Genomic DNA, 144,179 nt, shown 5'->3' on the forward strand with positions numbered 1-144,179 from the left:
AACTGTAATAATCTACAATAATTGTATAACATAAAACAAGACTCACTTGAGTCTATTGCAGATTTTGCTGCAGTTTTAAAGTCCCTTTCAAAATCATGTTCTTTTAACAAGAACTAGGAGTAAATGTTGCGCGACGCATTGACCATGGGATTGTATGATGAGTCATCTCAAAGAGTTTTACTCGATCAGCAGGCCTTGACTTTTAGAAAAACCTTTGAAATAGTTCAGATAAGAGAAGTTGTTTGTCGAGAGGTGGCTTCTATTTCACAAATACTTAATTCAAGTGTCAATGCAGCTCATAAAAAGAAACATTTTTCATCCATGTAGAAAGTCTTCATTACCCTTAAAACCTTGTAGTGGCTGTAGTAGGACTCATTGGCGTAAGGATTGCTCCCACAAGAATATATTATGTTCGGTTTTTTTTAAAGTAGGGGCATTTTAAAAGACATTATTTTAAGTTTATCCAATTAAAAGGGTCCAATAATTGTGTACAAATTGATAATGAAGTTATACATCGAAGGTTAAGTGGGTTCGGCTAAAGTAAAAACAAAAACCGTTCCTAGATACCATCAGGATCAAATTATACCTATAGTGAAGAAGGAATAGATACCTTCTGAATATATGATAGATACATATGTTGCAGAGTCAGTGGCTAAACGGTCATTAATAGTTTCAAAACTTCCAAATAGACTTCACGATGGAATTTGAATTGTGTGTTTAATTGCTCAATTGTTTTTTATTGTTAATTCCTTATCATTATGTTTTTGTTGGCGCTGTTAATTAGAAGAGAAGAGTCTTATATCTTAGATACTATTATGCCACTCTGTATATATATATATATATTTATTGTTACCTGTGTTTGATCATTAATTTTCCTATATCCAGAATATTTTGGAATACCTAAAATATATTATTTCTTCTTCAACCCTTCTTCTGGAACAAATTAGTGTCGAGTTTTTACTGTAGGTATATGTATAATGGATCAAAAGCCTTATTGATTTACAGTTTTGAACTACTGAGTATGATAAAACATACCTTGAGTGCTGTTAATGTACCAACGTTCTTAATTTAAAAAAAAAAAAAAAAAGTATTGTGTATTATTTAAAAGACAAAACATCGTCGATGTGTTGTTGCAAAAATGTTGTAAAGTAGGAAAAAATGAATAAAAGTAGTTTTATAAAAATGAATCGTAAAAAACCAATAACTTTCTTTACAAATGCATGAAAGTCTAATGTATTACAAGTTTCTTGATTATGCATATCCTTTTCAACTTGATTAGTTACTGTCAACTGTTAACTATTATTTTTAAAATATAAAAATGCAAAAGTCTTTTGTGAAAAGTTGATATCTATCAATTCACAAAAATCATTCCATATTTTCATTCAAAACTGTAGAAAGTAGAAACATGTGCGTTTTTGGATGTTCCAAAAACATTGTACACCCAAATTTGTATTAAGTTTATAAAATTCTTATTATTTATATAACTCATTACTTATATGGTAGTCCCCATTTCAAGTAAAATATCATTTATTGCAGTAATTCCTCTTTATATATGTATGTAAGTTTATTGATTTATATTTTGTGAATTATTTTTAATTTATTAAAAGTATAGAAAATAGTGTTGCTTTAATTTTCGAGTTCGGCCAATTTTGAGTTTTTGAATACAGCATCGAGTCGAGTTTGTAGTAGGACAGTATAAGAATGGTCTCTTTCAAAAAAAATTATTAACTCTTCTTCAAATAAGGAAATAAAGAAATAAGGTACATATTTTTTTAATGTTCTTCTGAGTGATACAAGAAATTTGACTAATCATTACAAAAATATTACGCGTGTTTTAATATTATTAGAGTTTTAAAAAAGACGAAATTCCCAATAAATATTAAGGCAAGTTCCATCAATTTTCAGAGATTTGTTTACTTTAGTAATGTCAATTTTTTCAAGTTCAAAATATACTCGAATCCAATAGCAGAAAAAAATAATCACAATATTAACCATATTTGAATTAGACGCATGTAAACCTGTTTTTTAAGGTTGATTAAGTTTGAAAAAATATATTTCAGAAAGAAAATACAATTGTGTTGCACGTTATGAGAGTTACACGGAAAGAAAACAGCGTTACCACTATTTGAAAGACAAAGTATTATTTTGAAGAAACACTTTCCCTTACAAATTTATTTTATAATTAAAATATGTGATGAGCAATGACATAAGCTAGGAAAGGAAAAATGTTCTATTTATTTGTAAAGCCCAATATTCCATAGACATAATATTTTGTCAATTTTTAACTTTGTATACAATTATTTAGGATCAGTTGAGATACATAGGAATCCTGACTATAGTTTAGAACCTTCATTAAATTTAAAAGGCTGTTATTTCCTCCAGATATGGGAATTCCAATTTAATATACAAATTGTTTAACCCTTTAATTTCCAAGAATACAAATTTTATTTATTGAAAAGGTATAGTTCTGGTCCTGATGGGCAACATATTTATATATAAAAAATATTCGTGATTGTATACAATTTATAAAAATTTCAGTTAATATAATTTTAAGCATCGCTGGAAAAAAATCGTGGAAAAGTCTTTCAATCTATTAATGATCATGTCTTTAATTTATCTCCTAAATCAAACCACATATTCACACTAATGATTTTTTTTTCAAAATGCTATGCAGGCATTAAAAAGATTTCATGTTTGGGAAAGCGTGAAAGCAAGAGGATTCAAGGAACACAAGTTCGGAGCATGTTAACAAAAGTTATTCAATTTAAGAATGAATAATGATGATTTTAATCTGATGAGAATATTTCCCAAATCCAGCATTTTAAAAAAACATCACTTTAAAAAAATGTAAGCTTCAAGTGGCACTTGCTTTCTGTCGCCAACTTGTACCTTAATTAAATTTGGTATATTGATGCACTCGTATCCTAAGATAATACTCTATATTTTTTTATACACAATGCCACTGCTGATGTTCATTCCTACAGACTGAAGATTTTAGTCTACTACACCTTTACTAGGCCGGACTGTCAATTGGAATCTCTTTGTGGTTTCTATGTTTTTCTTCTTCTATGGGTCTCTCATTCACATACCCGCAATCAAAAAATGACTTGGCGTTGAACTTTAGTATAGGGTGAAGATAATCCAAGAGCATCTTTTCTCAAAAGATGAATATAGCTCTAGTAAGTGATTATTTTTCCCCGGAAATGTTTGTCGGTGCCTCGTAATTTTTCATTAAACTATTTTGCCTCAGGATATTTTGTCTTAAAGACATTTGTCCTCAAGGATATTTCGCCTTAATATATAAATAAATTATGTTTATACATTGTTATCGTTTATTTTTGGTTGAAATTGATATTCCCTTTGAATTTTTTCAAATTAAAAAATTAATATGTATTACTATTAAATGCATTAAATATTTGCTTTCTGTTGTAACAATGCTTCAATTATCTTCTTGCTTCATATTTACTAGTTGGTCAATCCAGGAGTATGTTCTAGTACGAATAACCCATCATGTATAATGAAAATTGCGAAATGAGAAGTGATTTTATTATCTATTTTGTCTTTTGTTCGAATTCATTTCATTCGTGGAACTTTTTTGGTGTATACATTGAAATTTGGGTCATGAATTCATCATTTTTTCAATGGAAAACAACCATTTAATGCGTTTTATAGTAATAAACATTACATATTTTGAATACAAAAATCCAAAAGAACATCACTTTTAACCAACAATAACAAAAATGACCTGTAAATTTCATTTATTTTTATATTAAGGTGAAACATTCCTAAAGAAAAATAAATTAGGAGTTTCAACCTCCTAAAGGATACCCACATTTTTCAATATATAAATACAGTTACTATGGATTACAAGCTGCATTCAAGAGAGAAAAAGGGAAAAAGGTAGTATAATGTATAACGTATAGAGAGGATGTTTCTTAACCCTGCGTTACTTCCTTTCAAATCCTAATACAAGTATTTTTCTGGGGGGTTTAAAATTTCGAGTATTACTCTAATTCAACACTAGTGTATAAACGGACCTGCCTAAAACCTTGAAGAAAAAAGAAGGTAGAATTATTTTCACCCCCTCCTATGATGGGTTTCTTTTGTGGGTCAAATGATTGTTGGGTCTTTTCTTAATGTCAATGTTAATTACACTTACTAACTATTTTTCAGTACCTATGATAGTGTGATAGGGTATCATTATAGATATATGTACATGTGGAATATATTTACCTAGTTATAGTTATATGTTATTTTTATAGTACTTCTATTTTTATTTTTATTCTAAAGTGTAATTATGCTAACAAGGCGGGCTAGTTTGTTATGCCAACTTTTTATAAAATAAAATAAAATATTATTGTATGTATTATTTCATAATTTAAATAATGAAATAATTAGTTGAATTTTATGGTTTTTTTTTATCGATGTGAAATTATTTGTGTGAAGTGTAGCCGTATTTAAAAGAGAATTAAGGACTTTTACGTCATAAAATAGTTACTCTCTATATTTCATTGTTTGTTAATTACATATGAAATGGGCATGTTGTTAGAGAACACTTTGAACCCTAATAATAATTAAATTCCAAAGTGGGTTTTTTTTTTTTTTTTTTTTTTTGGGGGGGACATCTACTTACATCAAGCTACTTACTGGTTAGAGGAGCTGTATCTAAGAACAAAATTGGTCATATTCGTTAGATTGTTTCAAAAAATATTTACAGCATGAGATTATATCATTTTTTTGTTTATTATGCTTAAAATAGGAACTCTTATTTTTTTAACTTCTAAGTTAGTTTTATAATGAATGTATAATCAAAAAACCAATCACCAAGACACTTAATATTAAGTGTTTTCACTCACCTCCTAAATTGCATTATAATTGCAAGGAACGCCATTTTGGGGGATCGTAGTTGCTATTCTTATAACATAAGTTGTACAAATTTTCAATAAATCTTTATTAAATAGTTGAACAACTGCATTAAATAACACGTCTTCATGCCAATGATAAATAGTGATATTTGAATTAAATCAAAGTCAAATTTACTGAAATTCCTGTAAAAGAGCTTAATTTGTACTATAACAGATTTGAAGTCAATGTTTTGAAACTGACTCAAGATTTGAAAATTAGCAGATTTGGAGATTGAGTAGAAAAAAAAAACCCAATCTATGTCTTCCATCATTTTTTCAGAGGGAATCAAAAAATTTAAAATTTGAATCCTTGTCCTTTTTTAAAAACAAAAATGAGCTGTTGTTTTTTTGAAAATTGGTCAAAATTAAAGATTTTGATTTTTCTATTAATCGAGTTTTTGATAAATTTTTTTATTCATGTAACTGATTTTTTTTAAAAAGCATCAGAAAAAAGACAGTCAATGATTTTATTGATACAACACCCCTAAAATTAGGCACGTATTTTTTCAAAAAAACACGTGGTTTTAGAACTTTTACAATGAGTAAATACATTTGCAACAACCTTGGAAGGTCATGAGTAAGAAACTCGTTTTTTTTTCAGTTTAATGATCAATTGATCCCATATGTACAATTGCATTTATGAAATTTTTGACCCAAAAAATCATCAAACTACTCAAATCGAAAATTCTAAACTCCTGTAATAAATTATGATACGTTTATCCTTATAAGGTTAAAGGGAAGCATTCATCATAATCCAAGTTATATTTTTGAATGTTAATTTGTACACAAATGATAAATTTATTTAAAATAATTTTGTTTCTTTACATATAAATTGTATGATAAGGCCTTATAAATATTAGTTTTAATTATTTTCTATGGGGAATTAATTCTTCAGTTTTATTACATAAGAGACCTCATACCATTATTACGGATAATTGGTGATTTATAGTTTTAGAAATAATATAAAGACGACATACAAATGCATTTTTGCAAATGTAATAAATCATTTTATTTTAATAGTCTTAAAAGCCAATTAAGATAATGTTAATAAGGACACATAAATAACCAATTTCTTCAAACATTTTTTTTTTTTTTTCAAATAACTATTTAAATTTGTGAAATTTAAATACATTTAATAATCGTCTAATTCATTATTTTTAACAAATGCCTAACTTTTATATTTATATGTATCCTAAAATTATTGTATTCTCCGTTGTGAGTTTAAATTATAATTCTACAAAAATAAAGGCTTTATTTATTATAAATAAGCCTTATAGGCAGACTATTATATTTACTGTCTCAACACCTCCCCCTGTCAAAATAAAGAAATTCTATCATATAAAATATTTCTTGATGGAAGGACAGAACATACGAAGTGGTTAATTTTTTTCCAAACAAAATTTATTATATTCAGTATTTTCTCCACTAAACCTCTTCATTTTGATGGAACGAGTTTTTCAAGTTTGAAGATTACAATATGCAATTTTTTTATTAATAAATAGTTTAAATACGTATACGTGTACACCAATGATAAATGTGGTAGCCTGCTTTTAACTGTATTTAATAGTTGATTTATATGAAGCTTTTACATTAATTGACGACTTTGTGTTACTTCATGTCCTTTGATCATATTGTAAATATGTTTATGAAATAAAAAAAACTGATTCATCGCCACTAAAGATAGAAGCGTATTTTCCTTTAAAAAAATCAATTAATGTCAAACCCTGAATCTATAGAAAAGCATTTCGTTTATAGGCAAATTTGTACAGATTTGGATGAACATAAATTAATCTTAAAACATTTTAAATAAAACATCAAGAAAAAAGATTATTAGTAACACAATATGTAATTTGTTTTTGACTTGAAGGATAATTTATTTGATTAAAAAAATCACTTTTTTTTTGTGGTAAATCAGTCACTCAGGTATTAAATTCAACACGAAATGTTAATGGATTTTTTTTGTATGTACTTCTTAGAAATATAATGTAGAATTACATGTTTGACATACATATAGTATATATTTTATGGTAAATGAATGGGAAACTAAATGTTCACTTGAATGAGTAGGGGAGGCTGGAATATTTGCAATACTTTGCAATTTTTTTATTTTTGACTCAATTCTCTTGCTTTAACTAAGACAAAATCTCCATGCTATTGTTTGAACGTATTTAGATATTATATCTCTAATTTTTTCTTCACCAATTGCATTGGAATATGACCTATTAGATGTTACAAACACCGCTGCCTTTGTTGCAGCAACAGTTAAAAAAGCTATTTATTATTTTGAAGATATAAAAATTTACTCAATTTTTTTTTACTTATTTTTTTAGAATAAATAGCCTTATAAGGTGTCATATTTTTAATTTTCAATGTATTACAATTTATTCAGATTATATTATAGATTACTATTACATATGTGTATATTGAATAAATTAACTCTCATAAATTTATATAGAGTGATATTCTCTCAAAGAAAACATGGTTGTTGTGAAGGGATAATATATATAAATTTTATGAAAAAATATTTTACCCTCAAAATCAGTTTATATACAATATCACGGAGAAAAAATGACAAAAGTAAATGATTTTTTTCAGTTGTAATTTACAATTTAAAATATAATTGTAGTGTACATTTTGAGACTATAGATTTTTAATGTTCGAGAGAAGAAAAAAAAGGCCTGAAGCAACTCTTCCCGATCTTCCCTACAAACAAAGAAAATTTAAATTCCCTATATATTTATACAAAATATTTGAATAAAAAAATATTATGATTAAGTAATTGTTGATACTCTTTCTTTGAATTACCGCTATTTACATATAGGTACTAAAAATTCTTGCTTGGGAAGGTGAACTTTCTAATGTTTTTCTTTTGCTGCACAGGTCAAGAAAGATATACCAATATAAATAAGCGATACAGTCTATAATAGTGTTACCCTGGTAACAAAATTTTTGAACTGTTTCCGTTAGTATAGGATACTTTTTGACTAAAAATATGATGTGTAGTAAACAGAAATTCATTTTTTCCGGAAGATGACTTTAATAATGTGTATCTCACGGTAAATAAGTTTAGAAAGATAGCAAGTAAGTAAGAAAGTAGTAAGAAAACTTATTATACAGCTTTGTGATTTTTTGAATGTGCGTCATGAACACCAACAAATAGAAAATCCGCCCTATTTTACAGGTTTCTTTTTAAAAAAAACCAAGCCCACCAACTGAACATGTGAATAGTGTTTATATTCCTGATACTGCCCATCACGAGCAATTTTGGCTTTGTCAATTCTGTTTGGTAATTTTGATATCAAAGATGCACCACGCTCTGGAAGCCCAATGAACAAAAATGTGGATAAAATAATGGAAATCCAGCCGTGTTGTAAGTACGGCTTTGATTGACAAAGAGATATGAATTTATTGAAAAAAAGATTAAAAAATAATATAAAAAATCTATCAAAAATAGTGAATTTCTTTTTATTATTCATATTAAAACAAAATCTTGCTAGTACAATTCACATGCACTTACACGGGGAGCCACATGGTTTTTACTTTGGGGTGATAAGGGAGAGGGGTAAAGATGATGTTCATATCTTGCTTTTATTTAAAAAGAAAATTTTGTTTGGGACTAATAAAATTTAAATATATATATATTTTTTTTTTTTTTTGGGGGGAGGGTTATACCTAAGAAGTTTACTATAATAGTAATATATAATTTAGTATATTACCGTTTGAAGTGTTGCTTGGTCAAACAACAATAAGAATATAATTTTATGCATACATATTTTGATGGGCTTGTTCATATAGTATTTATGAGGGGATGAATAGAAATTGACTGAAAAATTGTTAAATTTATCATGTACCAAATTTTGTATTAATTATCAAACAAAACAAAGAAGTGTTCATCTTCTGTTAGTTTACAAAACAACTAACAATGTAGGCAGGAATGCGTACATAACTTCTTATTTACATATATGTACGTATAATTTCATTATTTTTACCCTATGTCTGCGAGGAATAAAAGCCTTAGCAAGCAGAGCGTACCTATACAAATGCACGTAAGAATATTATACGCACACATTTTATTTTGATCTATAAAGAAACTTGTGTGTGTTCAGTAATGAAAAATTCGACGGACGTGATACATATGTTCCTGCTATTGTTAGACTAGAGATTAGAGGTGACCTGCTCTGGTGTGTTGACTCTTAGCATGTTAAAATTTCATGAATAATTATTGTATAGTTTTGTTTCTAATTACTTGTTATTGAGTGCCCCATATAGTTAATTACAAGTGAGTCCCTTACAATGAAAGAAAATATTTATATTTCATTGGGTAATGAACATCTTTTATTGACGAAATAAATGTTGTTTTGAATCCAAGGTAAGAATTGCCTTCTATTTTATTACATCACAAACTTTTAAGTGTCTAGCTCTTAATAAAACACAAAAGCTACGAATAAAAAAAAAAAGTGTTGTATTTCATGAAGGGCTTTGCATAAAATTCTACTCTTCACAAAGAGTATAATAATGTTAACTAAACATTTCATGTGGAACAAAAGAAGGTTTGGGGATTTATGCTGCTTTGAAGACTATTTTTTATATTCTCTATTTAAAAAAAGGAATAAAAAATTATTGTATGTAGTACATGTATTTATATCACTCAGTCAAATGAGCATGAGTAAGATTAATATGTTCTTATGATAAAATGCTCTCTGTTTGATACTTATTCTGTAGTTATCTATATTGTAACCTTCCCTAAGAAATAACAAAGGCCCAAATTCAGTTAGTAGTTCCTCAATTCTTCCCAATTAATGTGGAATTATTATTTACATTTATATTAGCAGATAATTGTTTCCAAATTAAAGCTAATTCGAGTCCCCCAATTAACATCCCGAGTATTAATAGAGTGCAATAATAATAAAAAATCAACAGGTGACAAAAAAACATTTCGATATTAGTATGAACTTATACATTTCTATTCAAGTTACTGAAAAGAAGAGCCCTTTTTTCATCACAAAAAAATAGATTTAATTTATAATTGGTTAATTTTATTTATTTTCTGAAAGTCCGGGGCATTTATAGTTTTCCAAACTTATGCAAACTTTAGATCGACAAACTTGTTCTGGCCATTTGCCGTCCTCTTTAAATATTGCATATGATTGCCCAATAGAAGGAATTGTAATTTGACACTTCAAAATGAACCAATAAATCGAACGAACAAGGCATTTGATGCATTGTTAACCCCTTATGATCTATGAGTTAACATGAAAATTGAATGCCTAAATATGTAAATTAGATTTAAAACTTATTCATAAATAACTAGGTATACATAAGTCACTGAGCAAACATGAAGTTTTCGTTTAAAAAAAAAGTAAAATACATAGATTGCTTGTTCAATAATAACAGTTTATAATTTGATGCAAATGAATCAGCCTATGTATTTTAAGCACATAAATGAATGGGGTGTTAGATGGGCTCAATAAACCTATTCAAAATGTATATGTATGTGTGTAGCCGTATAATGCATCCATTTCTAATAATTCACAAACGTATACAAGCAATATGACTAATATTAGATATATAACGAATTGAATGTAAGTTTTAACTTGTAAAAATGATTTTTTAACTGTTAAATAATTGTATGCCTCGTAGCTAGTGATGAAAGTAGTGTATATTTTAGCTCTTTCGATTTTTTGGAGTTGGCAAATTGAAGAGTAAACTTTCTTTTCCTCAGCTGTTGTCATTATTATTTAATTCTGAGGATTCAACTTCCTGTTCAACTACATACAAAACATCATTTATACATACGAAACCGAAAAACGAAACATTTGTACATAATGGAACATATGTGTGAGCTCATACAGAACGCAGAGTAACCCTGAGGATTTGTTACGAAGTGATAATTGTAAGTCCTGAGTACTCAAAGTAGAATTGATTATCGACTTCGGAGTAATTCTTGCATATGTCCTTGTTTATTTCCTTATCCCACTCCCTCCTGGTCACAGCTTCTTGTAGCTGATCTAATGAAACATCATGACAGCTAAGCTGATTTTCTCTAAAACATTCTTCAAATTGTCAGGGTTACCACATTGACTTGCAGGTTCTTTCTTTTTTACATGCCCAGCGTGCTCGCGATCAGCATCGCTGTTAATACTTTAATGGCATTTCAGTCATATCATTAATCAAATCTTCTCTTACTTAGTGTATCTGGTGTTGAGACACTGTCCAAGATCGTTATATTTTAATTCAGTCTTAAGAGGTTCTTTTTTAAACAATTTGGGCCCATATATCGGAAATTAAAGAAGTATAAATAACCAATCTGAAATGAAGAATTAATTGCAACTGCAAGAATCATAATTTACATTTGAACACCAAGTGTCACAAATGCTAAAATGTAAAGTATTCTGCAATGCCCCTTTTCTACGAGTAAATGTATTGTTGAATATGACGAATGACACATCCTATCATTCGTCATACTTATGTTTCTTTTTGTAAATATTATGTGTAAATATGTATTTAAATACAATGTATGTAGATGGAAAACCTTGAAATGATTCATTTGTCTTTTATTATGTGTGTTTTCTTAACTTGTCAAAAAGAAATTAAGACTTTCAATCAGATTATGTTTAATCAATGAATATTTAAACTATTAGAACAGAAGGTGTACGAAAGTCAATACGATATGGGACATTATTATGTTTTTACTTCATTGATAAGTAAATAAGAGTAGATTTAAGCCAATTTATGAAGATATTCAATATTAATAATAAATAGATATTTAGAAGTATACAATTGTAATAAGTATAAATTGCAGTCAATTAATCGATTATTAAATTTATTATAAGGCTAACAATTAAGACAAAATACAAATATTAACTTTAATCATTGAAGCACATAATTAAACACATATTTATGTATGTGCATTAGACCATTATTTACAATTGATAAATAAGAAAATAATTTTAAGTGTTAATGTCATATTAATATATTTTACAATTGACAAGACACTTAATCAATCCTTTAGTGTCAATGAACACTAAAAAAATTGTTTTTATACACAGTTTTGTCACATCAGAAGCGTTTAGTATAATCTTTCATTTATTTATTGAACATTGATGTGGATATTCTAAATCCTTACGAGAGTGATATTTAAATATGATGACAATTGATTTATTAATACAGGGAATGACTTCCGACTCACTAACTTTTGAAATATTTTTAACAATATTCGTATTTTCCAATATAAGTCTACTGAAGTTATAAGATAACTAATAATTTATCAAACATATTTGGGACATAAGAGTTCTCATGAACTATTTATGCATATATGTATGTTGGAAATAGGAGAGTTGAATATGCATTGTAGCTTGGTTGATCTTGGTATCTAGAAAAGAAGATCATATTAAATTTCATGGTCAAGGATCGTCTACTAATTTTATTCCAATGACAGAAGAGAATCACAAGTAATAATGGAATCGGAAGGGAGGAAGAAGTATATACAATCACAGAAATAATACACCCTTACACATGAATTCAGTGTCATAGATATGAGTTGTAAATTTGGTATGTACAAAAATGATATTTGAGACTCAAATCAATGAATGACCACACTAAAAATATAAGGAGACGAAATATAGTAGATTTTTGAAGGAGTTTCAATGGAAAAATTGCATATAAAGGATGATAAGTATCTTTGTTCCTCTCTGTACATTTCATTCCAGTATTACTCCTCTTTATTAAATCATAGATTACTTAACATCTGGATAGACACTAGCCGAGCTAACTCCTTGATAAAATTGTTGAAGATAAGAATTAATTTTTTTTTTTTAAATTGATGGATCATGAACGGAAAAACAGTGACTTATACCAATGTATTAAAGTATGAAATTGTGGATCCTCGGTAGAAAGATTATGTCCTAAAGTTTCCTTTTTCGGAAATGAAACTTGAAAGAGTGCTCCAAAAGTAATTATCTAGTATTATTATATTATGTCGAAGAAAGAGCTATTTTTTTATACAGGATTTCTTTCAAATCTAACTTCTAATCAGAATTTTTTTATTAGATCTTTCAACAGATTTGCCATCTATATAAACAATAATAATTGTAAATAAACACTCATCATGTATTACTAGAACAAAATTTATAGAATTTTTTTACCAGTTATCTAATAAACTTGTATAGGCATTTATTAACAATTTCCATATTTGATCTTGGAAGTTTATGCGAAGAAGTTCTTAATTTTTATCTTTGAGCTTTCGACAAAATGATTTATGAGTATGGCAACAAGGACACCCATAAATTGAAGGCATATTTAATATAACGGATTGAATCAAAACAGTAATAGTTCTAATAGAGAAGTTGCGTGATTTAATTAAATTGTTTATCCATGTGTTAAGTAATCCATAATCAAACATATCTTCAGTTCTCATTTGGACATACCAAGTTACCCCTTCTATGAAAAAAATTATAAATGTTTTTAAAATTGTGGACCGCATCAATGAGGAGATGAACTCGCTTTGAACTATCTTGAGGGTGAGGAATTGAGGTCTGAAGATTACCTCCACACAAATTATGGATATTTATTTTTCTATTTACTGTGTGATTGACAACAGACGGATTTTTATTTTTTATTAATGTACTTTTTACGCAATTACTCCGGTGTATTGAAATATGTATGTTCTATATAAATAAAATAGAAGTTCGTTACATCTATGAACTAGTGATAAAATAGAATTATTGATTCGGTCTATTTCATGCCATACCCCATCTTCCAGACACTGCAATTCTAATTGAATAAAATAAGAGGGTGGATATAGTATATGTAAATAAAATAATGAAAAAAATTAGGTATTATAAACATTATTCATAAACAATATCAATAGAATTTAAATACATTAAAAACATTTGAGTAAATGGAATGATTTTCATTTGCTTGGATGTAAGATCAATCTTCATTCATTAAAGACAGTATTAAGATAATGTTGGTTATTTGATAGTATACCTTTATAAAAAATTTGATCACTTAAAAAATAAAAACAAATAAAAATCCTTGGAGATGCTTATTTTTTAAATATATCTATTTTTAAATTAAAGATTAAATATATTTTCTATAGGGTAATGAATAAGTTTAAAGGGTCTAAAAAAGAGTGTCTTTTTCCCTCATTTTTAGCCTAAAAATGATAATATACTAAGTTCAGAACAAGATACAGATTCCTTTCAAAATACTTTTACATAAGTTTTATTCTGATACTACTTTTAATTTGGTCATTTTATAAGGGTAAAAAATGTCTCTGAACGATAATAGTTCCGAATGACTATAATCCCAGATATTTCAGAATTCAGATGACTAAGAAAAAAACTGAAATAAAAGATAAAAAGGTAAATGTGAGTATTGGATTTAACTCATTTATGCAAAATTCCCTTCTAATTGTTCCCTTGTGTAGTTCAAGATTTTTTTATAAATTCATTGTTTAAGTGGATTAATCCATAAATTAGTCTATATAATTAATGCATCACTCTTAATATTTATATTAACAATTTAGTTATGTCATATTATTTTCCTTGAAAGAAAAAGTGAGGAGTATCTCCATGGATTATTATACATATAATAAATTGCCAGAAAGAAATGGGAGAAAGTGGAAGCCGATTATTGCTTTTAGCAGGTTTGCAAAATTATCTCTCATTTTTTAACAAATAAATACTTCATGGAGATAAGTATCTTTGTAAAAATGTATAGATATACGTACATATACAAAAAAGTCAGGTTGGTATGTATACATAGATATGGTTGTGGTGCTGTAAGTACACATACAATGTTTCATGTTCAAATATTTATGTCCAGGTAATACGTGAGAATTGCAACTTTTAAGATTAAAATATTGGCGATATGTAGAGTTGAAAATCGATTATTGCTTTTAGCAAGTAAAAAGAAAACGGAAATCAACATGGTCACCATGACAATTTGAAGAATATTTTGAACATGTCGTTACCTTTATTATATCACGCAACCTTTCATCCAAAAAGAAACAGAAAAAAGGCCCGCAATCATCTGGTAGTTAGCCAAATAAGTCAATCATAACAATTGCTATTTATTTCTGAAGCACTCCCATACAATCATTGTCATATTATTTATCTACCATTTTTAAAATATAAATTACATAGACTTATTTCATAATATTAAGATTCCGCAAAGTATTTTGTTCGACACTGTATGAGTTTTTTTTTTTTTTTTTTTTTTCAATATTTTATTAAATATGACGAGGGATCAACAAGAAATTGTATTCCTGTTCTTTTGGAAACGGAGCATAATTATTCATAACGTATTACCTTCGTTTATTCATCAATAAGAATAAATTATGAAATAGCCATAACTTATCAAGTCAGAGGGGATTGACAGCTGACAACAAAATACATTGAGTATTTTGTTGTAAGGGAGGTAACGCCGTCTTGAGGTTTTGTTTAGATCAGCTACAATCAGACTTGGAGAGGGAGGCGGAGGAGTAGTAAGTAAAAAAGAGCATTGGCATGAATTACTCTCACGTCAATTCTACATTCTACCCTGACAAAGACTTACACTTATTACCTCTCAACAAACCATCAGGCTCATTCCCCATCCTTTATGAGCAGATACAAATGTTCAATGAGGTTTTGAGTATAGTAAAAAAGGACGTTCACTACTCAGGAGTTAAATAATAATGTCAACAGCAGAGGAAAAGAAAATCCATTCTTCAGATTACCAATTCCAAAAATACGGGCGATAAATTGATTCACGACGATAAATTACATCGGATTTTTATTATTTCTTAGGATATCAATATTGTTTGACAGCTCTAGTAACTAGCAGCAGAGGGTACCCACGTAGCAGGACTAAATAAAGACGAAATGAAACAAAGAATGAAGTGAATGAAAAGAGACAGGAGGAAAAGAGAGATTAGGAGAGAGATAAACAAAGAAAGAAGGGAAAAGAAGTTTTTATCTCCGTCAAAAACCGCATTTAATTATCTCTGAGGCCCAAAAAAAATAGTATACGTCTACTTACTAAATTTTAGACTGATCTGTTTGACCGTTTTGGATTCCATGTGTGATAACACCAAAAACAGACTTATAAATATATGTAAATCCTCAATATATAATTTTAGAAGAAAAATGCAAGGTATGTTCTACTTTCTTATGCGGCTTGGGCCCAAAAGTACCGTAAGATAATACGTTCCATTCATTTGTAAGATGGTAGTTAATGGCAATCCTTTCATCTGAATGATGCATAATAATATTAATCCTTTGGCCCCAAGAAAATTTTAGCTTTGACCCCAGCTGAAATTTTTTAAATATAAGTAAAAAAAAAATTATAAACAAAGATTTCAAAGGATGAGCTTTTATTTTACATATATAATAGCTTCAAAAGGCGAATACTATTGGATAAATGTAAGAAACCCCCTTTCTCAAATATTCACGACGTAATTTTGAAGATAGCTCAAACAAATAATGAGCCTTGTTATGGTATTGTTTAGCTATTATTATTCAATCAAAGGAGTAAATTACGTAATCTTTGTTATTTTTTTTAAGTGCTGTTAATTTGAAGGGTGTGGAGGGAGTGAGGAATTCTTTTATATAACTACATACATGAGAATAGTCTCTTGTTACATTTTCTTAAAAATATGACTTGTATCTAATCAAAAATTGCATCAATATACAATAATATATTGTTAGTAATATATTTTTATTGATACAAGAAACATTTATAAATAAATACATGTAAACGGTCATAACCTGCATCACAAGATTCATTTTTGCCTGCAAAACAGGTTTTTTCTATTTTCCAAATGATGCATTCATTCAAAATAGAAAACTTGTAAATCAAAATTATAACTAGAATTCATTTATACATATAACATTTGCATTTCCCTCCTATATCAATGAGGTATGTCAATATCTAAAGAAACAAATAATATTTGGACAAAGTTTCTTTTTATGATTATTGAAATAATGAATTTTGGTTGCTATTAATGGGTGTACTGTATTAGTTTCCTCATGGGTCAGCTTTGTCTTTCTATCTCAATACTGGATATGGTGACAGCAGAAAGTTAAAGTTCAACTATCGCAACCTCTCAACAATAAAGAAATATCTTTGCTAAGTAAAGCGAAGAATATATAATTGGATTAGAGCAAGAGGGATCTCGACTTTTTAGAGACATTTGAACAATTTGGATAATTCATGAAAGTAGATGGAAGGTCTCATTATGAATTCTACTCTTATCAAGTATTCGGGAGGGGAGAGGGACTCAGAGTCGATTCGTGGACTGAGGGAAGAAGCCGGAGGAGATCATATCTCATTATGTAAGGCACTACAACTTTTTCTTGTATCTACCATAAATCATTACAATATTATTACTGGATGAACGTAATAGGTATCATAGAGACCTAACACCGAAAATTACCGTAAATATACATTAAAAATCCACTGATTGTCTATTCCAAGTTGGAAACTTTTTCGAGCAATCGTGATCGATGGAGTTGTAACCCCTTTCCTCACCTCAATTCTAAATACATGTTTCATTTTGCTTCACTTAGCAAAGTTATTTACTTATTATTAAAAGGTTCCAATATTTGAATTTCAACTATCCCCTGTCTCTGTTTCCAATTTCGAGATAGAAAGATAAAGTATGACGTACAAGCAAAATAATACAATGTACCCCTATAAACTAAATATTTTTATGAATAAGGGCTGCATTAATCTAATCCTGAGAGAGAAAAAATAAATTTGCATAATGACGCCAAAATATTCATATTCATATTATTTTAATAATGGAACAAAAATATATTTTTTGGGGCAAAATCAAATCTTCTTTTTTTTTAACATCTCAATAAAAATTTTAAAAAAGCTTTTTTTAAATTTATATCCATTTTTTTAAACTTTCACTTTCCTATCTCATCAAATAAAGATCTAAAATTTAGGTTATGTGCTATTTTCATAACAAATGTCTTTTTTTCAATATATATTCAATACTAATTAAAAAACTATTTTTTAAGTTAATATCCATAAAGATGAAGTTGACGTTAGTTTTCATATTTGATACAATAGGACACTTAGATCGAGCATATCTTCTGCAATTAAGAAAAGATTTATGTGGAAATTGCTATGAATAAAAAATGATGATGATGATTTTTTTTTTTTTTAATATCAATTGCCCTCAAGTTGACCTTAGTATTCCTATCTGTCTAGTTTAGGCTTCAAGAATTAAAGGTGTATATAAGTCCTTTTAAACTTTGACCATTCAAAGTTATGTAGGCGTCATTTTAGATTTAAAAAATAAAATCTATGTGAAACAGAGCTGGGGATGTGTACTCAAATCGTATTTTACCGTGATTAGGATTTGACTCCGATTTGTGGTCAGGGCTCGTGGCTATACAAAAACTTCTGCAAAAAGGCTATTACTTGTTTATGTTATTTGGATGGGAAGTTCTTATGCATCCACCCTTCAGTCCCAAACTGGCACTAAGTTTCTACTAGCAACGTACTTCGGGGTTCTAATTTGGCCTCAAGAGAGGCCTGATAAAAAATTATTGGTACAGTTTTTTGCCAATAGAGAAAAGAGCTACCCCAAAAAGGGCTTTATGAAGTTGGATTCTTGTTGGCAACAAGTTATCAAACAGAACATGGCACGATTGCCTTAAATTCGATTATCGTAACATTTCTTATAAAGCATTGAAATAAAGCAAAAATACGAAATTAATTTGTCCCCAATCTATTATAAACTTTACATGAAAAATGTATTTTTTTAAACTAGTATTAACTATTTGAGATGTTTTTTATTCTGTATGCATGTTCATTGTGATAAAGCTTTAAAAAAGAGGCAACAAGCATATTAATAGAGAAAAATTATAACTCTATAATTATCATTATATACTTCTCTAAGTTCATCTTTTGGGTTTTGATTCACACCATTGTTAGGGATGGAATTTTTGGGGGAGAACATACCAGTTTTATTCTCTTTGCACTCTACAAAAGTATCACCTCTGGGTTTGTTTTGTTTTTTGATCGAGGGTGTGTGAATGAGTGAGTATATAAGAGGTACATTTTTTTGTTTCAATATTATTTCAACCGTCTAGTCTCTTTTTTCCTTAAAGTTTATTTATATTGCGTCTACTCAGAATTATGAAAAGTGACTCGAGAACAACTTTTTCAAGGACATAATGAAGTAGCTCTCAAAAAGCCTCGTGCAGCGTTAGAGTTGATGATTTTAAATCTAACCGTTTTGGCGTTACTTGTTCTATCAGTTGTAATAGTTTTTTTAACTTCTCCCTATAGTTGTACTTGAAAGAACGTCATAAATCGATCCAGCATCATCTATTATATATTCATTTCCATCATAATGGTAATACTTGGTGATCCTTGAATTTTTATAAGGTGGTACACACTGACAAAATGTGAAAACCACTGTATACTAAGGTACATGTTAATCATACAAAAATAAAACTATATATTGCACATTTGACTATAAAAATAATCGTGCTTAGTGAACTTGAAATAAACTTTTCTTTATAATAAAAATAAAATATAAATAAAGACAACAATTGGATAAAAAATCATGGCTTTCGATTATATCATGTAGGATTTAATATACAATGTGTTTGATTTTTATGTATTTTCATTTGAGACTTTTTCTTATTAGATTTATTTCCAAGTGGTTTTTATACTTACATGTCTTGAACACGATATCTTAAATGACATGTTTTGCTTTTTTTTGTTTTTTTTAATAATATTACTCATTTTTTTTACAACCAAGATAAACATCAATTGGCATGTTTGACCTACATAATTTGTTTACTCGTGCCTTTACTCGTGCACGAGGCTTTATTATGTTGTACTACTATTCTGTATTGTAATGAACTATGGAAATAGAATCATATTCATATATTTTATTTATACATCAAAACAATAGGGAAAAGACTGTCTCAATTTGATCAATAGGTAAATAGAGAGTAACATTTTTTCAACAGCTGGAGGAAAATGGAAAGCCCACTGCTGATCAGTGAGGCTCACTACGCAGTGCATATTGCTCAAACAACGGGTCTTCAAGATAACCTCCAGATATATTCAAATTAAAAATATATATGTCGTTACCCTTTCTAAAAATACAGTAGTTCTTCAGATTGGACCATTAATTCAAGATATAAAGTGGCTTGAATGCTAGTAGAACACTAGGAGTCCTAGAAACAATTGACACTTCAAATCATTTGGGCATCGATCAGTTCACAATATATTCAGAGCATTTTTGATTCAGTGTTTGCATGTATAAAATGGACTAATTCCTAATTTTTCTAAATTTGTAAAGAGTGTCATTTTTGGAGAGATGGGGGCTGAGATAGGCTCATTTTAGATACATCATGGATTTTTTCACCTCAAAAAATTATAACATATGATTTTTCAAAAAGTTACAAATATTTAAAAAGTTTAAATACCTTTTTCTTTCTATTTATTGGGTTATCATGAAATGAGTTTTAGATATAATATATTTGGAAGCTTCCAAAAGAACAACATAAAGTCAAAATAATACTCTTTGAAGTTATTTTAAAAATAGTATTTGATCTAAAATATATATAAAAAATGTTGTCCGGAAGTGATTTTTCATTAAAATGAGATACATTAGGATTCAAAGGGTAGCTCCCTCATCTCTATAGATCCTCTGACGTTACAACGTGTTTAATTTTAGAATGAAGCTATATACATGTTTTTCCTAAGAACTTTACATTTTGTAATATTCAAACCTCTACAGTTCTCCCTTTCAAAAATGACAGAATTTTTTTAACCATAACGTTTCTTGTTTGTAGGAGAAAAAATGCCACAAGAAATCACATTTTGATAGCATGGCAGTTACGAACTCTTTTTTCCCTTCAACAATTGACCATCCTATACCTAAATTTACAGGTACATAAGGGCAATGTAGTAAAAAAAATATAATGTATCTGGATTTTTTTAAGGGGGTAATAGCGAACGGGTCATTTTGGCCAATCAAAAAAATAATATTCATGAAAAAAATAAGATAGTATCATTGTTAAATACCCCTCCAACACTTTAAAAATTTATTTATTTGGTTCTAAATAAAGCTTTTAAACAAAGTGACAAAATGTACTTGATAGCTTTAGTAGTTTGCTTGTCATTATAGTATAATTTTTCTTATGCAAAATTTCGCTTTTTATGATACAACAAATATGATTACTTCATCATTTTTCCGCAGGGCGTACACAACTATTTATTCCCTTCGCAGAATTTACCTTGTTAATTCTGTTAAAAAAGTTAAATTTGTGGAGATTGTATATTTAGTTATAGAGCAATATTAAAGCCTACTCAACGCCTGTAGCGGACAAAAAGGTAGTCGTGAAGCAAGTAAATTTTGCCAAATCTTAGTCACATGGTCGTTATTGGTCCTTTGCTTTATATGTAGCTTATTTTTATGAAGATAAGAAATTGAAATTTATTGTCTAGTCTGCCATTTATCGAGAAATAAGATTTTTTTAAATTTTTTTTAAACGTAATTGTCTATAATAGGAACGTCCTTTTTGTGTTAAACATGATTTTTTTTTTTTTACAGCAATCAAATCAATAAGACAGAACGTTTTATGACCAATAAAAACATAAATTTCCATATTTCATGAGTGTTTTATTTTCTTCATTCTATTTCAAATTAAAGAAGTCACGTTGAACAATATACATATGTACATAAATTGCAATGGAGCATGTTAAAAATAAATAAGCAATGTCTTCAGTACAGTTATTTACACTATCAACTGTGCCGATACAAATCTACAAATTAAAAATACTTATTTTTTAGTTCTTTAAGCTGTAATTCATTTCTAAGTTAGTTAGTATATGGGGCATGAGTGTTTTTAATTTATATTAGTTTGTAAACAATAGAGATTGGGCTCGTCTTGTAGCAAAATAGTACAACTCACTGAATGGTAATATTATTTAGTTGTATTTTACTTACATAGAGGACGGTGTTTAAATTACTTTCAGCCATTTCCTCCCAATAAGGAATAATTATTTATCAACTATTGAAAATTATTCACAGCTTAACAGTAGCTAATTCGAATTCAATCAATCAACCTCTTTAACATTATTTAGAGTAAAATAATCGGACAGCCAAATCCAGTGTAATTAGTTAAGTTAAGGAGATAATTTCTGAAATAGAATTATTCTTATTAGCCAATTTGAGGACCCACAAATCGCATTTAAAGTTGACAAAATAGATCTTCCCGATATAACAATGGGAAATTTATAGATCTTATTTAAAAGATCATATCAGGTCCAGTATAAGTCTCTTCAATCGGAAAAAGATTGTAAATTATAGATAAAATTCTTGGGTATCTTAACTTAAATCACAAAGCATGTATTTGACTCAAATATGGCCAGGACATATTGGTCTGTATGGTTATATGAAGAAAATTAATTAATTGGCGGTTTCTCATTTTCGAGATGTTTTTTTTTTTTTATATTGGATCACTACAGGGTGTTGACAAAATCTGCCACTTAAAAAAAAGCGACAACTCCAATCTTATTTTATAATATTTATTGATAAAATAAAAACGATTATCTTTACCATCTGCGGTCAAACCCCGCTCACTGCGGCTACGAAACCGAGAACAGGCATCTGCGCTGCTTCTATTTCTCCTGGATGCAGGTGATGAGAGGCTGCTTGGTGTTATGGGAGGAGTGGTTGGTCATGTTCTCCACGTAGGACCAGACAAAGTAGACTACGGGATCAAATCTGGTGATGAGGAAGGCCAAAAAGAGAACGTTACGAACGCAAAGGCATTGCTTTTCAGTCATTCTTGCGTCCGCTTAGCTTTGTGGACTTGAGCCGATTCCTGCTGCCACATCCACGGCCTGTCCCTGACAACAGACTTGATCCACGGCCACACTACGACATGACTCTCACTTGACACGCCCCCAAAGACCATGACAGTGCCCGTAAACTTGGTCTTCATGACCATGGAGACGTCTCTGTTGTTCACGGCAAACCAGCGATGGTTCTAGGAGTTGTGGATTTGATCTTGTAAAAAATTCTTATCGTCAAAGAAGAACCAGAGCATGTTCGGCGACTTTGGGTTCCTCAAGATGTTTAGCAGCCTGAAGCTTTTGAGCAGCCGCAGCTCTTGAGTCTTTTCCGTCAGAAGTTGGGCTAAATCTTTTTCCACCAAATCTCAATTTTCATTGAAGAAACCCTCAAAAAATATTTTGGACCTACAATTATAAACTTAAACATTATGTTTCTTTCAATTTATGAAAATTTATTATATAATTTTCAAATTTACATAAATATCAAACGGTCTTTTTGTCTGACGCCTGTAGGACTTGCACCTTAAGTCCTCCTTCCCACAAGCCCTCACGGTCCACTCGGCCACTTCAATACAAATCATTGTCTATTTTAAGTACCCTAACACTCGCCCTCACCGAAGGTGTCTAAACATTAAGAAGAAATAGCATTGACCATTTTCAATGAGATTTCCTACTCCTTCCTTGGGCCGAGCAATGGTGGGTAACCCTTTTCAATACACATTCCCCTACAAACCGACTTTAATACAAACGGACACTAATAGAGAGTAAGCCAGTACCTAACTAATACTACGTTAGTTGATCTGTATACTCCCTTATGACAACAAACATATAGAGTCTTCCTTTAATCAGGATCGAAAACGTTGTACACTTTAGTATATTTTGTGCAATTTAAATGGTAAAATAGACAAATCGTTTTTGGCTAAAGCAGTCTATTTTCTCCAAAAATTTAGAAAACATGTCGAGAAGGATGGTGAGGGGCCTAGTGACGGTGATTTACTTGAACCTTTGTTACTCAGAATTGGCAAAAATTGTCCAAAGTCATGATTTGTTGAGACAAATAACCAAAAAAAAAAAAAAAGAGAATAATCCAGTCGCATTGATGAATGCAATAACTGACATCATCAACTAAGTGTCCGGTTCAGTTGTCCATTTTGTCAGTAATGAAGACCTACAGTACTACAGCTATGCATGTCGCAAGGGACTGCTTTTTACCGCGTCAAATAGGCAGGATCCCCAAACCAAGGCTTTGATCAAGAAAAAACAGAAGCCTTCCGTGAAAAATCTTGTCTCGTTCTTCTCAGATTTGAAAAATTTATGTCAAACTCAAAAGCATAACTTGAGGAACAATAAATGGTTGGAAAATAGTCCTAATAACGTCCCTAGCATCATGTAGGTCAAGTACCCCCAGAAAGTTATGATTATTGGCGTAGTTACCAGCGAAGGTCATGTTATTCCTCCCATCATCTTCAAGCAGGGCCTGAAGGTCAACACTAAGGTTTAAACCAGTGTTTTGCACACCGAAGTCTTCCGCTGGAGCTGCAGGATATTAAAAGATCGACTTTAGATAAGGACACTCTGTCACGCCAGGAAAAGGACAATAGATTTTCTTGATTCTGAGAATGTGATTTACGTCCCACATAGTTCTTGGTCTCCTAACTCGCCGAAATTAAACCCTTTAGACTATTTTCTCCAGAGAAATGTTAAACTGGTTTCCAATTAAGTTTCTTACAACACCACAAGATCCCTGAAAGCTAGATAATTCCGGACTTTACCAAGTGGGATGGTCAAAAAGGCAGTGGGACTTTTCCGGGAACATTGTGAATGTGTGGTCAAACCTATTGCCAATTTTATTGAGTGAATGTCAAATTTATGTTATAATGTTGACTTTTCTGAAAATTTTAATAAAATCCAAAAAGAAATATTCGTCATGGGTCGATATGTTTTCACGAGAAAAGGAAGCGTTTTTATTTAGGGGACTCATATTATTTTTTGGACAAAGATATTAACACTCCTGTTTATATATATACATTATACATATATTTGGAGGCCGGCCCCATGTGATTCATAGGACAATCTATGGCCTTTTTAAACTTGCTGCACATTGATTTGTTCAACTCTTATTGAATCTTGTTAATCAGTGAATATATATTTCTCCTACTTAATTAACAACAGTCCAACAATGGGAGGAATTGCATAGCTGTTGAACTACCAATAATAATTAACTACATTACGGCTTTTTGTAAAAATTGATGGAAGGGAATGTTGGTAATCTAAAATAAATCTGCACAGTTATCCTTACTTTTTTTTATTTTGAAAATTAAAACGTTATCGGAATGCAAAAAACACAATATTTATCTTTGTCAGCAGATATGTTGTCCCTCTGAGTTATCATATTTTTTTATAACATGTTCTCAGTTATGATTTTCCCCAAGATTATAAAAATTTAGTAATGAGTGCATTTAAACAACCTTCTTTTCTGAAAAAGCTTTGTCATCATTTGACAAAAAAACAGAACAAATACAACTGCTTTTTGTAAAATTGATGTTTGCATGACCAGGATCTTGTATTAACCAATGTATGGTTTTAAGTTACCTTAAGTAACATAAATAGACCTTGCTAATTGGAAGATTTATAAAACGTCACGAACGACATACGTACAGGGTGTCCCCACTTATTGAGGTTTTTTAGGAAGAAGATAAATCTGTGTTGTACTGGTACTTTTTTAGCAATAAAGTCCACTTTTTACTATTTTTTCTTTATTATTTTAGTATGGTTAGGCAATAAAAACATTATATTCCTCATGAATTATTTAAAATTTGTATGCCAGACAAGATAATTGTAAATTTAAATAATCTTAACCTAATCAATATTATTTATTGAGCAAACTTTTTAATGGCAAGTTTGTATAATAAGTAATAGACAAACACTTTAAGTCTAGGTATCAAATTAAATACTTACAGGACACGCCCTTCTATACAAAATTATACACTTTTACTATGTGAATATATAGGCAATGTTTGAACAAACTCATCAACAGTTATGCAAAAAATCTTGCTTACCTCATATATATATATATATAATTTATTATCAAAGTATTAAAAAAAATCCTATATGAGGGGAAATACATCACTATACGGGGAGTCAGAATAATTACCAACCCCTGTGTTATGCGGTGACCTCCTGGATGTACAAATACCTAAACATATTCCTACACAATGAACTGATATTATCTTTGAAATTTCGTTTAGAGCACTTCCAAATATTTTGAAGCCAAATGAATTGATTTATGAAGATGTTTGTCTTATTATGTTACCATGAGCACAAGTTAATTAACATAACCACTAACATATATACGTATGCATGCATGTTTAACAACTAATATAATGTACCCATCCTATCTTTTGGAACGCTCCTTTACATCATGTCCAATCCTAATCATAATCATCTATCATCCTTCACATGAATGATCATTCGTTCTAAAGGACCATTAAAAGTATTTGGCTAGGTTACTATACATAAATGTAAATGATGTCCTATTAAGATAGATTACCTTTTTAATGTATAACAATTTAACCATGAATACTGAGTGTATTATTACTCGCATATCGAGTTTTTACTGACGTCCCATATCGTATAATAAACCGAAAGTTATTAAATAAAATGCATAATATTAAGAACGTTTTTAAATGGCACCCCTGGAATGTTTTTAAACAAAATCTAAAGAAAACCGCACCAATGGCTTTGAAAGTAATAATAAAAAAGAACTTCATACCTGTAGTGAGTACAACTTAATGACAATTAACAAACTTGATATTGGAGTTAAATCAAATTTATAATAACAGGAAATTCCTTAGAAATGCCTTGATTTTTGTAGTGAATTCTATTTCGGATGGATAAGAAACCAGAATAGTGGGATAATTGGAGAAAATTATCTGATCAGTATCAAAAGTAATAATTCATTTATTGGCCTCAAGATGTAAATAAGAATATATAATCCTAAAATGAGATATTTTTTAAAACTTATTAGGGTCTGATAGTATAATTGCATATTAATTACTAGCAGTAGTATCCGGCATTAACCGGAGTAATTAGGAGTAGCCTAAAAGACAAATTTTACTTTTATAAAATAAAAAATAACTCCCCAAGAAATCATAAGTGTTACTATGTTGTTGTTGTTTTTTCATGAGCACAGTTAGACATAATTACTCAATACTTATATCAATTCATATGACATGTTCTCTCCTACAAAAAAAATCATAGTTTGATAATTTTTATAATATCATGTGATAAATTATGTTGTTTTAGTCTCTAGAGCGCTCACTAACAAAATCATGATGCTACATACAAAACACCTACGAGAGTTGGTATATTTTTATATACTAGCATTGATATATTATTCAAATCTGAATATTTATGTGCAGTAAATGACTAATTTTCTACTAATATGTGCTACATTGATGTTTTAAATCAAAATATGTTGATAATACACATCAGAGAGCACTAAATATAGTGCACCAATCCACCCTGAGATTTTTTTTTCTTCAGACATTTATACAGATAAACTTTACTTTATTAATAAGAAGATTTAAGCAACGCGTGTGGAGTTACATTACAGAAAAAGAAGAACGAACTCCTTTGAAGCTATGATACATCATATAATATGTGACTAATCAGTCAATAACTTACGTCCTCACAAAATATTAATAATGAAGAACAAACAACATATATAAAATTATAATAATGGTTGTACAGGGAATGTTTAACAACCAGTATGTCTTTACTATAAATTCACGGTGCTAGTATCGGGGCAAACACTCAATAAGATTTTAAACGATAATTATGAATAAAAACCTGATGAAATTTGAAAAACCCAAGCACAAAAATGATGCTAAGGAGTTGTTTTAATTTTTTCGACAGAAATTCGACTTCTACTTAGTTTTTAAAATTTTCAATATTGCCTGGTATTGATCAATCTTTGATTATAAATTTTTAAGAATTACTATTGATAAAATAATTTGTCTTCTTTTAGTTAATGTAAATAATACTTTAGTGATGTGACGCAAGCTGAATTTTGCTGCATGAGTGTTTTCGACCTGGTATTGATCTGATAGACCCTTTTTAAAACATATATGTAATTGAATTAACTTGTGATGGGACTTACAAAAAATTCTCGTTACTTTTGTTTATAATTTTTCTATAAATTTCTAAGAATTAAAATAAAATAATTTAATTTATTTGATGATTCCGTGAAGTTGATGGAAAGTACCGAATTTCTTCCTCCGTAAAATTCCAAGTCCCACATCCTGATTTAGGAATTTTTATTGTGAGAGAGACAAAGCGGGCTGAAGCTGACAAGATGATACCTCTCAACTCATCCTCCCGAATAGGCTGATAGTTCGTTATTCGGCTGGCGATGAGGGCTTTAAAATTAAGAATTGAAAAATTCAGAGCCCTTGTTACCTCAGAAGTTTCACCCTTCTTCTTTGAGATTCCAAAAAGAACAAGACCTTTAGCATATTTTTCCCATTCGTCAGGCCTTTTAGATTTGTAGATACAAAATATTTTAGGATATAGATGGCAGGGCAGTCGAAAAACGCATGAAGTGTGTTATTATATAGTTTTCCACAGCCCTTGCAGGGCTTAGTATATTTAATATAATCTGTGGAGATTTGTAACTGCACAGTAAACTTTTTATCATCATGTATTCCCCTCAGAGAAGACACTATTTTTATTTTCCATCCCATAGGGAGGCCCAAACGCTTACTACGCAGCTCTCTGAGTCCATCCACAGCAGCTTTTGTCAAATTTTTACAAAGGCGAGCTTTCCTAGATCCCTATAACAAAACTTATTCCCCTAAAATATTTTTTTGAGCAATTATTATTTATATTATTTTATTACAATATATATAAAATTATTAGACTCAAGTAAAAAATTCATGTGTTTTATATCTTGACTAATATATTTAATATATATTTTTTCATAACTTAGAAAAGCAATAAATAGTGAAATACTTGTTATAAATAATAATACATAAGAATCGGAATCGCAAATTAAACATTCAAACGATTCGCGAATTCCGATTAATTGTTCCATCACTACTAAATACTACTATCAGTTTTTGTGGCTCTTTTCTTTTTCTTTTTGGATTCATAGCTGAGAAGGATTGCCTAACGGCCAATTTTTTATTTTCTGTTTTATTTTTGTAGGAAAAGTTGAATTTTGGAATAAGGATAGCAAAGTGATGGACTAGATACTTAGAATATGAATAGTATGTACTTTAATCATTCGTCTAATATGGAACAAAATACTAAACCAATCAAATGATAGAAGATTTTTTTTTTAATTTGAATTTCAAGGAGGCAACTCATGAACCATCTTTATTCTTACTAATGCTCTTTTCAAAGATGAAGTACATACATATATATAAATGGTTTTTATCAGCATACGTAGTACATATTTTGTGGACATAAAAGTTCCTACCTGTATTCATGAATGCATGTTTGGTTATTTTGATCCTTCCTACATGTTTACTTTTGGCAAAAGAACGTTCTAGAAAGTTGACCTTTGATTACTTTATTGGGTTCGTTTATGGGTACGGAGTGGTCCATTAAAATCTCAACACTTTGAATTTTAAACTTCAATGAGATAAAAGTTATTAATTAACTATAGAATTTGATAAAATGAATACTATGAATAGATTTTTGTCTGAGCTCTCATAATTTCAGGGGGTCGCAGAAGGCTTGGTTCCTGCTACGGATGTAGTCCTCTGTCACTGCATCCCAGTGCTGGCTGACAGAAGCTTTGAGGATCTCAGTGATTCGATGACAGACACTGCAGGCCTTCCCCTAGGCATGCATCCAAAAAGTAGAGTCGGGGGAGGGGTGGTATTAGGGTTGCAAGGGGGCCAAAGTATTTAAAAAAGAGTACAAAAGACTCGTTCAAAAGAGTCTTGCAACGGAGGAGATTGGTTTCTTTTATTGCTGGTGTCAAAAGTGGCATCTCCATCCTCAAGAGGTTCTTTTATCCAACTTATTCATAGTTCACAGGACTGTCTGATGTGAAACCCCGAAATATCTTACATAGGCCCTTATGGACTTGGTGAGATTAGCCTGGACTATTTTCTTTAATTCCTCCGGATCCAGTTTGGCCTTTTTGAAAGACCCTTCTTACTCTCCAACGTTTCGTACTTTCTGACAGTGTAGACGGTGGTCCTGGAAACACCCGACTACTTGGAGTGTGCGAATGGAAATTCGTTGATCGAGTGTCATTTTCTCGACTTGTAAATATGCTAGAGAGCTCAGTTTTTTTGTAAGTTATGGTTTATGCTGTAATATATCGAAATGTGATATAATTTCAATCACTCAACCTTCATTAATTATTGAATAAGTAAGTGTTCAGATTTAATGGACCACCCAGTATATCTACTTATAGTCTCATAAGTAGATATATATAGGACTAGAGAAGAATGAAAAAAAATCCCTTTGAAAAAAGAAATACCAATTCTATATTCCTATTTGAAACCTTTCCTTCACAAAAAAAAAAATATATGTATATGTATATAAGTAAAAATATATAGAAATTTGTAATAAAGCTTACCAAATACAAAATCCTTCTTTTTGAGATAATAACCAAAAGTAATAAAAGGATTTTTTTTTTCCATTTCTCCAATTTGCTCTTTCAATGTCATCTAGAGGGTCATTGTGTAACATAATTCTTCCTGATGTAGCTTTATACAGGAAATGTTGTACCTATCAGTAGGTATAATGGGTTGTCAAGATACCAATATTTTTGTACTGGTGTGAGTACCGGAATTAGTATTCATATTTTGATACTCGTACGACAAAAAATATCAAACCAAAAAAAAAGTCGCCTAGGACAAGGAAATATATTTTTAGTTACAATAATAACATACCTAATATTAAAAATAAGTTGGCAAGGACAAAAATATATACTCGTAGAAACAGGAAGGATGAGTGGATCCGGATCTATTTATCCGAATTATTGTAGTTATGATACATCCAAGTCATCATAAATTATTTTATACTTTGAACGCAATTCAACATTAATATTTGAATAATAGCTTAATAAGTAGTTATATTACTAATAACTATTTTAAAAAGTCAGTGGTAGTATTATATATTTACTATAATAACTCAAACATCAACAGCTGACATATCAATTTCGTATTATTACACCATATATTTTCCAAATACTCAAAGGAGTGTTGTTTCAAAAAAAAAAGTCCTTAATTACTTGAAGAGTCATGTGTCGACTATGAAGATCCTCTCAGACAAGATGATCTTCATAGTCTACCAGGTTTGGATTCGCAGCATCACCTGAGGAAGTCCAAGGCGCCTCCAGGATAAAACATTTGGGCCAAACAATGTGCTCGTGAGTCGTGGTCTCTGATGGTAAGAAAATTGATCCCTTCTTCTTCAACTCGAAAGAGAAAATCGGGGCTGAGGCCTACTATAAAATCCTGAGGTAGAAAATATCTCCCTTTCTGAAAGCCAACTATCCTAAGAATAACTATGTGGGGACCAAGGACGGTGCCCCAGCCATACCGGCTTGAAGACACAGAACTTCTCCAATGAGTACTTTGCTGACTTCTGGGACAAGACCTTCTGGTCTTCTTCCAGTCCTGATCTCAATCCTCTCCCCTCGAATTCAGTCTGTGGTTCGTCTTAGAGAGCAAGATTGGTAAACATTTTACAGAAATGTCCAAGAGCTCAAGGGTAGCATCAAGAAGCCATGGGGCAACATGTCTGCCGATTATATTGTGGCACCTTACACCAAGTTCTGACCTCGTGTGGAGTCTGGAGGTGACCATATTCAATAGTTCTTGCTAAGATTGAGTGTTAAAAGTTTCTCAATTACATTTTTCATTATACTTGTTTAATAAAAAGTTATTAAGGATTTGGTTTTGGTTTTTGATCGGAGAAAATTTCCTTGTCGCACTCTGTTGTTTACAAACAGATATTGGCATTTAATCTCTATTAATTTAGCAAAGTTTCACTCCTGGGTATTAATAATAACATGAAGTATTGCTTCCTTCAATGTAGAAGGATGTTCTATCAAGAGAATTAGGGCATTTGATTATGTGATCATAATATTCCATTCGAGTAATCAGTGAATTGATATAATTTGACTGAATTGAGTGATAGTGGGATGTACTTTCGCATTCAATTTAAAATAAAAATGAATGTCAGGTTTAACAATAAGCTAAAGAACTTCTTGCCTCATCAAATCATATTATTTTTTTATTCTTAAGGAAAGAATGTTTATGTTTTGAGTGAGTCGCTACTTGTGAGTGTCTTCATAAAAAATGTAGGGTAACACCAAGGATGATATCTTCTATATTTTTAAAGCAAAATGTGTATGTTTCTTCGCTTAATAAATCTGGGTAAATCTGGAATAACAGCTAGTATATAGATAAATAAATTATTAATTTCACGTGCTCTGCGTGATATTCTAAATTGTAGAAGCTTATTCTCTATACCCTAATTTCAACACTCCCCCAAAAAAAAAAAGAAAATATATATATATATATACAGAGGGCAGGGCTGGAGGGGCTGTGCCCCTCTCCCAAATTAAGGAACTTTTGCTTTTTACTAGATTTTTTGTTCAGGTTTAAAGAATTTATGCAAAAATAGAGATATTTTTTTTTTTTTTTTAAATAAATATTTTCTTAAAATACAGGTAATTTGTGCAAATTATGTAGCAGAGCAAAAAGTCAACATTTGAAATTTTTATTCAAAAAAAATTAAATATTTTAAATTTAATTTTCGGAATATTTTTCCAAATTTTTTTTTTTTTTTGTGAATACTGTTAATTATTTTTTTTTTAAAGATGTAAATTTTTTTGGAGAACTTTGGGCTTTTGAATTTCTTTTCAAAAAATTGAATTTTTTGTCAAAAGCAGTGAATTTTTGACATTTGTCTTAAAAGATTTTAATTTTTGGATTTTTCTTCAAAAAAGTTTCAAAAACCAATATATATATTCCTGCAGACGCCCTAGAACAGGCAGCTGATGTTAAAAAGAGTCTTAATTTAGTCTTCTCTACCCCTTGCATATCGCACGCAAAAGTTGTCCTATATATAGGGATGGGATTTTTATACAGCACAAGGAAAATGGGGAAAATGGGTGGAAATTAGGATGAGAAGTTATTTCTTACACCTCAAATGCTCTCTTTAACCGTTTTCTATTAAGAAGATTTAGGAAGAGACGTCAAAAATATCACACCACTACATCCCTGGGCAAAAGTTATGTTGGAATCCTAATAAACATAGATACATAAAAATAAAACCAAATAATAATCTCCGTTGCAGTACAATATAGGTACCAAGTTATAAGTCGACAAAATGACTACAATGATGGTATTTCTAGTACTGATAAAATTATAGTAGATAGTGCATAATAATATATTTTTTAATGTTTATTATTTTTACAATTTATCCTTGCATTAGAATTCATTATTTTCCACATGGGTATACTTTCAGAAATATATATAGAATTCAAGATTTTTCAAATACGCCAACGCATTCAATTTTTAAGGGCATTGTATACAAAAGTAAAAAATTATCAGCGAAAAATCTATTCTCTTTATATGTCTCTATAAATATGTGTTAATAGATTTAAATTAACACAGTAGATTAAATTATTTCATGATTAAATAAATGTTCAAAAGTAGGATATTTATTATTTACGTATATTTAATATGTGAGATGAAAGAAATGGAGCTTTTGAATGTTAAAGAAGAAAAAATGCTTTGAAGAATCTCATGAGTAGAGTCGACTTCCGCGTAAAGAAAAAACTCCTTTTCAAAATTAGAAAATAAAAAAAGCGTTGATGTGTCTGTTCTTTATTCCTATTTCTTTATGATTTAATAGGTCGAATGGTGTTAACTTCTCCTTTTGAAATTAGCACTCTCCCCCCATCTTTGGTATAAATGGTTTTAAAGTTGCATAAATTTAAAGGTAATTACTATATTTTTCCAACACAAATGCTATTTTATTAGTAGAAGGCTCTCTTTTGCATAGTTTTAATTCATTTTCCTCTCAAAATCATATAACAGGCAGTTGATATTAACAAAGTTCTTAATTCAGGTGCATACCACATTCTACTCACGAGTATAGCTGAGCAAATCCGTGAGTGCAAGGAGAAGGCGGGAGCGATAAATATGGTAACATTGATTTATGTTTATTAAAAAAAAAAGTCAGACGCCTTTTACGTTACGATTCGAATACAGGATATGATGTATTTCTGTTCTAGAATTATATTAAATAACACTCAAGGAGAAGTTATATAAAAATAGTTTAAACTTTTTAATATCAGGAAGACTTGATTTACTTTGTGAAACTCATAAAAAAACTTATATACATAAATACTATAGATTAATTTAAGATCTTTTCAATTTCAGTTTCTTCCCTTAAAGATGCAAATATTATTTGCTATGATTAATAAGATGAAAAATTAAAAATTAAGGATTATAAAAGTTTACTTGTGGCAGTAGATTACTATTAAATTGATGAACTAAAGTATAAGTGAAATGAGTACAGGTTATTTAAAACTAAAAAAACGATAAGTGATTATTAAAAATATTAATTAAAAATAACAATCTAAGTTATACACACAAAAACATACAAAGTAATAATGAAAAATGACAAAGGTATTGAAGTTGTTTTTTTGTAACAAATAAAAGCAATGGATTCTATAAATAATTAACGAAAAATGTAAATTATACACATACTTATTTTAAAAATAAAATACATTTTTATACATAAGTAAATATACTTATTATGAGTAGAAATAAAATCCTTCTTGTTCCTATGATACTTCAAAATACTTGTAGAATCCTCTTCCTTTGCCTTTAAAGTCAGACATAAAACTAAAAAAAGAAAAGTAAATAAATGTGTTCAATATTTAAAAGAACTAATAATTGTCTTAAACTTATTATTTCACATCAAAATATGGAGCGTACTTAAGTATTTACACGAAGAAACAGATGTTAGACAAACTACTTGAACACCATTTGAGCAGTTATTTTTGCCGTTTTTTTTATTTTTCTAACATTCTATCTCTGAGATAATGGACATTTAGCAATTTGCTAACCCTAGATTTCAATAGTAGTTAGTAAGGTTAAGATGTATTCAAATATTTATAAAATTAACTCAAGCTATTTGATTTGGGAGCTTCATGATAAATCAAATGTTGTTTATATGCATTCAATATTCTACTTCCTTATTTACCTCCTTCCTCATCAAAAGTAAAATATTTTTATTTTCTGAATTAATTTTTGAAAATATATTGTGATATACAATATCCTTAAATTCTCCAGATTTAAATCTCCCACCCTGAAGATTAGAGAAATTCACTTTTACATCCCGTTTTAGGACGTAGTCATTGCTAAAAAAACATGTTTTCTCCTAAGCGTAAATTATGATAAACTATATCAACTTATATAAAAATAATCAATAATTCATATGGTATAACTTATACCAAAAAACCAATGGAAAAATGACAGAATTATTACAACATATTTATCTTCGAAAAAATTGCTTTCATTCCTCAAATTAGTTTTTATCCAATATCTTGAGGAATAGTTCACAAAAAATGATTTACATATTTTAGTTCACAAGAACCGTTATAATATTTTAAAATTATGATAATGCACATTTCGACTTATTATAGCTTTTTGATATTCGAAAGAAGAAGTATGCAACTTGTAGCCTTCCTTACTAATTAAATTAAGTCTCATCTACATACATAGTTTAAGTGTAAAATACCTCACAACCTTACGAGGAAAAGTTCTGATTTTTCATTTTTGTGGTTATGTATTCATAGGAAAAGGTATTATAAAGTTTGAATAGCCTTCATGAATTACAATAAATATCAAACATCAGACAAAATTTTGAAGAAAGATAAAAAAATCAACGAATAAATGTAATTCAAAGGCACAAAAAATATATAATATAGCAATCTAATTACTCAACTATATATTGATCAAAGGCCTGCGTAAACCAAGATGAAATATAAATGTACAATGATTTTTTTTTCTTCATTATATTTAATAACATTAAAAATAAGTTTAAAATTATTTTGTATTTGCAAAGCTTTAGATAATAAAAAAACTATTTCAACTAAATTGTACATGTATAATAATACAAAAAGCAGGTCAAAAATAAAAGTACTCTGAAGAATTAATGTTAATTTATAAGTCCAAAAATGTTTAATCCAGTACAAAAAATAAAAAAGTTATTTATTTTTATGATTATTAAGCTGATTATTCAAGTCCTTTCGATTTAATTTACATTTTTAGTTAAATTTAAAACTTGTAAACTTAGCTATAATTAGTTTTTTTCATAATAAATCGGATTTTTGAATCTTTGTAGACTTTTTATAGGTTTGAACCACCTTTTGAATAAGAAAAAATATTGGTAATTCATACATAAAACTATTTTTTTTTAAATTTATCAAATACGCCCGTATGTGACCAATATGTCATACTATAAAAAACACATATATCAAGAATAAATAAAGAAGTAGAGCTTAGTAATAGAACGAGGCTGATAGAAAAAAGGTTTTGTTTACTTTTCAAGTTAGTTTTGCATTAGAAAAACGCACTACTTTTCAATCAAAACAAAAAAATTGATACCTAGCAAAAAGGATATTAGTCTTTTTTTTTTTTTTATGAAACCTATCTTTAAGATTATTCAAAATTAGTACTAAAGCTATCTAAAATATTTTTTCTCAAACTTGAGTATGGATGGCATTTGTACTCTTAGAAATATTTTCGTTCATTTCAATCAAGAAATGATTTGAAGGTGATGTAAACTGCACTTAAACTAGCAAAAATTCATCTTCAATATGAAAGAATTATGGATTATATTTAAAAGGGCATATTGAGGCACATTATAGTCTCATCAATAAAATGAAATTTCTAACCCATACCGAACATTCTTGGATATACCAGGTAAAGGCCTATGAAATGATACTTTTTTTTAAATTGTGAACGTTTATTGTGAAAAAATGGTTACAAATTTAATTTTCAATATATGTATCTTGGCTAGCCACACATTTTCCCCATCTTTTAGGCAATTTATGGATGCCTTTTTCCATCAAAAATTGTTCGTCTTTGACCGCAAACCAGCCATTGATCAATTTTTTGGCTTCAGTGAGAGAAACAAGGCGTAAATTATAGTGCGCGTGGCCCCTCGATGCAAACAAGTGATAATCGGAAGTCCCAGGTATGGTGAGTTAGCTGCATGAGCAAGAGGTTCCAAGTTGTACGATTCAACGAGCTGGTGGGTGACTATAAAGCCATGCGGTGGTGCGTTATCATTAAAGAAAATTACTTTCTGTTGCCTGGCTTCATATTCTGGGCGTTTTTGGTGCATAGGATGGTTCAAATCGGACAATTGTTGTTGGTAGCGATCACCATTAACAGTTTGACCGGGTGGCCAAAAGCATCTTCAAATTTTTTGGGTGGTTTTTCGTAAGCTTCCACAAGCATTTGATGGGTCTGAGGAGTGTTTCTCTTCAATTGGTAACAGAAAAAAAATGATGCCCGCACATCGTAGTTTGTAGGCACAAAATTATACATTTTTACAAGCGAAGAAAGTGTGATGTTGAATGGAACTATACAAACAATGAATTAAATATTGTTGACACATGTCGAAATAAGCATTTTGATTTTTGGAGCGGTTTATAATGTCTAACTGGCGACACCTAGGGACCAATACCCGAAACTATCATTTCAAGGACGCATACCTAGTGTTTTCTTATCCCAGAAAATTGAATACAAATGTTATAATTTACTCTAATGTGTCTATGACATATTGTGTTGTATGTATTGTACTTGATGTATAAAAAATTGATGTTTGTTTAAGATTGCTTTTTATATTAAATCACTATATATGAAAAAATCAAAGAATATAAAATTTCAATACATTTATTAAGTTGCTTCAACAGTTGTAAAAAAACTGGTATTTTTGATAATATTTTAATCCATCGTCTAAACAATCTGTCTTAATCTTTTTAAATTAATTACTAATATGATGTAATGTGGATCAAAAGCATCATTATTCTTCAAGTCCTCATAAAGTGAGACGGTTAAAGTATTGCGTAAAGAGTTACTTTATCTATTCTCAAATAATAAAATTAGCTGAAAAAGATCAATTTAGTGTGACTTAAAAAACTTGCATCTAATCTCTTGTTTCTCACAAGTTTATATTTATTCTGTAATAGAAGTATTTGGAAATGTAGTTTAGATAAGGGATTTAATCAGTGCATTTGCATAAATTTGCAGTCAGACAGGTTCTACTAGGGTAGATCATTTCTTGGGAAATTGTCTTTGAGAAGGATTCGGATAAGCATATTTTTCAATCGCGAGATCCCGTAAGTAAATTTAAGTATTTTATGCTTTTAGAAGAAATAATAAATTTTAAGAGGGTCTCAATTCTTATTTTCATAAAAAACATGAGTTGTGTGAGAGTTTTTTTTTGTATAGAGACCGTGGGTTTCACTTTGAAGAATTCCGAATTATTTGGTGTCAATTTTATCCTTCCTTCACTTTATCAGTGTTCCAAACGTCGTTTGGCTGAGTTCAAATTAGGTAGCTCTAAAAATTAAGAAGCACAATGCTTGATTTAATGAAATCTCTTTCACAAGCAAGATGTCGTTTTTATGATACCAGAAATGACGTCACTATATCATTTTCTGACATTTTTCCTCATCCCGTATGCGACCTTTTCTTCCCTTTGTAGAATTCAAATTGTTAATTCAATTAAAAGGTGAATTCATAGAGGCTACGTTGTTAGTTATAGAGTTTTATTCAAGCCCCCTGGCAGTAAAAAAAGAGTGTATCTAAGAACAATTCTTTGTAGAAATATTTATCACCTGGTCTTCTTTTTGTCATTTGATTTATAGCTTTGGGTAGCTCTTGTAACGGTGTCAGGAACGTCTGTAGTCGGAGGCTGGTAGATCTTGTTTACGCCCCTGTGTGTGCACAAATCTTAACAATTATTGAATGATAATTGCATTGTTGCGAAGCATAATTAATTTGATCTTCCTCTTTAAGGGAAAATATATCGCTAATAGTTGGTTACTTAACTGATTATTACCAATTATTCTCAAACTATATATAATGATCGCCCAATTTTATGGTCTTCCAGTTTATTGTCGAGACTTAACCATTAAAGAAATATACGACACAATGCGACAGAATGTATTTTTAGTTTAACAAAGAATAACCATGAAAAATGTTTATAGCAATTTACCAAATTAAATAAGAATTCATACCCAACGCCTCTACTAAATAAATAAATACATTAAACCCAATTTATAATTATGGAATTTGTATTCATTCCATCTGTAGATAATTGCTTGCAAAAAAATAAAAGTCACGAATTAGATTAGTCGTGTATTTAAAATTATGAGTTCATCCTGTTTAAAATAATTTGATGAAATTTCATTCTCTTTAATGTATGATAGCAAAAATATTAGGCAAAATAGACAAATGAATAAAAGGCTCTTGGCATTTATAAATAATTTAAACTCTATATGAAACGTATAATTTAAATAACTAAGTTTTAGAACCCTTGATTTGAGTAGTTTGACAATTTTGGGGGTCAAAAAATTCATGGATGCAATTAAAAAACAGATAATGGATAACTTATGACCTTTTAGTCTTTCACATGTATTGCTTCATCAAAAAAGTGATAAAAAACACTTCTTTTTTTTTTTGAAAAAATGAAATGTGGAAATGTTTGTATTGAAAGAAAGTCTTTCATTTCTTTAAATAAATATAAGGTGTAGTATAAATAAATACATTATTTTCAATGGATTTTTTATTTATTCATTAATGTTTATCTCCTTGGCAATTGAAACAGTGCTTACATGACCGTCACACTACGAGGATTTCATTATTTTATCCACATTTTCGACAATTGGTCTTCCAGAGCGTAGTGCATCTTTGACATAAAAGTTGCTCCAACAGAATAAACGAAACCAAAATTGCGCATTATTGACTATTACAGTTTGAAAACCATAAAAACTATTCACATTTTCACCTGCCAGTCATTGCGCCTTTACTGAAGAAAAACATTAAAATAAGACGTATTTTCTCTTTACTGGTGTCTGTCAAAAAAGTTTTTTAGTACGAAATCTTATCTTTCAAACAATATGTAGCGTACATCGAGCGTACTTATATAACATTACTAAAGCCATCTATTGGAATTATAATGGATGTATTTTTACGATGGCTATTACCAACAATAACAATTTGCCAATTACTTCGGAAAAAATATTAATTGTCGAACCAAAACCTCAAAAATCTCAATTAAAACAAGCATTCAAAATCTTAATTTTGACCGATTTAAACATATATATATTTAAGTTAGAAGCAATAGACAAGGATTTTAATTTTTTTTAAATCAGAAACTATTACCACATATAAATAAATGGGTAAAACAATATTTTTAATAAATCAATGAGACGGATGTCGTTTGTACAACGTTTAATGTTTTTTTTTAATTAAAATTTTTTAAAGCCGGAAATAATCATATATATGTACATATATTAGATATTTTTCCTGTCAAAATATAAATGTTTTTATAATTTCTTTAAAACACATTAAGAATTTCAATTGTAATATCCCAAATCCATACAAGAACTTTGTTCCTCGAAGAAGCGGTGTCTGTTCCTTTATTCAAATATATCTGATCAATCTTATCTATATACCTACCTACTATTCACTATGCTGTACCAGTATATATATAGTAACAGTCTCTCCTTGAGGCAAAGCACTTAACATATGATAATACTTAGTGTATACACATAAAATATATGTAGATACATTTAATTTATAAGAAAAGATAAATCAATATTTTTCCTCAATTGTATCACCTGATATTGGAGTCATTTACTTTAGGATCATACTAAATACATATTTCTAGAAAACTCTAAGGAAAGAGGCGACAATATAGTTCAAATAGAAATGAAATCCAAAAACGTGTACCTAAATTACCTTCACCCATTCGTACAACTTCCACAAAAAAAAAAAAAAAAAAAAAACAATTATCAGGATATTTTGTAGAGCGCGAATAAAATGAAACTGTTACTTTTCTCTACAAAAATTTGATCCCTCACATTGATGGCGAGGTACAAGATCAACTTTACACAATAATAAACATTCTTATCAGCACTCCGGATGATAATTTATTTCCTTTTTGATATATTTATCGCCTTTTTAGGTCCAACATAGAAAATATATTATGGTGTTATGATATTTTATTTGAGGGTGCTATTATTTCGTATAAGTTGTTGCAGGGCGATATAATTAAAAAATGGCATCACATACTGATGCCATCATAATCACGCAGATTTTCATCGTCATTGTTTTATAAAAGTGACGTGGTATCCCTTGCCTCCTATTTTCTGGTGTCTTGCTAGTCATTGAAAATATAAAACTGTATTTTCGTAGTCTTTGCATGGTTTTTGTTTTTAAAAAGAGGGGCCAAGCTACTAATTTGCATTTTAACCCTATTCAACAACACGTCATTATGTTTAGTACATACTTAATACCTTTCAAATACTTTTTTTCTGATTCCTCACATCGGACGTCCCTGTTTTGTGTGTTACGGTTAATATTGGGCGGACATACATTGATAAAGGATCGAGTGAACCTTCTTTTGAAGACTGAAATTTCTCAACTTTCTAATTATATGAGTACATAGATTGCTAAGGTTGTACATCGTAAGCATTTTTGGCATGTAAAAAAAAAGAAACTGAAAATTAACATGATAATAAATATGATCATTACTATGCGTCATTTATGAATAAAGCACTTGCATTTACACATTGTAATTAGACGTCTTCTCCTCAAAAATGAAAAAAATAATGATAACAGCTTTAGAAAATAAAATAAAAAACCCTGTTCAGACTGTCAACAAAAAAAACAAAAAACACCCAGGATAAAAAATGTTAAGGATTTAGAACTTAATATATTACTAGCTATATGGGAGCATTAAATGGATACAAATGGATTTTTTATCATGAGCCTTCATAAGGTCAACCCATAAGGATATTGATTTATTCAACCATTATGTGAATTGATCTTTCAATATGTAGTCAGGTACATTGTACGGTTTTGAGTAATTGACTTGTGTACATAGGAAAGAGAAATGGGCAGGAGTGGCAGTCACTTAATATCTTCATCATTCATCATATACTATCGACAAATAATATCATAATACAGTATACAATACATATAAGTAATAATCAATTGACCATGAAAATAAATGAGTTTTTTCTTCTTCTAAACACGTATATTTTTAAATTAGACACTCCAATATTTATTAGAACTAAAAAAATATAATAACACAACAGTTAGGAATAAAATATTTTCTATGTCCTTCACCATAAAAGAAAATTTTATGGTGACTTCCATTTGTGTACAATGTACATAGTCATATTTTCTCTTTCCATGATCAATTTAGATCTCATTGCCCAAAGGTGAGCTATACATTGAACGACGGCATTGTCCAATGATGACTTGGTATTAAAATACAATCACTTTTAATCCCATCTTCTAAGGAAATATCTATATAATTTTTAATGTAATGACAACTATTATGGCGGATTACCACATCTATCGTGAGTCTACACGTAATTTATTTTTAAGACTTTTTCATATTATAATCTTCAAATCTCAACAACTCTTCCTGTCAAATGAAAGAAGTCCTGTGGATTAAAATGTTTTCTGTTTGGGGGAGAGAAAATTCTATTTAAAGGTTTAAAGTCAGCAGACTTTAAGGATTTTGTTTGAAAGGGAATAACGGATTGTTTTTTTAATTGCTTTTTCGCCAAATAGATTCATTGGAAGCATTAATAATTAAAATTTAATTTACAAAAGAAAATTTAGCTGTAAAAGGTTTCATTAAGAAGCAATATTAAAAAATTTATTTTTTAACAGAAATTTTCTGGAGGTTTAGTGCTCGAGTTTTTAATATTCCTGGATAATTATTCATACGCTAAAAAAAAGGAAATAATATATTTAAATATAAATCAGTAAACAATAGAGTTTGCATATATTATTATATCCGCCTCCTATTGATTTTACCTCAATAAAAATGAAAACAAACTAATATAGCAACTGAACTATAGCTCAAACTAAAATAAATAATTCCCAAAAACCAGATTTGATATCTAAAAGCCAACTACAAACTCGTAATCAAATGCTTCAAGTACTAATATAACTGAATAGAAGTTTAAGAGATTTTTGTTGCATTGTGTTATAGATGAAATATACAGGTACGATATGACTATGACTTTTCCCTAAATCCCTGGATTTAAAAAAGTCTCAAATGACAACTCTTAATCCCAATATATTCATGTTATAATTTTAATTATGTACTTACAATTTCCATTTTTTATTTTTTAGGTAAGTTTAAGGCACTCCTATCAAATCAATCCCAATTTACTAAATCGAAAATAAGCTCTAGTAAAAGACCTTAGATTGAGACAAAATAGGTTAGCAAGTATCCGTTTTAAATTTGAATTATCTTGCTTTAACCACAATAAAAAACACTTAAGTATACAATATTCATACGCAAGCCATTTATTTTATTTTGTAAAGGCTCCTTGGTTATTTTAAGGAAAACATATCAGTCTTTGTTTATCAGTTTTAGTTATAGTGTATATTTTTTATTTAGCGGTACATTTATTCGACAGAATTTGCTTATAATCAAATGTATAACTCTTAAAATAAGCACAAAATAACCTAAAACATTTTTTCTCAAAATTGATTATGGATTAAATTTGTATTTTTCAATAAATTTTCGTCAATTTCTATCAAAAAACATTTCTGATGAACCTTTTGGGGATCCTGCAAATTATATTTAAAATCACGAAAATTCATCGTCACAATTAAAGAATTAGAAATGGTTCTATTCTATTTGAAAGGTCATATTGGGGTCAAACTATGTACATACAAATAAACAATTGAAGGCTCTAAACAGTAGTTAACATTCTGGGGGTATCTTAACTTATCACCTAAATTGGAATAAAAATCTATGATTGACCGAAATATGTCTATGAAATATTGGGGTGTAAGTATTAATATAGGAAATAATAAATATATTGAGCATAATTTCAATTAAAAAGAATGTTTTAGTGTTAACTCTTATTTCGATAATTTATTTTTGATTTTAGTTGATTCATTATTAATGCATTTATACTATGATAGCAAAACTATTAATGTTTGCTAATAAAACATTTTTACTTATTTCAAGCATTCAAAATGGTGGTAATTTTGCTTAATCAACATTAAAAAGAAATATGAAACTTATTCTGGAATGTTTTTTTCCACCTCGTTAAATATTAGGTAATAATCGGTTATTGCTGTATAATTTTTTATACATGAGTACGTTTGTTGTGGTATTTATTACTCATAGGATTAATTAAATCTTTACATTGTATTATAACTGATCATGTAACTGTTGGTAGACGTGATATCTTATTTCAATCTTTGAGGTTGAATTATTGCAAAATGTTTTATTTTGAAAATTCGATGCATCTTTAACCCTGTTTTAATAATTAGGTTAATTGATTCTTTGCCTCATATTATTTGGAAATACGAGTTAAATTGGATTATCTTATCATTAGACTTAAGATTTGTAAGCTCAATGGCTTAAATTGACTTTTTTGGGAAAAAGTTGCTCCTTTTTCCAAACTGGTATGAAATAAATCGATTGAGTTTGAGTTAGATTACATAACTGCTTTTGATGATATTTTTCGAGGGAATCTCTCATTAGACTTTCTTTTTGGAAGTATAACCCTGTATATGATAGTTATGATTACATGATCGGATATGTGAGGGAGCCACATTTTGACAACAGCCAGTTAAAGGAAGGGGAAATTTACCCCAAACTTGACTATTGACCCTTGGATATCATTTTTTTTTTTAGTTATTTTCAGTTATTTTAGCAGTTTTGATGGTACTCGTAATTGAATGGCTATGAAAAGTTATTTGCTTTTGTTCCAATAATAAAGCATCAAAATAGAACCATAAATTAAATTAACTCTCTAAGAAATAAATAATTTAAATGAATCGAATAATCCCATAACGTCCTAATATAAGTATTATTCCTGCAAACAATAAAATTGACCGTATAAGGGAGTTACGTTGATTGGGTAGTTGGGTGATCTACATCTATCAGACTACTTTTTGGAAGTAAAAAAAACAAAAACAAACGTTTAATATTTTCATTCATTCATCAAATTTATCTCATAGGTAACCAAACAATGCGACGGATTATAATAAAATAATAATTTTCTCTCAGAAAAATATATATTGGAAGATAAAATTACAAATCGTATAAGTCAGAAATAATACATAGAAAAAGAGTGAAATTGTTATTAAAAGCATTGTGAAGCATAAAGCCCAGGTACATATTTACCAGTGTTGAGATTCGTTGTCAGATTGATTTTTTTGTAATATTCATTTAATTGTTCACATATTTCCTTCCCTAGGAACGACCAAGGAGTGAACCTACGTAGATTGAGTTCAAGAGAATAATTTTTCTTGAGCGTGATCTCCATTGAGTTACGTCGTTCCATTTATTTTTTTCAGTACGATATTATCCCTAGAACGATATTTGATACATGAGTTTTAATATATTCAATTTGGGCGGTTTGAAGTTTTTGAATCAAAAACTTCATGGCTACCATTAGAACTAGACTAGACAAACAAACAAACAGAAGCAAAACATAGCTTCTTCGTTGGAACTAAATACATAATCAATGGCCGATTAAATAGAAAGAAAATGCAAATTTCTTAATAATGACCTTCAAGTATTATAAACGCATTTCCTTATCGAAGAAGTAGCAAAGCTATGTATTTAAAAAAAAATACCAACCTAACTTTAGAAGTTTTTTATGGAGAAAATCATTCATTTTGTTATAAGTATCAAGGACAACGCACGTTCACTTTAAATAAAAAATTATCAATTCTTTACCATAAATTATAAAAACGATTTAGACCTATTTTTGTATGAAACAAAAACATTTTTGTTCAAAGAAATAGGCTCACAATAATTCTAATTTTTTTTAAATCAGGAATTTTGACCAAAAATTAACCTAGTTAGCGTATGGGGTTGGTTTAATTTTTTCTACATCAATTTGAATAGATATTTCTATAAGACACTGCAGTGTCAGAATATTGAATTAAATTTATTTATTTTAAAATCTTGGAACAATTATGGGGCCATATACAAATGAATCACGTTAAACTTCACATAACGTCATCATCAACAATTCATCTATAAAATTGGTGTACCTAAACTTTTAATGGGTTCATTTTTTTTTTACAAATCGATTTATATTGATCAAAAATTAACTAAAAGATCGAAATGGTTAGGTATAAAAAAAGTATAACAGTCTGAGATCAGTCATTGATTCCCAGTTCCAAAGCCACGAATATTATTTAACAACGTTATAATAAAAACAAATTAATCTTGACTACCTATTTACTCATATATACACTATTTAATTTTCACGAATTTTTTAATACAAATGCATTTCTTTTAAATCCTGTAATTTAATATTATTCAAAATATAAATAGTACACAAATTTTTAATCTGTCAAGTATACACTTATATAATTTCATATTATATAAACACACGCAAAGTTTTGCTTGATTAGTGAATCATGAACCGTGCAAAAGAAAACTTTTATTCTAAAAAAAACATTGAAATTGAGTTAAAAATGAAATAATTTTATTTGTAGAATCATTAATTAAGTAATTATACTATATATGCCATCAATTAAAGCAACATGAATAAAGTTAAACATTAAAATCCGAGGGTGTATCAAGTTTCTCTTCAGAACCTAAATATGGGTCAATACTGAGCGATTAAAGAGCTTTGTACCTCTTTGTTGTTAAAATCGTGATTGAATGCCTTGTCACATATTTTAATTTAAAAAAAACTCAAATCTAACCATAGAAAGAATATGAATTTGAAATAGTTCATATTATGATGAAAATTTTGTAAGAACTACATTATATTCATAAGCTTCATATTGTACATAACATTATTTTTAACTAGACTGGTCACTCTGTAAAATAGACTTTGACCTCTCAAAATTTAATGACTTCTTACTGTGGCCTTATATAATCTTCGCACCAAATTAGATTAAAATCGATTTGTAACTTTTTCCGTAATTCTGGTGACACATGGAGAAACAAACAAACTAACAAATAAGCAGATGCAAAAACATAACCACCATTTAACTTTGTTTGGCGGAAGTAATACCTATGAACATAGAGGGCCGCACATATTTATTATCGTTTATTTGAAATTAAAGTTAAATGTTTGAGAGTGAAAATGTCTAAAAATAGTTGATTCCCCTGACTTTTTTAGACTCTTAGCTTTCAAATGATTTCTTCATATTCCTATTGGACACATCAAAGACAACGAATAGTTGATTTGATCGTAGCGCGACGGTCAAATTAGAAAATTGTTCACATTGTAGAAGTAAATACAAGTAAGTCCCTGCTGATCAAAAACACATTAAAGAAAAGGAGGAGAATAAAGAGATTGTTATCTGTAATTGTTATGTCTTTTGAACAATTCCACGCAAATGTAACGCCCGTACCATTTATAAGAACGGGTATTTTGTACTTCTCTCAAAGTCCAAAGGGTCAAACATGTCATAAAACAGACTCATCTTTATTCCAATAAGAGTAACTAAAATATGTTTTTTTTTCAATTTTTATTATTCAAATCAATGCCTTGTCCATATTAATCTTAGTTTCTAAATTTCCTTTGAATGTAACGTGCGTAACGCTGGAATTACTCTTTTGTATTCGATTATAAACTTTGTAAACATTGGTTGATTAAATTCGAATTAGCTCTTATAAATACTGTGAACGATTCCCACCAAGTTCAAATTTGTATCCCATAGTCGGAAAGAAATGGCTAACTATATCAAGTAATTTTGGTACTTTTTACTGTTTCTTTATTAAAGAAAAGTTGCGATAAAAGTAACAATGTAAAGACTATAGTTGTTTATTAGGGTAGAATTCCTAAACTCGACGCTAATTCATTCTAGAAGGAGCGTCAAGAAAAAATGCAGTCGAGTTTCGAATCCAATTTTTGGAAACCATATTTTTTGTCTAAAACAGTACATAAAACCACAAGAAAAACCCGATGAAAATACCGCAAATTCTTAAATTCCAGCCTTACAATGGTTTAAACCCGCTAAATAACAGCATCAACTAGTGGCATGTGACCAAAGCAGGAACTTTATATATATATATAAAAGTTGTTTGAGTTCATTTTTTTTTTAAATTCTTATTTCAAAAATTCCCCTTCTATAGTCAATTGCATCCAGAAGGAAAGAAAGTAGGGCTAGTCTGATTAAAAGGGGACATCTGGTTAATTTCATTCCTATAATTATTTTGTGAAGGAAGTGTATGACACAACACTGTCAATAGTAGATTACTCCTCAGGGAGTTTTTTTATATAATTCCCTTGAACTTCACCAATTTTTGTGGGTGTTTTCTTATAGCTTAAAGATCTGTATCCCCTAGAAATTATGGTGTTTTTTTTTGTTTAATGACACATTATTACTTCTCGTTGTTTTTGGTGGGTGTTATTTTAAGGACTGAGGAGTAATTATGCTTTTAAAAAGTCCATATTTGTATAAATAAGAGGGGAGATAACACAAAAAAAGAGAAAATATATGTAATATGTTATGAGTCACTTTAATGGTTTAGCCTCCAGCTGAATGTTGTTTCTCTGTGTGTTTATTTTGTTACCATCAATCTTTACATACATATTAAATATCTGTCACGTGTTTTTGATTATATACACGTGCTTAGAACTGACACAACTACGCTACGTATATGCGTTATGCATTTTAGAAATTATCTGTAGGCATACGTTTATCACTAGGATGAAGAATTAAACTACGATTTTTTTTTCAGGTGCTAATACCGTCCTGTGTACTAGTAGTGATCGTTGTTGAATCTTTCGACCTTTTCTTATTGTCTGCAATTATATGGTAGGGATCTACGAGTGTTCAAAAAGTCAGGTGACTTTGTATGTTTAGGAAAAATATTTATTTATTCACGAATATTTATGTTGCCCCTTCAAAGTAATCCCCCTCAGATACAATACACATGTACCAATGTTTTTTGCTATCCTAAAAGCACTTCTCATAAGCATTTTTCGGTATAGCCTTGAGCTCTTACAGCGATGCAGATTTTATCTCCTCAATCGTTGCAAATCTCCGTGTTTTCATAGTTTTCGTCAGTTTTGGGAACAAGAAAAAGCTACACGGTGCCAAATCCGGTGAATATTGTGGCTGAGGCATGATTGGGGTGTGTTTTTTTTGTTGTTGTTTTTTTTCCAAAAATTATAACAAGCAAGGATAAGTGAGCAGGGTCATTATCGTGATGCGAAATCCATTAAATGTTTGTCGACAACTTATTTCGTTTTCTTCATATTGGTACTCGCAAGTGGTGCATTACTTCAAGATAATAATCTTTATTTACCGTACAACCATATGATAAGAACTCCTGGTGAACTACGCCATGGTAGTCGGAAAAAAAAACAGATAGCAAAACGTCTAAAAGTGATGGTCGTCATTGGCATATTCTTAGTTATCTTGGAAGAGTTTTTACCACATGTAAACATTTTTTTTACTCAGAACAGTTTCACCGTATGCCATTGTCAACCTTTTAAGTGCTTCGGAGAACTTAATTTCATTTTTTACACAAAAGAAGATGCAATTTTTTTTATTCAAGTTTTCAGCAATCAAAGTATTTCTAACTGTTATACATCTCACAATCAAACTAAATATATTATAAAGCCGAAATAGTAAATTTATGTTCGTGGTGAGTGTACTAACATAAATTTAAAAAATTGAGCCTACCAAATATGCGTGGCCTTCGAAATTTGAAAAGTCACCTTACTATTTGAACACACCTGGTATTTACAATTTAGCAGGTTTTTAATTGAATAGATCAACGTTCATTATATCCAGATATCATTTCTGGCGAGGTAGGAGCAGGTATTTCTTTGTTAAATTCATTGTATCTTGCAATGATTTTCTAAAAAAAAAAAATATATAAAGAAAAAAGAACCAAAATCAATGGGTAGTTTGTCAATTATTCTAGCTTTGAGGCTATTCCTCAATAACCATAGCAAACAGCTTAGTGAAAAATATTTCGCATAAACCATGTTCAAAACGCTAATAAGATACAAGAAAAGTAGAAAAATTTAAATTTGCCAACAAATATAATGTATAAATTTTCATGTTAGTTAGATTAACCCGTGATAAATGTAGTTTTTAAACAAGAAATCGTCGAACAGTTGAGAATACTCACGTAATTGCAAACCATCAAATTAATTTATGTTAGTATTATTATTATATACAAAAAAAGAGATCTTTTTGTATCATAAATAAATTTGAATAAGTATTAAAGTTACTGTAGTGATTACTGTTAGCATATTTTACTAATGATAATATTTTTTATATATTTCGTGGTGTAAATTTGTATTTCGTTATCAACTGTAAATATTTTGGTTTATTTTCCTCCTATTAGTATTTTGAATGTTGATTGTTTGAATTCGAATTCAAATTTGTCCTTGTTAAACTGTGAACAATTTCTAACAATTATTGAAAAAGAAAATTCCATAGTTTGGAGGAATTGGCTCAAACTATCAACGGATTTTGGGCTTAATTATTGCTTTTTAAAGGAAAATTGCAAGCTACAATACAAATAACAATGTGTCTAATATTGAGAATAACCATAGTCTATTACGGTAAAATCTCGAACTCTACACATAATCGTTCCAGAAAGAGATATGATGGGATTTAGATTAGATTTATCTTGATTATTCGACCTATTATTGTTAAAAGATCTCATTCTTAGTACTTGAGATTTTACATGAAAATCTAAATATTGAGAATTAAAGGTCAGTTATCTTCCTTGATAATCGATCTCGAATACAACTATTTATATTAATCACGGATCACCTTCCGTAAATAATTCATTTTTAAACTTATAATTGTTCTCCTAAACATTGTTTCTTAACTTTTTAATTCCATCATCTAATTTCAGAGTCTTACTACAGCATTCTTTCCAAGATTTTTTGCTAAGAAATGGCATACCTTATTAAAATGAATTAAAAGACTTTTTTTTAAGACCAATATTTCTAATTATTAATTACTTTTTCTTAGAGAATGTATTAGTATCATCTTTCTATGTAGATAGCATTTTATACGAGACTTTTACTCCCTATTAGAATATCCGAAATCCCTCCTCCCCTCACTAAGAACCACTACTTTTAAAGAACCAAAGATAAAATTCCAAATCATAACATTAATTAATTAATTATTAACACAGAACATGTTATTCTTATATTATTCTTTTGGTTCTTAGACCTTGTTTATAATGTGTAAATATAATTACTTATTCAATATTATTCAAATTAGAAATATAAAAATTCATTTATATTTTTTGGTTTTACACTAATTAATGACAGCTCCACAACATTTAAAAATGTTTACTTTTTTTGTAAATGTATTTTCTATTTATGTACATTGTTACAATATGTACCTATTGTAAATATTTGTTCGATTAGTTACTTAATGAGTGTGTTAATATGAATTAATTACAAACAGTATTTCTAGTTAAATGCACTTCTCTTTACTTTTAACGTCATTCAAATAGTCAAAAAATGGCATTTTTGACCTGATCCCCTTTGAATTTTATTAAATTGAGCATAAATTAGTCTTGTTTGATATACCAACACTAAACTAGTGCCTTGTACCGAGATATTTAAGAAAATTAATATAGGGTAACTGGGCTAATCTATGCCCTTGGGTAATATGACACACCCTAATATAAAGGGTTGATCTTATCTAGTGGTTCACATTGAATTATTTTCTATAATAAAATTTAAACAAGAGGTCTTGTGAGGAGATTTATTTATAAAAATCATCTGAAAATAGTGTTCGACAAAGCTTGTATACAATATGTGAACCCTCAACTCTAGTAGCTGCCTCAATACAAGCCCTAAATCTTTTGCAGACCTTGACTATCTAGTAAGACTCAAGCTTGGTTCACTCCTTCTTGATGGAAGCCTCTAATAATTGGAATAACTTTTCTCTGGCCCAAGGTAGCACTTTTCCTATCCAGAAGTTCGATGTAAGGATCTTTATTGAGCAGCTTCTTTCACTCCACTAAAATAGGAGGGCAGACTTCTCCTGTGCTGGCCACTGGATTTTTTTTATTGGAAGACATGTCTTACTTAAGCTAAGACATTGTCTGGACCTTTGGTTCTGATGTAGTGATTGTTTTTCTTATTGACAGTGGCATCAACAGTGAAAAAAAAAAATTATGAGGAAAGTTATAACTTTTCTCGAATTTTCTGTTAGGCCTTTAGAAAATTTTGATTTTGATTTGCTTTTTCCAACCGTCTCAGCTTGCTCTGTTCATAAATAATATTTCTTTTTGTTCTTCTCCACAATTTGCACCAATGTCATTCCGGATTGAAAATAATAAAATGTGTGCAAATACATAAGGTCAACCCTATACACTCTATTATTCATTCTACAGTTACTTTGTTTTGAGAAGTAACAGAAAATGACATCCTCCTTGAGCCTATTATATTCAAGCTAATTGTGCCACCCCATGTGAAGAAGGTATGAATTTATTATTGTTATTATTTTTATCTTTTTTTTTTTACAGATTTTTTCAATTATTTTAAAAGCACTCTGTTATATTAAATTTGTTGTGAAACAAAGATAAACTAGTAAACATACAATGCGGAGAATTATGCAGTAAAAAGCATTAGTTTCCAAAATTTATATATCTTCAGTAGCATAATAAAATATATGAAATACCTCTATGGAGTAATATGAGACAAAAAAATTGGGGCAATTCTAGCTATGACTTTGTGGGTGTTTCTGACATAGTTACGAGTCTTCCAAATCCTGTATTTGTAGGAGGATCAGCTGCTACAACTTTGAATTGTAGCATAGGTTTGTCAAACTTTTGCCAGTAGGAGGTGTAGCCTAAATAAAGCCTAACAAACACTTCTTGCCAACATTATATGAGGTGTTTATTTAATTTCATCAATCTTATAATACTGTTTATGCATGATTGCTAAATTATTGATTAGTGGCTAACCTTTTCACTAATAACTTTGCTCAGGAGCAGAACTTCCAAAAATAGTCTCTATTGCAGAAAAAAAATAGGATGATCTGCAAGAATTATTGTGTTAATATATATTTAGCGATAAATATTAATGCATTTGAGCATTGGAAATACTGGAGTTTACTTGTTTTACGCTTGTTCCAATCCTTTCACTTTCAATAACCTTTATATATCTAGGAAATTCTAAGTCATTATTTATTAGTAGAATAATAGTAAAAATTGTGTTTTATGGAATGAAATTTCATATTAAATAAATAGAACAATCATTATTATAAAATGTTCTTTTTTCCTTACAATGTTATGGGTTATCCTTTTTGCGAGAGGATCCTTACAAATCTTTAATGAATGTAAGACCTGAAATATTAAGTATGAAAGGTATAACATTAAAATAAAATTATTTTATTTTTGAATCAATTATGGCCCTGTTCTTGATAATGTTGCTTGAGGTCAACGTTTTTTAAACTTTTTTATAAGATAGAAAATTATTTTTTTGTTTTCTTGGGCTTTGCTTCTTATACTGAAATTATTGAATTTTTTTTTTTATTTCACCTATTTTTAATTCATGAGAAAAAGTGTTAAATATAAATATTTTTCAATTCAGTTTCAATTACACTAATACAACGTTGGTCGCCCGTATTGCATTGAGTATGGATTAATATGGGCCACAAAAAAGATATCTAACTTAAAATAATTTTGTATGTTAGAAATAAGTGCAAGGAATTTTTAACCTTCACAGTACATACATCTACTTTGACGGGTTGCAGCTACAGGACTATAATGGATATTAAAAAATAGGTGATTTTGAAAAAGATAGGGATACCTTTTGGCATTTTATTACTAAATTGTTAATAAAGAGTTAGATAATATATGTACAAATTTTGAGACTTTTCGACTAATTTTTTATTAAAAATATCATTTCGAAAGAAAAACGTATTTCAATTTAAGAAAAAATGTGCATTAAGTCACTTTGATAGGCACTTTTCTAGACTAAAGACCTTCGGTCTTAACCGGTTAACTTGTCTTGAATAAAGTACTGCTTTCCATATCAAATTTATTGTATACAGTACTGTTCCATGACCGAGCTAGCTTATAATTTTGAAAAGACCCCAGAGAGACGCAATTAATGAGACACACTTGATTACAAAAATATCTTGTAAGTAACGGGGATTGAAAATATATTTGAGTTTTCAGGTATAACAAAAAACTCTACTTATATTTAGGGGTATTATTCATTATGCCTATTTATGAAAAGAGTCATCAATTAGGCTGGTGATTAGTTGTGGATTCTTGCTTCCATCTATTTATTTATTCCTTTCTACTACTTAAGTGAAATTAAAAAAAGCTATAAATTTTAATTTTTCTTTATTGAATACAAGCGTAATTTAATTATAATCATCTTAAAGTTCATGTTTACTAAAAGTAAAGTGATTTGTTAAGTGCACTAATTGACAAATAAAAAAAAAGAATTTATTGACGAAATGATTTGTTAGGAGTTGGAATATTCATTTAGTTAAATATCATTGATTGGTTCGTTTCAATAATAATTATAACTTTGATTTGATGCATGAAGAAAAAATTTACATTTATATATTTGCTTATCAAATTTAACTTTCTTTCATTAGATAATTTAAATAAAATTTGGCAAAATAAAACTTTTTAAAACCAATTATTAAAGACTTAACTCATTTTATCTAATATCAAATATTTGCCTACATACATTTAAATAATGTCATATATTATTTTTTAATTTATAATTTAATTAATCAATCTCTTTATCTTTTCTTCTTAATTTAAGTAAGTTAAAAACATAATTATAGAACTGTCTTTGATCTTACGAATTCAAGATATTCTATATCTTAGAAAGAAGTTTAAAGCCTTATGAATAATTGAAATGATTTATTAATTTAAAGATCCTATCACATAATTAATTGTAGTTGTATTTTGTGTGTGTTGAGTTTCGGTAGATAAATCCCAGGCTTGTCTGAGTCCATTTTAAATTTTGTTGGGCCAAACTATATTGATCCTTTAAAAAGTGTGGTTTGGATCCAAATGACGTTATACATAAGGATATTGAATTGGTGTACTTTTTAAGTGTTCAAGATATTCCAGATGCTTCCAGACACTTAGTTATGTAACAACTATCTTTATATTTGACCTTAATGGTGGCCTTAAAAATGATTCCGTTGTTCCACATACCATCCTGTCTTTGTTATAGGTCCATCAAAAATTCCTTAATTTTTGAGTTAAATGTTAAGTATCTTTAATGCACGAAAATAGTGCGTCATTATTCTTAATTTAGGCTTAATTCAAGTATTACTTATTCTTATGAAAAAGTTTAAAGATTGATTGACGATGACGTCATTAAGATCATATTATATTATGAAACGGCTTTTCTGTTCATATTTAGGATGGGATACCAAAATTATGGGTTGATATAAATAATAAAAACATCAAACATCTAAGAAATAACAAGTTCAGTCACTCGTATAAGGGGCAAAAAAAATATGTACATGGATTGAGGCATAAGCTTTCAATCTCCAAATTTAAAACTATCAAATTTCTTTTTACAGTTTTGAGACTCCAGTTTCAACCGGAAATCAGCTCAAATCGCTCAAGAAAAAATCAATTAAAATTGAACCAAAAATGTAGCGTTCATTCGTCTAGTATGTAGACAAACATTTTGATTATATAAAAATATACAGGGAAAAATTATCTCTGGGGTCATCAAGTCTTCCCACTCCATGCCCTTCCAAAAGCGTCTTTAGATATGTTATTGACTTCCCTATAAGATTGCATCACATCATTATCATCAAGAGAGGAAGATTAGGTGCGTGGCTGCGCTTATCTACAATACACTAAAAGGTCAACATTATCTTCCTTGAATCTTTCGATATGTGACCTCCTACCACCTTTTTCATAATAAAAAAAAAACTCATTTCAAATATAACTGACTTTGTTTGCAAGTACACAATATTTTTGATAGAAATACTTTACGTATAAATATACAGTATAGTGTCCCGTTTTTGATTTTAAAAAAATCCCGATGCGGTAATACCTTTTCTTCTGGGCACAATCAAAAACTGACTGGCTATGTTTGAGATATCTCAAACCATTTTTGGTTGAGTTCAGACCATTTTAATTTGGAAAAAAATTATTCAATGATTTGCTGTTTCTCTGTTTTATCAACACCTTATTTTTTTTCAAAAACTATCAATTCAATTAGGGTTAAATTTTGCAATATTTAATTAACTTCTTTTTATAATGATAAAACAGGGAAACTGCAAATCATTGAGTACATTTTAGACCTCAAAATGATTGAAAACAAGATACCCAATATTTTTACCGATTAAGAAATACTAATAAATTTAAAAAGAACAAGTTTTCACTCATATTTGGAACAGTACAAGGGGGTTAAAAATGGGGAATTCCCAAAAATCAAATTTAAATGCTCTTTACTACGCTAAAAATTAAATGAGAGGACTCAAACTTGCCAATGTCCGATTTTTTTTATTGTTCTAGATAGAAACTGTCTTAATCACAAGGGGAGGGGGGATATTAACCGAAAAAAAGTCTAAACTATACCGTTATCAACTCATTATAGAGGCGTTATATCCTGTAAAACATATATTTAAAAGTATACGTACATATATATATATGGTATTTCACTCCCAAAATTCCATTATTTTTAGGAGTACTCATCCAAAACCATAACGATCCTTGCTATAGTTGATTTTTTTTTTTTTTGTACAATATACATACATATAGGATATGGTGATTAATCATTTTCAAAATCGTCACATATTTGTTGATAATAATGCTATTATTATAAATTCTAAGAGTTCCTCCATGATAGAACATGACTTCCCTTCCGTCCTTGATGTAAATATGTAGTCACATACTTACATCATATTACAAATATAAACAAATGACTGCCATCAATACATATTTGTTGTACACAAGTTTTGATCATTAATTTTTTAACTGTGGTGTGATACATTTTGTGGTTTGCATGCTTTTTTATAATAAAATAATTGGTTATAACTTCCGTAGTGAGCAACAAGTTGTATATACATAGGAATGAAGGAGATATATATTAGTGTTGGGTTTCAGTTCGGAAATCTTAGAACCGTTTAATATTTGTATAGTTTTTGTTGGAACCAAAACCAATTCAGTTACTTTTTGTTATAATGACTCAATTATTTCCTCTGTCAACGAAATTAAACGGAGATTATCTTTTTTCCTCTAATTTCCTGTGGTCACCAAGATTACTACAATAGCTACTGATTAATTTGATCAGACTTGGTACAAAGATTATACATGGTCACAGTAAGAGGTCATTGCATTTTAAGAGTTGGTCTACAAAATCACTTAAAATCGAACCGGGCGACAAATTGGTCTTGTACCGAATCTTAACAGTAATTCATATTTATGCTTTATTTTTCTACAACTCCTTGACATTTCGATAATTTAAGACATAATATACATTTGGGAAGTAATCCATCCCAAATATCTAGATAATGAATAAAACAACAAAGAGATTTTTTTACCGCATTGTACACACAAGCTCTGTAACTAAAAGGTCATTGGAAATATGTATGGCATTACCTATGTTGATGTATATGCATACATCAACATAGGTATTTCATCAAGAATGCAAAGAAAAAAACATAGTAATTGGGTTATTTCTTAGGAATTACTTTACATATATGAGAAATAAGAATTGATATGTTCACACGTACTTTATGCCCTTATATGTATAATATCCATGCTTTATTACGTTAGATGGATGAAAGAGGTCTGTCTGAGGTGAGGTAATAATGAGGCCTCAGGATTTATGAACTGTGATTTTCTAAAGGGATATAAAATGGGGGTTAATCAGGGCAGTGACTAGGATTTTTCTTTTCTTTTTGAGGGGGTAGATATAAATTATCGTGTACATATATCTAGACCAACAGCTGCTTGTGGATTATATATTATATAACCCTTCAACCATTTAAATACCTATTTTTTTATATTTTCTCTAAAATCAAAAAAAAAAAAAGACATCCTATTTGCGAAAGCTGACTGAAGATGACATTTTTCTTCTCCCTTTTTCTACAATTGGTCACACTGAAGTTTTAAAACAAAGTTGTGAAAAGCGAAAATTAGCTTAAGGATATACAATGTTATGGGATTGGAGTATATTATAGCACAGATGACGTCAATACATCCTTATTTTTTGTCATTTTTCTTTATGCCGTATCCAACTTTTTTTGCCCTTACCAGAATATACCTTGTTAATTCAAATAAAAAGTATACGACTACCTTGTACAAATATTTATCACGTGGTGCTTTGTTTCGCTATTTTCTTTTAAAGCTTTAAGTTACTATATTTTTCTCTATGGCGGTGACGACCAACCGAAAGTTCATGTTTTCTTTTTCTTCCTGGCTGATGTTTTCGTTGTTCAAAAAAAATTTGGAATTACTTTTTTTTTGATAACAAATTTTTAATGACCTTTCTTTAATATAAAGCATACAAAAAAGAATTGACTTTAAATTTTGCATTTCTCACAATCTATTGGAGTTTGACACAAAAAACATTATTTCTGAAGACATTTCTTTTTATAAAATAAAATTTATTAATTTTTTAAATATTGATTATAGATAATTTTTTTATTAATTAAAGACAAATTTTTAACTTTTTCTCTTTAATAAATCTTTATCTTCAAATATCAGAAATTGGACAATTTATTTTGAATTTTTGAAAATTATTTTAAAATTTGAAAACTACCATTGTATTTTCGACAATATAATTAAAAATGTGACAAAGTTTTGAGCAAAAGAGGGAGTCCGTGAAAATAAATTTGTGGAGGGAGAGTATTATGAATAAAATTTTGTCATCAAATGTTCAATATTTTCTGTAAATTGATGTAAAAAAAATATATTATCAAAATTTGAAATATTCAAAAACAGTTTTAATTTTTTTTTTGTGTCAAAGTTAGAAATACATTTTAAAAAAAGAAGTTAATGTTGTATAGTTGAAATTTTGTACAAAATCAACAACATTCCCTCCCCCAAGCAAAAACTATAGTCATTCCCCTAACATATTTCCTTTCTGTAGGCATAGGCCTGTTGTCGCTGAATAGAAATACGGGGATACGGCAGATCAATTAATAATTTCACTACTATGTGTCTTTCTTATTCTTTATTAAACCACAGTTCTTATAATCTTAACACATATTTGGACGTATGCCCCACTCCATATGTTCTTTTCATCAACCTTATTTTCCTTCTATCCGTCAACAATGTACGTATGTGATCTATACCGGTATATATCTTGTCAATACGAGATACATTAATGTTTATTTGACTTAAAATTAGATACTTTTTAAGTATGAACAAGATAAGGTGTTAATTAGGTGTGCTATATGAGTAATAGGTTTAGGATTTTTACCTTTCCTTTCTATTCCATTTTTAATCAAAAAATAATATTAATATTTTTTTTTAAATAACTTAGTCATGTAATAAAATTTTTTCAAACATTTTAAATATATTTTAAATACAATTTGGAAGATAATTAAAGAAAAACATGAATCTTTCGAAAAAATGTCAATTTTTGAAACTGGAAGGCCTTGGGCTACCTCTGCAACTTTTTTAAATTGTTCAAAGTTTGTCAGTAATTTTTTTTTCCAAAATGCAAATGTTAGGCCTATGAGAGTACACAATGCTTTGGTCATAGAATGAGACCTGTTGCATAGCTCCTTGGGTTAAAAAACGTATAATCAAAGTTAATATCTCTCATCTCTTGTTTGAAAACTTTAAGCTATTTCTTATAAAAAATCAATAATATCATCCTTCATTTAAGAAATAATATTGACATCATAGGTAATGATCGACAAGTCTTTTTTATCAATTTTTCCACAATTCTACTAAAACTTATTAAAAAATTTGATTTAAGGTTAATATAAGTAACTTATACGAATAGAAAACATACTGACTAAAATCAATTTAAATCATGTCTATAATGCAGTTAAGGATATTATTATTTTATTTTATTTTTCAATTTGGACTGAAACAATGTATACATATATACATAATACACCATTGATCTAACCAGTATTGGTGGCTGTCAAAAAATTGCTCTCACTAAATGTTTGACATTGCAATTTTCTAACCTCAACAGTTCCAGAGACTTACTTTGGACCACGTGGAATTTCCAAATTCAATTACAAATATTTCATCTCAATGTAGTGTTACTGGAATTATAGGGTTTTTTTTTATTTGTTTTTTTTCCTCATGTATGCACCCCCTCTATATTGATGATATGCTGTGGTTGAAGTCCTTAATATTTTTCTTAGACCAAAGTTTTAGGCTTTTTAAGAACTCAACATTTAAGAAGCCAAAAGAAACAGTTTAAAATGTACCAGTCTATTGAAGATTTATAAAATTACAAGACATGTGGATTATATGTATTTTGATAAAATAACTTTACCAATTGATATGGAAGTTAAAAATATATTATTCTAAAATTTTGCATGAATCTATATGCATATATATATATATGTACTTGTGTTGCTACAAACTATGAACGAATTTTCCCCGGCTCAACCGGTACAAGTAGTAAATTATTTAGTAAGTTAATAAAACCTTTCCAAAGTTTCATTCACGATGCACTTAGACACACAGTATATATAGGAAATTTTTTGCAACTAAACATATATTTTCCTTTTCATTTGTTTAATTTAAAAATAAAATATTATTATTTAATTTTGTTCCTCTACTGAAATGATTTTATTGCTAAAATTTAATTACTTAACTTGTAATTTATTCACTCTTAATGACTTGAAGTGACGGTGATTTTTCGAAAAACATTTTTGTTTGTTATTATAAAAACAAAATAAATTTATTACAATGACGCTTAGAGGAAGGCAAAAATACTTTTTTGTATACAAATGTACCTACATAAAGAATTCTTTGAAAAGATGTCATTGTTCAAAAAAGAGGAGTCAAAAAGTGGAAAAGAAAGTTACGTCGTTCAAATTGTAGAAAATAGGTATTAGAAAATAATCGTATATAAGATTATCAAGAATTCAATTGGAATATTTATATCTTAATGATAGCATTTGGATTTTTGAATCTCATTAGATATTTACATATAATTAAGATTCCCCATTCATTTTTGACCTTACTGTAAAAATAAAATTATAATTGGGGAATCAGGGATCATAGTACATTAAGTCATAATTATCTTCGACAAAAGACCTTGACAACATTAAAGATGTAATTTCTTTTTCCAATTATAATTCTTCATTTCTAATTACGCATGTATGTAAGTACATTTTGTGAGTCGTAATTAATGGGACTGAATAATTTATGTATCTAATATACTAAAATATACGGTTATAGTGAAGAGGTTTTTTTATTATTGAATCCTTCAATCTTAAACCAAGAATCTTACTCTATACCAGGAGCGTCGGTGGTTTTTTTAGTAGAACTTTTTTTAACAATTTTGACTAACTATTTTTTGTTTTTATAAATAACAAACTTTACAAATAATTTATTTTGTGAAGATACTAAATTTGAACGAATAACCTTTTTTCATCTCCCCTTGGACGCTTCTGTATCAGTGTTAGATTGATCAAAAAAAAACTAAAAAGACTGCAGTTCTATCCGTTATAATAAAATTTGTCCGTCCAAAGACTGGTCCTTATTGGTCGATATAATATTATTTATGTAATTGTTATATTTACCATTATTAATTGATGAGTTGCCCGCCTGAGTCAAATTATCAAATTCAATTTCCCAGAGTTAGTTTTCCACCCTTAAATACATAATACATGCATATGAGCTGATTGATTCAATTAACAGTTTATATTTAAAATGGCTGATGATGTAATTAAATGAGGCATTTTGAAAGAAAGAAATGACAGCTTGTACAATATGTTAGCCTTTTTACAGAAAGGCAACTTGTTCATCTAATTAGTGTTAATATATCCACGTTTTCATCATTTGCAAATTTTTTGTTAATTGCATTAATGCATAATGAAATTCGCTCTATTTATTTAGGAGAAACATTAATATAGCTCATTTTAAATGAATTTTATTGTTAATTAAAGTTAATGTCTCCCAATATATTATCAAGACGTTACAAAACCCTTTTTGACAGTAATGTTATTACGTAGTTCTCCTAATTAGGTTTTATGTTCTTTTAATTGGCTTGATGGAGTTTCACAGATTAAGTATAAGTAAACATTATAGTATTACATTTACTTCATCTAACCTATGAATATTCTTTGAAGTCCAAGTGTATAAAGTATATTTCTTTCTCTAGGAATGAGCAGGGCTCTTGTGTTCAAAAGAATAATGTCTCCCAAGCGCGTTGTCCATGAGCTACGTCGATTCTATTCCTAATTTTTAGTGGTTTTTTTTTAAAGGTAATAGTTCTCATGAACCAAGTTGCTTGTAGTGATAGATTCCGATCTGGAAATCCTAGACGGTTATACATTTTATTTGACCGAACTAATTTGGTCCTTTAAAGAATTGCGGTCTGGATTTATTTCGTTTAAAATTCGTTCACGACCGATTTTATAGTTGAATAGTCAATTGTTATTCCCAAATTGGTAAAATCAATACAATGACGTCATATGAACTTTAAACTTTTTTATTATTGTACATCTCGTATAACTGGAATGGAGAAACAATTGATCTATACAGTGATATGGAAAAAAATGGGTTCACGATTTCAAAACTATTAAATTTCATTTCAGGGTCAAAGTATCAGTACAAATCAGTCTATAAAAATTACTGTAAACCAAACCTGTCCTCTAGAAATATACTACTTTAATATTGATAAGGACCGGCGTAGACATTCCATGAACAAGGTACAAATAAGTCTCAAAAAGTAATAATTTAAGATATGTTCTTCATAAATCTGGCTCTTATTTAAGGTCGCAAGGAGATATGTATGAGGGAGCCTAGCGTCGGCTCTGTATTGAACCCTATTGCATGTCGTGAAGTTATGAAGTTTGAAGGAGAGAAAAAAGTCGAAAAAAAAGAACAATCTCACATAGATTTTGCTCATAAAATTGATTTTGTGTCTCTGTCTATGATCATTTGACAAATTACTGAGACGACCTTCTTTTTAGTCTCTTATCTTTATATTTGCATATGTACCATAAACATATTTATTATATTATCATAACAAATTGCGTTATAAGAAAACCTATTTGTGATATCAAATTCGTATCTTGTTATTCGATCCGTCCAAAATATGAGCAATACATATATCTTCAGCTACATACATATATGTCAGTATCTAACAAAGTAACCAAATCTTCATTGCATTTCTTATCCTTTCATAGAAAAACTCATGGAACAATCTTTGATGTATGACGCCATCATAGATATCAGTCAGTAACTTTATCATGGATCTATCTCAACGTCATTTGGAGATAAAATCATTTATTGCTTATGAGAAAATTGCAAAATTAAATTAAAAATTATGGCTACTTATTTTCGTGCATAAAACAAACTTAGCTTTACTGAACGAGTAAAATTGGTAAACTAATCTACTTTGCTATAATATATTAGTCAAAATTATTTTTTATACGAGGTCTCTTTAAAATTTGATACTTTTTTGAGGACTGATAAGAGGGACGGGGCAGGGTGAGACCGATTTTATATGGGTTTCTTAATAACTCCATAAAATAAAGAGTTTATGATAAATCCAAGTGGCTCCTGTCAACAAAAAGTAAAATGTTGCATATGTATAAAATATCTTGATATTTATTCAAATGTCAATTTTTATACATGCATAGTGCGTATTCTATCTATGCCACCACTTGGCCGAACTCTCTTGGACAAACGCAGGCAATTAGGTAGCTAGTTTTTTATTTGTTAGATAGCATGTTTAAACCTGCATCAGTTGGAAAAAATATAATTAATTGAGGAGTTATTTGTCCTAAATATTTGGAAAAGACACGGAGCCCTCCTTAGAAACTGCGCCGGGAGTGACAACATAACAATTGCTCGAGGCCAAGGTGAATCCCTGGATCGACATGGTTTTCCAATGGAAGGCCTTACATGTGGCAGCAGAACCCAGCTTCCTGCCACACCTCGAAAAAATCTCTCAAATGACACCAAGATAATTTTGACGACTTCATCTTGCCGGACTTTTGGCCTCCAAACTCACCGGATCTGAATTCGTTGGATTTTATTTTATGGGACGCGATCGAATGACAAAAAAAACGAACCCCCTGAAACACCGAAGACCAACTTATCAGTTGTATCTAGAAGGAATTCCAGGATTTACCACGGGCCAAAGTGGCGAAAGCCTGCTTTCGCTTTCAACCTGGTATAGAGACTGTAGGTGATTTTATTGAATAAAATGAATTAAGATACATCAAGGTTTTAGCATATGGTTTTATATATTTTTATCTGAATACTGGTTGGAAAGAAAATGACGTTTGAAAAAAAAAATATCCTTTTCTCGGCAGAGATAGCTTGCTTACCCTTTTTAATATGACGTATAGTGCTATCCTTCATTGATCCATGCTTAATTTGGGCAACAAGACTAAGCATATAAATCACTTTTACACCAAAATTCTGATTTTTTATTTTTAATCCCCTCAAAAAGTGTATAAATATAAAAATTAAATTAGATCATTAAACTATCAAAATATGAGTGTAATACTTACTTAGATGCTACGATCTAAAAAAGTCTTGTAGACTGTATTTTTGAGATCAAACTAAACAACCATATCTTGACAAATATTGATCATCACATGGCCTTTATTTTGCCGCTTGGTTTAAGGCTTTGGATAGTACAAACTAGGATTCCATGTTTGTTAAACAAGATTTAATTAATTTTTAATCTTCATAAATACCAAAAATGAAACTCACTTTTAATTAATTAAATATTTGTGCAAAATTAATGATTATTTTTCTTCATTTATGTGTGGTAAGAGTAGACATTGTTTGATGATGTGTAGTAAAATATAGGTGAGCCACAGGTAGTTTATTTGGTGTAGAAAGTGAATAAATTGGACAGATAGAGGAATAAATATTGTAGCTGTAGTATATTTAAATCTGCAGCCTACAGCAAAGGGTACAAACAAAGATACAACAACACTTTGTGATACGCATGCTACTACATACGAATTTTTATTTAGGCACAATCTAATCCAGAGTTGGTGCCAGAACCTGAGAGCCACTTCAAACTCTGGCAAGGAACGAATGAAACTCGTATCTTAAAATACTATTGTATATTATTTTATTTCTGGGGATAAAGGTGTATTATAATTTCAACGTCACATAAAGGACATAAGTTGATTGCTTAACTTTTATTACACCATCAGCGTCAATCAGAGTTGAATAATAAATCTCTGGTTAGAATCGCCGATTATTAATGAAAGAAAAACAAACAGCTGTGATGTCATAGTATAACTTTTTTTTTAAGTTGATACCTTTGCTCAATCATTTGCGTATTTTGCTGCATCTATAAATTTATTTATGTATGGTTGAACGTCTTTCTGGGCCGTAACTTTGGGTGTGTGAGAATTAAAATCAGGAAGTCAAATTTGAAATAATATGTGTACAAAACAGCGGTTGTTGTCTTTTTTATCGTTATTTGAAATAATTCATTGTTGTAAAAAAAGTAAAAATAATATAAATATATCTTTATATAAATAAGAAGGTATTCCACATGTAGTAACGTTCTATCGAAAATTGTTTAAGTTTTTCTTTTCTAAATTTACTTCCTGAAATTTCATACTATTCAGAAAATAATCTAGAAAATTGATAAATTCGTCTTATCTCTTTGATGAAAAGGATTATTCAATATATCTAGTACTGTCGTCAAGACAACGACAAGAGTAAATCTTTTTAAGCTGAGACCAAGACTTTAAATTTGTTAACTAACCAAAGAACATAAATACTCTGGTTACTTGGTATTTTACGTTTACATATTCAAGACTAATACTCTAAGCAGTCCAAACCCAGAAGATATCAAGCCTGGTCTTGAGAATAATATACATAACTAATGATGTCATTTTTTTTATTAAACTTTAAGATTTAACAACCCTCCAAAATATAATAATTAGATGAAAATTCATTTTAGATATGAATGTGTGCTACAAACTTTTTGTTCTCTCTACAACATCCCAAAATATCCCAAATATGTTGGGTTTCTGAAACAAAAGTATAGTTCTTACAAATTTTTGATCTGAAACCAAAGATATCGAAGCTTTCGGTTCCAAAACGATATTTTGATTAATTATTTAAAACTAGAACGGGAACGAAATTTTTGGTTCGGTTATACATCATACATCAATATGGTTCATCATTAGTCGAAATCAATTCATAAATGGGAACTGTGGCAGTATTATAAAAATGATGTCACATATTGGTGAAACTATATTTATGGAACTTTTCATTGTTTTTTTTTAAATAGGATTCAATAATCAAAGTTAGCTTTTCTATTATTATTATTCCCTTTAGAAAGTGGACATTACACTTTTGAATCCATTACCTAGCTTGAAAGTTATTTTTTACCGTGAAAAAGGAGTGCAAAATCAAAGTACGAAATTGTTATTTTCCACTGCTTTGAAAATACCAAAAGTAGTCTCGCGCTTATCACAATAACTTACAAACTAATCAACACATTGCCCTAAAATTTTGACAGCTGTCTTTTGAAGGTTGGTACTAACCGAAAAAGAGGTAAATTTAAAAAATAGCGCCATCTATGTGCGAAACCAGGGACCTTTTATCCCATATGTTCATTAAACTCTGCCTATCCCATTGGATTCCTCTGCTATGGTGCTGTGACATAGGATTTAACCCTTAATCTCATGGTTCAGCAAGAACTCCAATTGGACTGCCATGTCTACTTATAATTCATCGTTTTTTTGTAGACTTGGAATAACTCGTTTTCGCCACTTCTCAGTAGAGAGAAAATTAGAATTAGGATTTTTTAATTTACTAATAACTTTTAAGCTATATTCACTATAATTACCAATTTTGGGACACTCATGAGAAGCATCCATTCACTGGTATAAATGTTTGCTAAATATTAATTAATATAACCGGTTTGTTGTCATTGCAAATTTATTGAGATATTACAAGTCCACGAAATGTTCATTGAGTTATTACAAATCGACAATCAGTTATGACTTTTTTACTATAGCGAATTTCAACGTAATTTTTAAATGAATATTAGATATAATTTATTGCATACTAATTCAATCATTAAAATAAATTGTCAAACTCGAGTTATTACAAGTTTACGAAACAAAACGAATTAATGGAGAAGTAGGCTTGACATAAACCAGTGCATAATCATTAGAAAACTCATCATCGTGTTTTGTAGTTATACCTACAATAAATATTTATTGCATAATTAATTAATAGTTATATCGGGCTTACTGTTATTATTTATTTATCTCTATTATGCAAATTTCGAGACATTAAGAGTCATTTTTTTTAGAATTTTTCGAATGAAAAATACTGTAGAGCACACCATTGCTAAGAAAAACATTGGGAGAAGACTGGGGCCTCGGGGAATCCAATTAATAATGTCTCCATGCTGTTGAATGTCAGGGAGGACCTCATACACTCTCCGTGTCCTTTAACCACCTGAAGTCGGCCTTCAGGAAAAGGCCTAATTCCTCAATTGCTGACCTAACCAGGAAGATGAACAAGTACCCATCAGCGGTGTTGGCCAAGGCTCTAAAAAAGGCAAGAGGAAAGTTTATACGGCGCATTCCAAGGCCTCTGTTGACAGAATAATTGTGTGTAAAAATGGCTAAATAATAACTGTTGGCCCAGTATTTACAATATAATGTATAATTAATGTATGTTAATACATGAGTACGTATTCACAATTATGATGATTCATTTAAGTATAATCAAATGACTGAACAATATGCTATGATAAGAAATTTTTATTCATTAATTCACGCTGAGCAGATGGTGTTTATGGTATGAAAAAGTTTTAAGACCAACATTCTTTATTACTTTATTGTAAATTAGGACGATGAATACCAAATAAACGATTAATTAATTTAATGCTTTCGTTCCGCCGTTATCTTTTATTCATTTTATATGTCGAGAAATCCTATAACAATTGACATTTAGGAATTTAATTATAATCGATATTCGTGAAAATTTAAATGTTTTTTTTTTTATAATTTGATGAAAAAAGTTTTTTAAATGAAAGGTTGCTAGATACAGTAAAAGTAAACACAAAATATAGAGAAAAAATAATTCTTTCTAGCTATTTGATGCCAATCTTCTGAGAAGTATCAATTTGCTTCAATTATTGTATCTTATAACCTTTTCTCTAAAAAGAAACCCAAAAAAGGACCAAAAAACAGTCACTAAACCAAAAATGTACACTGTATTTTAGTATGAGCTGGGGATGTGTCTACTTCTTTCCTACTAAGTTGTGTTCTGAACGTTGATTGGTAAATTAGAATGAGCTATTTTTAAAATGCTGTGAACAATTTTCAACAAATATTTAATAATAATTTTATAGTTTGGAAGACCTGGCAAACTACCAACTGAATTTGGGCCCTTTTCTCTGTTTCTTTTCAGAGGAGAGGCTGTGAGATAGAATAAAAGTAACGATGTGAGAGAAATTGAGAACAAGAATAGGTAATTATTGATTCATGAACTTTGAAAAGTGAGTATAATCATTCCATAAAAATAATGTCCCAGTGCTTCTCCCCATTTTAAGTTTAAATGCTTCATTGTTCTTTGCCTTAAATTAAACAATTTAATGAGCACTTAATGAAAGTTGATTAATGAACATTTTGGGTAGTATATATTTTAGGTACGAATGTCTCATTTTCTATAGCCATTAATGGATAAAGAATGATATTAATTAAAGCGTTTGATTAAATCATCAGTGCCTTTTATTCCGCATATGAGCATTGCTTAAATATTTTTAATGTGATTAACTATAATTTTAAAAACAACTATTCAGGAATAGAAGATTTCCTGAATAAAATAGAAATGTCTTTTTAGGGGAAACCCATGTAATATATTATAATCCTTTATTTTCTGAAAAAAATCCGTCCAAGCAAACATTTGATTAGTTTTTTCTCTAAATTCGTTGATCAATTTTTTTTAACAAAATGACGACCAGAGGATCAATTTTTGTCCAAACTAAGTTGGTTACGAAAAAACTTTTTTCCTCACAATTTGTCAATATTGAGGTTACAATAATGATTTTTCCTCCTGACGTATGCAATTTTTTCTTCGCTTCTCAGAATTTAGTAGTCACATTGTGAATTCATGGAGGTTGTGTAGTTAATTATAGAGTTACTCATGATAAACTCAGAGCTCCTAGCGGGCAAAAAAGTATTATCATAGGCAATTTAATTTGGACTACATTTTATCACATGGCCGTTATTTCCTTACTTGGTTTTAGTTTCTGTACCGAGGTGTAAGATGTTTTTGGAAGGCAATAAAAAATGAACAAAGAAATGAATGGCTTGATAAAAACCGTTGAATGACTTGTTCCTTTAATCCTTCAATATCTTCCACTTAATCTCCAAGCAAATAAATTATGAACAATATGCATTAGCGTAAATAAGAATAAATAGGTAGGTACTAAATACTTTTATAGACTTTGTTTAATGTATTGGCGCGTTGATTGTTGGGTTGTGAGAACCAAAATAATCAAATAAAAGTTAAATATATACAATCTTAAAATATTATCAAGAAACAAGACACAAATCTATGACAAAAGGGCGAATTTATACATTCTTGTTCTCTCTCACTTCTAACAAAGTATTTATAGGGGCACACACCTTAAAATGAATTAAATTAGATATATGTAGAACAATAAGACTTTTAGTGAAAAAATGAATATCCAATTGATTCAACTATTCTATCAAGTACTTAAAATGTTGAAGGAGTATATTTATAATCTTGAAAAGTATTGAATAGGCTCAACAATATTTGAACTTTGGATCCTTCTCATAATAGTCCTATTTATTCAAAGGATACGAGTATATAAAAATAAAATATAAATTTTCCTCCATTTCAGGACTACACACACTTCAAAATGAACAGTTCAAACTTATCTCGTAAATTGAGTTGGAGATCATCATCTTCTTCAGAGGAAAGCTCAATTTTGTCAACTTCCTCCTCAACTTCTGGCACCAGCACATCCGAAACAAGGAGTACAATTCCTTCTCCATTACCTTTGGAAGTGATTGAGGAAGACTTCATTGGTGCAGAGATTCAAATTACTGCTTCAACCTCAGGAGTAGTTCCAGATGATACATTCACTGTTACAGAAGCAGTAAACTCTCTTGGGTTCGGTAAATTTCAAATTGTATTAAGTTTCGTGACTGGGCTATGTTGGATGAGTGATTCCATGGAAATGATGGTTCTAAGTATTTTATCACCTGCTCTACATTGTGAATGGGGAATTGATCAAATGGGACAAGCCTTTTTGACTACAGTCGTGAGTTTAATCAAAAAATATACAGTCTCAATGATTAAACAATTGAAATATTATGTATAAGGTATTTATTGGTATGATGGGTTCAGCCATGTTTTGGGGTAAAGTATCAGACACCTATGGACGGAAAACGGCATTAATTTTAGCAGCTGGATTCATGTCGTTTTATGGATTTTTATCGAGCTTAAGTCCAAGCTATACTTGGTTACTATTTTTACGTAGTTGTGTAGGCTTCAACATTGGGTGTGTACCTCAAGCTGTTACATTATTTGCCGAATTCCTTCCAACCAAGCAAAGAGGAAAATGCGTTGTACTTCTCGACTGTTTTTGGGCTTTAGGTAAGGAGATACAAAGGAAAATATGTTTCATTCATCGTAACCACTTTTCTTTCTTTCAGGTGCATGTCTTACGGTCGTATTGGCTGCATGGATAATGCCATCCACAGGAAACTGGAGGCTTTTTCTCGCACTAACATCTGTTCCTCCGATAATTTTCGTTGTACTAGCCTTAATTTGGCTACCTGAAAGTGCTCGATATAATGCAGCAATTGGAAAAACAGACAAAGCGCTTAAAACACTCCAAAAAATTGCGTCAGATAATGGTGTACAAATGATACGAGGACGTCTCATAGTGGACGACGTTCATTTGAATTCTTACGAAGTTAGAGGGAGATTCTCTGATTTATTAAAGTCCGATCTTCGAATGACAAGTATTATATTATGGCTTATTTGGATGACTGGCAGCTTTGTCTATTATGGAATAGTATTTATGACAACAGAACTTTTCGAAACACCAGATATTGTTAGTCTTTGTAGATCAACAAACACACAAGAGGTAATTTGTTCAGCTCAATGTAAAGAACTCGATCGTATGGATTACACTCATTTACTCTGGATCAGTTTGGCAGAATTTCCTGGAATAATGATTACTATATTTTTAGTTGAACGATTCGAAAGGAAAAATACTTTAGCTTTAGAATTCTTTCTCTTAACAGCAAGCCTTTGCCTTCTATTTAGATGTTCAGGGGATCGAACTTACATTACCGGTGTTTTATTCTTTGTTCGAGGAATCGGTTCTGGAGTATTCCAAGCAGCTTACCTTTACACACCTGAGGTATATCCAACGATATTAAGATCTGTAGGATTGGGTACTTGTTCTGGGATGGCTCGGTTTGGAGCTATGTTGACTCCATATGTGGCTCAAGTACTTGTTAAAAAGTATTACATCAGTGCTATATCTATATATGTGACAGTGGCAGCTATGGCAACCATTGGCTCACTCTTTCTTCCAGCTGAAAAGAGGGGGAAAGAGCTAGTTCGCAATGAACACTGAATTCTATTATCAAATATAACAAAAGAATTGGTATACTGCCTTCAGAATTGTCCTAGTCTTTCTTCAAAGTTCTTGCATAAATTATCGCAGTTGATGACTGTTGTTGTTGTATGCAAGACAATGACGATTTATCCTCATTCCTTATCAAACAGAATATGTCTTTTATATAAATATTGTAATGTTCCTCTATTCAGTCTCAATTACGAGCTATATACCTATCGTTTATTTTTCTTAATAAAAAATACAACTATAAATTAAAATAATCCGTTATTAGTTTATAATAATTTAAATAAGTAGATATCAAGGCTATTAGTGTTGGGACAAGGATCATTTTAATGTTAGTGGGACCAAGGGAAAAAGTAAAAGGCGGGGAACCATTTGGTCTCCTTTATAAACATTCGAATTTCATTTCGAGTTTGTTTTATTAGAAATTTATTTTTACCTTTTCTTTAAAAGAAAATAATTTTGAATCCTTGTTTTTGTAGTAATAATATGGGACCATTTTTATATTTTTTTTGAAAAGACAATTCTAATTTTATTTCAAATTTGTTAATTTATGAAAAAGCTACTATTTGCGGGGCACCTATTTTTTATAATCAAGTGCAAGGGCCTGAGCAAATTACCCCAATGACTCCTAAAATTGCCTATATTTGGGACTCGGACCGAGATTAATTTTTTTCTGGCGGTTTTGCCTATAGGGATTTTTTCTAGAGTAATATTTCAGTTCAGACTGCAAAGTGAAAACCTCGTTCTGGTCAGAATCGATTTCAAATCAAGGAATGATTTTTTATGTCTCAGTCGATAAACCAACTTTTTTAGCTCTTGTATATTTCATAATTGCAAATATATAAAAATATACATTTTTTTGTGATGGAATTTATATTTAACTTAATTTATTTTTAAATATACGGATTAAAAATGGATCCTTTCTATGCATAATCTTTATCCATAGAAAAAATATTTTATCCTTAAGGCTCTAAAAAGCCGCCCTCAGTTGAGATTTCGTGGCAACCAACCGTATGACAATCTGCCCAATCTCCAATTATGCTAATTGTAAACCATTGAAACACTTTAAACAGCATATGACGTGGCTATAGCGATGTTCACAATTTGGGAAATTTATGACGTCATCAAGAGTTCATTTATAAAATCTGTTTAGAACTCATATTAAATAAGATTGTTTTTTTGTTTGATCAATTTTAGTTCGGTTAAAAAAATAGTATAATGACCGGTCTAACATTTTATGACCAAACCACAATACTAGTAATCTTATCAATTGTATTCGGGAACAACTTTTATTTTATAGATTTTGAGAAATACTCAAAAGAAGAGATGTGAGTTTTGACTGGAAAATCCTTATTTGATGTATATCAAATTTTGAAAAATCACATTTTTTTTTAACCGTTTTTAAAAGTTAGAAAACTGCTTCCATATCAAATTAGGATGAAACACTGATCCATTTTTTGATGAAAGTAAATTTGTGAATCACAATTTGCTGGGAAAAATGTTTTTTTGTTTTCTTAGGAAGGACAAATAACTTAATTTTTGTATTTACGATGCTAAATGTAATATCCATTTTCAAACTGTTATTTCCGAATCAGAAATAATTTTTGTTAAAAAGCATTTCTTCAACTTTTATAATACTCAGAGTAAGTTTTCATCTTCAAGGAAGCACATAATTCAAATAAATAGTCTTTTTATAACTTTCAACATCAACATAGAAACATAATTATATTTTATAAAAACCTTTAAGACATTATAAAAAATATGATATTGAACACTTTCACTAATAATTATTAATAAAATAATTAATTATTGGTTTTTTATTAATTTCTAATAATTTTCTTGCAATTCTTGTAAAAGTAATATCAAAAACAATAAAGAAAAAATATATGCCCTTAAGTTTAATCTAAAACAAGGAACATCTCATTAAATATATTAATTCTTTTATGATCCATATATAAAGGTATTTCTTTTACTTTTACAAAATGAACAAAAGTATGAAAAATCAAATTTTGGAACTAAATAAAAAATTTTATTGTCGTATTTACTAGTGTCGAGACTCGGTCCAGTACCGATTTTTTTTTTCGGTTCTGTCTTAATTGATTTTTTCTAAACCGATTTGGACCAATTTTTCGGTTCAAACTGATGTCTCAGACCGTGGACCATTTTTTTTTTTTTGGTTTCACATTGTAAACCGATTTTGATTCCGTCTCACTTTATAGAACAATTTTATTTGGGTCTTAATTTAAGGACCGATTTTTTTTGGTCGCATATATTATGAGAGACCTTTTTTTTTTCTTGATCAACTTTCATTTATTTTTTCCAAAAAATCCCAAAAGTACACGATAAGTTCTCGAAACCAATACTGTATAGATATAAGAGACGGTGAGATCAAAATTAATCTGAGCTATCGCTGTTTAAACTTCGTATAATATCATTGTACTTGAAAAAACATAGGATGTCATTTATAAACAATTTATCTGTCAAATCGGTCTACACCGATTTTTTTGGGAACGAACTAAACCGAATTTTTCCTTTCGCCCGATCTAGACCGAATTTTTATATGAGACCGGTCTATACTGAGCTTTTTGTTGGGCCGAACTAATTGGGTCTAAAAATATAAATGTCTCAGACCGGTCTGGGATTTCCAGAATATAAATAATGTAGAAATATACAGGCAATGCCCAAACACGTTGTTATACAGTGGTATTTGTACACTGTCTACTCGTATGATTTTGAACTTGAACATTGAATGGAAAAAAGAACGGCGTTCACTCCTTCCTTTCATTTTTTTGAACAAATGAACGACAAACGGAAAAAAATGTGAACAGCGTTCAGTTTGACGTTCATTTTCTTATTATCTATAAGATAAGTTTACTATTTTTTCCGAAGATTACTACAACTTTTTCTCTTGATTATGTGTATAATTATAATTATTATCTTTGATGGTGCCTAAAATATAGTTTATTTAGTCTAATTTTTTTTTTTTTCTTCAAACCGTTGCTTCGTTTAATTGTACAATTCACTGGAAATAAGGCATGTCAAGATAGCCTTCAAAATCACAAATTGGTTGTAATACATCAAATAAATGGACGTTATAGGATTTATTTCTCTAGTATGTTGTAAAGTTTGTATTCAATCTGTGTATGTTAAGTACATTAATTTTCATACGACATTAGTACCTTCAATCTTTATTACTGCTCAATATGAAAGTACTTTGTCTTAATTTTAAACATCTTTTTTTTTTCAATAAATATCATTTATTGTCTGGAGAGCGTGGGAAGATTTCCTATACTCGAATTGCATATTATACAATGCAATTGCAGGGAAAATATTAACTTTTGCACAATATTGTAGTTTGTAATGACTGAAAATTTCATTCTATTTTCTTGATGTTTTAGAAAGTTGTGTTGTTTTATTGAAATATAATATTTTATTAAATCACAGATTTTTGTGTAGAAAATTAGAGTATATTAATAATATCTTACCACACTCTCGAGACAATAATTGAGAATTATTGAAAAAGAAATTAAGACAAAGTACTTTCATATTGTGCAGTAATAAAGATTAAAGGTGCTACTGTCGGAGTTAAATTTATGTTCATCTCATCAACAGATTTAATAAAAAACTAAACAAAATAAAAGTTAAATTTTTTGTTTTTAATCCATTATATTTTTATTTGATACATTGCATTCCATTTGTAATTTTAAAGGCTATCTTAATATGACATTTTTCCAGCAAATATTGCAATTAAACGAACGAACGGACTTACATTTTTTTAGACTGGGTAAAATATTAAGAATTTATCTACATTAAATATAAATGGCAAGAATTTGCTTTCCCACATTTAAGTAATAAAAATCCAGCATTTCTATGGGGATCTCCAAAACACTTCTATACTTCCGTGCACCCCTTTTGCAAGTTTTTTCTATCCGTAAATCAGCATTTGGTAACATACTTATTTTATTTGCTCTATTTTTGGGCAAGGTATTATATATAATTTAGTATTTACACTTACATATGGATTTTCATTGTGAACTTCAATCCAAGGTAATTAACTTACTGAAGCTCCAAAACACTAAGAAATAAAACTGTCATATATTTAGGAAGTTGCCCATGAATAATTATTTATTAAACTTAGACAGAAACATATGTTTTTACAGCCTGAAAGCATAAACAGTTTGATGAATGGGCCTAACAAGCCGTGGGGGATTTATCATTGCAATATTAAATTCGAATCATTTGTCTTAAACTATAACACACGGTTGTGAGTCTTTGAGTACATCATTTTATTCAATTTTATAACTTTATCATCGAGTTAGTTAGATTTTGTTACTCATTTGTGGGCCTCACGTAAAAACAGTTGAAAATTCAAAAAAGGCGAATGGATGACAAATGACGCTTCTACTTACTCTTACTTACTGTACTAAATTTTTTTATTTGTGTGGTAATGTGATGAGCTATGCACTCGAATTGGGGCAATCCAAGGCGTCTTATCCATAAGATATTAGCCAATAATATGTATATTCAATATTTAGGTATGTTACAAAGTATGAAAAAGTCAAAATATGAATTTGAAATTGGGCTCCTACGTTGTATTTGGAGTGTTTATTTCTATAAATACCTCAATTATTAAAATCCACTGTCTATTGACAGAGAAATCTAGAGATTTGCGGTCGAAAAATCAAGCCGTCTTCTCCTTGAATTGCACGCACTAAGAACTGGTTTCTTAAGACTGGAGTATTAGATATGACGAACGGAGTTTGTTATTATTATCTCAGTCAAATATACCCTTTTACATATAGGACTTTCATAGTTTGAATCACGAAACCTGCACTTTCCTAGATGTGTATTGTACGAGGATCAGTGACCGTAAAATAATCAGCATAACACAAACATGGCACTCCTCTCATAATTTAAAAGCGCCTACAAATTTCAAATTCTTATAGAAAAATGTTCAAGCTTCCTTACGTTTTAAAAAAAAACTCTATTACTTATAACGTTTTTTATTTTGGCCCAAAATGTTGAAGCGAATTTAAGGATAAAGAAAGTCCTATTATTTATTAGCAACAATAAACTTCTTAATCTCATAAAAATGTATTCCGTTTTTTTCATTAATAAGTAAATGAATATTCAAGCTTTATTAGGTGTTTTAAAATTTGTATGCGTCAACTGAAAGGTGTGATTTTTTACCCAAAACTGTCATGCAAATCTACAGTTCATGACATCCTCTATTCATTAGCGACTACAAACTATTTCATGTTATAAAAACTGATGCTCCCGATCCATTTATATATTTTTTTCACTAATGAATAGAAAAATGTTGAAGCTTCCTTACGCTTAAAAAGAATTCTTTATAAATTAGAAGGGTCATTATTAGCCCAAAACGTCGAAACCAATTCGGTGGTACTTTTAAGTTACTAAGTGAAGCTGCATATTTCAACTTTTTCTTGAATTTTTGCAATGCCAATATAGTTTAAAGCCTCTATAAACATTATTAGTGTAAAGTTTTTTAATGTCTTTAAGAAAAATTCCACAAATGTATTATTCACAAGATGTACTTATTTATGGCGTTTTATACGTCACGAAACTTCTTATCGATCAGCTGTTGGAGCAACTTAATACGGGGGAGAAAAAAGATTAAAGCACTCCCTCATTTGTAACACACCTAATCTCACACAAAGCTGAATATATTATATCCCTTGAACTTTTATGATACACTGAGAAACAAAGACAACCTCTAAATATAATAAGTAATTAAAAAATGTAACATCAATTGCCGTTGCAAAATATAAAGTTGAACTATGTTCCATACGAAAACTGTATACAAGTATTACAACAGGAAGTATAAATATTAGAACTGCACGAATATATGTATAACATTGATATGTAAATATTATTTTCATACTAAGAAATGTAATTCTTAAATGATTAGGGGAGTGTATTCAGTTGGGGTTGTAGCCGATAATATACACAAGCGATTCGGGAATAATTTTGTCTTTTCACACATTAAGCATCCCCTCCCCCATAGTCTTGCATTAATGTCTTTAAAAAAACAACTCCCCTGTCTTGAGAGGTCAACATTATTGACAAACTAAGACCAATGTAGATATATGAGAGATGAGCTCACAGATCGCAGTTTTCTAAAATCAGCAAGATCATTATAACCAATCAGAGGCCTCTCCAAAAATATTCCACCAGAAAATTAAAAAAATGAAACACAACTGGGACCGGCAATTAATTATTAAAGCCCCACCTGGCCCAAGTGTTATGGGCTCAACTATCATGTTGGAAAATTGAGCCCGATCCGAAAGTCGTGTTAGTTCCAGAATTTTTTTTTGAATGAATCAGATACTACTTTACAAACAATGAGTGCATCATTTTTTAAAGTATATTGGAGCCCTTTACATTTAAAAAAAAAAAAAAATCCGCCAGAAAATAAAAAAAGGAAAACCCGACAAGCCCTAACAATTAAAAACCGACCATACTCTCGTTTTATGTACACAACTTTATCCAAATTTAACGTTGGAAAAATTGAGCCCGGTCCAAAAGTCGGATTAGGTTCGGGGTCACCTTTTCCCCCCTTCTCATTTGCATATAATGTCTATTCCAGTAAATAGGGTAACTCCGAAAAAATATGTCGGTTAAGCTATTTTTGAGGAAGGGAGGCTGTTGAAAATAAATTGGAGGTTTTGTTCAATAAAAGTAATACCTCTATTTTGAGGCTATTAAAAAAATACAATTTGAAAAAATTGGACACCATTTAAAAAAAAATTGAGAGTATCATTTTAGGATCCCTGTGATTGTTTGTTATGCTTTTAGTAAGCTATGCCCTTGAGGCACATTTTTAAGAGCGTTATATATTAATGAGTATTTTTTAGGCTGGACTTTTTATACTAGATAAATATAAATTCAAAGATGAACGGGGAAAAATGAACGAATGAACGGCGAACGGAAAGTTTTTACAAAATGAAGAATTGAAATGAAAAAGAGCGAACGGGTACCAGCATTGATTAGGATGTAAATCGTGTGTATTTTTTTGCTGGTCCGCTCAGGGGTGCTTATAATAGACGGAAAGTAATCTTGTAGATTTGTTGCTGAGTTATGGTAGAAAGTCCTCATTGGATTCCGAGTAGAATTGAGGATCGACATCTGTGTAATTCTTGCCAGTGACCATTTTATTTTCTTATCCCCCTTCTTTCTTGTAACAGCTGATTTTAGGTGATCTAATGAAACGTCATGACATCTAAGCTGCTCTCCTCCAAAACATTCTTCAAATTTTCAGGGATACCATGTTCATTTTTTTTAACATGCCGAAAATACACAATATTTTCATCACTACGTATGATAGATGCGGAATCTCACCTAACTAATCCTTATTGTATCTATTAATCTTTCAAAATGAAAAAACTATTACTACTCTTAATTTCCCAATTCTTTCCAAAATTATAATTATTCTGTATTATAGAGGATAATTGTTCCCAGTTTAGCGAGAACTAATTCAATTTCAACCATAGATATCGTTGATAATATTGATTGAACTAGTTAAAAACGTACAATGTATTTTGTTGTAAACTGCCTATTTTCCGCTTCTTTTTAGTATAACGGTAGGGGCATCTGCGGGGGGGGGCTGGAGGGGCTGTAGCACCTCTCACAAAATCAAGAATTTTTTACTTTGTACCAAAAAAATTTTTGTAGGGATTCTTGTCTAAAAAAAATTCATTATACCAAATAAAGGTGTAGATAAATATTTTATGATTTTGACATTTACTTTATTAATAATTATTGAGATCACATCAGTTGAGATATATCTATCATGTGCACAATTGTATATAGCAATCAACACATTAAGAAAAAAGGTTGATGATCTTTTTGATTAAACTCCACGTCTGGCTTGTGTTTAGCAACTTAAAGTTATGCCGTATTTAACTGAATTCATCTCAGAACAAAAAATTATTATTTGGATCAATCTATTATTTCAATATTCTGTATTTATAATTTATTGTTATTATTAGTTGTATGATTCTGATTGTTTAATTTTGTAAATTTAACATAAATGTATGATGGTTTATTTTTTATTATGTAGATTATATTTAATTAAAGCCTTCTTTTTAAACTTGGAACTTCAAATATATTTCGAAATACACTACTTTGTCGTTTCATTAGTTATTATTTTGAGAATATGGTTCATAATTAATTACAATTTCATGGAGTGTGACGTTTTCAAATCTACTGTAACGGATGAAAAACGTCTAAGTCAATTATACGTAGTATATCTTCATTAAACATTTTACTATTAAATACTTTCGTCATACCCTCAAAAATTATAATATAGCAGGCAGGTGATAATCACATCAGTATTTTGAACAATAAGTCTTTCTACCATCCCCCCACCCCCCTTCTCCTTGCACGCGTTTTTCTCTACAGAACTATCAACTTTAGCTATGAATAGTTCCAAACAACTATTGAATAATAATTCCACAGCTGGGAAGAAGTAGCTAACTAACGACAGATTTTGGTCCATTTTTTTTTTTTTTTTTTGTTGTTGTTTCATTTTGGACGAAAAGTTTCGAGATCCAATAACGTAACAAAGTGTAGTTAGCCCAGGAGTACTAGAGAAACATATTACAAGTTGAAGGATTTATTGTTTATTTTCGTTTTCTACAAGTTAAATAACTTTAATGACTGAGTTTTAGCTAGCAGGCGTTCCCTGAGCGGATTTTTTTACTTAGTCTTATTAATAAAATACGTAAATATTGACGATATTTGGTCTTAGATTGAGTTATTTAATTGAAAAATACACTCCTAGAGGGTTAATACAGAATAAATATTATATATCCTTATTTGATTGCAGTTATATCAATATAAGATACAGTGTGGTAATTCCGAAACCAGAAGGGATTATTATTGCATTACTAATAATTGTGCAATTTATGGTGAATCATCGATAATCAGTCAAGTCAGGCCCCCCAATAGCAATAAGCTTTCACTTTCAGAAGAAATTTTTTATTGTTACTTCAGGAAAGTACGCAACCTTTTCAATAAGGACTCCCCTTTACGAGGACAGAGTGTAATTACGCAGTAGACATTGTTAAGTTTTTCAAACAATGGTTAGGTAAGTTCTACTCAAACCTTAAATATTTAAGAAATTATACCTGATGATGAGGACATGAGCATCGAAGGTACAGTAGTTATTTTTAGTTTGTTTGTTTAAATTATATTATTTTCGTATTTTATGTAGTTTGTAAAATATGAGTGTTTGATATTGAAGGGTTGGGGTTTGACCTAGAAGATTAATTTTAAGCTATAATTTTTATTTATCATTATTTTATCGCAATCCTTATTGTTGTATTTTTACTCTTTATTTTGTTATATCTATATTGACAAGTTTAATAAAAACCTATTTTAAAAATATAAAAAACCGTGAATGCGACATTACAAGTATAAGACTTGTTCTTTCTTCATCGGACCAGGAGGACTGAGTGATAATTCCATATTTGTGAAGAGTTGAAGAATGTTCTAACTCAAACATGTCATAGAAATTTACAATAAATATCCTTTTAGGTCATACTTTATATCATTGTGATTGTTCATAAGATTAGTTATACAAACTGGGCGCACGAGAGAGCCACTATCAACATAAGTCACAATATCTTCTAACTAGACCTCTCTGTGACCTGAGCTCCTCTTCTCTCAAATCTTGCCAGAGTGTCATGATTACTAAGTTATTTTCGATTTCTTACATACCGAAAATGCTAAAGGTTTACAACTCTAGTAATAAAAATTGATAAAAAAGATTCCCGCACTTGAAAGATAAATTATTAATTAAGTTATTTTGAATAAAGTTCCTACAAAATGTGTCTAACCATTAAAAAATTGAGTAAATTGAAGTATCTTATTTTGAAGCTAATATAGGTATATATACTTTTTTCAACTACTTAATGAAAGAATAAATCTTATATTACAACTTTTAAAAAAAAGTTAATTTTGATTGATTTTTTAGTGTAGTTTTAAATATTCCTATTGAATATTTAATAGATATGGCGTATTAGGTTGCGAGAGCGGTAAAAAAGTTCCGAAATTAAATTTAATTAGGTTGATTAAAAATGGTTAATATTGATATGACTCATTTTAATAAATAATAATATTTAGAGGCATGGATGGAGATTAACCCCATTTTAAATTTGCTCCATATTCAAAATAATTGATAAGTTATATAATGGACTTAATTACATTTAATTTCTGAATTTAGCTAAACAATTGGACTCCGATAATATTTTTTAGCAATCTGTAAAATATTGTGACATTCTTTAACTTTTTGCATTGAAAATGGAAAAATTGAGACCTCTTCAAAAATATGATTTCTTTTACATTTCAAACATAAATCAATGAAGCAATATTCATTAAATAAATGTATTTGAGAGAGCAATTCTATAAAAAAAATATCCACCATTGACATCCAATGTCACAAATTTGTATGAACTAACCATAAATATGTATATATCCTATTAACTTTAGTTTAGACAATTCATAGCTTAAATTTAGCTAAATTTATCAGTCTTTTTCCTTTTTTTTTTTTGGAAGTAGCATTCATGAACATACAGAAACAGTTGGCTTTCCAATTGTTGAAACAATTTATCCCAGAACAATAAGTTCCCCCGGCTTTTTTTTTTTTTTAAGTAGATAAATGTTTTATCAAGCCATTAAAATGAGGAAGTGATATTAATGTGTCTTTTAAGGGGCTGCAAGTTTAGTATAGCCAACTTACCTAATTAATGTCCATTGAAATATTTAATTTTTTGAAGATTTATTTACTTATCTGTCCTATTGATACACACTGAACATTTGGGGGCGCTACTATCCGAGTATTTTTGTCAGAATAGACAAAATCGAGTATGGAACTGTCAGTTGATTTTTTTTTTTGAAAATGTAACCTTTAAATAAATTCAAACAAAATCAGACATATGAAGGCTTGTTGTGTTAAAATTTGACGCGTCTAAGTCAATCGTACTCGGAGTAATTGAGCCTAAAACAAAAAGCGTATCGTGAACAATTATCTGCAGAGAAAAACGGAGAGTACTATTTGAACAGGTTACTGAGATGGGACCATCCCCCAGAAGAGTGTGTAGAATTACAAGGAGACAATGTGAAAAATAATAAAATTCGAATTCCGAAAAAACGTCTTCCATCGTTGTTAGGTTGGAAACTTTTCAGAACCCCCCGCTTATAACATACTTGAAAAATTTGGCGATGTAATTTTTGTTTCAAGAAATATATTGCATTTTAAAAAAGTAATCAATATGCATTATTTCAATATTATATTTCAAGATTTTTCAAATATTTTTTACTCTCGATTGCAGTCTTAATTCAAAATAAAAATGAGGGAAATGTAAATGAGCCCTATAGAATTATAAACTCATAAGTAGGAATACGAAAATACATTGTTTTAAAGTATATGCTGGGTCCTTGCAAAATATTAGCGCTCTTACTAAATAATTATCCCTATTTTAAAAGTGCAAACCTATAAACGTGCAAGGAGCACTATGGTTCTCCTCTTTAGAGCAATTATTCTTTTTCCCACTCCAAAATCAAATAACAGACATTTGATATTAACAAGGATCTTAATTCAGGTGTACCATTTGTCTTGTTCTAGCCTTCTCCTCTTAGAGGAGAAATAGAGCCATGCATACCAAAATGAAATACTTAAATAGGTTACTCTATATACTATATATAATAGAGTTTGCATGTCCTTTATGGGTGCCCACACCGTTGACCCTAGGAGGTAATCATTTTACATTGATTCTCTTTTGAACTTGGTCAGGTTAGGACAGGGGTGCAGATTATTTTTTTTTGGGGGGGCAAAAGGATGCATTTTGTTGATAAAATTTTGACTCTTTATCATTAAAATATAATATTTTCAATTTTTATTTCGTAATTTTTGCATTATTTGCAAAAATGAACCAATTACACAGGGAACACCAAATTTCTACCAATAAAATGAAGCCAAGAATATAATTTATCTTTGAACACAGAATCCAAAACTGATCTCTTTTTTTTCTGGGTCGTCAGATTTAAGAAATATTTGAGATTATAGTAATTCGGGACTATTATCGTTCAGAGACATCTTTCATAATTATTAAAATCTCCAAATTGAATAAAATAAAACTTATGAAAAAAGGTATTTTAAGATTATAAGTGTTTTATTTAATCTGTATCCTCTTCTGAACTCGACATTTTCCCATTTTTAATGATCAAAAATGACACTCTTATTTAGACTTATATATTAGGTTAATATGTTTAAGTCAATTTATGAAGGATGTTAAATCAAGTAATTATCATTATGATTCATCCTTTCTGGCTGAGGTATTATACTTTAAAATATCATATATCGTTCAAGACCAAAATTTAGTGCAATATTATGAATAAAACCACAACTATCAAATCATGAAGTTAATATATTGTGTTACTTTCTTAGCAGGTTATATAATTTATAAAATTGAAAACCTTCAGTCTCCTCCCCAACACTGAACATGCCCTCTGCAGCGTACAATCTCAATTCATTCTCCATCGAGATCGATGATGGTTGCAATAATTGATGCTGAAGGGGTTGTTGAAACTTGAGATACTTCATATGTGCTGCTTTAGGACTTCTCTGAATTGTTCCATCTATATGACAAATTGACAGTGGAACGGGTGTAAGCAGGAACCTTTATAACTTAAATCAACACTATCCAAGTCATATGTCTTAGTAATTTTCATTTAAATATGTATGTATAAAGTTTATAACACAATGTGTTACTGGAAACATTGTAAGATTGGGATTATTATAATGTCCTGATTAAGCAGACTCAATATATTGTTTTAATTAAAAGGGGGGGGGGGTACTTTTTGGGGAGTCTGACTTAATTTTCCAGTACAAAAATTTATTATCAGTCTTGCTTTTGATAATGCCCTGAGATAGTACCATAAATTGATGCAAGTTCTTTGTAGGTACTTTATGGGGTGAAATAACCCGTAAATTCAACATTGTTGGGCGGCTTGGGACCTCAATTTTCAGACGGGAATTTTTGGCCAGTCTTAGTTTTTTATGATGTCCTGTCATAGACATTGAGCAAATTAAAGGTCATAATATGGTGCAAAAATGTATATGTGCATACTTAACACTGCATGGGTTAAAAATGAATTTGTCAAAGACCAATAGTGTGGTGGGAAATGGAGAGTTGGCTCACTAAAAAGTGTGGAATTTGAGAAAAAAAGCTTAAGAACCCCTTAAATAGACGACTAACAAAATACTTAAAATGATACATTAATCTCACTTAAGTTGGTATTCTGGACAAATTATCTCTTTAGTATTTTTGTATTTTGAATCCTATTTTATTTAAGATCAAGCACGTTAAGTGCGAATTCTTATATTTTATCAAACGATAATCAGATATGGAGTAGTTTAAAACTCTTCGACCTTCAATTTACCATATGTCTTTAAAATAAATATTACGTGTATGTAAATGGATTAATAATAAATGAAGGTACTATAAGTTTTCTTATCAGCTGAAGTATCCTGTGCGTCTGACATATGGAGAAAATTAAAGTAGTAACTCTTTCATATGTATCTGAAACCTATCTATTGATTTAATGAGAGATGTAATAATATTCTATGCGATACAATCTTCTACTCAAATGATCAACTATTCGAGTGTAAGTTCAGACTAAATACTGAAGCTGTGAGTATATACAATATTAACTACAAATAAATATTTGATATAATCGATTGTAAATTTTGATTGAAAACGAATTAGATTCAATACAAAAATCGAGAGTCAGTTTGCTTAAGTTATATACAAATATAATTATCAAAATGATTGTGTTCTTAAACATTCACTTGTGCTTTATTTGTAAAAAATTTGGGGAAGATTTTTTCTTTTGTAATTTAGTTATATAGCAATCAGCAATCAGTAGAGCTGTGGCTGTAAAGAGTAAGAGAGTCCAAAAGACAGGTCTGAACTCGAATGAATGCAATTTTGAGTTCATAAAAAAGTGACTCAAATCTGCACTCGAAAACTACTCCTCTGTATATGATTCTTAAAAAAAAAATATATATATATATATTAATAAAGTAAAAATAGTTATATTTGAAGCATTTCCTGTTGCCCAGTAAAAAAAATATATATTCAGATATTAAGCAATACACAAATCAAGATTCATCTTCGGATTGCCCTTCAGGAGTAGCAAATTCATCGTCCGACTCATTGAGAGAATCATCAGAGTCATGTTCTTCTTTCTTATCCCTGTAGTTCATTCGATTGCTTATTTCTAGACTGTTATTAGAAGTGTTCTCCAACTGAAATTCCATGAGTTTTTGAGCAGCACGTTTGATCTGAAGTTCCTTTAACTCCTTATCTTTTTGAACTTGAATCCGTAGGCTCTCTGATAATGAAATAGGCGTCACAGAGCTATGTTTGATTTCAGCGGGCAAAGGCATTAGTTCGGAAGGTTTACGTATTTTAGAAGGATTACTAGTTGGTATCAAGGAGGAAGTTGCTTTCTTAATGTTCTGATCTGAGTGATTGATTGCTGAGAAGGGTAAAAAGCGAGATGGGGGTTTGATTTGGTCTATTTTGGAAGAGAGTTGTTCGGTATGGGGATCAAAGGAGGAGGATTTATTCATTTTTTGAGGAACTTCTCGCTCAGTAAGTATTTTAAATGGATTTTTCGATTCCAATTCTTCATCATCAAAGTCTTCAAATGTGGGAGCTGAAATCCCGGAGTTCCACTCCAGAGCATCTACGTCTACTTTGGAAATGGTAAGCTCAGACATGAGCTTAGTAGCTTCTTCCTCATCTTTTTTCTTTTTCTGATCGATTAACTCCTGAAATACAATTTGAATTTAGAACAGAGATAATTAAAATATAGATAAATATTTTGATCATAATCCAAAAAATGTTATGAAATATGGTAAAAACAACATCAATCTTCTTTTAAATCTCACTATTTTAAAATCATTTTTTCTAAAAAAATTGATTTTCCACATATGACAAAATTAATAGCATACATATTACAGTTTAATCAATTCAACAACTCATGCTCTGTTTATTGAAGAACAACATCGAATTATTACTCTCGTCAACAAAAATTTGAAGTAAGGAACAATTCTGTTTTATGTCATAAGAATTTGTCGTTAAATAGCTTGTTGTTCCACAACAGGTTTTTGGGGAAATGGGTTTAAATTATAATACTCTATGGAAAAGTCCATTTTTTCAAAGATGGGTTAAAACTAAAATGCGAGATTAGCTGACCTTGATAAAAATTATAGCTATTTAGCGTTTTAAGGGGATGAATGAATAGAAATTTGGGTTGTTTTCTTTTAATAATATAAGCCTGTATCAATTTTGATTTTGAACAAGACTCTGATTTGAATTCGTGTTCTCATATTTTTATAAAATTCTTGGTGTTTAATTCGAATTTGGACAAATATTGAATATGTAACTAATAATCCTTATCATTAAGTACAATTTTCAAGGTTCCATCCTCACCTTTAACGACCTTATTCGTATTTTTATTTTTTCTCCGCCATCAGGTAGAGATTTTAATAATTTTGGATGTGACAAAATCCTATTTTCTCGCTCCAGAGTCTCTAGCATTTCCCTCAATAAGCTCTTCTCCGTGATTTTATTCTTTTTTTCATGTTGAAATTGACCAATAGGAGCTACAGTGCCTGGAACTCGAGAAATAACCTTATATTCATCACTAAGAATGTTTTTATCCGACGAAAGTTCTCCCAAAACCATTTTTAGAGCCTAAAATAACCCAAGCACATATTACTTAATAATTATACGAATAAATATTACATTTAATATTTTTCCGCTCTTTGATTTTGTTTATAACTGAATATAATTAGTATTAAGCAATGTTAGGACATTTGATGCTTCAGAATTCCGTCATCTTGAATTTCCTCAAATGTGAGGAGAGGTTTTGTGATTTCCAAATAACGGATATATGACGTCATAAGACAACAAATGAAATCAATTTTAGTCAACAATAAAGAAATTTCGAGCACGAAGACGTGTAAATAGTAAATTCCATCCTGGAACGATTCTAGCTCTATCTTTTCTTCCTAAAATCCTTTCAGTTATATACAAATTAAAGTAAGTCATTGTGAGTTTCTTATTTCTACGATGGAATTCCAAGCCGTAGTCCTTGCTGGAGGAAGGGGAAGTCGTTTCACGGATTTAACAAATTCCAAAGGGAAATGTTTGCTTCCAGTTGGAAATATGCCATTGATTTGGTATTCCCTTGATAACCTAGTCAAGCTAGGATTCAAAGGTACTTTTAGTCACATAGATATTGTTATTTTATTCAATTTTTATCCCTTGTTTATGTTTTAATTTGATTTCAGAGGCGATTGTTTTAGTGAACGATGCAGTTAAATCCGAAGTAGCTGGAATTCCTGACAAGTACAATTTGAGTATTTCTCTGGACATTGTTTCTGTCTCTTCACTTGGCCAAGAGCATGGTGAGTGTGATGATGAAGAAGAGTGTGGAAGTACGGGAGATGCACTTAGGCTTATTCATCCTAAAATCCACGCTCCCCGTGTGCTATTAATATCTTCAGATCTTATAACTACTCTTAGTCCAATTCATCAGCTCACGGATTTGCATCGTATTCATCGCTCTGCCTTTACTGCTTTGTTTTTTAAGGATAAACCCATCGACACCAAGAAACTACCTGGACCCAAGTCCAAGCACAAAAAAGGTATAATATAACGCGTTGGTGTATAAAGATTTCTATACAACACATTCATTTTAGAACGAGATATTATTGGATTGGATAAATCGCATCACAATCAGATATGCTTTCTTTCGTCGGAAGCGGATTTAGAGGAAAATCTTACTTTGAAGCGTTCACTTCTTAAGGAACATTCTCGAATTAGTTTTCATACCAATTTAAATGACGCTCATTTGTATGTTGTTGAAAAATGGGTCTTGGATTTTTTGTCCGCTAAGAAAGGAATGAGCACGGTCAAAGGGGAATTATTCCCCCATCTTGTCAAAAAACAATTCAGCTCCAAGACGTTTGTCACTGTTAAAAAAGAGGATAATATGCTCTTTGATGAGAATTTAAATAAACCTACAGGTACTTAGCTTATTCATTTAGTTATAAATTGTTTCAAACTTAAATGATTATATAGGGATATCTAATTACATACAAACGGATGATATGATTCTACAAGCACAATCTCTATCCAACTGGAATGATAATCTTGGAGATTTATCTAATGCTTATCGAGACAGAGGGCTTCGTTGTTACGCCCATGTGAGTGATGAATTAATTTACCGTGTGAATAATCTTCCTAATTACTGCGCCGTCAATCGTAATATTAAAGAACTAGCTGAAACTTTCAATATTCCTTCTGACACTCGAAAAGACAAAGGCACGACTCGACCCACTATAGGTGAGGGTTGCTTCATTGGTTCTGGTACGCTCATTGAGAGTAAAACTACGATTCAAAATACTATCATTGGATCTAATTGCAAAATAGCGGAAAAGGTCAAGTTAACTGATTGTGTAGTTATGGATGGCGTTAGTGTGCAAGAGGGATCCAATATTCAAGGGTCCATCATTTGTGATAATGTAACCATTGAACCTAAATGCGATATTCAAGATTGTATCATTGGAAGTGGATACACTATACAGACTGGTAAGATAATTTATCATCATAATCTGATTGAAATGTTATCGATGCTTAATATGTAATTCATTTTACAGGCAAACGGAAAAATGAAGTCATTCAAGAAATTGATAAAATGATGGAAATCTAAAACTGAATTAGAAAAATTCATGATTTAATAAATTCAGTTATAAATAATAAAAAAATCACTTTAAAACATAATTTCTATTATTCTACTACTGGTGTGCCATTCAGCAAAGGGATGTTTATCAACGTTTTTTCTATCAGGGTGCCTTTCAAATGTTGTATAACATCTCAAGGTACCCCCGTATAATATATGATTAAAAACACCATGAAAATGTTAAATGTGTATTTTACCATCAATAAGAGACGATATACTAGTGCTACCCACACTATCACTCTATCCTGGTAAAAATGGACTAGAGACAGGATACAGAGCTCCTGGACAGCAGTCTATAGTCGCTCCTTGCACTTACTCTTAATGTATGCCAGGTTTGATAACCTCATTTTACACCGATAAGTTGTGGAGAATGATAGCGGAATAGCAAAAGTGCTACTTGAAACCATTGGGTACTCACTTTTCACACATATCCCTATCATATTCAGTCTTCAGTTCCATCTCTCCAAATCTCATTATAAATGTGTGTTCTTCATTGATCAGTTGCTACTGTGTCCACAATGAATTATTATCAACACGCTACAGTGTGTTTGAGCTCCAAAGATCATGGACTTAGACAAATTGTACAAAATACTCCGATTGAAAATAATGATCGAATCACTTTTCGATATATTTCAAAGATGAAATAATATATGATATGATAAAGATATGAGATAAGTGTGCTTCTTTTTAAATGTACATTGTATGGAGGAAACTTGTTCAACACATTCTCAAAATATACCTTTGTGTAAGCTTTTTAATTTCTAACGCAAATTTGATTTTATTTTTAGCAAGGAACTCGTTGATAATAATTTTTGTTTCATTGAATACATATTAGTTATTTAAAGCCTGAGTACTCCTGGTTCATGACTAACAAGTTATAATATTATTAAATACAATTTTATTATACAGAATCGTCAAAATCCAAGCGAGTTAGAAAATTAAAACCTATGTTTATTTATGAAATATTACTTAACTACTTAAAATAGGTAAAGTATTTTATTATTTTTCTAGAATATTGAGATGTACATACGTTCTATAGTGGCACATATCTATGCCATTATTTAGCATAGCAATTATTATTATGTTAGATTTTTCAAATTGATATAATATGTATTTTATGTCGTATACAAATTTTAACCAAAAAAGGAGATAAATAATTTTGAATCCTATTTGTGATAAGAATAGTACAATAATCCATGAATGGTTGATATATTAATTATATATTTTTTGAAATATAAAATGCTTATTGATAAGTACTCTGTGGCACATATTCAAGTTTAAATGTCGACAGGTATATTATAATATCTAAATACATAATCAATGCGTAATTTTAATACATCAAAACGAAATGATAACACCAATTGATGACAATAATGATGATGCTGTTCAATGTGCGAAGTCCTTAAGCGGTTTTTTCGTAATGTAAGCAGCTAATTCTATCCGAATATTTGACTCTTAAGATTATTTTTTTAAAAGACTTGATAACCTTATAAATTTTGAGTCAATTATGTAGTTAAATAGAGTGTACTGAGATGTAGTAATTGTCACTCGTACAATCTGTTTATAGAAGTTACAACTTGTACACAACATATGTATATGTCAATTCACCCCAAAATGAAGGTATTTTATATTTATAAATATCACGTCAAAGTTATATAATTATATATATATATATAAACTTTGCAACGTTAATTTTATCTTCTACTTACTTTACAGATTATTTGGCTATAATTGATAAATAATAAATATGGCAAATATAACGAATTGACCATCGATGCAGATTATTTTTAATTTTTTTCAAAAGTTTGTCTTTTTCATGTTAAAATTAGATTTTGCATCTATATATTAATTGTTCAGTAATATAAATATCTTAAAATAGTACATATGTTGAAGAGTAGATTGAAAATTTAGACTTTATATAGTAGAGGAATATTTGTCTTTTTGTATGTATTGTCGTTTCATGCCACTTCCATTGAATATTTGTTATATTAATTACTAAAAAAAATGAATAGTGATGATTGATGAGGTTTTCTGAAAATATCAAACATAATATTGTAAAATTCCAAAGCTATTTTTTTTTACTTTAATGATTCAGGCTAAATGCACTGAATGTATCCCATTTTAATTGCTACATTCTATGAATATTCTATTTTCACATAACGTGTAATGGGGTTTTTCCTTTCTCATACATCAACTCTTCTTTTTTTTAGTTTTTTAATGCCTAGAGTGATACTGGAAATTTGACTAACAATTTATCTCATTTTTAAACACATTTTTGAGAAAAGTATCGATTTTTTTTTTCATGTTACAGTAAAACACTAATATTTTGTGTACAAATTGCGAACTCTCTACAAGTTTATATTTCTATAAACTTGTACGTCTTATAAATTATAATACCTGATTCAATTACAACCCTGGTAATTAATTGAGGTTATCATTTTATTTTGATCTATTAAAAATATGAACATATGTTTTATGTATTTACTAGCAATAAGACTGTGAGCATTTGAATTTATATTGTGCCACTTTTTGCTTGTCAATAATTATTTTCAATTAGTAAAGTCAAAAATAATAATAGTATTACATCGATCATCTAATGCTCTTAATAATTTATTTTATACTAATTTTTTCACTTGTAGAATGTTATAATTTATAAGAGACAAATATTTTTTATAACATCTTCGTTATTAAATGAACAAATTACAATCCTGGGTACTCATGATAACATCAACTCTTGCTTCCTTTAAGCTACAAGAATGTTCCTTTAAGGGAGTTAAGGCATTTCATTATGTGACTATGACATAAAATTTGAGTATTCTGTGAGTGAAACATCTGTTCTTTTGCAAACAATCTTGCTAATTGTCGTGGAAGAGTTTTTAAAAAGGAACCTTAATTCAACTTAAGAGCCATATGAATGTCTGAAAAACAGTAACAGGGTGCACCACATTATTAAAGATGGGATTTGTGCAAGGTTAATAGAAATACAAGGTTGGACCATCACGTAATATGACTTGCTAGAATTTTCAATCTAATGTATTGTACCGACTGCTGGGCAAGAAAAACAGATTTTGACAAAACACGCAACCACTTATTTACTTACCACAATTTACTATGACGTCAATATTAAAAGCGTAGTGTAAGTCAAACATCAGTTGTACACGCGTTATGGTATAACTTTGTATTTCTATTAACCTTGGGATTTGTGTAAGAGTACAGAGAGAAGGCGGAACGAGACATATGGTGTTACTAAATTAAGACCATTGTTAATATCAGCTGCCTGTTATATGATTGTTAGTGGGAGAAAAATGAATTACTGCTATAAAGAGGATAACTTTCCACATTTAAAATAGTATTAGTGTAGGGAAGATATTATAAATATGTTTAGGTTCATATATATTAATTATGAACGGATGTTCACTACTCATCAATTAAATAATAATGACAACTGCCAAGGAAAAGAAAACTCCTTTTTTATATTACCAATTACAAATGAACGGGCCAGCAAGAAGCATACTGGATTAACAATATATCTGTATCACTACAGTATAAAGAAAAAAAGGAGTATAATATCCAGGGAGCACTGTATAAAATGAATAAGATCTCGCGGGCATTTCGTACAACTCATACTAAAAGAGAAAAAAAGGGGAAGTACTTTATATAAAATTTATAAAAAAAATGAATGCGACTTTAAATGAGGTTTAGCAAAGCACAAGTACTCCCTGGCTCATCTAATCATAGTAACTTTTTTTCTCAAGCTGTTATTATTATCCATGCCCAACCACTGCGGGCAATTTCAAGTACTTTTCAAGGTTAATAAAAATACTATTAACCTTTGGTACTACCAATAGTAATATTATATAAACACTTTTAAATGAAAACAACTTACAATGACTAGTTAAATTTAAGCGACCTTGAATTATTTTAATTCGTAATCATATCTCCTTAATTTCAAAAATATGCAAGAATACTCTTGAATATTTGATCATCAGATTAAATTAGATCGACCACCCATTCTATTATACGCTTATGAACTATATATGTATAACGGCCCATTGTTTAAAAAAATGTAAAGTATAAAATTGCCGCTATAAATTACTCATATAACTTGGCTTAAATCTGATCTACATATTATCTTATTTAAAGAGACGTAGTAGTAGTTTAATTGTTTATAACAATATCAATTACAATGCAAAATAAAATTTAAATCCGTGCATGTAAAAAACCGAAATTAAGACAAAAGTAAGATAAAGTAAAGGGAAGTAATTTTTGAATGAAATTTTGTGAAATTATATCTTGTCGAAGAAATTTAATTGATGGAAATGATATATTATCACTTTGAATTCTAATAAAAGTTATTTTATTCATTAATAGTTCTAGCGATGTGCTTATCGAGATGGGGCATGAGCCGATTGGCAGGGCCGTAGCTCGGATTTGGATTTTTCTTTAGGAAAGGGGATTGAGGTTGTTGAATTTTTTAATTTTTCCCGACTTAAATAAAAAAAAGTCCCATTATTTTTTATTCTAATATAATTTTTTTTTTTTTCATTTTTAAATATAACCTTTCTGAGAAAAGGCTAAGCCTTCACTTTTAAATAAATAGATGTGTTATTTTTTAAAATTTTATGGTAAAAGACCATCCCGTTTTTCGACTCAAATATGAAATGACCTTTATTTAAGAAGACATACCAACCCCCCGTGGTGGCGGCCCTGCTTATTGGTTTTGTAAATTTATTGATGATTCAATTTCTCATGTGGTTTTCTTTTCATATAATCAATTATTGAGTAGTTCCTGTATTACTATATACAGGGAGCGGGGATCAAATTGTCGCCAAAATATTTTTCTACAAAAAACAACACAAAATATACATTTTTTAACTTTTTTATTGAAAATCAAAACTATGAAGAGCATATAGGTATATAGAGTAGCCATTCATTCGATATAATCACCGTTGGCATCAATAACGGTCTCAATACGGCCTCTGAAGCGACCGCAGGCTCTTCTGAACATTTCATTGACCATGATGCCGAATACCTTCTTGATGGAGTCCATCAGGCTGCCTTGGTGCTATGGGGATGTCTGTTGGTATGTCTCTCGACATAGCCCCAGACAAAATAGTCCAAAGGATTAAGGTCGGAAGAGTTAGGAGACCACAAATCCTTGGTTACGACGTCATAACAGTTCTCGGTTAACCACTGCATGGAAATTATGGACACATGGCAGGGTGCTGACCCAGATGGCCTGAGGTGAGCAGCCCAGATCCCTCACCATGACCTTCATGGACCTGGTAGGGTCATCCTCAACCATCTTCTTCACTTTGTCGACAAAGTCGGTGTCCCTGACCTTCCTGTCGGCGCCCTCCTCCTTGGGTGCCCTCTTTATGGTGGAATCAACATCCCAGGTGTCTCTAGCTTCTTACGGATACGCTAAACAGTCCGTAAATTCACTCCTAAGGTTGAAGCAATCGTTGAATTGAAGATTTCATCTCCATTATTAACCAATGCCATGACTACGGCGGACCTCGAAAGCTCCTCGTTCCACTTATAGCTCTTTATCCCATCATATAATGACGGCATGATGCTAACTGAACTACGTATCGTCAGCTGACAAGAATAGCTTTCCTATTTGGTAACCGGTTTTTTATTTGATAATGGCGTCTTCTAGTTACTAAGGTTTAAAATAGGCGACAATCTGATCCCCACTTCCTGTACAATCATTTGTATGATTTTTTTCCGGCTCTAAAAGGAACAAATAAGCGGGGGGGAAATGACCGTAAAAGTTTTTTTTGTAAATATAAGAAGGTTTCCAGAATTTTATTTTTGTTCCGGGGGTATTCAGGCATATTATTTGATAATTACAAATCATAGTTGTATGAAATGTTATAATTTTTTAGTGAGGCAACTTAAATTTTGAAATTTTGTTCGAATGTGAATAACTAATGAGATATAAAATTATTTCGCGGTATTATCAACGCGATTGGCGATTGCCTGAATCTTGGTAAAAATACAAAAACCTTACACTGGAAGTGGCTCTCTACACCAAAACATTAGCTACAGATGACGTAATGATTGTAATTAGATAAATATGACAGACAAGTATACTTATTAGATTTATATTGATAAATAAATATCTAGAGGACAACTAATATAATATTCTGTATTGAAAGAGACCAAATAATTATGCAGTAAGAATGACAAATATATTAGTCAGCATGAAACACAAATTAGACTATTGAAACACCAACTTGTTAGCCCTAGCGAATGGAAAAAATGCAAAGCATTTTGTTTCTTTTCTTCTTCTCATAGCTGTCATAGCGTTCCTTTTAATTAGCTGCGAGTAGCTATGAGAAGAAGTAAATAAACAAAATGCAACTTTGTTTCTAGTAATTATATAGCCAAAAATGACTAAGATGTTAATCTTCAATGTGACTCCGAGTCAAACAAGAAATTACGCTTATAACTCAACTTTGTATATATATCTTCTCTCTCTTCATGAATAAAAGAATAATGATAACAGCTTTGGAAAATAAAAACACAGTTCAAGTTGCAACTACAACTTGTATTTCCCTTTTCCATTATCATAATTTTTATCTATATTGAGAATGGTACACTTATAATGTGACAAACGATGATTAAACACGTACGCTACAGTAGTTGTCTAGACAGGGATTCTCAACCTTTTTTTAGTGATGTACCACTTCTAAAATATTGATTTAACCCAAGTACCCCTTTCCAGCACAAAGTATTTTCTGCTTCAGTGACAGGGGTGTCCGCAGGATTCAGTTTTTTTCTAAAGGGGGGCTTGGTTTTTAGGGGTTTTTTTTTGAAAAAAAAATCCAAAAATTAAATTTTTTTTGAATTTTTTTTTCAAAATATTACATTTTTTCGAAGAAAAAATTCAAAAACCTACAGCTATTCACAAAAAAATTGAATTTTTTCAAGAAAAGTTCAAAAATCCATAGTTATTCTCAAAAAAATTAAATTTTTGGGAAACAAAAATCAAAGTTTACAAAAATTTCAATTATAAAGTTTTTTTAAATAAAAATCCAATTATTAAATTTAAAAAAAAAAATTTTGAGAAGATTTGGAGCTATTCACAGTAAGTTAAATTAAATTTCAAAATATTAAATTTTTGAAAAAAAATACAAATGTTAAATTTTCTAGTAAAAAAAAAAAAACTTCATTTGGGGGAGGGGTTATACCCCTCTAGCCAACCCCCTGCGGACACTCCTGAGTTATGTACCACTTGTTTGAAATTCTTTCAAAATCTAGGAGTACCCCTTGTAGGTGCTCCAAGTACTCCAATGGATACGCGTACCCCCTTTGAGAACCACTGCTTTAAACGATAGGCCGACTAATACATTGGTAAGCTGACTATATTAGCATTTTTTAGTTATTTTTAGATTAATCAATTATAATCTGCCAAAATTGCCAATTAATTATTACCTGTTATTATATTTCCCTAAAAAAATAACTAATTGAACAATGACTCAAAACTTGCAAAAGATAGACTTTAAATAGAGACCGATACAAGTTATCAAGAAAAATTTAACTTAGAATTGTCTTTGGGAGTCAAAAGACCTAGGTATAAATTTTACTATATTGGGAGGCCTTTATCAAATCAATATACAATAATGTTCTCTTTACAAAATCCATTGTGAAAAACTTTGAGCTAGAGAAGATAAAAAAAAAAAAAGTAAGTCATTATTTCATCATTAACATGTTGTTACCTTTATTTGTATCATTCAACCTTTAATAACAAAAGAAACATTAAAAAAGGCCTAAAATCAGTTGGTAGTTAGACAATTCTTCCTAACTATGGAATAATTATTATAATTGTTCACACCTTAAAAGGAGCTAATTCTAATTTAACCAAACAGTGATAAGGAGAAAAGAAGCAAAAACATCGACAGCTGAACACAAAATACACATTATAATTTGTAAACATTATTCATTTACAAATTAAAGTGATTTTGAAAAAAGTGGTCTTATTCTGAATGTCGAGAAATGAATAAACAGCTGTATATCCTTACTACATTTAGAAAAAAATAATATTTTAGAAAACTTGTTTCAAAAATCCTGCAGAAATTAGGATAAGAACTAAAGGAGTGGAATACACTTTTCGAACCAGACAAAAAAAGTAGCAAATCAGGATTGGGCTGAGCCTTTTAAGTGTAGTATACAAATTGTAATGATATTATAAAGGAACAATTGTAAATGAATCATAGTTTAAAAATAAAAGTATCAGTATATCATGAGATAAATATCTAATGAAATCTAAGAATCAAGAACTATGGACTCTCTTAAAAATCAATTCGTGAATAACTTTACAAATGCACTTAAAGTTGGGTATGCAAAGAAAAATATCTAGAAATGTGAAAATGGTCTAATTCAAAGATTTAAAAAAGTATAGTATGTAATTTGCAATATATTATTACCCTGATTAATTATTCCTCCCCATTTTATTATAAAATGGTGATCTTTGTTAGTAGATATGCCGTTTTTCAAAGTTACCAACATATTCTCCTATTTTATTTACGGTTACTAGGATTTGGTCAATTTTTACATCCTTAAAGAGAACATATTCAATATCATCTAATGTCGGATCGGTCCGGGTTTCCCAATCATTTTTTTTTTATGGATACGATCTTTTTTACCATTCATCTGTCCTAAAGAGCGATTTAAGTCCTACGATTCCAGCTATCCTTTTTTTTCTTCACTCCTAGCTAACAAAAATTCCTCTTGACTGGGGTACTATTTATAATTATTATTTAAATAATCTGCTATTATATTATTATTTGGAAAGATAGAATGTGACGTATTTATGCTATAGAAATGATAATCTTCTATATTTAAAATAACATTAAAGGAGAGTTAGTATAAAAACAGTTTAATTTTTCTAGGTATTATTTCACTAATAATATTAATGATTTTGTACATTACAGATAGGCGGCAAAATATAGATTTTTTATTAGAGTGAGATGATTTGGCAAAGAATGATCAAAACATTTGCAACAACTGTTTTTTCTTTTATAATCTAAAACCAGTTATTTATCCATACTTTCTACTCAGCTTTACGCATGACTAGAGTTGACATTTTTGTAGTAAAAAAACAATGTTCAGAAATTATAAAAGAAAAAACGGTTGTTGCGTAAGATATTTCTTCTTTTTGTACTTTACGTAATAAGCCGTATCTGTGTTAACATCTACCCCTTAAAGAATAATCACCTATCTTTGGTGTAAATTGATTCAAAAAGTCATAATAAATATTGTTAACATCTACATCTAAAAGAATAATCACCTATCTTTGGTGTAAATTGATTCAAAAAGTCATAATAAATATATATGAGCTAAAACTTAATTATAGTATCATCCCTACACTAATACTTTTTTAAATGTAGGAGGTTCCCCTTTATATAGTAGTTGTTAATTTTTTCCCCAAATTCATATAACCGTCAGCTAATATTAATAAGGGCCTTATTTAGTAGTATCATATGTATCTACTCCTACCTCTATTTATTTCTTTACAAACGTTTAAGCTCTAATTTAAGGGCTAAAACCAAGCTTTCAGTGATGTCATACGAAGAACAATCATAATTCGGCTTGAACGCCTGGTTAGTTACTTTACATTTTATATAAAAAAGGTCAATTCCCAACCATCAACTCAAAAATCTTGATTTAAAAAAAAAATCAAAAATATTCCATTTTGCGAGATTTAAAATAAATTTTTTACTTATACATTGACCTACTTATAGGCGTTATAGGTTGAATCTTTTTTTTGACAAGGACTTGGGATGGTTGACATTTTCTTAATGATTTAAGTTGGATGTATTCGCAGTAGCTTATAAATACACTATTGGCACATTTAAATAGTGCCATCAAAACCATAATGGCTCTAATAAAAATGCATTAAATTCATAACCAGATCCTCATTTAATTGATAGCTTTGTAATGATTATAATATAATCTTTTACATATGTATTTTTTGTATAGTACATATATAATTAACTAGCCATTGAAAAAGTTAAAGGAAGAGTTAAACTGAAAACGTGAGTTAATGCATAATTTTATCATTGGAGTTCCTAAAAGATAAATATTTATGGCTCTTTGTAACAGGTGATGTACTCTTAGGATCACGACGTAAATTGAGAGGGACTCGACGTAGGTACAAAATACGTATTTATTTCCCCTTTATGTTGTTTGAGGAAGGAAATTTAATATTAAAGATATAGACTGTACATATTCCAATAGTTCGTATAAATTACGAATTGATTGTCTCACGATGACAGGATTTATGTATTTTGGTAATGTCTGTAAGGAAGGTTGATTCGTTCATTGTGACGATCACCAATACCCCGGTTGGTTATTATTATCAGACTGTTTAATGGTTTGAAGATAAAAAAAAATTATCTTGTCTCATTTTCACGTTTATTGGGCTTTGAAATGATTGGATATATTTTCTTTGAATTTTCTGTATGGATCATAAAATGTCTAGCTAAATAGGCTCACAATATTTAATTCCTTCTTATCTAATACTGAGACTTCTTAAAATAATAAAAAAATGACTGGTCTGTTTTGTACAAAAGTGCAAAATATGTCTAACTAAGTAATTTCAAGTTACTTTTCAATGATCTCCAAAGGCTACAAAGATATGTAATTTGTTGCAGAATCTATATTCATTATTTGAAAATATATCAAACAATAGTAAATTGATCAGAAACATTAAATCTTGGCTTTAAAATTTTATATCAGAGGTGAGGATTGCATTTTTCATTGATGTATCTGATGATTTAACACAAAAACAGTCTGTTCAATTTATTTTTGTACATCATAAATTTGTATACTTTACAATACATACATCCCAATATTTCGGTAAATTGTAAACTTTGCATTCAAATTTCCGGGATGAATAGAAATATTAAAGAATGTATAATTAACTACCTTCATTTGATTCCTAAGATTTTATTTGACCCCAATCTGGTCTTTCAAAATAAACATAACAATTTCTAATTCTATCAATGTGAGGATGAATTTTTGCTACAGTCAGTGCAATTTGTGGAGTCTCCAAATTTCTGTCGAAAAATTTAAATTACTCCCTAGTTTCATTTTTGTTTGTGATATAAAATTTGCTTTCTGTTTGGATATTTCACACTGCATAATGTTTTCAGTCATAGTTATGTTCAAAGTTTTATTCAGTTGCCCGCTATACTAGTGCCGTGCATCTCCATACAAGACTATAGGGACAGTTTAACATCTGGTACAGCTTAACCGAATTTTGAGCAAAATCAGTCTTGCTTGTTTTTGAGTTGACGGTTAATATATTCCTAGTCTGTAACATTTAAAGAAGACGAAAAGAATTATTTAACAAGTTATTGGAAGTCATGAATGGCTAACAAATTCTTTATGAATTGTCCAACATATTAGAATTGTTCAATTATTTAACAAAAGTTTGGATTAATACTTATAATTCATTCATACATTGATAAAATATGTACGTAGATAACCGAAAAGTTCTTCCAATCTTAAGATTTTATTCTACATAGTTTCCTATACAACTTCATCTAAAGTATTTTTAATTAAATTCTACTTCAAAACTCTTAAGCATAAATTACTATACTCCAATCAATTTTTTTTAATTCAACGAGCAATAATGAATATGTTTGCTAAGAATTAATTGATTTTTTTTTGTTGAAAAGTTCATCTACCCCTTAATATATTCCTAATAATAACGTATTATTAAGGATTGTCCTGACTGAAAAATTTTCTACATGTATTTGCACAAACAAGTACATACTTAGCGTGAAGTTATTTGATTTGATTCAGCTGTAAAATCATAATTAAAAAGCGTGTGATGTTCGTGAGTATCCATTAAGGGCCTTTTAGATTTATTTTTTTTGCCCAACTTCCCGCCATTGTGATATAATTATATTTGCATATAATTGGGAGCCATACACTCTCTCAACCCATGCTTCCTCTGCACCAGAGTATTTACAATACACAGCAGGGGGCGTCCGGTGGGTTATATTTTGAAAGAAACTTGGTTTTTGGAATTTTTTTAGTACAAATCCAAAAATTAAAATTTACAGGATAAAAAAACTACAAAACTCCATAGCTATTCAGAAAAAATTTCAAATATTAAATTTTTGGGATTTTTTTTTTCAAATATTAAATTTTTTGGAAAAAAACATTCAAAAATTAATTTTTTTTTCTGCGTTATAATTGTTAATTATAAGCAAAAATTGCTTAATTTAGGTGGGGTACACCCCTTCCAGCTCAACTCTTGGAGACGCCCTTGCACAATAATAACTCAGGTCAGTGATTGTTGTCAATACTTAGTATTAGCTAATTTTAATTTAGGTATAGGGTTGAGTCATTTTTTAATGGAATCAGGCATGACTAATATAAGCATAAGCAGAGTTTGAAAATGTATGCGAAGGGGGTCAAATTGTATTTATTTACATACTAAGTATATAAAATGCAAATGTTCAAAAAATAAATCTTGAGGGTCAGAGGAATACCCCTTTCAAACTCCACATATGTACATGTGGTTGGAATAGGAATAAGAACTATGTGGATTCATGATGTTTTTGAGTCCTCATTTTCCGATCCCGAGTCAAGTGGAGTACGAATCAGGTTTGAGTGTAAGTAAATGACTCGATAAAAGTTCGGGATCGACACTACAGCTCTGCCATTTAGACTTGGAGTATGAAGGGTCAGACTCAAAAAAAGGTGGACTCGTATACAACTTTGTCATTTTGGTTGCAAGTCCTTAAAAAAATTGTGTTAAAGTACATTACATAACCAGCTTTAACTTTATCTTCTATCTTTACTGTAATCAAGTCTAAGGGCTATGACAAAAATAAATATACGTTGAGAGCACTGACTAGGGATAAAAGAAGCAAAAAAATCGACAGCTGATACCAAAAATACACAGTATATTTTTGTGTTAGCCAGGTAACGCCGTTCTCACAAAACCAAAAATGTACACTGTATTGGGGTTTCAACTGACGAAGTTTCTTTTAATCAATGATCTTAACATTGATTGGTTGGATACGAATTAGTTTTTATTAAAGTGTGAATAGTTATGAACTATTATTAAATAATAGTTCCATAGTAGGAAGAACTGGCCAACTACCAAATGGTTTTGGGCCTCTTCTGTTTCTGTTCGGGGGAGAGGTTGCGAGATACAAGAAAGGTAATGACGTGTCCAATGTTATTATAACAATAATTCTATTAATGACTGATAATTATGTTTTAAGAGTAATATCATGGTGTTATTTATTGTTTTGGGATCAGTAATCAGTAAAATGTAACATTAATACTGATCCTATTATATTTAGGCCTGAACTTCAGCTAAAATACTTTTAAAATTCGAGACAAGTATCCATGTAATTTTGGTTTTGGATCTGGATCTGAAAGTTTGGGTACCCTAAATTTACTCGAATGTTCAGGTCTAAAGATCCAACCCGATCTGGATCCGAGAACATCTGGATTCTTCCTATCTTTAATTACAAATCGTTAAAAAATATATTATCGACAATAATTAACTTTGGGAAATATTGAGGTACAGAGCTCAAATTGGTGTCTTTATGTAGGTATAATAAAGATGCTTCATATAGCAAAAAAATAATGGACAAACGCTCTACCAAGGTGCCCATTCTAGCTACTTGCAATGATCATACACTTATTTTTGAAGAAGCTAGCCATCAGTAAATTTATGTTCAAACACTTAATCAACAACACAACAAGACTATTACTCTTAGCCCTAGGTTTGGCAGTATTTGCATACATACCTATATAAAATATCTTAATTCGCATTTTCAAGATTTAAATACTTATTTATATAACATTTCAATTTGTTTTGTATGTTTCAAAAATGTAGATCAGATAACTTTCTATAAAAATATGAGAATGGAATTAGACAAATCTGTAATGGCTACTTTTTCATGGGCTCAAATCAAGTGCATACATACTACGTATGTACATTAAGATTAATATCGGTATTTCAATTTGAATTATGTCAAAATGCAATGCCCATTGGAAGAATACAAATATCTAACTTCTTAATGTTTTTACAAAACAGAAATGTAAATTCCAAATTATTTACTTGTATAGCAATGAATGCTCACTAGTTTTGTTGTTCGTAGTCATGATTAGGGATGTGATTGGTGTGAGAGCGCGGGGAGAAGGCGGGAGCGAGACTTATTGTATTAATGTAACCTTCTATCTTTTGTTCCATTTTAGAGGTGTTAATTTTGTTTGCATATATGATAATTTTTACTAACATGGAAATAAAATACATACAAAAGATTTGTTACGCAACAGCAACGCGAGGATACGAACCATGCATAGTAGCCCAGAATTCCTTGAGGTTTTTCTCTGCAAAAAGTACCCTTTGCTATGGAATCATCCATCAGGTCAAGAAACTGACCTGCGATGTCTTTTGCCCAACTTTGGAAAGTTGACTACTCGAAAGCTGAAAGAATTCCTTGCGGTTTGTCACTTTTTAAGTCTGGGAAATAGTGTTGAAACTCATCCATCAGTCTGGTGAAGTTGAATATGGTTTTTTTCTTGAAGTATTGCTGATTCATGCCGTCGTTGAGCTAGGGGTAGTCTCAAACTAGCGTTTGGTTTTCCCCGTACATTCATATATCTGAACCCTTAACAAACAATATCATCACAAACACTAAATATAATAATCATATGAATATATAAATGTATGATTAATTACTTAATAATGGGAGTTCTGTTGACATTTCTAAACGATAACTCATTTATTTTTTGTTTTTAAATTTTAAACCAGTCTGTAAATGATTGTGATTTGAAACTTGATTGAAACTATGGAAAAATTGGTTGAAATTGGCGAAACTTTGAAACTAGTGTCTCTTCTGTTCCCCACTTGGCCATTCTGCCATTACGTACCTGTAGAAAATTATCCACAGGTGGGGAACCAATATTTTAGAGAGAGATGTTAATAAACCCCATGTATAATCGGAGCATGACTCATTAAATTCACGCTCAATGCAAAGTTTAAATCACACCAAAAAGTTGCCACGGAGTAATTTACAGAACTTTTGATAGAAATTTGACTTCTTGATAGTGTTTAAAATTTGAGTTTCTGTCAAGTTTTGACTGGAAAGAGGGAAGAAAATATAAGAAATATCTAGAAAAGTTGAATTGAGTGACTGACTAATTTGTCCTTAGAACGGATCAAGTAAGACAGTTTGGATTTAATAAGATATCAAAAAAAAAAAGAAAGAATCGTTAATGTTTTTATATCTTGCTATCTCCTTGACATAAAGAAAAAAAGGTAGACATTGCAAATAACAATTGTATCGCACTTCCCAATTCTACTAAAAATAAATAATGATAATAATTGATGTATGGAGGTGGCAAATCTCCATTAAATATTTTGGCAAACCTATTTATTATATTCACATTATGACTTCGATGATTATTTGGACTCCTGGAGCTCAGATAATAATAATTTATTGGCAATAAAAGCTCATTTAACTCCAAGAAAAGTAGAGCAATATATTTATATTGGTACAAATGTATTGATGTATTGCTTTGTTAGACTATCATTAGAAGTTAAACTACCTTTGTATGTACAAGGGCGTCCGCAGGGTGTAGGCTGCAGGGGCTATAGCCTCCCAAATTAAGAAACTTTTGCTTTTTACTATATTTTTTTTTTGGGTCATTCAAATGAATTATGCAGCAGAGCAAAAAATGCAATTTTTTGCAACAAATTTGAAATGTAATTTTTGAAAAAAACTTCAAAAAAAAAAAAAAACTTTTGTGAACACCTTTGGATTTTTTTACAAAAAATTTAATGTTTCAAATATTTTTTGTATTCTTTTTGAAGAAAATGCAAGCATTGCATTAAAGCCCCATGGACCCTGCCTTATTTTTTCTATCGTTTTTCGTGGATTTTGTGGAGTATGATTTAACAGTTCAACCATGCGTCCTTCCCTGATACTCCACCAAAAATCAATCTAAAGACTCAACAGCAAAAGATACGGCTATTTGGGAAGGTTTCATTATTGGCCATTGATTCATAATGCTACTTTGCTCGTTGCTCCATCATTATCTTAAAGATAGCCATTGAAAAATAGCCTATTTATGTTAAAATTTTAAATTAAAACAATTTACTTTAAACTATAATTATATTATAGGTAAATTTATTATGTAAAACCTCCTTTTATACGACATTTTTTGTTGTTTCTGTTCATTTGATGTAAATATAATCAACCCTGCACCCCTTTTTGACAGTTTTGAACATTCAACATATAATTGAACATCTGAAAATGCAAATTTGAGTAAATATGAAGCAATTTTTCAAATGTTTAAGCCTGTGATTTATTTATTGTGATTGAATTAGCCATAAATATAATGAAAATAGAATATATATGGACTAAGATTAACTCGCTCATCTTCTTCCTAATTCCTTTTTTAATTCGTATTTAATAAATTATGTTTTTTCTTTTTCTGTTACTAAGAAAGAAATACATCAGACACTCACATAAACTATTTTAATTATGTAGGATAATAATATATTCTCTAAAAATATAAAAATGTTGCACTTCTTATAGTATTTATAATAACATTAACTCCTGTTTCCTTCCATCTAAAAGGATGTTATATTTAGGAAATTTGGGCATTTAATTATTGTGTGCATTAAATAAAATTTCAGAAAAAAATAAAAATGGAATTTTTGCTTTTTATTAAGAATTTTTTCGTCATTTTGGTAAATTATGCAGTAAAGTAAAAGATTTAATATCTGTAAATTTTTAAAAGCAAATATAATTTTATCTAAATATTTATGAATTTTTTAATTTGTTTTTTATTATTTAAAATTTTTTACCAAAAACTTTAATATTAAAAGTTTAATTTTTTAAAAAAATTTCCAAACAATTTTATATTTAAAATTTAAAAAAGATATTAATATTTAAAAAAGAAAATCATATTTAGAATTTATTTCCAAATTGTTTTATTTTTGATAAATAGCTGCAGATTTAAGGAAATTTAATACTGAAATTAATTTTCTAAAAAAAATTTTTTCATTAATTTATGGAAATTTAATATTTAAAATTTTTTCCCAAAAACTTTCAAGTTTAATTTTTAAATTTTTTTCTACACAATTTTATATTCAAAATTTAATTGATTTTTTTTTTTAAATTTAATATTTAAAAAATTTTATCCAAAAAAATTAATTTTTATGAATAACTATGGGTTTTTGAAATTTAAAAATAATCCATTTTTAGATTTTCAAAAAAATTCAAAGAACTAAGACCTTCAACACATTGGCAATTCATCTGAATCCTTATATTATGTTGATATAAAATAATTCTCCTTTGAATATGAATAAAATTTGAAGCTAATATGTTATTATTTTATACTCTATATTTGAGTGTACTTACCTTAGATTTATAATACGTTACACAGACTGTTTGTAATTACAGGCTTTATAACAAAGTAACGAAGTAGTTAATTTATGGATAAAATATTCCAACTTTTTTATCTGATTTTGACTAAATTATTATGAAAAATAAATAAATAATTAAGTGTTAATACATTTTTTGTGCTTTAGCGTTTGATAAACAGTCATATAATACTTTGTTAAACATTTTACAACTAATTTATGCAACAATGAATCAATATTGAGTCAACTCAAGTTCACTCAAACCCAATATTGAAATAAAATCAAGAGAAGGAGAAATATTCCTATACACATCCCAATTTTTCTTCGTCAAGTTTGGTCAATTATAGAATTTCCATTCCAATTTTAGAATAAGTTAAATTACGAAATGATAATGAGGAGACTTAATTTATCCAATATGCACTTTCAGATCTATTCTAATAAGTTAATTGTTACGATTAATTTTTGCTATTTTAAGATAAATAATTCTAGCTTTCTTTTGTGTTGATATGCCATAAATACCTTAACATACCCACCTATTGTTATCTTGCCATCTAGCGTCTCTAGAAGCATTTTCAAGGAAAAAAAAAAGCCTAATAGTAAAACATTGAGTATTTTCATTATATCAAGTGCCACTAATCTAGAGAACTGAGGTCTCTCAGGTGTGCAAAATTAGTTTTAGAAGGTACTAGAATAGTCCTTTTATGTTTTTACTCGGTATGTCTGTGTAATTATAGTTACTATACTAGGTTATTAAAGCATAATTACAGATAATAATTTGATTTGAATATGAACAAACATGATTTAATTACGTTATACATTTTTTCTACGATTTTTGATCGCCCCTCTTCAAATAAAATATATATTTTTAGGGGGAGGGAACATGGAATGCACATGTTCTAAACCCTACACATTTACATAAAAAGTAAGAACTCCACGTATTGTAAACTGTGGTGTGAGGAATGTTCGCCGTTAGAAAATTTGCCGAATGAAAAATGTGAAAAACTTACCTCAGGAATATTTGCCATGCGGAAAGTTCGCTTTCTTGTATTTAATATAAATTATAAGGTTTTAAAAAAACTTATTATCATTTTACAGTACTTTGATCCTTATATGCTAATGCTGATCTGAGGAGATCATTATTGGATATCAAAATAATAATTGTAAACAAATTTGGGAAATGTGTCCTACAACCATGAAAGAGGATCATGCATTTACTTCACATAATGTTCTGAAGGCTCATGTAAAATCAGAGAATTGACTTATTACAGGATTTTTTATTTAAATATACTTTGCCAAATGTTACTTAGAACATAATAACAGGAAAAGGAAAAACGGTGGTTGCGTGTGCTCTTTCTTCTTTTTTGTTCATTCTTTAATAAGTCGTGGGCGCGTTAACATTTCCCTCTAAAAGAAGAATCCTCGCCTATCTTTGTAGTAAGTTAATTTTAAAATGCATATAAAGTAAAAATATATGACTCTACAATTGATTATAATATGTTCCCTGAACTAATGCTATTGTTAATGTAGAAGGTTCTCCTCTTTACAGCAATAATTCATTTTCTCCCCACACAACCTTATAAAAGGCAGCTGATATTAAAAAGGGTCTTAATTCAGTAATACTATATGTTTCCCTCCCGCCCTCTTCTCGCACTTTTATACAAATCCCATCTCTAGTAGTACCGTATGTTTCCCTCGCGCTCTTTTTTTCCATACAAAAATGTCAACTCTAGTTATAATCTGTTGTCCTGTAAGGATTTTTCAGCAGGGAAAGGGTATCACCACGTCAATAATCTCAAAATTTTGGGGTTAAGGGAGAAAGTTGCAGAATATCTGATATCTGACGCCCATTTATGCTTATAGATTGCAAATTTTTTTCAAATTACAATTGATGGTTGTTTTTTTAAACATATTCCAAGACACATAAACACAAAGTCTATTTTTCTATAAAAAATCTTTCGGACATGACTGTATAATGTACCTATGTATTTGGCCCATTCGTAAATACAACGATTCAATGTAAATAGATTTGTTTACCCAAGGTTTGCCTTCATCTTTTATTATTATGTGTGATTTATATGCTAGTTGTATGTTAAAAACCATTGTGGGCCTATGTTCATAGACACTCTTTCAATTACTCATGATTTAGTGCCAAATAATTTGCAAACTTTTATGATAAGAAGAAGATCTATTCCATTGTGAATCGAATTTTTTTTTACAATTGCTCTTTTTTGGCATTCAAACATAACTTTTTATTTCACTGCATGTATGTAGTCTCTCCAAGCACAATAGCCCTGTTTCTGTTATCATAAGGCTCACATTGATAGTGAGAGACACTTATTTGAGTAGTGTAGTTTGGAATAGTAATTCATGGATAATTTAATTTAATTCAATTTGAAATGATAATAATAATACTTAAAAAATATAATTATTTGCAATATTTGGAAGGCACGTTTTGTATCGAGGACGTATGTACAATATAGGGAAGACTGGGTATATTTGCCAATCTTTTTGTAATTGGCTCAACTACTGTGAGCTGGATTGATATAGACACGCTAATTTTTAACTAAATATACCTTCGTATGCCTGCAATTGTTTAAACTTAGTTATAGATTATAGCAGTGAGTAGTTTTACACAAATTACGTTAGAAATCAACTCACTCCCTATCTAGGGAGTGAGTTGCAACAGTTACAAAATATCAAAAATGAGTAAGAAATTAAGATGAAATTATATTATCAGATGAATAAAATAGCTAGGCTTTTCATTTGTGTCATATCATTATTTAGGACTGAAGACTACGGTCCTGTTCAGTTAATTCTAGATGTGGTCCACCTCAGTCCTGCATATTAGTCCTAAGACTGATAAAGTCTGCTCAAGTTTATTTCATTTTTTAAAATCCGTTTTAGCTAGCACGGACAATCCGAAGGACCGTACCCAAAGGCTGATAGCAACAGTCCTAAGACCGGACTGAAACGGATCAGACACTTGGATTATAGTATATTACGATATCATATGATTTATATTATAGATATGATAAATTTACATTCGAAAACCTCATTCGATCCTTGCTCTGACTAAAATACATGCTTGATATGAAATGTAATTATGTGAGATAAAAAATAATCATAAACAATGCAAGGAAAATTGTAGCTTTTTTTACAGCTATCCCCTTTGTACTGAGCCGTACAATATCTCAAATCTATCCCCACTGAGTGAGTTCTGAATTTTGATAACATTTTATCAGCTTTTATCAAAATGATAAATTATTCAAATGATATCATGTTCAGAAGAAACAATGAAAAACTAATTGCATTATCACAAAAATAATAATTGTCAAAGAACTACTTTTACCCCTCAAAATAGTTTTTATCCAATGTATTTTTGAAAAATTTACAAAAATTTCTGATTTTTTTTTTTTTCTCACAAAAATCTGCATTCTATTTTACAATAGTTTTACTTTTTTGAGAACAAGGGATTGTTGAATCTTAATCTTGTCTCCCCTACTTACCACATTCTATTAAGTAGTATAAAATATATTTTGCTCGATTTACCTTTCGTAGTTAATACATGTATTTTTTATTTTATTTGATTGCATATATATTTTATAATAAGAAGAGTATAGTAGAACCCCGAAACTTGACGCTAATTCCTTGCAAAAGGAGTGTTTAAAAGCAATGATGAAAAGTTTCAAATCAATTAACCCCATAAGAAATAAATAAAAACGGATAAATCCGTTCTTCAACATCAAGGCGTTTTCTTTTTTATTCAATTAAACACACACCCCAGCAATTTACTTTTCATTTATCAAGGCAAACTTTATTTTTTTAAGTGAATGTATGGTAATAGACCCCGGAGTTACCAAAATGGTAACTCCTTTAGGACCACTTGTTTCTTTATATAAAATAAAAAAATCCCAATGCTAAGTTGTTTAAAACCCGACATGTGAGCAAAACACAAACTGTATTTTGTTTATAAAAACCACGTGTGTAAGGTCGGATTTCGAAAATAGGCTTGAGCTTAACGCAAAATTCTATTGCCATTTCTTTTTCGTTCTTACACTTAAATAACAAAACAGTTACGTAAAATAATTACATAAATAAATATTTTAGTTTAAATTGAAAGCTTCGGGTTAAGATTACATCGGAATGCTACTAAAATTTACAAAAAATACGAAAATAAAACTGGTAGAATTCACAATAAAACAAAGATCATTTATGAAAATACTAAAAACAAGTGTCATATTTAAATTTTAGATCGTGGTAAAATCTTTTTTAAAGCTTTTAAATGGTGCCTTGAACTTGGCGGAAGGTCTTCTCCAGGTAAAGTCCACGAATTATTCCCCAGAGACAAAACTTTAATGGAAAAAGCAGCATATCTTCCTGTTGCACCAATAACAATTGCTCTCATCTCCTCAGGATGTCATATAAATACTATTTGTTATTCTGTTTGCTATTAAGGCTTTAGAGTTTAGAAAGTAAAATCTAAAGCCTTGCTTAAAAATGACACTCCTCTGCTCCTATTGGAAATCCTGAGCAAAACAATATCTTTTGCAACGTTAGTATTAGTATGTTCTAACCCTTTTATATTCAACTTGACCAGGGACTTTAAAATACCTACAGCGGGACAATCCACGAAAACATGTAGAGTATCATTAAAAATTTTACCAAAATCCTTGAATGGTATAAAAAGCTTAATGATCCCAGTGGAGATTTAGAAATGAGCAGTAAACTTTCTGTCTTGTTTAATTCCTCTCAGAAAATGTTATATCTCTTTCTCCAGTTTTCTGGGAGCCCTAGCAGCTTCATATGATCATCACAATTGTTTTCCCTTATATCTGATGAATTAGGAATTTTCATTTTAAGATAGCAAGGGCAAGGCATAACGTGGCATTTTCTGCTCTTGTAAGGGGAAACTTGAATATTCCTTCCCTAAATGGTACAAAATTATCAATATCATGAATGGTAAGAATTCTATTATGACCATTTCGCATTGAACTCCGAACATTATGTGGAGTACTTGGATAGTCGAGTTGCAAGGCTTTACTGTATTAGCTATAAAATAAGCAGAGTGCAAATAAGTACAAGGATTGCAAAACGTTATATCCTTTAGAATGAGTATGTATGCCCTAATTTGCATTATTAAATATATGTGACTAAGGCCTTTCATCATTTTTAATAGAGCATGATTTATGTTCATTTATTCTTTATCATCAAGAGTTGTCACAAAATAATTGCGTGTCAATAAAAGACCATCGTCACGAGACGTATATTAGCAAGAAATTTGCTTTTGCATTTATTACATTTCAATAAATGAGAGATAACTTATTAAACTTTTGACATGATTCTGATGATGATGGACGCCTTCTACATAAATCATAAGCTCCTTTACAATATTTCAACTTTAAATAAAAGGTTACAATAAGCACTTGTTGGATAGGTTTTCATTTCATGATGAAAAAAATCTGTTGTATACCTACGAACTCGTATATGTAAAATATTTATTTGTTAAATAGCATGAACTTCTATCCATATGATAAAACACGTCTTTTGAATGGACACCGCGAAATATACTGATTGGTTGAGAATATTAAAAACGCAAGTCCACCTTTCCCGACACCTTATGATTCTGAGTTCACCTGGTTCCTAGTCTGAACTTGAGTACTACAGCTCTAATCTGTGGCGCCAGAAAGATAGGACCTTTGACCCCCTTTTGGATTTTTTTAAATGGTTAATACAATTTCGTCTTGGGCAAAAAAAAAAAAAAAAAAATTAGTGTCATATTTTGGAAGAAAAAAATTTGTTATAGAGTATGTCAAGAAATTGATGATTCCTTTGAAAAAAATCATTAAAAGCTCAGAAAAATACACAAACTCATTAGAAGTTCCTTATTCTGAAATAAATAAAATGTCAATATTTTTTATTTTTGTTTCAAAATATGGCGAGACAAAGTTTAAACACAAGCTACAGTGTCGTTGGTTTGCTTGAGGGTGGCAAAACTCAAAAGGAAGTTGCCAATGATGTTGGAGTATCCATTATCACCGTAAAAATGTGGTGTTTCAAAAACAAGGGTGCCGAAGAACTCCAAAACAAGCCAGGTAGAGGGAGGAAGAAAAAACTTTCAAAATGAGCCTAAAACACATTTGCAAAATCCCTGACCAAAAGATCTACAAGAAAATTGGGCACAAAACTCACAAAGAACGGTTATCAGGTGTACCATGAAATTTTGGGAAAACACATTAACTAATATCTCCAATGTTTGCCAAACAACCCCAGCTTCTTCCAAAATTAACCATAATTTCAAAAAAAAATCTCTTAAATTCTTCAAGGAGAGATGATATTGTGGTATTTTAGAGTAGAGGAAGTTTTTTTTTCTTATAAGTCCCTATTTAAGTTGTTCCACCATCCCAAACCAAAAACTGATCGAGTATGGGATTGTAGTAAAGAAAGAAGACATAAAACCAACCGAAACTTTGAAATTTCCCCCTGAAAGTTCAAGAATGGAGACTTATGAACTACAGAACACTGAGTGAGTTGTATATTATGCCACTGGAGCAAAGTGTTAAAGCCAAACACTATAGGGAGAACATCCTATAGAAGTCGCTTTTGCTAGCAATACAATGGAATAGAGAAAATGATCAACTTCGAAAAGGAAGTTTTCAAACGAATTTGTATTCATTTTGACCCAAAGGTATATTGAGTAGCAACAGACCAGATTTATCTCTCATTAAAAATCTATCATTCATTGTCGAAAATGAACTCAAATCTTTGAATCCAGCAACGATTAAAAAGTCTTTGATTGAAAATGTGAAATTTAGCAGCTCACAAATAAGTTCGGATATTTTAATTTCATGAAAGCCAGAGCGAATAAAATTCAAGGATACTTAAATAAGTAAATAAATTCATGTGTTATCTAAGTCTTTATTAGGTTATTTACTCTTTCTTAAGGTATCATCAATTTCTTGACTTACGTAGTTAAAAAAAAAAAAAAATGCTTGGATACGAAATGAAGATATTAATGAAAAATAGACCTCCTGATGTTAATAGTATCAACAAATTACCATAAGGATTGATAAAAAGGTTTGAAACCCTTGTATTAATGTGATTTTTTTAATAGTCTCTCAACCAAAAAAAAAGATGTTTCTTGCGTAATTGTGGGATTAATTTAGTTCAAACTAATGGGGCCCAATGAGTTCTATGTTAACGTTTTTTTTTGTTTTAAGTATTAATTAAAATAATTCATTATATGGACGAGACTATTAAAATAATGTTATATCCTATTCGAAAATACATAGTTGCTAATTTGCCAAAACTTGACTGACGATAATTATCCATATATCCCTCCCTAAACAGAATTTCATTTTTATTTATAGATACAAGATCCAAAAGTCTTTAAATTACTCCATCAAAAAAGATAAAATAGTATCTTTAAATTTTTAAAATTATAAACTTATAAGCATCAAATCCCAAGAAGCTCAGTCAATAGAGTGTAAGGATTTTAACCTTTGTTGCAAGAAAAATAATATATTTGCACGAGCAGGGGCTCAAATCCTGGATTAATGTTGCCTGGAAGTGATGAATGTCGGTCATCTGCCGTGCTCAATGAATAGTTGGCCTCCCCATACCGTTTTGGGAATGAAGGTATTTTATGTTTTTTTTTATTCCATAAGGAAAGATAGTATAAGCTGCTTAATAAATATTTTTGCTTCTAAACAAGAGTACAACAGAATTCCATCCTAATGTATGATTGCCTCCCAGCATGAATTTCAAATAATTATTTTATTAATACGAGACAATTAAATATGTTTTTCGCGATATAAAATACTACAAAAAAATCCATGGAAAAAACACGAAAGAAAGTATAAAATTTCCTTAATGTTCTACACATTTTAATAAATATAAATCACTATATACTAGTAAGGTGTTTTAAATAGAATGAATATATAATATATATATGTATATATGTGTTTAATAAAATTATAGAAAAAAAAAACCCACAAATTCTCAATAAATTACGTATATGGATTTTGATTAGGTAAAAGTAATTTAAATATATAGAGCATTGTTAATTATGTCGTTGACCATTAATCATTATTCAAGGTATGACCATATATATTCTTTCATCTACATCTGAACCATTATTGTGACATTACCTTTTAGATATTCCATAGTCAAGCCGTTTGTTTGGTGTTAGTGATGTTTAAGTATTATGAAAATGAAGAGATAAAATTAGTAGCTGGCTTGTAAGAAGTTGAGACTGAGTAAAATAATGTTTCGGGCGATCTTGAAGAGTTCAAATCTTTCTCGTGGGACTAATTTTCAGAATTCTGTAACCCAATGTTTTGATACTGTTGATTAATTGCTGGTTAGTACCCCTATCCAATTTATGGTTTTGGGAAGCACTTCCATGTTTTTGGGATCAATAATGACTTTCAAATCTTTGCTCACAGTTTCCTTAAATTCAGCATGATTATAGTGAGACTTCTTTTCATCTTCGTATTTTATTAGAAAGTGACCATCTGATACGATACTTGGGTTTCATGAATCAAATGAAGGTTTTAATCTATAGTTAACACTCTCGGCTTAGAAAAAATAGTATTGAAAAGAGATATACACTAGGAAATATAAATCTGGAAAAAACGGATGTGCAGATGCTATCTTATAGTAAAAAGTAAATGATAGATCAATAACAAATTTCCACAAGATTCTGTAAAATTGAGGTGAGTCCATTCAATGTACTTTTGATATCCATGAAGTATATTTTGCTCCAGATATAGATTATGACACACCTTCCCCAATCATCTAGTTAATTTCAATCGTCATTTGATTTATAGATATGAAGTGACGAGGTAAAAAATCATATACGAATGTGTAAAAAAAACAAAAACGAATCACTATATGGATTCCTTATGAAATTTTATAAAAAAATAGGTAATCTCTTATCCCACAACTCGTAAAGTTATGCATTGAAGTAATTCATCGCGGAAGTTTTGAAGAATCAATTTAGGTAGTTTAATACTGATTCCAAAGATGGGCAAGGACCTTACATATGTTGGAAATTATAGATATTTGACCAGTCAAATGCAGTAGAGCGCAGGCTCAGGTTAAAAGCCTAACGCTCTACCAACTGAGCTACTCAGTCTCCTAATTGTTTAATTTAAAATATATCTTTTCATTTTTTTATTAAGTAATTTAAAGACTTCTGGATTTTGTTTTTATAAATAACAATAAAATTGGGTTAAAGGGTGTGGAAATATCGTCAATAATTGATAGGCAAGTCTTGAAAAATTAGCAATTATATATTCTCAAATTTGCTATAATCGACTGATTCGTTGAGGTATTTTAATTAATACTTACAATAACATCAAAACTGTTTTAAAGGATAGTGAAAATCTTGGGTTTCTCAATATATTGATTGTATTTGAATATAATACTTATTATTAACAGAAATATGATTATGAGATATTGGGCTGTAAATATACGTGATTAAAAAAATATTGAGCATTTCTCTTTTTTTTTTATTTTTTTTATTTTTTGTTCTAGATTATTAAATTGTCTTATCTCAGTACAATGTGTTTACTTAAACTCCTAAAACATTAATTATATCAGTTACAAAGTAGATGAATGTACTTTTGATGAATCAAATCAATGGCATTGTTTCTTATTCTGACTAATTACAGCTAAATACCTATGTAGCCTCCAAGTCATTCACTTTAAGAACAGACATTCCCCCCACCCCCCTTTAATTTCGTGTAACATTCACAATCTACCTATGTGTGTTCTGTAACATTTATTTTCATTGTATGATGTTGTTTACAAGTTTATTTATGGACAAGCCGACAAAGTAACTCGTCATTTCAAATGTCAATGATGTCTTTGAATCCGTGTATGCGTGGAAAGGAAAAAAAAAAGAAGTCACGATTTTGACAGCATAAATCTCACCAAAAAGGAATACTTACACATATTGATTCCCTCAAATTGTTTATTGTTTGTTATATTTTCAATTAAAGAAAATCATTTGGAGGTCAAATAAACAGCTCTAAGCCATATAAATCTGAAATTCAATATAAATACATACATACAAAAAACATATATAAGTATTTCAATTTTGCCCACACGCCATATTTTATATTATAATAATTTAGTTAAAATAAACTATCATTTTTAATGTATTTTTTTTTTTAAATTTCAAATTATTTTTCCATTAATTTTTATACCCTTGCCAATCGAAAAACTGCTCACCTGATTTCCATTATTTTATCCACATTTCTATAATTGGTCTTTCAGAGCGTGGTGCATCTTTGGCATTCAAATTACCAGAACATAATCTACGAAATCTGAATTGCGTGCAATTGGTTGTTATAGTATCAATAAACACTATTCACATTTTCATCAGTCTGGCGTGTGTTTTTGGATTTATCAAAAAAAATTATAAAATGTATTTTTTCATTGCCAGTGTCCATCTTTGACGCCTATTCAAGAAATACTAGTTCAAATAATGAGCAATCTGTATGAATAGTTTTTTAGTATGAAAGATTATCTTTCTAACGGCATCAAGCGTAAACCCATCATACTCATACAACACCAGATACACATGGCTAAAACCATCTATTAGAAGCACTTTGGATGAACTTGGAAGGAAATTGATGTTATCATTATATGGAAGACGTTGTGAGTTCATCTTTTATGGAGTATTGAGGGGGAGGGGGAATTTGTAGTGAATCCGTGGTCTGAAGGAATTATTTTTTTCAAAAAATTTAATATTTGAAGTTTTTTCCAAAAGTTTAATTATTTTGTTAATAGCTATAGATTTTCTATTTTTTTACAAACTGTTAAGTTTTAGTAAATATTTGGAAAAATTTGAGAAATTTTTGTACAAAAAATTTAAGTTTTTGTGAACAGCTGTGAATTTAAAAAAAAATTAATAATTGAATTTTATTTCGAAAAAATGTCATTTTGGATATTTTTCATGAATATCTATGGATTTTTTTCAATGCATAGCCCTAAATATAATCCTGTGGGCGTTAGTTAAAACAATGAATACAATTTTCGGGAGAAGGTACATGATTACATTCTGAGTTATTACCTCTTTCCTCTTCAAAATAAAGTACTATTTTCTACAACCAAATTTTTATGATATGAATTTACAGGTCTAGAGTAAATATAATATTAAAAATCATGGACATTTTTGCTAAGCCAATGTTATTATAACAAGCAAATCAAGTCAGCAAAGATGTTATGACCAAACATTTAAAGCATAATGGATGAAGTCATTGGGATTCCAAATACACGAAGATAATAATTATAGATAATAATAGAAAACCTAAAAATAGCGTAAAACAATGAGAATCAATGGAAAAGACAAAATTGAATTTTACATTTTGTACTATTTATGAATTACCCCCAAAAGATGTACCCAATGACGTCACTATGAACAGAAAGCACTATTTAATAAATCTGCTGTGTCCGACCAATGATTTTCTTGTTGCCTAACCTTGTTGCATTAGCATTAGGCTAAACACCCCCAAGAAAGTGCTCTCGTTCGGATTTGTAGAAGAGTAGCGGAGTGTCGTTACCAGAATTATTCTTTAAAAATCAAGCGAAAAACATAATGTAAAGGAAATTAACGATATAATTCTGTAAATTTAAAAACTATTGGACGTTGTTACGTTATTATCATTTTCAATAGCTTTTTCCAAATTTGATGAATGACTTATAACTTTATAAATGAAATATTAAATTTCATTTATATGTCATTCCACATGAAGATATTGTGGTTTTTGTTTTTCAAATAACTTTAACATGTGTGTATCTATGTAGATTGTATGTATTTGAAGAAGATTAATTTCTAGCAAATATTTGGTGGAATGTAACTATGTTCATTGCTGTCAAAAAACATTTAAGACAACATCAAATAGACACGATATTATAACATATTTATTTTCTTATGTCTCCACTGTGTAGGTGTTGATGTTAATTCAAATAATGTGAACCTCTTTGTTTCCGTAATAAACATTATTCACATGTGACTCTTAGGATCTATTTTTGTCTTCCATGTTCATTTCATTTCATATACTGGCCTTTGCAGGTCAATTAGTAATGATCTTATTACTACATATATACCTCGGCTCCCACTTTGAATTTCGCCCTAATAATTGTTTTACTGTGACTGACTGAATTCTTTCTTTCATATGAGGCTTTGTTTATAGAGAAGGCTAAAGCCAAAAGAGATGATTGCTGTCCAAAGCATTTGATGTATTTCAAGCACAAGGTGACTTCAAGAGACATTGGTTATTTATTTATTAATATTATGAAAAACAACCAACGTTTTTAGTATGAAGTTCAAATTATATAATCATTGTAATACATAACAATTTCTATTTTTGAATGGGGTTTGACTTCTGTTTATTTGCTATTAAAAGTATAGTCAAAAGAATCGCTAACTCACAAAATATACTGCCTATATAATTAAGAGGCGAGAGTTCTAATCCAGCAATTATACATCCATGCAACAAATTATATAGTGCTTAACGATAATGAGTATACTTAACTCTAAGAAAATCTATATATTATTATGTACAATTTGAGTGAATCACTTTAGAATTGTCTTTTTTTTTATTTTGATATTTAATCTTAAAAAAACATGTAGAAAATATATTGGAGGAAAAAAAAGTTGCAAAGTCATGCTATTCGGAGGAAAAAAATACATAGATGAAAACAAAAAATCAATTAATTACAACTTTCAAAAATAACACACACCCGAAGTGTCTAATGTGTTTGTAGTGATTACAGTAATTCATTTGGTTATGTATGTGTAGACGAACGACAGGGTATCTTTACAAACTTACCTAACTACATACAATGGAGTCAATGATTTGGCAATGGATAATTGTATTCGTAACGTGCATGTCTAATGCATTAGATACTTATACGAGTTGAGCATATACCATTTTTTTACAAATATGCGAAAGCTGCAGATAAAAAGATTTTTTCGTTTTTGTTACTAGTCCAGCATCAGTCCTTATTTTTTTCGGTGAAATCTATGGAGTCTAAGGACATGCCTTATCAGTCCTTGGTACTCTCAGTACTAGAACTGATTTAAAAAAAGGTTGAATGACGTCATCAATGACCGAACTTGTTATGTTTTGGGACTGACATGCAGTACTCAACTGGACTGGACTAATAATGATATAGACGGGACTGAAGTTTTGAATCCTAAATAAGGACCAACACAACAATAGACCATTTCTAATTCAAAATCAGAACAGTCCAATTCAAAATGAGAATAGTCCAGTTTAAAATAGAATAGTCAAATTCAAAAGGCGCGTTGAAAAAATATCCACCTTCAAAACGTGGACAGACAAAACGTCGATTAGACAAAATGTCGACCAGACAAAATGTCGACCGAAAGAACATCGACCATGGAATATAAAATAAGGGGCTATTGCAAATGGTGTTGCAATGTATCTTATTCAAACATTTACCACCTGAAACATACCCCCACTACCACCACTCCTATATAAACTACCAGCAAAAGCCCCTCCCAACCCCCTTATAAAACTCCAATGCTGGGCTGCTTTCAGGTACCACCGTCTCCTAAAATGGAATGAAACCGACCGCCACTATTTAAGGATCCACAAGGAACCCCTCAATTTCACCTCCACCCATGTAGGGGCTGTTTTGGGGTGCTGCCGGTCCCAAAATGGGATGGAACCTAATCCCACTATTTAATCAACCACTAAGAGCCCTCGCAACCCCTTAATTACATCCCAAACGTTGGGTCTGTTTTGGAATGCCGCCAGGCTCCAAAATAGGGTGAAATCCACCGCCAATACTTACATTCCCCCCTCCTCGAAGAATCTGCAAAATGTGAGGCTGTTTCGGGTTTGATCTCATTTTGGGAACCGGCGGGTACCCGAAAGCAGCTTTAACTTCCTGGATATAAATGGAGGGTTAGCCTTTGAAGGTTACTTATCTGACAGTGGTGGGTTTCATCCCTTTTCTGGTCTCGGCGATATATGAAAACATCCTAACTTTGGGGGATGTTTTGGCCGGGAAATGTCTTCGGAATAAAAGTTACAACATCAGAAAAAATAATATTATAAAATATATGGAGCCATCCAAGAAGTATGACTATGTTAATAAAAAATTATCTAATATCTTTAATAAAATGAAAATATGGATACTTTAAAATATGTACGTTGCATTGGTCAGAATGTATAATTTTAGATTGCCTATTTTATATGTATAAGAAAATAATAGAATATATAAGAATATTTAATATGTATTAACGTTTAAACAATTAATTTGCGTGGAACAAATTGGGGTGTTGAGAGGGTCTTTTAAAAGTAATTTAATTAACAGCAGTGGGTTTCATCTCATTTTGGAGCCCGGTGGTACCCAAAATAACCTAAATTTCGAGGTATAAATGGGGATTTGTGAGGGTTCTTTACTATTGGTTTATCTAGGGGTGGTTGGGTAAATATCCTGGGTGGGAAATGTCTGGAGTGAAATGTTTTAGAAACTGTTTTTCATATTTTGAAATGTAATATTTTCCAGTCGAAGTTTTGTCTATTCGACATTCCACCGGTAAACGTATTGACCTACTACCAATTCAAAATGATAATAGTCCAGTTGAAAAGGGAATAATCAAACTCAAAATGAGAATAGCCAAATTCTGTATATTTATATATACTCCTTCAATATAACCATCTAATCCAATCATCTTTTTCATAAGTACTGAAAAAGATATCTATAGTTGTAACCCCCCAAAATAGATACATAGATGCAGTATGGTAACTACAAGAGGAAAGTGGCGGAGTGGAAGCGGGGATCACAGGATGCCAATCCCATCAAATTATATTTTACAGGGAAGCAAAGTTAGTTGGACAACCAAAAGAGAAAAAAAATACGAAATTCAGGATTTTATTAAACAAAAATGTACTTTAAATATGACCCTTCATTTTATCTTCTTAAAAAATTGAGAGTAATTATTAAAAAAAAAAAAAAAAAAAAAAATATAAAAATAAGATGAAATAATTATCTTTGCGTCGCCCTTACTCAAGCTAAAATCATTCCTGTCCTAGGGGTGTCAAAGTAACAAAGAACTATATTGTAATAACCTTTCTAAATTTGCGGCTTTTATTTAAAAAAAACTATTTTAATTTTTTTTGGATAATAAATATACAAAGATGCTATGTGAAACTAGTCAACCCTTAAGAAAATTCATAGTCACAGTACTGCCTTACCCTTGGATTTTGGAATACCCCTCCTTGCAGGGGTATGATAAATCAAATTGAAAATTATTTCAATAGTGACGTCATACACTATGACTGGTGGCGTGTTTTGTCAAAATCTGTCTCTCTTTCCCAGCAGTCGGTACGATTAATCAGCTTTTATTTTTTAAATGAGTACATTGAAAGGATAAAAAACCTTGTTCATTAATTATTCTCAAGATACATGAACAACCATTTAAAATTTTAATCACTACTCAATTGGACTTACATTATTGACTCCATTTTTTAAGTTGGGAACGTCATAATTGTGGATACAGCGGTCAAAATTTCTTTAGAAAAAAATATTAATATAATATCTTGAAGCACACAAAAAGACTTTTACGAATTAAGAATGCAAACGTTGGGAACATCTGTACCAACATAATAAAAATAAATTTGAGAATCGAATAAGAATTGAATTTGAAATGAGAAAATAAAGATTTCTTTTTGATAAAGCCTCTTATTTAAGAAGTACACTGCCCATATTGAATATTAAATTATGTTATCATTAAATTAAACATACTTTAAGGGTAGAAATGTATTATAAATTTATTCTTTCGCTTAAAATAAAATTGTGTTAAGGCTACAAAAAAGTAAGAACATGCAAAAAAAATATTTCAAAACTTTCCAAAACATATACCAAAACCAATTGCAGATTCATAATTTCCATGTCAAATACCCTAAAAAATTTCAATATGAAATCTTTATTTTTGTTTGCTGTCTCGTTTAGTGGATTTATAAACTAACGGTCAATAGTTTTTATCTTTGTCATTTCATTTTATTAAAAGTAGATCAATGCTTGGATGAATTATTAAACAGGGTCATACTACACACTTCATATCCATCCTTTAAATGAATACTTGAGAATAAAATCAACAAACAGTTATTTAAGCAATGATACGTTCTTGATTGATTGAAAAAGAGAAATGTCACTTTCTGTCAGCATTAGTGCTTTAAATAAAAACAATTTATCATGCATCAATCTCTCATATTTATAGGTCAATGTCCTACGAATGAATCAAGAGTCATTTATGTACAAGTTTCAATCATTCAATCATTTTTTTACTTCTATTTTTTTATTTGATTAATATTTTTGTAAAAATAAATTTCACAACTTTTAAAAAAAGTTCTTATATTTATTTTATAGACAAGCTAATTTCCTTAGTTTCATTCAAATCTTTGAAAAAATTAGATAAACCGCATATAAATTTCATTCTGAGACACTTTGGGTTTGTGCTCTCATGATAACAAAAATTTGTACCGGTTCCTGTACAAAAATTAGTATTCGTAGTTCAATACTTTTTAAAACTATAACGACTAAAAGTATAAAACGAAAATGTCGTTAAGGTCAGTTAAGAAGTAATTAAAAATTAGTCTTGTTTCTAATTGTTGGAAGGAGTCAGCTAAGACACTTGATGATGTAATAAAAGACAATTTTAATTCATTTTTTTGTTTTGATGAAACAGATTTTGCATTTATTTCTTGAATATATATTACTAAACGCTCGATATTTTGATACATCTTACAAAAACTATAAAATTAATATATTATTATAAATGAAGCAATTTCACCTTAAGAGTAAAGCACTTCAAACGGCCTCGAAGTAACGTGCAGATCAAAATATTGTAGCCTGGCTTAAGTTTTGTTCATTGCTTAGAAATTAGTTTCTTGAGGGCACTCAAATTTGATGCATGTTCAGCACAGGCTCTGTTCTAAATAGATACCTATATGCAGTAATGAAGAGAGTTGAGGTTATGCAATGATGATGTTAAAAATGGATTCTGCCAATTAAGATAATTTTCATCAATAAATTCTAGGTGATTTTAGAGGCATAAAAAGGGGCCCCATCCTGCTGAAAGACCTAGACAGATACACCAGCAAGGTACTTCATCCTGTAAATCAGTTTATTCTTAAGTACATCAATATATGAGGCCCATTGATTGGTATGGATTACGATGAAAACTGTTTTTAATTTATGAAACAATGATATTATTGATACGAGGTAGGCTATTTTGATGTTGTTGATGCACATTGTCCTCATTTCTCATAAAATATCGCTTTATTTGATATACAGTTGACTGGAATACATTTAATTCCTTACAAATTTAGCACACTTTGGCATTAAGCGTCTGACTGCAGATTTCGTTGGGCATCTGAAAAATTTCTTCATATAATTGAAAACTTTTTTTTTTTTTGTAATTAAAGAACAATGACAGATTAATAATTATTACCTGTTTTATTTTGATTCACCATAGCTCCATAACAATCATTTATAAAAGTGTGTCATAATTTAATTTATACCCTGTATTATGGAAGAGATTTGAACGTCCCCATCTGAATGAATATGGTGTCTTTAATGTAATAAAAACTGAGTGTGTTGTCCAGCGTTTCTTCTATTAATTATGTATTAGCTAGAAACATAAATTTGACCATTCTTATTTATTACGTCACAGCATGTTCAATTGTGCAAGCTTGCCTGTTATGTACATTTATAAATATACAAGCAATAGAATAGAACACATTTACATATTTCTTGACATAAATATGAAAAGAAAAACATGGGTAACAATGCTTGGTTGTATGTACATTATACAAACATATTTAAGCATATGAATCGGATATTGTTCATTGAAGATTCAACAATGCATAAAAGTAGGGGAGTACTGATTAGCGCATGTGATGGAATTTGAATATTACAACTACTTACTAAATAAATGTGCCTATACATACTTGTATATTTGCTTATAAAAATCAGTTGTAATCAAGTAAAAATCAAGATCAAATATGGGCTGCATAAATAAGTAGATAGGATAGTCATTTGAAAGATAAAATCATTTGCCTTAGTATTTGTTAAAGGCTCGGTTTTAGATAAGTAATTTATTAGATTGTTTTTCCTTCTGTTTGAGCTTAAATTAATACTACTTCATGTTAAAAAAAACAAAAAACCAATCAGCTAAAGAACTTGACCTTAAAATATGGTAGACCAAGTAATACAGGGGTGGGTATAATATACTTTTTTTCTCAAATGTACAAAAAAATACAGTAACAAAACTTACACTTAAATAAATTTACTTTTATAATTATTCTTGGAAAATTAATCATTTTGGTCAACGTTTCTTCAAGATTTAGGGGAGTAACATTAACTTTTTGGAGGAATTATATCTTTCAAATAATGCAGTCTGTTTTCATTCTTTTGTGGAGACTTATGTTATTTAAATTATTGATGATCTTAGTCTCGATTGAAATAATTATATCAACATTCACTCATTCAGGATAAAGATGAGATATTGTAACGCTCAGTACAAAGGGGTTAGTTGTAATAAATATTGCAATTTTCCTTATTTTGTTGCAGAACTGCTTACAGCGAATTTAATGAAACGTCATGGCAGCTAAGTTACTCTCCTCTCAGATATTATTCAAACTGTCAGAGTTACCATGTTAATTTTTTGTTTCTATTTTTTAAATACTGTAAATGCTTTCGATTAAAACCCTATAAATAACATTAATTGGAGCCTAGATAATTAATTACAGAACTTGTAAATAACTAAGAAACTAATAATGTACCCCCAATAAAAAAATGAATGCTTGAATTATATGATAAATTAATAAAATACATAGAAGGTAGAGTAAGAGATACGAACAAGATAATACCATTATACCTGGCCAACCATTATTGTTAACCTATTTTAATTTTAAAAAGTATTGAAGTCCATGGCAGGATCCTGGGTGAATTAGGAAACAAGCTTATTAACTATTAATTCAAACCCAAATAACATGTTTTAGTCAATGTATCCGCCATCAAAATTGATGGTGAGCTCCGGGCAATCACAGAAGTTGCTGCAGACCTTCTGGATATACTCGGAGCTCGTGGAGGGCCCAGGCCTTGTTGACAGGTATCTTCAGGGCGTGGTTGTTGTTGTGGCGTCTCTTGCAGGATTTAGACTACACATGCGCCTAGATGGAATATTCTAGGAGGTTGAGGTATGGGCTTGCCAAGAAGTGCAAAAGGTTGTGAGACAATTTTGAGTTTTCTTTACTGTGTGATCAGTTGCTCCATCATGTTGGAAAACCCAGGGAGAATTGCTAACAATGGATTTGATTCATGTGATAATTTTGGCCTCGAGAATTTTTACATACTCATCAGCCTTTCGCCTGTAGCTTAAAGATAACAACACGGGATTCATTGCCTTCACTTTTGGATGCAACCAGGCCTAACATCATCACTGAGGCAGGGTGCTTGGTGGTGGTGGAGACATATTGGTACTCGTTAGCTACATCCCCATTCTGCCTGTTGAAGAATGTGTCAACATTGAAGGTTGTCTCATCAGCAAATACTTTTATCTGCTGTGATGTCAACAGAGACTGTAGATACTTTCTTCCTGCCTTTTTAGAGGCCTGGGCACCACAGATATCCACTTTTTCATCTTCCAGGGTATGTTAGCAATGAATGAGTTCGATTTTTTCTTGAAGACCGACTTCAGACGGTTGACAGACACGGAGGGTTTCCTGCCCTCTCCTGGAGAGTGTATGAGGTCCTCTCCGACCTTTAACCGCATGGATACATTGCACATCGTCATCTCCCAGATGGCCTTCTAGGACAATCCGACTGCGATCTCAATCCTCTTCTCGTACTGTGTGCTCGTAATGGCTACTAGTTCTATGTTTTTCTTAGTAATCTACAGCTAACACAACATTATTCATTAGAACATTGTAAAAAAATGACCCTTAACCTCTAAAAATTTTCATAATAGAGATGAGTTAATAATAACGGCTGTCCCAGGATTTCAGTCTTTGGGGGTGATAGAACACTTCAGAAGAGTAATGGAAAGTGAATTAGAGCGTTGACAATAATAGTGCATTACTACTTATTTATCTTCTTCTTTTTCTTTGAGCCTGATCGATATAGATTTGTTTGTGTCAGACATCGATTTTTTGACCGATAAAAACTAATATCTAATGAATTAAAAGGGTTTTATTTCAAGGTAAACATCTACAATATAGTGCATAGGAGATAAGGAGGCTAGTTGATACCAAATACAGTTTATATCATATTATTTTGATTGTAATTGTGATATTGGCACGCTAACTTATTTTTTTATGAAATGGAGAACAATTTTTAACCTCCGGAAACAAATTTATAACATAGGTCAAGATATTTTAACTAAAAAATCGATTTGAGTGTTATCAATTTTGTATCAACTTACCTCATTGATTTGGCTAAGTTGATATAAATTCGATTAATAATGTTTAAACATAATTTTATTAAATTCATGCAATTGACAATCTAACTATTTATTAAAAAAGATCATATTTATTATCACGAAAAATTATATTTAACTTTGCTTATAAGAGTGTTCAAAATTAAACAGGTAAAACTGATCCGAAACTTTTACTTTCGAAAACCATAGTACACTCTATAAAAATATAAGTTCAAGAAGTTTGAAACTATATAAATGTTACAAATTTTTTGAGAATCTTGAAAAAATCACTATATAGGGCCTTTCTACGGATAAAAACCGTTGCCAAGAGAACATACTTGTAAAAATCAAATAAAACGTTTCTTTACACAGATCCTCCAGAGCCTCTCTGGAACATTTTATAAATCGCTAAGATCTGCAGCAGAGCGGCTTCAGTCAAGTTTACTCTCAAAACCTTTCTCTCCCCATGTTCAATTTCTATAAAGTCCTTACCGTACATTGAAGGATTGATAAATTGAGAGTTTTAGAATTAAAAAAAATATATAATCATTTTAACTGGTTGTACTTTGGGTATTAATAATCCAAAAAGTTTATAGGATTTTTATGAATAATTTAACATTTTTTGTTTTAATGATTTTTTGTAGGTAGAAAACGACCTGATAATTACAAATGGCGTTCATAAAATAAAACATACATAGGATGAAATATACAAATAAACTGTTTGGCAACCATTGACTATCATGTAAAATATCTTTGACCAAATCTCTCATTAGCTTATTTTTTTGTTACCTACCATGTAATTACACTTGTTTGGTTTGAAGTATAAGATTTGGAAGTGATTCTACACATATGTATAGGCCATAGTCATCTCATTCATCACAATCAAGTTTCCAATCAATCCACAATGTATTTAAAAATGATAAACATCCGATGATTTAAATCTTGCATGCAAACGTTTAACGACTTTTCATCATGCTATTGCAAAGCTACGAACAAGTGCAAAAGAACATCCATTTTCAAATACAAACAGCTACTTTACAATTTGTTAGGCTTGAACCCATTTATATTTATTTCATCCATCTGTTCATTTCTGAAAAATGCACATTCATGCCTTTTGTTATTTTGTCACGTTAGTTCGATAGTTTTTTTATATATATTTTTTTAAAAGGCGTCCATCGCATGATCAATTTATGTCTAAATTTAGTTGGCTACAATAAAACCTTTTAGCTTACGAGGTGACAAAAATGATGTCTCCTTGTCATATTCCGTCAAAATGTTCGCAATTATATTTCCCTTCCATGAATTCACTTCGTGAATTCATGAAGGTTACGTAGTTATTTACAGAGTTGCTTATTAAGCACTCAGAGCGCTCTAACGTAAAAAATATTATTGTAGTCCATTAAATTTTGTCAAAAAATAATTACCCGTTTCTCGTTTTGCCATTGAGTTGAGCTTTGTAGGACGATAAACAAAGAGCGAGGAATTGAACGTCGCTCAATAATTTTCCACGTTATCCTTTCAATTGTTTCCGTTTGGGTACTCAAAAATCTACGGAAAGCAAGAATGGCGCACAATATCTAAATCCACAATTTATAAGCATAATTTGTAGGCACGTAAAAAACAGATTCTTCTTTTTCTTTTTTCTTTTTTTTTGACAAGAAAGTCAATAGATTAAGATTTATCACTGTAATAAAAAATAACATTTACATATTTTGGCAAATCTATAACTATAAATTGCAACATTCCATTTCATTTAACATTTTTAAAAAGGATTAAGAGCCATTGTTTTTCTAAGAATCAATTTATTTCTACTAATTAGACAGAAGTAGTACATATCTTTCAAACAGTAACATATTACATAAATACATTTACATTTCCCTTGTCTCATCATTACGTAGACATATAAATGGATTCTGTTAAAGAAAAAAGTTTAAAAAAATAATTGTAGTTATATTTTTTTAAATATAGGGAACACTTATTGCTTTTGGCTCTATTATTCAAAGATTGTTTGACTTAGCCGTGCCAAAATTTAACACAAAATACCTACTTGAGGGAAATCCCAGGGATCATTTATAAAAGTTATGGGATCCCAGGAAATATCGCGACCCTTATGGTATTTTAAACTAGGCCTACCCAAGGTCAATAGACATACAAGGTTATACTATCATGTAATCGTACTTGGCAGAATTTTAATATGATGTAACGTACCGACTGCTGGTTAAGAAATACAAATTTTTTACGTCATAGACTATAACAGCAGTTAACATTAAGAGTCAAGAAGGCGATATATAGCTATTCTTCGTAACATTTATACTCATTGACGTTTGAAGACCTCTGATCCTCAAGATTTATTATATGAGCAAGTATTTTTTACATAATTGGTATGTAAATAAATACAATTTCGCTCCCCTTTGAACAAACTCTAATACTTAAATGTGTCTGCTATTGTTTAAATATATAATCAGAGACGATTGCAAAAGTTAAAAAATCGTGATTGAGCTAAAAATGAAGAAAATTAGACTAAAATTATCTTTTGGATATTAAATAAATATACGTTTGAAGATATCGAATGATTAACGTTCAATTTAACACAACAAATCAAGATATAATCAGATTTATAATAATAAATACTATTCATTATTCTGCTTATGTTTAAAAAATACACTCTTAAAAACCTTTTGGGGACTCTGCCCTGCCTAACAAACATTTTAAAAAGAATATACATATTATGGTGGAAATTTCAACACTTGTTGCGATTGCTTCTTTGGTATTGAGCGATACCACATCTTAAATTTCTCTGCAATGATTGAGTTTGGATAAAATTATTTTAACTAATAACATAGGAGGCAATAATTCAAATGATATAATTAGAAGATGAAGAATGGAAAACTCATTGCATTATTACATAAATTTATATAGATCCTCTAAAAAATTATTTTTATCCAATATCTTTGAAGAAAAGTTGTCCATAAATATTTTGTATTATGTTATACAATTGTAATGTTAATTTTATGATTGATATTCAAGATAAGGATATGTTGGACCTGTGTTCAATCTCCCGTACATTTCCACTTTCAAAAAAATAAATATATTTTTATGAAATCAATTATTGAAGTTTCCTTTCAAAAATTGCTTTTAGTCGTATGCTTATTTATTTATAGTTTTGCAAACTCAGCAAAGAGATTGACGTTTACCCTGCAAAACATGACCGTGTGAACTCCATTCATGTTATATCTACAAAGTACTGTATTTTTTTTGTTTATATGCTTTAGCAATGCTGCTGATACTGCTATGAGATAAATATAGACGTGTTTCATCGAGATATCAAGTTTCCCCCCTCCTTCTTTGATGTTATCAGCAACATTGTCACGAAAACTGAAAAAGGTATCGTGTATTTATGTTAGTAAACACAAGAGAGCTCAGCACGTACTTTTTAAATGTATAGCTATACATACGTAGGTACTTAAGTAGCTGTAGATGGGATCCTTTTCAACATAAATCAACTCGGAATAAGTTTCACCAATGGTATTATTATGAATCACTGGGAAAAAACAACACATAGAGTTATAAATGCTACTTTTTGAACTTCTCTCATATTACCTATTATGAGACATCCGGAAACAAGAGATAAATACAGGGGACCCAAAACTTGCTTTAGCAATTAATTAAGATTTTGTTCTCGTTATTTTGAATTACGAGGGTTCATTACACAATCAAAGGACAGCTGATCTTTTTTGTTTATTTTTATCCCTTGTCTCTAATTGTAACAAATCGGAGTAACATCAAAAAAGGCAAATCTCCTCTGCAGCAGTGTCAGTACCGAACAAATACCGTTGGCATCTTAATCCGGACTCCATCAATAAGTCAGTTACAGCCTTTGGCGAAAACTTCTGGTTTGTCTACATGTGCCCCTCCTCCAGCCTTGACCTCAAACCCCTGGACTTTGCAGTTTAGGGTATCTTGGAGAGGAATGTCTGCTACACCTCTCATCCAAATTTTGATTCACTCCGAGTTGACATCATGACAGCCATGAGAGCGACTTTCATCGTCAAGGGCTGCCAATCTGTTGGCCTCCGTGTCGAGGCTGTCATTGTTTGTGAAGGAAGACATAATGAATAAAAAATATAAGTAAAAAATATTATTTAACAAATTTATGTTGAGTTTTATTTTCTTAATTCAATAAAAATCACGTTTTCGTAATTTAATCATTTTACTGCATGCTTAGAGACACAACTCTGTATATGACAATTCATAAATACAATTTCTATTTCTATTTATTTGCTTCTATTTTATTAAATACTCTATTTTTTGTCAATAAAAAAATAATATTATTACTAAAACTACTCAGACTAGTGATTCCAAACTTTTTGCCTCTTGCATCCCCTTTCTTAAAAGTTTGAAACCTCAGGGCACCTCACGGATGACTTATTTTTTTATTATCAGCAGCTTTTTTCAATCATATTTTCATGGATGAACATAGAAAGAAATATACTTTACGCAAAACATAGGTCAGTTACTTGAGACCCCCTGGAATGTCGTGTCCCTTCCGCTAGAACTCCTGATTTAGACCCTTTAGAAGGGGTGTTCTCAAACTGAAAAGTACAGTTCTAACGGGTCCTCATTTTAAATATATCAATTTTATATTCACTTAATTAGAATGAGGGATACTCAAATGTTATCGAAAGGTAACTGTGATATAGGGATTCCCCGTGGAGTGTGTTTTGACCTGCTAGAAAATTACATCTATCAAAATTCAAATTAATGACAAAATTATTTTCAATTTTGAATCAGACATTACCAAAAAGTTGGGGCTTTATATATGAGGAAAGAATCATTTATTTAAAATTCAAAATGGTTCCTTTTTCTACTGAACAAATAAAAAACTTTGTGTTTTTTTTTCATTTCCAAATAAACCAATACAAGTATAGTTTTTGATAATGATTTTTCGCAGAATGGGATAATTTTACATAAAAATAAACTTTTTATAAGAAATGAGTTTCTAGTTTATTTTTGTATTTCTTTAAACTCAAAAACTGTCTTAAGCTAAGAAAAGGAGTAGAAATAAGGAAAAAAAAAATATGAATGGAAATTTTAAGAATATGATCAAACACGAGATCTATTTCTCAATTCTTGATTAATACATAAAAAATACTAGAATAGACATCTAACTTAAATCTTTACTTCTTTTGGACCTGGGTTAAACTTATGTAATAAAATAGTATTTCAAAGTGTTTCTGTATTTTAAAATAATTGTATATTCATTTATTTTTAGAAAAATAACATTTCAAGTAATAATTTGTAGATAATGTTTTGTATGTATCACAGACTTATGGAACTACATATAAATTATTGAATACAGACTACAATTTAACCAATAGCTTGTTTATATAACGATCATATAATGAATACTTATGCAGTAGTTTAGTCGATTAAATATTATAAATATTTAAATAGCGTTCTAAGATCATTTACAAAAAAAAAAAAGTATTTCTTATCATTTTAAAAAAGAAACATACGATAAGATGCTACTTTATAACTATCTACGTACCTAAATACCATTTACCCATGTACAACTTTTGTGTATTCAAAATAACTTCTACATATGTATACCCATAAAATATCTTTTGAAAATCAATTTAACACTATCTAAGAATAATGGGTAAAGTGGTTCCCATAAGTACTATTTTATTTAATATTAAATAAAGTAGATGGGTTGATTCTACCATGTTTAATAAAGCGTTTTTATTTGACATCATCATTGTGAAAGTCCTTCCTCTTTAAGGCATACACAATTCAATTTTATATGAATAAAATTAATTTGTTTCTTTTTAAATAATAACGGTGGTAAATTATTGTCTTGTAGGGGAAAAAAGTGGGTTAGATGACACAAAGGTTAATTTTTGACCTATTACACAGCTTGTAGAAATGATTTTAAAACATGAAGGAAGTTATTTTTTACGTTGATTTCCTTTTTATAAGTGTTGTTTCTTAATGTTTGTAAAAGTTAAAAATTGTACAAATTGCAACTAATTCGTTTTAAATGCGTTATTTAATTATAACAGTGGTAATTGTAATTACCAACTATTGATTAATACTACCATTTCATTTTCATCTATTACAATTTCAGGGTTATTATGTATTCATGAGTAATATAACAGTGTACATTTGAACTTTAGAATGTGACACAGAATACTTATATTTGAATAATTTGTATAGTAAAAATAGTAAAAAAGAGACTACTAATATATTAATCATCTATGGAATATTCAATTATTCCATGATTATCATCATAAGTAATATTACCCTTCATTCAAAGGTATTCATCTTTTTTTTTTTTTTGGTTGTAACTTGTACCATTTACTTATACAAGTTACAAATCGTACACAACATTTATATTGCAATTTACCCCAACTACACGTATTGTGTGTCAATATAAAAACAATTTTGAACACAAATCACGAAAAAGAGAAAATCACAGTATATTTTTTTACATAATATATATATATACATAAATAGCCCGCTATTTTATAAGAACCTGAGTCAATTATAGCATTATATTCAAATTTAGGTGATAAATTAAGATACTAAATAATTTTAGCTACAGTTTGGAACCATTTATCGCCGTTCAAATATACTATATAAATTGCTCATTATTTTATTGCGATGATCATTGTTGGCTACTTTGAATGTAATTTGCTGCACATCCAGGGGATCAATAAGAATTATTTGTTCATAGAGTTTGATGATAATTCGTGGAAGACTACAAATGTATTAAACGCTCAGTTTTGAGAAACTTCATTCAAGCATCCTTTTGTGTTGACTGGAAACTTGCTCATAGGCTATTCTTTGACTTCAAACACAGGCATATCTTAATAAATGCCTAACCGATTAACTCCATTTACATGACTATTAAATTAATTGTATTTAATTATGTTTTAATAAGATTAATAGGGCATATATATGAATTTCAGAAGAAAATTAATTAACATGAAAATAATTACATCGAGATGTAAAGTAAGAAAATGAGATTCAGCTCAGTATTGAGTGTACTCATAGCCCTCAAATAAGCTAAAGGCTCATGTATCATTAATATACCTATTAGTCATGTGGTTATTTTACTAAAGTGATTAAACACATCTAGTAGAAACTTAGCCGGATGTAAATTCCTCTGTCTCTTCCTTTAGTTGAATGTTATGGACTGACAACTACAACGGCTTAATTACTTACCATCTATCAAACCTTTACCTCTGCTCACTATATCTCAGACCCCAATATTTAAAAATATGCTTTGCATCTTTATACATTCAATATCCTTCTCCGATTATCTTATTTTTCCAGTTGTAATCCTCAAATGAAGGCATCTTAAAAGCGATTATTAAAACTATAGGCATATCAGCATTTGTTATATTTTACAGAGGTCTAGCTATAGTATAACTGGTAAGTGATTATTTTCCCTCCTAAAATAATAAGAGGCAGATAACTTTAGCAGTTGTATAAATAGTTATTTATTAATTCAAAAGTACTGTGGTCACTTTCGTTCCTGCCTTCTTCTCTCGCTCTACAAAACGCATATCAGCCATACTTACTATCGCTTATCGTCATTGGCCATCACTACTGACGATTTTTGAAATACTTTTTTGTTATATAGTTAAAATCTGACATTTTTATTAGAGTACAAATTCGAAGAGATCATCATTTTTTGTCGGTCGTTTTCATGAATTACTTTATTTTCTTTTATAAATATACATTTTAATTCATTGAAGACATTTCGAAATTACGATATTTAAATAATTTGTGGAATATTTTATGTGTTAGACTAATTACTATGTATTTAGTCCCCTTATTAGCTATAACCCTTGTTTAAAATGATTAAACAGGGCCGTAATCATCGGAGTGGTCTTGCTTGCAATATTTTTATTAGTTGTAGTATTTATTGGGTTATTAATGGCGAGTCCTCCATAGTCACTGCAATTAGGCCACATATCTGATAAAAAACCTTGATTAAAATCGTGTTACATTAAATATTTTGATGTTGTCGGCTCTAAGGGATATAACTATAACTGCATGGACGGGTACTATTTTTCATAAGGATTTTCAGAACTCCTGAAAACACTCTATTGCAAAATCGAAAAATGACTAATAATATATGTTATATATAGTTACACGAGAAAGGCATATCTAATGAATATGAGGAGCTGTCAATAGAAGTTTTATTTTATTTACAAGGAATTGGATTTTAATTACGGTCACTTGAAACCATGAAAATACCTGGAATAATTCGGTATTTTTTGTAACTCCTTTTCTTCAACGTGTGAATCCTAAAATGAAAATATTTAACAAACAAATGAGTATAGCATGGAACATATCTTCAGTTGTTGATTGATTAGTAATAAGAAGTTTCAGAAATGCTCAAGGGTATTTTTTTTAGAAAACAATTAACTCTCTAGTGCATTTAAAAAATAAATTTTAGCAATGAATCAGGAAACTTTTTGAGAAAAATGCCAAATGATTTATTAAGTCTCCCATTGAGGGTCATGTTGCTAAATGTAAACCAAATACATTGTCTTGAGCTCAAATCGCTTTGCCAAAATAAACTGCTCAATTTATAAGAATTAAGACAAGGAGTTAGAAAATGATCTTATTTTCATAAAAACGTTTTCTTTACAAGTGGGGAAACAAAGACCATCTGATCAATATTTGTCCGAATATAATTTTCTATAGTTGTTTTAGATGTATCTTTAGGGTGTCCATAGGAATATATTTGGTGCAGCTTTGTTTTCAGGATTTTTTTTATAAAAATAAAAATTTTAGGAAAAAAAAATTGCAAAATTTCATTTTGTTGGAAAAACATTAAAAAAATTTCATTTTTAAAGGGGGAAAAAAATCAAAAATCCAAAGCTATTTACAAAAATTAATTTTTTTCGAAAAAACTTGAAGTAAAAGATTTTTTGCTATACTGCATAGTTTGCCCAAATGACTTATTTTTTAAGAAACGAAAATTAAAAAAAAAAAAAAAAAGTATCCCTATTTTCACGTAAATTTGAAAAAAATAGACTTTTTTTTAGAAAAAAATAATTTAATGTCAAATATTAAATTTTCTAGAAAAAATAAAAATTTCTTAATTTAGGGGGATACAACCCCTCTACCCCAGGCCTTTCGGAGACCCCTGATCTTACTCAATAGAACGGAAACGTTGGAAACACCGTTTTGCTGTTGCATTCGATACTTTATTGGGTCCATAAAACAGCAGAATTTATTTTTGGCAGCCTGCTTCGTTTTTTCACCTTGGTCGTAGTGATACTGTAGAATTTATCAAATTTTCTCTTTTTTTACTTCCATTTTGGAACGTTGTAACACAGAAACGTGCTTCACCAAACACAAAACTGTAAATGACCTTTTTTTAAGTGTAAGTTTAACCTTTATGCATACTTAAAGCTTTTTTTATTGCAATATATTAATCGTTAGAAATAGCTTACTAAAGACATCAAACAAAAAACGCTGAGTCTTTTTATTTAAATCATGTCTTTTATATAAAAAAACAGCTACCATCAACATTTCCATTAAATTATTCAAAGTAACTCAGCAACTTTAAGTAAAATGCTAGGTATATCTATTCAAACAAATTATATACCAAATAGTAATTTTAAGGACCTGGCATAAGTATATTGTGGACCAGGGATTGCAAACCACTAATTTTTGAATTAAGTACACCTGAGCATATTGCATTGATAAAAGGGATTTCAACTTTTTTTTCTGCAAATAAAAACATTTTAAGTTATATAAATATATTTTTTTTAATAAATTTATTCATATTTTCTATGTTCTATTTTTTTCCCATAGCATACTTAGTGTTCTCTGAAAAATCTGTTGAAAACACTGACTATATACATAAGGGAACGTTAAAGACTGAAAAACTTGCTCGCATTCCTTCATAATGTTTACTTCCATACGCATTAAATGCGTCAATAAATATACATAATAAATGTATCTTATCTCTAGAAGCATTTTCAACTTTATCTACACACTTTTAACATTTTTTATCATCAAATTTTTGCTTTAACTTCCCGACATTATTTATGAAGAGAAGGGTGGATCTGAGGGATCATTTGTTTAGATTCCAAACTTTTGTGAGGGAACATAAGAAACCTAACCGAAAAAGTAGAAAAATGATTTTTTCATTTTTTCTGTTATTTTTACGTCATAAAAAACAATAGTATTATAAAAATATAGAGTGATAAAATTCAGCGCTATTAGATTAAATTTCAGAAAAAGATGAAGGCAAGTATGATTATAAATAAGAGTTTATACCACGGATTCTCAACAGGTGGGCTACCAACAATTCCAACCTACAAAAATTACCAATTCATCCACAATCGTATCTTTTACTGTAAAATTAGAGATGAATTTCATCCTTGCCCAATAGTGCATTGAACGGATAGGTTCATCTATGTCTGAATTGGGTAACTTCCATGATAAAGAGGGCCAATTTTTTTTCAGCACTATCATTGGCCAAATGACTAAAAAATAAAAAATTATCGATCTAATTGGGGGCCACACTGAATGAAGAAGAGCCATCTGTTGCCCATAACTGATCTACGTATATATATGCAAATGATGCTAGACTGAATTTCGAGTTAGTGGACTGCAATCAAATTCTGAAAATTTCTGGATTGGATTGTCACTAGGCATTGAGATTTTAAAACAGTGAGATCAATATGGTTCAACAAATCTGTTTTCTCTGAGATGCATGTGGCGAAGAATAATTACTGTATTTAATACAATCATGACTACTTAGATCCAATAGTGAGAATTGTCACAACGAGTCTGGATGATAATTTTAAGAAGATTGCTCAGAATTCAGTAGCAAATTACTGTCATTAGATTTATAACATACATAAATAAAAATATTCAGAAGTAAATTACTTTTAGGACGTTTAAATTATTTAATATATATAATAAATGCGAATATTTCTGCTTGTGTGTGGGTGTGTGAGTCCGAAAATCTAGGCCAAACTTATAAATGGATTTAGAGAAATTTTCATGTAGTTTTTTCAGGCTTCGGAGACGGTTCTGGTAACAATTTCTTTGCCTTCAAGTCTCTAGTGGTGTTTAAATAATATATTTGTATAAAAATGATTTTTTTGAATAACACACGACTATTTCATAAAAACAAAAAATATAAAGTGGACAATTCTAAGCATTATTCTTGCTGCATGTTGATATTATCCTTGCAAACTTTTTTTAAAAGGAGATTATAAAGTTTGAAGAAGAAAAAAAGAAGAATAGAGAATAAAGGTGGGTTCACAGAAGTCCTTACGCATTCATTAAGCACGCATAATTTCTCCCTTTTATTATTATTATTGCAATTCACTTCATCAATTATTTTAGACCATAAAGAAAGTTACTACATAAGCATAATAATATTAATAAAAAGAAAGAAAATATGCGTGCTAAATTTGGCGTAAACACTTCAGTAAACGCACAACGTAAGACAAATGATTTTTGACAATAATATAAAAGTTGAGTGAACAACAGTTCAATTTGAATATTTTTTCATCTTTCTTAAACCTGATGATTTCCTTTTAAAAAAAGTGTGCAAAAATACCGACAAACCTGCAGCGAGATCATTCAAATTTTTACAGAAGCACTGTAAAATCCTACTCTAGTGTCCAATTGAAATTAAAGCCAATGTTTCATTACTGTGGCCTGCAAGATGATCTCTTCCTTCATTTTGGTTAATACCCAAAATTGTTGATAACCCTTTATCTCTACGATATTCCAAATCCTTTAATTACTTATGTGATTTACTGCTAAGAACGTAGTTTGGCTTTAAATATGAAAATATATGAAATCAATTTATTAACTTTAAGACATTTATTTGAATATTTTCTGTGACAAAGTGGATCAACTTTCTCTGAGTAGCTATTTGAAAAGTTTAGTTTATATATTCAAAAAAAATATTCTTTTGTGTGAGAATTTTGAATCTTTTAATTTCTGAGAAAAACAAAAGTTAAGATCGTCTTTGGAATTAAGGAACTTATCATAATTTCTTTTTGGTGCCACTAGGCGATTAATTTGATTTTTTTTAGAGACTTGTTTTGGTTTTTTAGAAAATAAATTTTTCTTTCAATTTTAAATTCAAAGGCGGCATAAACCCTTTGGCCTCCTGTCACTTTTCCATGATATATTAATCCTAATGATTGTAGCTCAGAGTAGATGAATATATCAAAGTATCTAATATATAAATTAATGGAACTCAGTTGAATATTAACGATCTGTAGAGCACTCCATTTTGAAATGGGAAATTATAACTTCTTTTATGTTTGTTTCTCACATATACATGTAGATTGATAAAGTTGACGAAGGGTGAAACTCTCTCCCTCCTTCTCGTTTCCAAAATAAATATATTTTCAAACCCCCTTCCCCCCTTATCCATTTATATAATCAGATATGAAGGCAAAATGAGGGAAGTTGAATGATATGGTCCCATAAACCAAAGACAAATTTCTCTTCATTGTGTGTCTCATCTAAGAAGTGGAAAAGAGTTGTGAGTGAATGATGACCATGATTATCTAGGATCATCATACTTGAATCAGAATAAATCTTAGCCACTATCATTTGGTGAAGATATATATATATATATATCTATCGTGCACGCACATCCTGAGACCAACACTGTTATTAACTTTTTTTATTTTAAAAAGTTAGTTGTGGGTAAAGAGAAATTTTTGTAACTTATGTAATATGACGTTGTTACTTCTGTTCTGTCTCACAACCTTTCCCCGAAAAGAGTTTGGTAGTTTATCCATTCAGTTTCCAAACTATGGAATGATTAAGAATTGTTCACTACTATTTAGAAAGAGCTAATTCGAATTTAAACAATTAGCGTTATGAACACTGATTAGGCGGATACAAGCAGAAACATTGACAGCAGACAAATATATACAGTGTCAATTTTTGTGATAGTGAAGAAACGCTGTGGTTTGTATTTCAGACATAATATGTCAAATAACGTTTTTCTTTTTGTTGAATTATAAGTCACAGAGGTCAAACAAAAAAAGCCAAAAAAATACTCTCAGTATGTTTGTTGAAGGAAATCTTATATCACATCCTTCTTATCAATTTTGTGACTTTGTATACATCTATGTATGTATGAGACAAAAACCATATTTAAGCCAAATATGTATGTATTTATATATAGGTTAAAAGGCTTTAAAAATAATCATTTAACCTTTTAAGGAAGAAAAAATGAATGTATCTACCCCAACATTGTTTCTTTCATCTTGGAAATCCAAGTCTTTAAAAGAAAAGTATAGGTTTTTTTTGTTCGGTAAAAAAACTATGTAATTAAGTTATTTGTAAAAACCATGGATAATTATTGTTAATTAATACTAACGTTTGATACAAACCAATGATTTTTAACCATTCTTCTTCTATGGCACGGAATCAAATGGATCCATAATGGTGTTTAGAGGCTTGCTCACAAAACTGGGAGAACTTTTGAATGGTTCATGCTTTCTTGTTAGTATTACAGGTCTTAGCAATCAATTTCAGCTTGATTTAGAATGAAATAAAAACTCTGAGAATGTAAATACAAGAAAAAAAGTCAGAGACACCCTTTTGACTACACCCCTATACCGCACTTTTTCGAGCACAACTTTTTTAAAGAATTCATTACTTATTTTCATGCTAAAGACTCTTACTTTAATTTTTTTTGTTCAGTTGTAGGGATGTTTCCGTTAGTTTAATGCATATATTGCCCCTAAAAACATAGAATCCCTTAAATAAAAGCTTATATGAAACTTGAATTATTGAAAAGGACAAAGTACGGGCCATATCAAATTGTTTGTGAATATTATGTAAACACAATTCATATTGGAAATTTTTCTTTTTCTTGATTTTTTCCCTAGACTGCTTCTGTATTAACTAACCCCATATATTTTATCAAACTCAAAGACTATTAGATAAAGCTCTGGTTAAAAATTGATAACCTGTTGATGATCTCAAGTTTTTCGGAGGTATTTTTTTTCGCAAAAATTGTCATTAAAAATTGATTGTTTTCGAAATTTAATTGCCCCATTACAACCACAAAATAATTTATTAAATTAGTAAATATCTGGATATTTTTCTCTTAAGAATATATCAATTCATTACGCTATTTCCAGGACCATAAATGCCCAAAATGTTAGATGTAAGTTAATAAATAATTAATTCTTTATTTTTGTCAGTATAATCAACTACTTCATTACACTATCATTCTTCAATTCGGACATTTTATTGACGCACATCCATCATTTCTTACTCTATCACATGACTTTATATAAATATACATATTAAAGGTAGTCATTTTATATACCATCCCCAATCAATATCTCTTTTAATGAATACGAAGATAAAAATTGACCGTAATAATCATTCAAATTTTGTAAGATTTCTGATAAGTTGAGTAAAAAATTAATAAAGAGAAATTCAAAAGGAATGTTTATTTCAATAAACTTCTTGAAAATAATCATTCTTTGGCAGTCGTCTTTTGTTTAATTTAAAAACACTTGAATTATAATTACTATTATAAATAAATAATATAATCGAAATATATATATATAATATATACATATACAACTCATGGAATTCTTGGCAGCACAACAAGACACAATTATCAAACATAACAAAAAAAAACCCGATAAAATCATCATGCATCTTTATTTTGTCCATAAAAATTCATTAGATTTTTGCCATAAATATACTATGTACTTTCAGTAATTCATATATCGAACTGCGATACATTATTGATTAGGAGTATCCGTTTATCATCAGGTGATACCTGGGGTTGGTGCTTAGTAGTGTCTGCTTTGAGTCAAAATTTTCGAGTTGGGTGGAGTGTTTTTAGTTGTGAGTCAAGTTGAGGTTACTTATGATAATTTGTATACAAGTGTAGTCGTAAAAGTATCCGACCTCAACGAAAAAATGGCAGAATTCCTAAATAAAAGATAGTCACATCTATCTAGTATCTGTTGACAGATACTCACCAAAGTTTCAGGCATTCTTATCTTACATTTGTTTGAGTGAGTTGATGCGAAAGTTATTTAAAAAAAAAAAATCTGAATTTTATTTTTTATTTTTCAACATAGTCTTCTTGTAACTCTACAAAATAGGTTACATAGAGGACAGGTTATAAAGCTGGGTGCATCGCTCGGAAAATTGTGTAGTGCTACAAGGAGACTATGTTGAAAAATAAAAATAAATATATATTTTTTTATTCTTACAAAAAAACTCATATCAACTCATTCAAACGAATGTTAAATAACAAACTTTTCAGAGCACCCTCGTATATACTCATTTTTGAAAACTTTTTAGTGAAAAAATATTTTTTTTGTTAAGTTCAAGTGATATCCGGATTCAACACTAGCATTTTCCTAGTTTCATAGTTTGAAGCAATTAAAAAAAAATCTCACTTTCTACTTGTATAATGATGAAAGAATCTTTAGCTTTTTGTGATGGATACATTGACAATTGCCATCAAATGGTAATCACTTTTTAAGTAAGATACCTGTCAGTTTTGCATAACTTGTAACTTTCTCACATGGTATATAAATTGAATCCATGGTATGATATCACTAAAAGCATTAAAATCATATAATTATAAATGAAAATTGGAGAATGACTTGTGACACTATAAACACGTTGATAGTTGCTATGGAAAGGTGGTCAGTTTATATGGCATTAGCCGTTTTAGATTAAAGAGTAATTTGGATGTCTCGAATTTCGATGGCACAAATGATTTTTACATTATATTACTTATTTTTCTCCTTGAATCACTTAACTTCTAACATAAAACCATACTGTTTTGATTCGATTATATATTTAAAAAAAAGTTAAACTATTTTATGTAGTTAAGTATATTTATATTCAAGATTATGCCTTTATCAGGTTAGCAGTTCAAGCGATTCCGGTTCTTGAACAACTAGAACCGGAACCGAAAAGCCAAATTGAAACTGGAACCAAGAGTGCAGCTTATCGGTCTCGGTTCATGTGCTTTTGTTCCTATATAGAATACCTATATAAAGAAAATACAATTTATATTATAAAATTTTTAATTATCTTTACTCAATAAGTTAATTTCCTAAGTTTTTGTGTGCAATTCTAGCGTATTTTTTCCAATCATTTTTTACGTCGCCTGGATGATACAGTTGTATTTGATTTCCAAATAGCTAAGGACTTTTTATGGATATGGAAAAGTAGTTTTAGGCGCCAGATATGTAAATAAAGAGGAAAGGGTAGATAAAGCTGAACCGAGGCCGAAATCGTTGAAATGAAAGAACCGGGACCGATAGAAACGCTGAACCTGAACCTGGCACAACTTTGTTTATATTTCATTTATATGTCTATTACTAATTTATTCCCTTCCGCTGACGTTCTTTTATCTAAAATATTTTGTTTCATTTTGTATTTGTAGTCATATAATTGTCGTCTCCCAAGCTGAGACAAGGTGCCAAAAATCCTATCTATATAACTGATTGGTCCCTATATAAATGAAACATTTGAATAAACTACAATGGTTGACTTAATTTCTCTTCAGAAAATCTAATAACAAAATTACATACCTACATAAACCTGGGATATAACCTTTAATTTAAAGGGGCTTCATATGCAATTTAGTCTTTTAATCGATTTAGTTGTTTTTAATATTTTTTGCTGCTTATTTTT

The 144,179-nt window shown here is 29.8% G+C and overlaps 3 protein-coding genes across 6 annotated transcripts; 2 read left to right on the forward strand and 1 right to left on the reverse strand.

Annotated features, from left to right (window-relative positions):
• The first annotated feature begins 9,008 nt into the window (after positions 1-9,008).
• On the forward strand, positions 9,009-71,999 carry LOC121120303 (synaptic vesicle 2-related protein). Of its 4 annotated transcripts, none has more exons than XM_071889062.1 (5): positions 9,009-9,273; positions 28,935-28,996; positions 69,988-70,410; positions 70,472-70,745; positions 70,805-71,999. In XM_071889062.1, the coding sequence occupies exons 3-5, from the start codon at positions 70,006-70,008 to the stop codon at positions 71,737-71,739; spliced, it is 1,614 nt and encodes a 537-aa protein (XP_071745163.1). In that variant the 5' UTR covers positions 9,009-9,273; positions 28,935-28,996; positions 69,988-70,005; the 3' UTR covers positions 71,740-71,999. The 4 variants fall into 4 exon arrangements, with proteins under 4 accessions (XP_071745163.1, XP_071745162.1, XP_040571093.1 ...); XM_071889061.1 differs by lacking the exon at positions 28,935-28,996 and adding an exon at positions 68,529-68,588; XM_040715158.2 differs by lacking the exons at positions 9,009-9,273; positions 28,935-28,996 and adding exons at positions 68,287-68,398; positions 68,470-68,588.
• A 13,852-nt stretch (positions 72,000-85,851) lies between these two features.
• On the reverse strand, positions 85,852-87,527 carry Polr2M (RNA polymerase II subunit M). The gene is made up of 2 exons (XM_040714285.2): positions 87,273-87,527; positions 85,852-86,608 (listed from the first exon to the last, which is right to left on the reverse strand). Exons 1-2 carry the CDS (start codon positions 87,525-87,527, stop codon positions 85,934-85,936), a joined length of 930 nt encoding a protein of 309 aa, XP_040570219.1. The 3' UTR covers positions 85,852-85,933.
• Positions 87,528-87,716: 189 nt separating this feature from the next.
• Positions 87,717-89,625, forward strand: eIF2Bgamma (eukaryotic translation initiation factor 2B subunit gamma). The gene is made up of 5 exons (XM_040714284.2): positions 87,717-88,062; positions 88,136-88,492; positions 88,547-88,873; positions 88,929-89,438; positions 89,507-89,625. The coding sequence occupies exons 1-5, from the start codon at positions 87,915-87,917 to the stop codon at positions 89,557-89,559; spliced, it is 1,395 nt and encodes a 464-aa protein (XP_040570218.1). The 5' UTR covers positions 87,717-87,914; the 3' UTR covers positions 89,560-89,625.
• Positions 89,626-144,179: the final 54,554 nt, after the last annotated feature.

Source organism: Lepeophtheirus salmonis, chromosome 6 (assembly GCF_016086655.4).
Source record: "Lepeophtheirus salmonis chromosome 6, UVic_Lsal_1.4, whole genome shotgun sequence".
NCBI classification, from domain to species: Eukaryota; Metazoa; Arthropoda; class Copepoda; order Siphonostomatoida; family Caligidae; genus Lepeophtheirus; species Lepeophtheirus salmonis.

Coding starts and splice junctions, on each gene's coding strand:
- LOC121120303 (XM_071889062.1), top strand. CDS start 70,006: ATGAACAGTTCAAACTTATCTCGTAAATTGAGTTGGAGATCATCATCT. Junction 70,411..70,471: donor AAGCCTTTTTGACTACAGTC/GTGAGTTTAATC, acceptor ATTATGTATAAG/GTATTTATTGGTATGATGGG. Junction 70,746..70,804: donor CGACTGTTTTTGGGCTTTAG/GTAAGGAGATAC, acceptor TCTTTCTTTCAG/GTGCATGTCTTACGGTCGTA.
- Polr2M (XM_040714285.2), bottom strand. CDS start 87,527: ATGGTTTTGGGAGAACTTTCGTCGGATAAAAACATTCTTAGTGATGAA. Junction 86,609..87,272: donor TACGAATAAGGTCGTTAAAG/GTGAGGATGGAA, acceptor ATTGTATTTCAG/GAGTTAATCGATCAGAAAAA.
- eIF2Bgamma (XM_040714284.2), top strand. CDS start 87,915: ATGGAATTCCAAGCCGTAGTCCTTGCTGGAGGAAGGGGAAGTCGTTTC. Junction 88,874..88,928: donor GAATTTAAATAAACCTACAG/GTACTTAGCTTA, acceptor ATGATTATATAG/GGATATCTAATTACATACAA. Junction 89,439..89,506: donor TGGATACACTATACAGACTG/GTAAGATAATTT, acceptor TTCATTTTACAG/GCAAACGGAAAAATGAAGTC.